The sequence below is a fragment of the Micromys minutus genome (assembly GCF_963924665.1).
Source record: "Micromys minutus genome assembly, chromosome: 2".
NCBI classification, from domain to species: domain Eukaryota; kingdom Metazoa; phylum Chordata; class Mammalia; order Rodentia; family Muridae; genus Micromys; species Micromys minutus.
The window spans coordinates 19,792,954-19,919,059 of NC_137971.1; the positions used below are offsets into that span (position 1 = coordinate 19,792,954).

The 126,106-nt window shown below is 42.9% G+C and overlaps 3 protein-coding genes across 4 annotated transcripts; 1 reads left to right on the forward strand and 2 right to left on the reverse strand.

Moving 5' to 3' along the window:
* Positions 1 to 8,992: 8,992 nt before the first annotated feature.
* Positions 8,993 to 9,391, forward strand: LOC308417998 (histone H3.3A-like; the record flags this gene model as incomplete). Its single annotated transcript, XM_080913337.1, has 1 exon — positions 8,993 to 9,391. The coding sequence occupies one exon, from the start codon at positions 8,993 to 8,995 to the stop codon at positions 9,389 to 9,391; it is 399 nt and encodes a 132-aa protein (XP_080769463.1).
* A 14,909-nt stretch (positions 9,392 to 24,300) lies between these two features.
* CCNJ (cyclin J) lies at positions 24,301 to 39,783 on the reverse strand. Of its 2 annotated transcripts, none has more exons than XM_080912471.1 (6): positions 39,648 to 39,783; positions 39,024 to 39,134; positions 33,985 to 34,195; positions 27,498 to 27,797; positions 27,255 to 27,378; positions 24,301 to 26,819 (listed from the first exon to the last, which is right to left on the reverse strand). In XM_080912471.1, exons 2-6 carry the CDS (start codon positions 39,090 to 39,092, stop codon positions 26,420 to 26,422), a joined length of 1,104 nt encoding a protein of 367 aa, XP_080768597.1. In that variant the 5' UTR covers positions 39,093 to 39,134; positions 39,648 to 39,783; the 3' UTR covers positions 24,301 to 26,419. The 2 variants fall into 2 exon arrangements, with proteins under 2 accessions (XP_080768597.1, XP_080768596.1); XM_080912470.1 differs by having other exon boundaries at positions 27,255 to 27,414.
* Positions 39,784 to 45,111: 5,328 nt separating this feature from the next.
* Positions 45,112 to 111,703, reverse strand: CC2D2B (coiled-coil and C2 domain containing 2B; the record flags this gene model as incomplete). Its single annotated transcript, XM_080913326.1, has 34 exons — positions 45,112 to 45,300; positions 47,248 to 47,422; positions 49,352 to 49,410; positions 57,680 to 57,802; positions 58,143 to 58,277; positions 60,489 to 60,602; positions 62,967 to 63,056; positions 64,200 to 64,397; positions 64,552 to 64,734; positions 66,627 to 66,725; positions 70,396 to 70,492; positions 74,443 to 74,552; positions 75,267 to 75,363; positions 76,737 to 76,907; positions 77,363 to 77,454; positions 79,495 to 79,587; positions 80,932 to 81,135; positions 81,754 to 81,892; positions 83,752 to 83,899; positions 86,448 to 86,598; positions 87,430 to 87,607; positions 90,593 to 90,711; positions 90,926 to 91,028; positions 93,463 to 93,603; positions 94,144 to 94,241; positions 95,535 to 95,744; positions 98,385 to 98,513; positions 98,616 to 98,752; positions 98,904 to 99,102; positions 103,990 to 104,073; positions 105,999 to 106,064; positions 106,892 to 106,956; positions 107,968 to 108,025; positions 111,662 to 111,703. The coding sequence occupies 34 exons, from the start codon at positions 111,701 to 111,703 to the stop codon at positions 45,112 to 45,114; spliced, it is 4,296 nt and encodes a 1,431-aa protein (XP_080769452.1).
* Between the last annotated feature and the right edge of the window lie 14,403 nt (positions 111,704 to 126,106).

Genomic DNA, 126,106 nt, shown 5'->3' on the forward strand with positions numbered 1-126,106 from the left:
TTATAATTTAGAATGTATAAACAGTTTCACATGTTGAGTCATGATAGTGTTAAAGATGTGATTTTAAAAGAAGTGTTCTTGTAAAACAATAAATATTTAGAAAAAAAAGAACTTTGCTACTGCTGTGAATTGTAAGAGGAAGATAAGAGAGTTCCTTGTAAGGTTGTCGTTGTCAAAGGTTTCTGAAAATATTCTAGGTACATTCATTTCAATTACATTTTCTCTTAGCAAGAGTGGGGAGTCCTGAAGATCTTGTCACCAAGTAAAACAGAAACAAACAATTGATTTATTAACAGTTCATAGTAATTAAGTCAACTCATATTAATATTAAAATCTCAGTTAAAACTTTTCTTGCCTGGAATATGTAATATAAAAGACAGACTGTATCTGCTGTATAGATAGAAACACAAATGTAAAAGTTAGTACTTAATAGCAGGATAACTTGACTTGATAGTGTTGTAATTTAGACGGTCACCTGCAGAGATGACTTGAAAGCATTTTAAAGAAGTAATAATGTAAAAGAAATCATGACCATTTTCAGAATATCCCATTACTTAAACATAATACATGAAATTAGGAAGCACCTTGAAAAGCAAATTTTGTTTTGTTTTAAGACAGTCTTAAACTATAGTTCAGCGGGGGCTGGAATTTACTGTATCCCATACTGGCCCTGAATTCACAGCAATCCTCTTGTTTCAGCCCCCTAGTTTTCTTTTTATATGTACAAAAGCACTAAGTTGGAAAGTGCTTTAAAACAGGCCAAGTAAATCATGATCACTTATGCTTCTGACCAAATTTTATGTCCTGTCTTACTTTAATCACCAAAGCCTGTGTTTGTCTTGGTTTTTTTGAGACAAGGTTTATTTTTGTAGCCTTGGCTGTTCAGGAACTTTGTAGTTGAGGCTGACCTCAAACTCAGATCTTCCTGTCTCCAGAGAGCTGGGACTAAAGGTGTGTAGCACTTGGCTCATCTAGTTTCAGTATTTTAAAGAGAACAAAAGTGAAATAACTGCTTAATTACTGTATTTTTTCCTTGTATGTATTGAGATTGTTGTGCTTAGGAAAGTATTTGGAAATTTGATCATAGTTAACCTCGATCCTTACTGTGTGTATGATTTCTTGAATGCAAGTCTTCTGGGTCCATGGTATAGTTTCTAGACAAAGCAGTGTTGAAGTGGTTATTTTTGTTGTTATTATTTGTTTAATTGCTTTAGTTAGAACATTAATCATTGTATTGAGTTTTTCATTATTGTAGTTAGCTGCAGGCCTTGTCTAATGTCTGTTAGTTGTGGGGTAGTTGAGGCTTCCTTTAAATATTTCCTACTAAATGTAAACTTTGATCATAAGGCCTTGCCATTTATAGATTTACCATATGCCAACCTCTGTTACCATCCTGTAGTGTTTACTTAATATTTATGGCAACACCGTAAAGTGGTCTTTTAACAGATGGAGAAAGAAGGCAAAGAAGAATTTGCCCATGGTCACAAGACTAGAGCCATCTTCTTATGTACCTTCTCCTCTTTCTCTTTCATTGTGTGTGCATCTGCGCATGCACCCATGGTTGATGTGCATGAGTATAAAGGCAGAGATTGAAGTCACTTGTCTTTCTCAGTCACTCTCCACCTTATTTTTTGAGACAGGGTCCTCACTGGACTTGGAGCTACAGATTCAACTAGACTGACTGACCAGTAACCTCCAGGGATCCAATGGTTTCTAGACCTCTAGACCATTAGCAGGTAGTAAGAGGTGCCAGACCCCTATGTCCTCTAGTTGGCAGTTGGTACCTGCTTGTTTCTGAAACCTGAGAGTTACAAAGGCATGGGTAGTCTGCTATGTTTCTGGTCAGAAAAGAGACAATTTGAAAGCCCCAAATTATTCATTAAATTAGGCTTTGTGTCCTAAACTGATAGGATGGGAAACTTGGAAAGGACAAGTCCAAGCCTATAGGAAAGGGAGGACAAGAATTTCCAATGACTGAGGGACATTACAAATTAGTATCTTCCAACAAATCAGCCATTTGCCTTTTCTTTCTGCAGAGTGGAATACTCAAACCTGCTTTGTTTTCACCAGTCTTTTGGATTTACCAACCTACAACCCACAGACTGAACCCATGGCTTTTAGCATACTAGGCAAATATTGATGTGCTTTTATCTGACATCCATTTCCTCAAAACTGAAAACAGACCTAGACTCAGCTTTACCTATCCTAATTTGTCTGTTGGGAAAAAAATTTAACCAGTGGAACCTTACCTTTAATCTTCATTTTAATTTTTTGAGACAGAGTCTTGCTATGTGGCTCATGTTATTCTTGAATTTGGTATATAGCCTTGACTAGCCTCAAACTCCTGATAATTTTCCTGTCTCAGCTTCCTGAGCACTAGGTTTACAGATGTACACCACCACACCTAGCTGAACTTTTGTATCCCTTCAGATCTTGAGACATCCAGAATCTTTAAAAGGATCTTTTTCTATTGAGTCTGGGATTTTCTTCTGAGCTGTCACACTGATTCTGTAAGTTTCTCTGCTTCACTGTGCCTTCTCCACCTATGGCTGTTGACTACATCCTAACTGGGATGTCTCTGATTTCTAAGATGTCCAGGTTTAAAAGAATGGATATCTTGGATTTTGGCAGTTTTCCCATCATAATTATAGATCTTTATAGCCTTTTATTTCTGTGTTGTGTGGTTTGGATATATAGAATTCAAGGTGATAAAAGGAAAAGCTCTTGTTGGGCATAATGGTGCAGGCCTGCAACTTCAGCTCTTGAGAGGCAGAGATAGGCAGCCAGACTAGCCCTCATAACAAGACTCTGTCCCCAAAATAAAGCAAAGCAAAATGAAACAAGCTCTGTGGTGATGGGCTAGTAGGAATCATTTCTCTCATTCTCACAATCAGACATTAGCACAATGCCTGATATGCAGGAAGTACTAGGTAAACATCTGCCAACTGAAAACAGGCTGGCACATGCCTGCAATGCTAGCACTCAAGAGACAGAGGGAGGGGGATAGGGGATTTAAGGTCAACCTTAGCAACACATCAAATGGGCTCCTGTCTAAAAGATGCCCCTTCCTAAATCGCTAAATTAGTTAAGCAAATCTTTATATTACAAATGGATTTTTAAAAGATTACAGCTGGATTTAATTTTGTATAAAATACAGTATAGCAAAAGTGCAAAAGTAGAGCTCAGCAGTTAAGAGCATTGGCTGCTCTTCCAGAGGACCTGGGTTCAATTCCCAGCACTCACATGGCAGGCACAACTGTCTGTAACTCATATTCCAGGGGATCTGACTTTCTCACACATGCAGACAAAATACCAATGTAAATAAAATAAAAATATAATCTTTTAAAATGCAAAAGTAACTGGGCCTAGTAGTACCAACCTATAACCCTAGCTCTTAAGAGGCTATAACAAGAGGATTGCAAATTCAAGGGGATTTGAAAGCCAGTCCAGACAATCTAAGGATTCTCCCCACCCCCACCCCCCTCTCTCTGAAACAACACTGGGGATGTAGCACTTGCCAAGCATGCCTCAGTCCCTAGCTTTAACACTGGCACTAAAAAAGTGGAGTGGGGGAAAGGGGAGAGGCAGAAATGATCATGCTATTATTGTTGTTGCAACATTTAGAGAGCAAATGCTGGGCTTGGGATATAGCTCAGTTGGTTATGTATGAGAGACTTTTCCTGGGCAGACACACACACCACACCACACACGCACACACACACACACATACACACACACACACCACACCACACACATACCACACCACACCACACACACACACACACACCACACATACACACACCACACACACACACACTCTCTTGCACTTGTATTTATACACAGGCATCTATTCACTCCAGAAAGGTAACTCACAACAGATTACAGTATCGATTGCAACAGTATACAACTTGGTGAAGCAATGAGTTTTTGCTGGGGCTGTTGATAGGAGTGTGGGTGAGGGGTTACTTACAGGGAGTGGGGATAACTCAAAAGGAGCTGCCTCACAGAAAAGGACTGAGGAAAGCTGCTGAGCCCTGCACAGCTGCCAGCGTCCTGGAGAGAGGGAGACTCCTCCTCTCTGCAGTTGTTTTTCTCCTTTCTGCTCTCTGTTTCGGTTGTGGAGGGGTCCTGGACACTCAAGTTTCTGTCTTTCCATCTACCTTCTGAGTCTCCTGAGTTTCTACCTTCCTTCTGAAAGGACTGTTTTAAAATACTATAGTACTGTTGGTTAAAAACAAACGAACGAACGAACAAACAGTTCCTACTTTGTAAGTGTGAGGACCTGGGCTGCTTCCTGCTCCAGAATCCACATGGAAAAGCCTGGGTGTGATGCTGGATGTTTGTAATCCCAGCACTGGGGGTGGGAGGGCAGAGACAAGCAGATTCCTGGGATTTACTGGCCAGGTGTCTAGCCTGCTTTGTGAGTTCTTTTGTGACTGAGAGATCCCATCTCTAAAAACAATGTGAACAGCACCTGGGCAAAGGATGCTCAAGGTCATGCTCAGCTCTCACACATTACAGGCACACACACAGAAATCACACTGTCTCCAAATGTGTGTGTGTACATAGTGATGTGCATGAGTGTCAAGGCAGAGATTGAAGTCACTTGTCTTTCTCAGTCACTCTCCACCTTATTTTTTGAGACAGGGTCCTCACTGACTTTGGTCTCACTGATTCAGCTAGAGACTGACTGACCAGTGAACTCCAGAAGTCCAGTGGTCTCTGGACTCCTAGTGCTGGGGTTACAAGGCATGCCACTGTGTGCAGTTCCTCAGTGGGAGCCTGGAATTCAAACTCAGGCCCTTAAGCTCTTTACCAATGGAGTCATGTCCCCAAATAGCATTCTTTTCATCCTTTTGTCTTCTGTTTCTTAAAGGTGGCCTTGTAAAACTGAAATGCTGGTATAAAAAGACATAAGCAAGAAACCTAATTGATTTTATTTTCAAACTGACTAAAGACCTTTATAGTAAGAAAAGTTACAAAAATGCTGATAGCTTACTACATTCTTATATCATGAAGATGTGTAAACTTACAAACAGCATAGGAGATTTCTGAGCTCTGACTTTTAAAAACTATAATTGAAAGATATTTGGAAAGTGAACAGACAAGTGTTCAGATAAGGGAATGAAGAATATGATGCCCCAGCCTAATTAAAGTGCTCCTCATGAGGTCTGTACTTCTGTAAAATGAGAAAGGGAATTACAATAGACCTGAATGTTGACAATTCCCTGCAGATAATCTGCTGCCTGTTCTGTGTCTCTAATCTCACTCAGTCTTTTTAACCCTGACTTTGTTACTTGAAGCAAATTGGTAAAGCTGGGAAAGCTAATTATTCTGACTAATGGCCACCTAAGGGGCCCTCTAAGAAGGTATTTAGGGATTTGCTTTTATCACAAAAGCATGGTTGAAATTTTTGTTTTGTTTGTTGGTTTTTTTTTCCCTCTGTCCAGAAGAAAATAGACACCCTTGGTATTGGTGGTCCTAAGCTCCAGAGACTTAGAGAATGGGCCCTGGAACCCAGGTGCTTACTGTAAGGCCCTTTCTGGACCCAGGCTCTAGGTACCTTTCCAAGTCCAGATAAGGCCCTTCATGTTAGTTCTGTCACCAACTGTTGGGTGCTCTGAAACTCATCTACCTTAGAAAAAAAGCCAAATAAACCTTCTAGTACTTTGTCTTTCTCAGTTTTATGCTATGCCTTTTTTCATGCCCATGGTTCATGAAAACATGCCTCTAGCCACTTTTTATCACTTTGTGCTTTCTCATTCTTTGGCCAACTGCAATATTTTACCTCCACTCAACTTAACCAGTTTTAAAGTCACTAGTTACCACACTGTTTCTAAACTCACCAAGCACCTCTCAGGCCTTGTCTGTCTTGGCCCAGGCTCTAAGGATGACAGATTCAGCACTCCCTTTTCTCGAAGGGTTTTCCTTGGGCCTTATTGTCTGTTGCTAATAGTGATCTCCCTAGTCACTCTTCCTTGAGTTTCTAGAAATCTTCATGTATCTGTTGTCTTATTTTCATATCTATACATTCACAAAGCATCTGCCACATTCCAGTAAGTATACTACTTATTGCGGACTGAGAAAAAAAAAATTGCAGTGTTTAGACTCTCCAGAATAGGGCAATGCTTAACACACACCCAAACTTTACTTAGCATGTGTTTTCAAGTGTCTCACAGTTATGTGTTTGCTTTCATTCTAGACTTATAAAAACTTTGCTTCAAAACCTGTACCCCATTTTGGTAGAAACTTTTACAGGAACGTTAAAAAATTTAATGTTTCTGGTGGGGTAGTTAGGGAGATGTCTAAGCAGATAAAGTGCTTGCAGGGACAGGAGATAGGATCTCCCAAATCTATACAAAAGTTGGGAACCTGTAATTTCAGCATTCTGTAGGTAGAGGCAGGTGGTCCCCAGTGCAAACTGGCCAGCTAGAATGGTTACAAATTGCCTTGTTCAAGGTTTAAAGAGAGACCATGCCACAATTGTTTTTTAAAAAAAAGAGGAGTGTGAGAAAACATCCAACATCAACTGCATAACTACACACGCGCGCGCGCGCGCGCACACACACACACACACACACACACCTGTATATACCACACACATATACAGACTAAAGAGAAAGTGTCTCAAGGAGATTGAGCGTTTAGGCTATAGCTTAGAGATAGTGTACTTGTCTACTCTGTAAGTAGCTACAGGTTAGATACTCAGCCCTGAAGAATAAAAGATTAATAAGTTAAAAGGAAGGCTTTAAGAAAGTGGAAATGAAGACAGTTGCATAAACTGAGGGTTTGGGCAGCAGATGTATAAACTGAGGACATGAATGCCCCCAAGGCGTGTTCGAGGAGAAGGTTTTTATTGGACGTGAAGGAAAGCACAGTCCAGAGCAGGGAGAGAAAGTAGTATACTGAACATGGCCAACAGACTGGACTAGACAATGGGTGTGAGGGGAGTGAGAGAGGAAGGAGAGAGTGCAAAGGAGACCAAGAGAGAGGGGCACAGAATTCACAGGCAGGCAGGCAATAGGCCCTTTGTTCCAGTTGTTGGGGGACCCAGATGAAGACCAAGCTCATCTGCTGCATATGTGCAGGGAGGCCTAGGTCTAGCCTGTGCTCACTCTTTGGTTGGTGACCCAAAGGTCCAGATATGTTGACTCTGCTGGTCTTCCTGCGAAGTCCTTTCTTCTTCAGGTCCTTCAGTCTTTCTCCCAACTCTTCTGTAAGACTGATGTTGGATGTGAGTTTCCACATCTCTTTCCATTGGCTGCTGAGTGGAGCTTCTCAGAGGACAGCTATGGTAGGCCCCAGTCTGCAGGCATGACAGAGTATCACTAATAGTGTCAGGGATTGGTTCTTGCTCATGGGGGAGTCATTGGTTGGCCATTCCCTCAGTTTCTGCTCTACCTTTATCCTTGTATATCTTGTAGGCAGGACACATTTTGGGACGAGTGGGAGAAAATGTACCTAGTCCTATAGTGACTTGGGGTGTGTGTGTGTGTGTGTGTGTGTGTGTGGTTGGGAGGTATTAGTGACACACAGAGGGGGACATTCCCTTCTCAGAACATAAGGGGAAGCTGAAAAGAGAGGACAACTTACATGAGGGGGTGCTGGGAGGAGAGGAGGGGCTGATATTAAGTTATAAAGTGAATACATTTTTAAAAAATTAAGCAAAACAAAACAAGAAGGATATGGAACAGCCTCTAGAAATAGAAATGAATCTTCACTGATTTAGAAAACCCAGGGCTAAAGATGAGTACTTTCTGCAATTTCTTTCTCTAATTTAGCCAAGGACTAAACAAGAGGCCATGGTCATATTATTCAGGTAATTTGTTTTCATCAGAGGAAACCCTGGCTAAAAGACAACATTTCTCTTTTCACTCTTGATTTTGAAAAGCTCGAATCAAGACGAGGCATGCCCAGTCCATTAAAACTGAAGAAATGGAGTGATAGGTTAACTCTGAGATGAAGCTGAGTGATACGTCACCTCCTACTGCCTTCTGCTAGAACAGACGAGGGCTAGGGAGGGCTGAATGACTTCTTCCTTGGTGAAGTTATGTCCAGCGGCAATGACCCTGGTGTTGCTCCTCACTTGCAGTCACCGTACTTACACATCACCCGTTTGTCTGCCATACTTTGCCAACTCCTCCATGTCGAATGGAAGCTAAGATGACCTATCTCTGTGAGTCTAGAAAGATATACAAGTAAAGAAGAGGTCGTCTAGCTAAAAACCCCAGAGTAGGCTTCCTGGGGGACATTAGGAACAACAAAAGGAAAAAGGAATGTGAGATTCACGTTTCATTAGGGACCACAACCTAGGGCCAAACGGTTATGCTGTATGGTAGCAGGCAGACTGTCAGTAACCCCACGGCTCAGGCAAACGTAAACATGGACGCATATGCCATGAAGTACAATTAACACGAGAGCTGGACTGTGCCGGGGCGTCAGGAAGCCTTTCTAAAGTCATGCTCAGCCGAAATCTGAAGACACAGGGAAGTGTCAACTGGAGGAAGAGGGGCTGAAATGGACGACGCCTTCTGTGGACGAGAACCAAGAACCGTCAAATGGGAGAAGAGGACTGGAGAGAGCTGGGAGGGGATGATCCTGAAGCCAGCTTTGAACTTCGAGACGGTCTTAGCTACAGTTGCATAAAGAACTGCAGCGGGACAGAGACGACCTAAAGGGGCAGCTATCCAGGCGTTACCTAACTAGTTCTCAGGGGTGGGGGTGGGCAGTTAGAAGAACAAATTGGTAGTAACCTGTTGTTTTGATATGGATTTTAAATTAAACTGAGTATAGTCTTTTGACAGTAATTTATCAGAAAGTCAATTTTGAGTATTTCTTTTGGCAGGGGAATAAGAATATTGGTTATCAAAAGTATTCACAATTGTGTTCGCAGCCTTCACCGCGCCGCCGTCGCTCTCTAACGCCAGCGCCGCCTCTCCCTTGCTGAGCTCCAGCCGAAGGAGAAGGGGCTAGGTAAGGAGGTGCCCATACCATGGCTCGTACAAAGCAAACCTCCCGCAAATCCACCGGTGGTAAAGTACCCAGGACACAACTGGCTACAAAAGCCGCTCACAAGAGTGCGCCCTCTGCTGGAGGGGCGAAGAAACCTTATCGTTTCAGGCCTGTCGCTGTGGCACTCCGTGAAATCAGACGCTATCAGAAGTCCACTGAACTTCTGACTCACAAGCTCCGCTTTCAGCGTCTGGTGCAAGAAATTGCTCAGGACTTCAAAACAGATCTGCACTTTCAGAGAACAGCTATTGGCGCTTTGCAGGAGGCAAGCGAGGCCTATCTGGTTGGCCTTTATGAAGATACCAACCTGTGTGCTATCCATGCCAAACGTGTAACAATTATGCCAAAAGATATCCAGCTAGCATGGCGCATACGCTGAGAACATACTTAAGAGTTCACTATGAGGGGAAACATTTCATTCTCCAAAAAAAAAAAAAAAAAAAAAAAAAAAAAAAAAAAAAAAAGATTGTTTTCCTCTTCTTCCTGTTATCAGTAGTTCTGAATATTAGATATTTTTTCCATGGGGTCAAAGGTACCTAAGTATATTATTTCGAGTAGAAACAAAGGGGACAGAACCAGGTATTGGCAGTTTCTCCACGTTCATTTGTGTGTGAATTTTTAAAATAAATGCAAGATGTAAAGCATTAATGCAAGCAAAATGTTTCAGTGAACACATTTCAACAGTTCAACTTTATAACAACTATAAACAAACCTGTTAAAATTTTTCTGGACAATGCCAGCATTTGGATTTTCTTTTAATAAGTAAATTTCTTATTGACAGCAACTAAATGGTGTTTGTAGTGTTTTTATCATCCGGTAGATTCCATCCATTCACTAGAATTTTCTAACTGAGTTGTCCTACATGCAAGTACATGTTTTTAATGTTGTCTGTCTTCTGTGCTGTTCCTGTAAGTTTGCTATTAAAATACATTAAACTAAAAGAAAAGAAAAGAAAAGAAAAAGAAAGAAAGAAAGTATTCACAAGTATGAAGCCTTTTAACAGCGCTCACAGTGAAGGAGGAAGGAGCCCTGAAGACAATCCCTCTCTAAGAGATTTGAATACAAACACTCCATTCTTTTAGAAAACAAAATGGAGAGTGGCATCCTATGCCTGAAGTGTGTGTGTGTGTGTGTGTGTGTGTGTGTGTGTGTGTGTGTGTGTGCATGTTCCTGTGCTGTGCGTGTGTCTGGTGCGTGTGCCCGTGCATGTGTGTGTGCTTAGGAGGTCGTAATGGAAAACACTTATTGTTGGCCACATTGGAAATGTGAAGGATACAAAAATATCTGTATTAGTTATATTGTTTTTGGCTACAAGAGACAAAAATCCAGAGTCAAAGATTAGTACAACTATGGTGGTTTGAATAAGAATGGCCCTTATAGGCTGATAGATTTGAGTGCTTAATCAATAGAGAGTGGCATTATTTAACAAGGAATAGGATGTGTGGCCTTGTTGGAGTGGAAGTAGCCTTGTTAAAGGATGTGTGTCACTGGGAATGTACTTTGAGGTTTCAAAAGCCCAAGTCAGGCCCAGTATCTCTTCCTGCTACCTATGGGTGGATCCAGATGTAGAATTCTTAGCTACTTCTCTAGCACCATGCCTGCCTGTGTGCCACCATGCTTCCCACCATGATGCCAATGACCTAAACCTCTGAAACTATAAGCCAGTCCCAATTAAATTCTTTTTTTCCTAAGAGTTGGTGTGGTTGTGGTGAATTCTCACAGCAATAGAATACCAAGACAGCAGTTGACTTATGGAATAAAAACTACAGATGGAAAGGTATGTGTATGCAGGGTCAGGGCATGTTGCTCCAATTCACAGCGATATCATTAAAGAAAGGCTATTACCACTGTCTCTGTCACTGGCCCCATGACTCCCTCCCTGTTCCTCCAGCATGTGCCACATGCACGCTCTGAAGGGGATTGAGCCCAGTGCTTCAGGAGCATGATGCAAACACTCCACCATTGGGCTACATTGCCAATCTTCTGTTGCATTTCATGTTATAGTTACTGGATAAAAAGGTGACATAACTTTAAAACCAAGCTGCAGGAATTCCATGAAGAGCCGACAGCAAGGTTCTCTGTCCATTGTTGGACAGCTTACTCCTGGAATCCAACCATGAGTCTTATTGGCCCCAAATTAGCCATGTGTCCATTTCTGAAACCAGAACACATTCTCTCACTTTCCCATGTTCAAGATGGCAGAAGAAGTGAGTGTGTCTTGCTGATCCCTGCTGGGGGATGGCTATGGTAAGCCTATTCTGGTGGGGAAGGCCTTTTGTTGTCCTGACCATCCTTTCTGGTTGGGAATACTGAAATCTGATGTATTTATCTGCATAGCCATTGAGTTAACACATCAGAGGCATTTGCACTCATCCTCAGGGACAGAGAGAGAGAGCAGTGGGCATGGCTAGGAAATATTGTAAAAGAAGGATCTGACTCTAGAAGCCTTTAGAATGGGGCTTCTCAATCTGTGGGTCACAACCCCAAGAGGAGTCAAGTGACTCTTTCACAGGGGTCATATATAAGATATCCTGCCCATCAGGCATTTGCATTGTGATTTAAAACAGTAGTAAAATTACAGTTAAAAAGTAGCAACAACAACAACAACAAAAAAATGTATGGTTGGAATTGCCACAAGGTGAGGAAGTCCATTAAACTCTATTAGGAAGGCTGAGAACCACTACCTTAGACACTGCTTTGCTCAGCTCTGAGACTTAAGGGACCCTCTTCAGGGGAACCTGCAGTTGTTTTCTATCTGCATCTTGCTTTACAGTGGGCTAAGTTACGTAGCCATTCTCCAGATGTAGATAACGTTGAGAGCCCCAATCCACTTGTTAACAAGAGTAAGTGTGCCGATTGTGTGTGCTGCCTTAGAGACCTCCCTGGGCAGGGGTGAAGAAGAGCTGTGCACGTGAGCTCTTATTACCATGTCTGCAGCCATTCCACCAAGGCTCCCAGCCGTCATGAGAAGCCTTGCCACAGACTGTGCAGTTCTTGTTTAGAACCTTGGCTTTTGTTTGCAGTGACACAGTGCCAACCTTGTGTCAAGATTGTCTCCTTTGGCAAGAGCCTCATATAAGTTCCTGGGGTCTTGAGATCCATTTCTGGATGACGAAATAAGAAGACATCTATCTAGCTCTTCCTGCCTGGAACGTGGACATGCTATCTTGGCAGACATCTGACTTTGTTCTAATAGAATGCAATACATTATTCAAGAAGTCTCCAGAGAGCATTGACTCTTGTGCCACATCACTTTAAATCCTGGGCCATAGTCTTCACATTCCTGCATAAAGACTGGGGTACTGATACATTTCATCACAAAAGAGCTTTTTTTTCAAGATCAAATGTATTTGTATGCTTTTGTTTTGGTTTGAGACAGGGTCTTGAGATGGGATCCTTTTGCTTCAGCATTCCAAGTACTAGGATCTAGGACATGTGGTACGACACTTGGCTAACACTTCCTCATACATGGAGTCTTCAAAAAATGTCTGTGGAATAAAGGAAAAAATAATGGTTGAAAAGATCAACAAGTTCTATAATCCTGGTGATGCAGAGGGGAAGACAGGAGGATCCCTCGGACTTGGTGACCAGCCAGCCTGGCCAAATTGATGAGTGGTAGGTTCAGTGAGAGATCCTGTTTCAAAAACTGATTAAAGAAGACAGTTGGTGGATCTCTGGTATCCACACATGTACAGAGATGTGCATGTACATTTGCACACGTAAGAGCACATGTGCATGTGCGCACATACACAGTCACACACTCAGACAAGATGTGGATGAATTAATGAAGGCTTTAACAAACCCAAATACCATTTATTATGAATTTCTAACATGCTGTGATTTGTTTTTTTTTTTTTTTTTTGATTGTTGTTGTTGTTGCAAAGTACAAACAAAATACTATGCAGAAATAAAAGCAAACTTGACTGACAAGATTATTTAATGGGTAAAGTTCTTGCCATTCAAGGCTGGTGATGCCAGGTCCACACACGATAATAGAAAGTACATTAATTACAACTTAAAAATCAAAATAAACAAGATGGTAAATCTCAAAACTAGGATGAAAATAAATTAAATCAACCCCAAAGGGAACGTAGTGTATGGATTCATTTCTTTGAAGCTCTAGGTGTCCTGAGATAGCAGGAATAAGGTTTCTGAACAGCAAAGTATTGTGTGTAAAAATCCAGGATGAGAAATAAAGAAAACAAAAGCAATAGCTGATACAAGGTCTTACATATGCTGATAGCTTATGCCAAGCAAGTTTATTAAGATGTATAACATCATATATACTATTTTCAGGGGGTATAGGGAACAGCCAAGGTCAGCAGAGAGTTAGTTCAGACAATGTTGGCTAAGAGAACATGAGATACCTCAGACATAGCTGCCAAAGGACTGATAATCACAGCTCAGGAGGGTCTGGTCCCCAGAAACCACGACCTTGAGTCTTTTGAGGAACTAGCTCCAGTCCTGCCAAGTCCAATCCTGGACAAGAACACAGAATTAAAGTTCCCTTTGTCCTCTGGGAAAGTCTTGGGTTGGTCTGGCTCTCTGCCTCGAGAAAAATAAGTTAATCATACATCATCAGATCCTTACCTGGTGGCATTGTTACCAAGGGATGCCTCGACTTGTTATAGGGAAGACAGAGTGGGAAGGAACACAGAGGAGCTTATAGGGCAATGGGAACATTCTGAGTTTTAATTGTGGTGGTTTATATTTGTCAAGACTTAGTGAAGGTACGCATCCTGTTCAAACCAAGTGTGGTAGTTTACACTTGTAATACCAGCATTTGGGATTGAAGCAGGAAGATTACAAGTTTGAGCTCAGTTTGGGTTACATAGTAAGACCCTGTCTTTAAAACAAATAGAATGACTGGGTGTCCTGGCTGGTTTTATGTGTCAACTTGACATGTTAGAGTCATCAGAGAGGAAGGAACCTTAGCTAAGGAAATGCCTCCCTGAGATCCAGCCATAAGGCATTTTCTCAATTAGTGATCAATTGGGGTGAGGACCCAACCTATGGTGGGTGGTGCCATCTCTGGGCTGGTGGTCTTGGGTTCTGTAAAAGTGTTGGCTGAACAAGCCAGGTAAAGCAAGCCAATATGCAGCACCTATCTATGGCTTCTGTACCAGCTCCTGCCGTGTTTGAGTTCCTGTCTTGAATTCCTTTGATGTTGCTTTTCCATCGTGGTTTTTCGTTGAAGCGATTGAAATCCTAACTAAGATAGTAGGCATGTAGCTCAGTGGTAGAACACTTGGTCAGCATGTGTAAAGCCCTGGATGAGAGAGAGAGAGAGACAGAGACACAGAGACAAAGAGAGACAGAGACAAAGAGAGACAGAGACACAGAGACAAAGAGAGACAGAGACAGGGAGACAGAGATATGTATAGCTAGTGGTAGGGAGGAACACTGAGGCTGAGCATGATTGGTAATTTACAGAGACATAAGAGATCCATGTAAAACCAAACAGAGATTAAAGTGTTACTTTCCAGACACAGCTGGAGCTGGAGAGATTGGCTCAATGGTTATAAGTGCTTGCTGCCCTTGCAGATAACTAGAATTCCAGTCCCAGCACCTATACTGTGCCGCTCACAACCACTGGTAACTCCAGTTCTAGGAGATCTGATATTCCTTATGGCCTGTAAACACACCTATATATATGGGTGTGTCTTCGTGTTCTACTTCTGTGAACAGATACCATGACCATGACAGCTCTTATAAAGGAAAACAATTCATTGGGGTTGGCCTAGAGTTTCAGAGGCTTAGTCCATTATCATTGTGATAGGAAGCATGGAAACATACCAGCAGAGATGATGCTGGAGAAGAGGCTGAGAGTTTTACCTCCAGATCCACAGGCAGTAGGAAGAGACTCTGGACTTGTCATGAGCTTTTGAAACCCCAAAGCCCAACTCCAGTGACACACCTCCTTCAACAAGGCCACACCTGCTAAACCCTCTCAAGTAATGGCAGTCCCTGATGACCAACATTCAGATCTGTGAGCCTATGGGGACCATTCTTATTTAAATCACCACAAGGTACACACATAAGGAGGCATGGTAAATGACCATTTTCATTAAAAGTTCTAAAGCTTTTAGAAATTAATATGTTAATGCAAAGATTCCTGGGTTTCTTCAAACTGGGAAAAAAATATCTGCATAACTACCTGTTGAAATTTTGATCTAGGACATTTTGGGGGCTGTAGATTGGTTCACTTCTTGACATGAGAAGCTCTTTCTTAAAAAAAAAAAAAAGATATACTTTCCCTCAGGAACATTTGCTGCTTTCTAGTGGACACAGGTTTGATTCTCAGCACCCACATGGAAGCTCAAACATTCATATTGTTTCAGAGGACCCAATTGTCCTTTTCTGGCATCCAAGGGCACCAGGCATAGATGCAGTGTATAGACTTAGAGACAGGCAAAACATTCATACACATAAAATAATTTTTAAAAATATTCAAATTAGATTGAATGCTATGTGTTCATAGTCGCCTACTTCTGATATCAACTATCTAAAACACCCAGCACATACTGCGGTACGTGGCACCTCTATAATTCTGTAACTGGGTATTTGTTTCTGCTCTATTGGGAAACTTCTGGAGAAAACTGTGGGTTCCAGGCTTTCACCCTTACACTATGATGTTTATGTAATAGAATGGCCTGTGACATGAGAGGAATGAAATATCAACTGTACATTTTTGGAATCAAGGAGTCTGTAATGGCTGGAATATCACAGAGAAAGGAGCCTCAGTTGAGAAAATACATTCATGAACTCCAGCTGTAAGGCATTTTCTCAACTAGTAATCAAGTTGGGAGAGCCCAGCCCATTGTGGGTGGTGCCATCCCTGGGCTGGTAGATCGGGTTCTATAAGAAAGCAGGTTGAGCAAGCCAGGAAAAACAAGCCAACCAATAACATCCCTCCATGGCCTCTGCATCAGCTCCTGCTCCCTGACCTGCTTGAGTTCCAGTCCTGACTTCCTTTGGTGATAAACAGCAATGTGGAAGTGTAAGCTGAATGAAACTTTTCCTCCCCAACTTGCTTCTTGGTCATGATGTTTTGTGCAGGAATAGAAACCTGACTAAGACAAATTGGTACCAGAAGTGGGGTGTTTCTGTAACAATATGACCATGTTTTGGGGAGGACTGTGGAAGGACTTTGGAACTTTGAGATAGAAGAGCCATTGGAATATTAAGAGCTCTGTGAGATGTTCTGTAGGAGCTTGGAAGATAATGTTGAGAACAGTGCAGAAGATGGAGGCCTGGCTTGTGAAATTTCAGAGGGAAGATTAAAAACTCTTTGATCAGGGCTGTTGCTGTTTTGATTGTGAAGATTCTATGATTTTGGTTAACTGGGGCTGAAGAATCAGCTGTGATTAAGAAAATACCAGTCTACCAATAGCAAAACCTTTGCATTACTGGGACTATTAATGCTGCTCAGCTGGAGCTAAAAAAAAAAAAATTGATGCTAATTTAAGAAGAGACCAGCATCATTGAGGTGAAATCTGGGAAGCGTTTTCTGAGAGCACAAAGAGGCTGTGTTCCAGAGATAGCCAAGGTTGTACCTTGTGCCATGGCTGGACTTGGTAATGTGTAAGAGTCACCTAGGTGGTAATGTTTTTGAAGGCATGAAAGGGTCATGGGGAGCAGCTGAGGCTTGGCACTGTGAGAGGCTATAAAAGGCCATTTTGAAGGTGCAGCCTCAGTTGCAATTAATGCCCCAGGACTGAAAGGTCCATGCAAAAGAATTGAGGTTATGAGAGGCTACTGGTAAAGCCTTGTTGTAGTATTACACAGCAGTAATTTGGAGATTCCAGTAGCATGAGATGACCACCAAGAACAGCAGCATCAGTGGAGAACAGGCAGCTGGAGCCTAGAAGACAAGGTGTGTGCTACAAAGGGCAGAGCTGGAGAAGTGACCCAAGCCCTTGGAGGAGCCCAGAAGTTTGTAAGTGGATCCCAGACATTGGATGATTAGAGATTGATTCTGCTTTTGATTGTGACTGTGCTCTGTCACACACAATCACACACACAGACACATTTTTTTCCTCTTGAAGGAAGAAGTGAAGCCCACAGTTAAGAGACTTTGAATTGAAAAAAGACTTTGATTTTTAAAAGAGACTGGATATTTTAAAGGTATTGCAATTTTAATATATAAGATTTTGTAAAGACTGCGAACTCTTAAGGTTATTTAGATCTTGGGGATGAATGATAAAGTAAGGGTTGAGGCTCAATAGTGATGTGTTTGTGTGTTAAGTTGACAAGGGGTCAATTGTACTGGCTGGTTTTGTGTCAACTTGACACAAGCTGGAGTTATCACAGAGAAAGGAGCCTCAGTTGAGGAAATGCCTCCATGATATCCAATTGTAAGGAAGGCATTTTCTCAACTAGTGATCAAGGGAGGAGGGCCCAGCCCATTGTGGTGGTGCTATCCCTGGGCTGGTAGACCTGGGTTCTATAAGAAAGCAGGCTGAGCAAGCCAGGGGAAGCAAGCCAGTAACTAACATCCCTCCATGGCCTCTGCATCAGCTCCTGCTTCCTGACCTGCTTGAGTTCCAGTCCTGACTTCCTTTGGTGATAAACAGTGATATAAAAGTGTAAGCCGAATAAACTCTTTTCTCCCCAACTTGCTTCTTGGTCATGGCATTTTGTTTAGGAATAGAAACCCTGACTAAGACAGAGGCGATTAAAAAAAAATTTTTTTAAAGTTGGGCAGTGACTAGTGGTGGCACCTACCTTTAACCCTACACATGGGAGGCAGAGGCAAGCGGATCTCTGAGTTCAAGGCCAGCCTGGTCTACTGAGTAAATTCCAGAGCAGCTAGGAATACACATGAAAAGCTATGTCTCAATAAACAACAATTAAAAAATCCCAAACAAACAAACAAAATAAATGAGTTGGATCAACTGGGTAACCAACCACCTCAAAAGGGTAAGTTGCAGTCACATCTCAAAAAATTAAATTCTGACCTGAGAAAAACCATAGAAGAATTCTTTTGTAATTTAAGAAAAAAGAAAAAAAAAAGTAACCTTGTTAGGCTGTGGTGGTGCAGAAAGCAGAGGTAGACAAATCTTTTAGTTTGAGACCAGCCTGGTTTTTACAGAGTAAGTTTCAGGACAGACAGAAAACCCCTCTCCCCCAAACCACAAATTAAGTTTTCTAAATGTGTATAAGAATTCTAAATGTGAACTTTTTACGTCGCTATACAGATGTAAAACAAGATGGGGTAGATTACTTATTCCACCATTACTGGTAAAAGTAAAATATTACAAGTGACTGACATTCTTTAGTAGGGGTGTATCTTGCTATTCGAGTGTCATTTGAAAATCATTTCTCTCTTACATAGACATATATCTGACCACCAAGATATAATCAAAGGATGAAGATGTTCTTACATGAGCGGTTACATGATCACATGTATCTTAGATGACCTGTATATATTAAATATATAATTTATATTCTACTTCTCTTATCTCACAACATACTAGTACCACTTTGCATACACTGTACTATACAATTGAAGCATATTTAGAAAGGTTGTCAGAATAAATTCTATGAATGGGATGTATCTTATGCATTTTTGCACTTCTCCAAAACTTACACCTTCTGATGTCTAGTTGGGTTTTCCTGACCGTGTTTTCCGTGTTAATTCTTTGAACAGAACTGTAGCTTTTCCTTGTAGCTCAATGTTGTCAAAAAAATGTTCTTTTTTTTTTTTTAAAAAAAAAGAAGTTCTGATTAGTTTAACTTTACCAAAGGAAACATGAAGATACGTGATCAATGGCCAGTTTGCTGTGTGGTAGAGGGAACTGTAATAGGCGGCATTCATTGAATAACAACAAACACGAGTGTCCTCGCAGTTTTCAACCATAATTTCTTTCTCTTTTGAATAAAACCGCCGACAGTTGGAAGTGGGCAAAAAGCAAGTTACTGTATTCTGACCTTAGGTACCAGCTAGGCCAATAAAAACAGTAATTTCAGCTAAGGACTTGGGGAGAAAGGAACATCATCCTTTGGAAAGCATCAAAATAAGAGGCACATATTGTCCCTCTACCGAGGCTGTAAAGCTACCACCTTCATCAGTCAACCTGGGGAAAATGGGGCTGTCCAGCCAAGAGCATGCGTACACATGACTGCAGTGCCAAGGCTGAGAGATTAAACACTGGTCTATCACAGGTTCAGACATGGATTTCACGAAGGAACAACATCGAAACCCAAGAAAGCAGCCGTTGCGGCATCCAGTTCATCTTGACGATTTCAATCAGTCATAAAATAAATGTTCTGGTTTTTTAAAAAGAAGAAGACTTGGGAGCTCGGGTGTTTTGCTGGTGACCTGGTGACAAGCTGTCTCCGGGTATCACTCAGTGTTTCATTTCCTCTGCCATCTTTGTTTCATTCCCACTTTGTACCTTATTCCTTCTTAGAACTGCACATGCTGTCAGTTAATGACAAGATGATATGCTAAGATCTTTATATCCTCGTGTTTGGATAACTGACTCCTGCCACCGATGTTTATCCTTTATTTCTCCTAATTTCCCCTATGGTTTTTGTTCAATGTTGCTAGATCATTTCTTCCCAGCTGTTCCTAACTGTTCACCCTTATTGCAGTTACAACGTTTGACACCAGATATGCGTCTGTTAGTGTTTTTCTCTGTTTGTGAGACAGGATCTCACTACATCCATCAGGCTGGCTTTGCACTGTTCCCAATCCTCCTGCTTCAGCTTTCAAATGCTTGGATCACAAGATTGAACTGCCATGCCTGGCTTGTTATTAAAATCCTGATTTTTTTTCCCCCTTTGAGTTTTTAATGGTAATTCTTAACTTTTAGATTTGGTCTTTTAGAATAACTTTATAGTATCTTCCATACAAACACTGAGTTTTGATTCCACTTTCTACGTGCTAAATTCTCTTGATGTTGTGTTATGACATATAATTGATGTGCGTGTGTTAGCTTATGCTGAAGCCAGAGGAGGATGTTTGTCTAATCTTTTATTCTCTTCTGCCTTTTCCCCCTTGAGACCGGGTGTCTTACTGGACCTGACGCTCACCTGTCCAGGCAGGTGGGCTACCCAGGGAGCAGCAGGGAATCTCCCTGTGCCCATTCTCTAGTTCTTGGGTTATAGGTTTGTCTAGCTACTGAGAGGCCTGGAGAGTCGAACTCAGGAACTCATGCTTGCACTGCAAGTGCACGTACTCACTATCTCCCCTGAAACCATCATTCCCTTATTTGTTGTTTACCTGAATTATATTGATATGTTACTTTAGACTTAAAGTTTTATTATCATTTGTTAGGACTCCCAGCTCTTGAACTGTGTTTTTTTTTTTTGGGGGGGGGGAAACATTTCTTACAGGAAATGGAATATTTTTTGTTACTGTTACTTCTCACATTATTTACACTTTTAAACACCTTTTATTGGTTCTTTGTGAATATCACATCATGTACTCCAATCATCTTCCCCTCTCCTCGTACCTGACCCCCACCCCTGCAACCTCCCCTACAACGAAGGGGGAAAAATCTCATTGTGGAAGCTGTAGTGTGTCAATGTGTCCCACAGCATTTTCTTTTGTAAACACATCTTTGCTGGCTTGTTTTTATTTTATTTTATGTTATTTTATTTTGACTCGTTGGTTTGGTGTGTGGCCTCTGGCTTCTGCTACTCTATCTGTACTGGATCCTCACTGTTGCTCCTCTCAGACATCCTGTTGTTGCCCTGTGTTGTGGAGATCCTGTAGTGTTGGATCTGTAGACCTGGCCCCTCCTTGCTACCCAGCAAGCAGTTCATCAGTTCCTCAAGACAGCAGATGTTCGGGTGAGCCAATTCAAAGCTGTGGATCTGGGCCTAAGAGGTATCAGAGATGGTCAGCTCACCAGTTCTCACGTTCTCAATACCCTTGGAGCCAGCTCACCTGCAATCCCTGAAAGCAGGGCCAGACAGATCTACCCTGCTGCCCAGGTGAGGTGCAGAGACTGCTCTCCATGCTGCGGCTGCTGAGGGACATGGCCATTTCCCGTACTCTTATAACCCCTAGCCAGCTCTCCCACCTGCCCCAGATGGTGAGGGATAAGGGAAGAGGGTGTCTCCCCTTGTCTACACCACCGCCCAGCAAATGAGGCAGGATCAGCTCTCTCACACTCATGCCCTCGGGGGCAGCTCACCCACCACCCCCACATCCTGGGTCAGCTTCACTGTGCTGCCCAGCTGAGGTGCAGGTGCTGCACCTGGTGAATGGCAGGGCCAGCTCTTCCCCACCTGCCACAGGTAGTGAGGGCAAAGAGGGGAGGGAATATCACCAGTGCCATGTCATGGCAGACACGAGGCAAGGATGCCAGCTCTTGAACTTTAAAAACAGATTATGTATTTAGTGGGTAGTTTGATTTTTTTCCCCTGTATTTCTTTTGATAACGTGTGGTTTTGTTCTTATAGTTCTGTGGAATACCATGATTGTATAAAAGCCTGGCTTCTATTTATTCAGTCAGCATCTTAGAATCCTAAGTCACGTTTGTAACTAATGCCGAATGAGTTTATCCATGCTAGTCTCTCTTGGTGTTCACATCTGTATACAAGCACCGTGTGCCGCTACTTCCTGATGTCATTCCTGCAGAACTCGAGTTTGCAGTCTCCTCTCACCGCCCATCCTCAGGGCATCCCTTCTTCATAAAGTCACTTGTATTACATCACAGGCCCCGAGGAGCTTTCAAAGCTCCACAGCCCTTAGCCTCCCCTCACCCTTAATGACCAGAATACTCTTCTTCTACATTGGCACAGCCTGTTCTGCAGCCACGAGCCATTTAAGGGTAAATTTTAAGATGTCCATAAGAAAATGTATTCAAATACCTGACCCAGGAATAATACTCAGAGCTGTGAAAATCACCACTGAGATTGTTCTAACCCAGAGTTGATATGCTAGGTAGGGAAACTGTGGTAGAGATACTGAGACCATGCAGTCAGAATTCCGTTGTAACTGAGGAGCAAAAAGCGAGGAAGAGGAAGGAGTCTCAATCTCCCCTTCAAGGGCTCGCTTCTATCTTCCTTCCATAGGCCCCATCTCACAAGGGTTTCAGCACTTGTGTTGAGTTAGCAACCCTGCTCAGGAGAGTACACAGTGATTGAGGGAGACAGCTGACGTCAGCCTCTGGCCTACAAAAGCCTGCACACACACGTGTTCCTTAACACATACGGATTTACAAGAAGGAAGGCAGGCAGGACGGAAGGAAGGAAAGAGGAACTTAACAATGCAAGTCTAATCTCAGCTCTGGGGAGGAGTGGGGTAGGGGCAGAACTCCTGGCACTTAGCCAATTAGCTATAGGTTCAGTTAGAGATCACCCCCCCATCCCCGCCACTGGTATAGATCAATTAAAAAGACACCCGGCATGCTCCTCTGGCCTCTATATATCGATGTACATGAACATACAGACGTAAAATGCTAAAATACAGACTTCCAATAATGTCCCACTATTGGTTCATTGTGACAAATGTAACACACAATGTAACATGAGTAGGAGAGGATTCTGGGTATGGGAAATATGGGAATCCTGTAAACCTCAATCTGTTCTACAGAGAGGCTATTAAGAAGAAAAAGGAACACATCCTACTTGTGAAAGAGCAGCAAGTCAACTGAATGCACCGAATGGCTCTGCGTACCCGGAAACAAGATCTCTGCTTTGACAGAACCTTAGGGACAGATACTGTCTTCTCTAAGCTGCACACCATGGCCGAGGCCCAGGACTCCAGTTTAAGAAGTCCCTTAAGTCAGGGAGGCAGTAACTCTGACAGCATCTTGGGAACAGATGTGAAGAGTGCAGTGGGCAGGGGAAGTAGCAGCAGGTAGCCCTTCCAGACGGAGTGACTTCAAGTCATAAGCAGTCAACTGACTACTTCTATTGCTTTAAAAAAAAGAAACCAGGATTTTAGAACGAATTTTGATCCCTAAGCCACATGATTACTAAGCAGAGTCCCAGACTTTGCATCTAATTGTTCCTACTGTGCCAAGTTATGGAGGTCAATGTAAGCCGCTTGTGGGTGGGTGAGCAGTGGTTTCACCGTCTGCTTCAGAAGCAGCTGCTTAGCAACTCCCTTCCTGGGTTAGGGTCACAGGGCAAAGCTTGGCCCCTTTAGAATGTTTAGAACACTTGCTGCGCCTTTTCCTGCTTCCTAAATTCAGCCCCAAGGGACACCACATAGGAACAGGTGCTAATGCTGCACCAAACCTGCTCAGGCTTCAGCTAGATTAAGTAACAAACGGTATTTATACTTAGGTCAATAAAAAAGGCTTACTCACTGCTAAGACTCTCACACTCCCATCCTTATCCAAGAAGCTATTCCCAGGAGACAATAACACACAAAGGGAAAATTATTTTCTTCAACAGAGTCTCACTCAGTACACAAACACCACCAAGGACAGGCTCCATGCCCAGCAGTAGATGGTCAACTCAGTGAACGCAATGGTACTTTGGGGTTTTTGTTTTGTCTGTATCCTCATGCTTTGGCTATTTTCCCCCGTACTGGTCTTTTACTTATATATTTTGGTTTCTGATTTTGTGCTTTAATTTTGTGTGTGTGCCCAGTCTCTTTTTGTATTCGTGTGTGCTATTACTTTTTTCTATTTTTTTCTATCCTGTTTTTTGCTTTTGTTTTTATTTTTCAGGTTTATTTTCTAAAGATTGAGATAAAGAGGCTTAAAGTTAGATAGATGGGAAGGATCCTGGAAATAAGGAAGAACTTAACAAGAGTATGTTATTTGAAAAAAACTGTTCAATTTTTTAAAAAAGAATTTACAGTTCCCAACATACATGGCATTTTAAGGTAACAGCACTGTCTGCTAAACTCAAATGGGCTTCAATGCTCAGGATGTAATACACAAAGGGACAAATGTTGCCTGTTCCTGCACAATGCTCTGTGTCTGGACACCTCTTATTAAATACACTGTGACTGAAGTGTGACACACACGACAACATGGCCCATATTTAAAACAAAAGCAGCAAGATCATTTTAGTGAAAACTACATTTATTTTAAAACTGAGTGCACAGCACTCATCTAACCCTGCTGTGTAGACTTAGCACCATACTCAGTTTGTAGTTAGTCATAGCACAGACATTTTGGTTTGCATTTTGTACTTGAATAGTGTTTATTTAATGGACTCTGGTTAAGTCCTTTACACACATCATTAATCTTTTCACAGTACACATTTAATGATGGTCTAGTAATCTCAAAACAAAAAAGCTTTTAAGACTAATTAATAAATTAAACAAAATGAAACCCACACTCCCCCCCCCCCCAGCTAACTGTTGTTGAGTTCCATTTATATTGAATCCTGCTGTTTTTAAAAATAGTCATGATTCTCCAGCCCCCGTCCGAGTATGCAGCGATAGTCATCAACTGTCTGACTCTACCCCCAAAGGATTAATCCAGTGTTCCTCAGCTTTTTAAATATAAGCTGGAAAGTGTTAATAAGCTTTTAAAAAAGGCAAATATTCTTTGACAACAAGAATGACACATAACCAATCAATAAAAGCACTGACAAGACATTAATTACCACAGGCACTGGCTGTTGTTTCAAGTTAGGATCCTATCCCACTCCTTACATTCATAGCATCACTGAGGTAGTTACAATACTGAAAACTGGACTCCATGTTGCTGGGCTCTATCTGTGAACGTGAAAGATACATTATCTTTTGAACCTACTTCCTCCTAATAATTCAAGTTTTCTTAAGAATTATAAAATCCAATAAGCAGCCTTTTTAAAGAGGAAAAGCAGTATGTTCCTATAACGGTTCTCGTGCTTGAAAACCGTCATGAGTGTTCTTACCTGAGTGGTTTTTGTCACCAGTCTAGCAAGCCCACACCATGCCTTGTGTACACTAAATATAATAAAAGTTCGCTTCCTTTTAAGGAAAGAACGTTTCTCTAAGAATTCCTGTTGGCAGAAGCTACCCACTGGCACTTCTCCACTGGAGCTGCCTCTATCGGTCCCACGCTGTGGAGCCCTTCCCTTCCCAGCAAAGGCCATTGACTCCTGCTGCATACCCACATCTTTACAGTGAGCTCTTGTCAATACACACTGTGGTCTCATAGCTGCCACAGTTTCCCCTGTTCAAGTGCTATCTTATAAAAACAAACACATCCTACTCATTTTAAACCAGAAAGTTTCCCTGCACCAGCTCTTTCCTCTTCCATGGGTAGGAACACTATGCTTACAGTTTACCAGTTACTCTTTTACTCTGATGTTTGTCCTCCCTACCTCCCGACAGAACTTTAGGGCCAGGCTGCCCTTCCTATGACAATATTGCTGTTTTCACTCACTACCAATACAATGAATTGTCCCCGGGTGGTCACACAGCCAACCACAGAAAGCCCCTACTAAAGTCAGTCCCCTGCCTGCTTACTGAGCCACCCTCCCTACAACAAAGTGCTGTATCAGCCCGACCTGAGCACTGCCCTAGCCGGCCTCAACTCCACAGCAATCCTACCAGTTCTGCTCTAGCACCAATGCTTCATAAGGTGCCTTCTCCTGAAAACCGTCTTAGAGCAACCACCAATCTGAGTATGGGCCACGGACTGCACTGGGTGGCGCACAACTTGTCAATGCACGAACCCAGGACCCACGTCACTCGTCCTGAGCTATGATCTATTCTCATCCAGGCAGGGGTATGGCAGCCTATGTTACACAGGTAGTTCATGTCCTAACACTCCCAAGGCATGTTGGTTACAGCTAAGTGTTTCCAAGTACTACAGGTTCCCTGAGTTAAATATGCTTAACCCTGAAGAATTGGGGCTGATTGCTTAGGGGAAAAGGTAGCAGAGCAAAACGAAAATTATGACCATGATTTCACGGTATGTATCTGCTTTGCCCCTAATTGTAATATATAAATCCAGCACCTATATTTATGATATGAAGTTATATAAAATCATCTGGATTTTTTTTTTTAAACTGCAGATTAGTATACTTAGCAACTGGTGAGTTTGAATTTAGAAACCTACAAGTAGGTCAAAAAAAACTCTGAGCTGCAAGATTAAAACAATTCTTCAAAAATTAATACTGCAACTTTCCTTCATAAAAGATGGTTTGGCAAGTCCACAGATAAACACTAAGTCTTTGACATATATGCCAGCATAAGGCCAGAGCCCATCACAGGTCAAATCTTAGAATGGCAAGTTTTCTGCGGTATTGAGCATTTTGAAATATTTGGACCATCAGCCAAGAACTGGGACATTTCTGTCACATAGGATTTGACACATGTCAGTACCTGCCGAGTCCTCCTAGGCACTCACGGTACTGAAAGGGATGCTCAGTCTTCTGGTGCCAGGGCCTGTTACATTGTGGTGCTATTTGCACCCCTTCCTTCTGAAGGGGAGCACAAAAAGCTTGCTCCAGAGCTATCTGTCTCAGAACAGTCTGGATCATACATACGTCATCACCTCTCAAAGCATGGAGTAATACATGGGAAATGTTCGTTTATCTGGTAACTCCGGTTATAAGAAACACTGAGGCAGGGTTTAACTTCTACTGGTATTGCCAGGGACATCCCAACACCAGTCTGCATGTGGCCAAGGCCCTGAGCACTGGTTTGGAAGCCCGCAGGACAAGTCTGTAGCGTGTAGGACGAGGTGTGTGTGGTAGACACAATCTGCTGACGGCCTGGCTGTTCTGACCCAGGATGGCGATACTGCAGGGAGGGCTGATGAAGATACTGAGGCTGCTGGAAGTGAACTGGCCGTGAGGGCTGTGCTGTCTGGAACACAGTCAGCTGTGCTGACTGAGGAGCCGACTGTCCCCTCTGTTTGTTTGCTTCTTTCACGTCGTTATCATGAGCACTGAGACGAAAGAAAGGGAAGAGTAACACCAATGGCAAGGATACGGCAAAGCCCCACCTCCCACCTCTGCCACTGTTTACTCCATGAACCACCACTGCTGCCACCTAAGTCACTGTCATTTCAACAAGTCACCCCTTCCTTGTATCCTTCTCAAGTGTTCATCTTGGTATGTCACATCCTGGCAACCCTCAAATCCAGTGGTATGCAGTAAGATCAGCCCGGATTGATCTCGGTGCTGTGGGCTGCCCACATACAAGAGCTCCTTGTCCTGCCAAGTACTGAGGGTCACAGCGGTAACAGGGTCACAGGCAGAGAACGCGCCTTTGCTGCAGAGCAAGCAACTGACAGAGGTGCCCTACGGGAAGTTTTAGGATACAGTATACACAAAGGAAAATGCTACCTAGAAATGATAAATGCAAGAGCAAAAGGGCTTACAGCAACAGCCGTTCAATACACTGCACTAAGAAGTCCCAGGAGTAAGCAGTGAGACGGTGCAGCCTCGTGGGCCATGTTGGGGACAGACGAAGGATAATCCTCGAAGAAGCCACACATGCAGCAGCTACTAAAGAAGGTGCATAATTTAGAAAGGCATAATCTGTGGAGACATCAAAAATGAACTTGAGCAACAGAACACACGGGTCACCATGCAGTCACATGAGGGCGTTCTCAGAAACTCACCTTGCAGAGATACTTCCAGGAAGTAATCTGCATATTTGGCCATGTAGAGTTTAGTCTTTTCCAAGCAAACCATTGGCCAGCCGTCGTGAAGGTCTGTCTCATGTACTGCTTCAGAGAGGTAATACTCAATGAAATGGGCAGCTGTGGGAAGGCAGAGGTTCCACTGAAAGGTCTCTAACAGCAACAGTTCCATATGCAGCAAGCTCTGCTTTGTGAGCACTAGGTTCATATTAGTCATACAGCCCAGGCTGTTGAGCTGCTCCAGCTTAGGCACACTGTCTTCTTTGTCTTCAAATTTACCTTGTGAAAAGGAGTGGGAAATGTTAGCAAAGTGGTATTTGGAGGTCTTGCCAGCTAATGGGATGTGCTAGCAGGATACAGATTTAAGAACAGTCTCCTGTCTCATACAGATGTACTTGCACTGGAGTGCCCTTCTGTTCCATGTCATCCTCTTCCTAGTATTTCCCCACCCTTGACCTTTAACCATTCCCTAAAAAAGAAGTGCATATACTTGAACGGGGTCTTATAGCATAAAGAAAATAGTCATATATGCTAACAAGGCCAGGTGATTTTTTTTTTCAGAAAAGTATCATTTTTTTGTGGGTAGGGGATAGTTGGAGAATATTATTTAAGAGTGTCAAGAATTTAATATGAGCACTTTATGGCTCTGCCACTGAGCTAGTAGTTCTTAACCTCTTCTAAAGCCAGTCTGCACCATGTACATTCAGTCCTGGAGAGTTTTCAGCATAATCTCAAGAGCAGAGAAAAAGAAACTGTGGAGGAAAACTGAATAAATGTCTCTACTACAGGCACTGTTATTTCACAAACAAAAGCACAAAGAATAAACCCACTGCTACGTCTCTTTTCTGTAAGTTTATTTTTCAAAAAAAGAGAGGGACTAGGTATGGTGCATACAATACGCGTGCCTGTAATCACTTGGGAAACTGACACAAATAGGAAGTACGAGGCTGCATATAGACTATATAGTGAAACTTGTCTCCAAAGGCTCACTGAGGTGGCTAAGTGGGTAGAGGTGCTCGCTGGGCAAGTCTGGAAGCCCCAGAACCCCCAAGAGTGGAAGCAGAGATCAAACTTCACAAGACTGTCCTCTGATCTCCACACATATCCCCTGGGTAGTGCTTCCCTTCCATCTGAAGTTTTAAAGCCAAGAGGAGGTGGGGGCGGGGGAAGATTCTTATTCTCTTTTAAATCCCTAACTCAGAGCAGAACAGTAGTGAAGGTCACACTGTATGAGTTCATTATCTGAAGCATTAACTTCTTAAAAATAGGCATCTGATGCTCCAACTAGTCACGCTGAGGAGTAAGCTTTCCTTTCTACCTAAGAAAACTATTTCTATGGATTATCCAAATAAGCATTCCTAGGCATTCAGCGTGCACGTGGGTACTTCTATAAGCTATGCCTGTCTCTGGGACAGAAGAGACTGGGACTAAAGCATTCAGTACTGTGTTCTATTTTATACTGAATTTTAAAAGTTATAATTATAGCTTTCTCTCAAGGGATTTTACACTAATTTTTGTTCAAAACTATGGTTAGAAAGTTATTTTTCAGAAGCACACATTATTACATATAAAAATTGTTTTAATATGTTGATAATGATTTCAGTATCATCTGCTTTCCTTGGAAACCTTGTCATTTTAATCTACCCATTTATAAACACTTTCAAGAAAAAGTAAGAAAGTCTGCCCAAGCAAGGAAACTAACATTTCCTGGTGAAGGGTCTCTTCCTTCTTGAAGGGGGGGGGATGTGTAACACTGATTAAAGCTGCTACACAGATGGCAGAGGCCAGGATCACTCCGCTGGCAGTGGGTAGCCAGAGGGACTTTGCTCACATCCTGGAGATGGAGAAAGTCCTGTTGCTTACCTAGGAGTTTGCTTAGGAAACAGAACAGGGCTAGAAAGATTTGTCCCTGAGGCCAGGAGGCTCTAAGCTATTTTGAGAAAAACATAAACCCAAACCAGCAGGAGACAGCTACTCTTGCTCTAGACACTGTGAACTTCTTTAAATCTAAACTGCAACTGGGACCTGAACGAGCTTTATACAAACACGTTAAGCCACTGTTGTACAACTGAACTACACTGCTGACCCTTTTCAATTTTAATTTCAAAACACTGTTCACATGGCCCAGGCTGGGCTTCTGAGTATCTGGAATCCCAGATACACTTCACCTTGTTGCCGCCGCCACCTCCAGCTCAAAACCACTCTCAATATTACTACTGATGATCAAAGCTTAATTCAGACTTTAAGATGCTAGACAGTCTTTCCCAGTTCAAGTCATATAAAAATGGCATGTTGAAGCACCACAGCAGTGGTTTTCATATTACAGCATGTGAAGGATTACACATTACATCACTGAGCAGGAAAGGAAGTCACTGTTCCCAGAGTAATCTGTAAAGCTCTGCAGAAGGAGAGTGCAGGTGTTTGTCTCCCATGAGTCATTAGGGCTCTCAAGCTCTTGGCCATTTGGTAGCAGCAGTACTGGCTGCACACTTCAAAGAAATGTTATTAAAATTAATGAGTTTATTTATGTCATACTTTAAGTTGCTTTGAAAAAATTAATATACCATAATTCACCATAATTCAAGGATCAAGGGGGTTTCAAATTCTCCCTTTGAAACTTTCATCATCAAAAAATATAAACTACTTATGGTCAATTTCAAGCTCAAGAAACCAAGACATTACATAAGGTCAGCCAGTTCACCCAAGGACAAGTTAGTTGAGTAAAATCACAACTGAAGGCCAGAAGGGACGACTTCAGTATTCTCAAAGCTGCATTCCCAAACCAAAGCACTATACTAAATATGTTTATGTTTGTTTGTTTGTTTATGTTTATAAATATTTAGCTATAAATGTCAAGAAGTCTATATCCTGGTTTTCAAACTTAAAAATGAATTGCATGAGCTGGAGAGAGAGCTTATCCATTAGGAGCCATGGCTCTTCTTCAAGGTGACCCCTATGCAGCTCAAAACTGTAACTGTGGCTTTAGGAAATTAGACTCCCTCATCCAGTCATACATAAAGGCAAACACTAATGCATGTAAATAAAAATAAACCTTTAAAAATAAAACAAAATAAATGTTATGCCAGGCACAGTGCTCAGGCCTTTAATCCTAGTACTTGTGAGGCAAAAGCAGTGGATCTCTGTGAGTTTAAGGCCAGTTTGGTCTACCTAGGAGGTTTCATGTCAGCCAGCTATGTACCCTGTGTAAAAGAAACAAATACATAAGTGACATGTGGCATAAGAGCCACATTTGGGATTCTAATTCAGTCTTAAGTTCTTGGAAACATTTTCATTATGGATAGTGGTACACTCAACTACACAGGCAAGAACTTCATGTGTGAAAACAAATGAGCTACATGCATCTGCACCTATCCTTGTGCTAACTGCTCGGTGTCACTTAAACCTACTTGTTCATACACAGATCACAAAGATCAGGAGTTTTCTCACTTGAAAGGAAATACCAGAAGCCATATGACTATATTGATAAAGGACCCAAACAGGAAATGAGGATACAGGAAATTCATATCTGCTTCCCAGAAAATAAAGAATTAGACGCCAGAAACAAAATACCATGTTGTGTTTCCTTTGCAGGAAACGCAGAGATCAGCCATGGAAGCCACATGTTTGTAAAGGCAGCAAATAGTAGCTTCGTGGCAGACGATGCTCTCTAGAGCCCTGCCAGTATTTTATCCCTTCAGTACCAAACAGGAAAGTCATCTACACTGCACACAGAGTCCTCACAAGTGACTAAGGCCATCAGCTTGAAAGAGAAATGGAGAAAGAACAGGAAAAGGCAACTCATGGGGGACAAGAAAGCAAAATTCATTAAAAAATAAGATGTAAATCAAACTAACTGTAAGCTTTAATTTTTCACTTAATAAAAAAATAAAGTGAAAGACTTAAGCCAGTATTGGTGAGCCAAGAGAAACAAAACACTTGCTATAAATTATCAGCACTAACAGCCCATGACTAAAAGTCTTCATTCACCTTGAGTCCACAATCATGAGTATCTGTCAGAAGTCTCATTTCAAGGTTGCTTCCAAGCGGACGGCCTGTAATCTCAGTGCTGCTCAAACTAGCCAAAGTGAGCCACAGAAAACAGCTGAAATGTAAGAAGTTATTTTCCTTAAAAACACAGATCTGCTTTAGGAAAAGGCAGACTCTTTAGGAGTGGGACAGAGACACTGGTCAGTACACTTTCTATACTGCAGATTCCCTACGTGGCTCTACTTGCTCCTAAGAACAACTTTATAAGCTGAGTCTCTTTATTTCCACTCTATAGAGAGTTAACCCGAGAGTCAAAATTATTGAAACTTGTCATTGTATTGGTGATTCAAACCTACAAAACCTATCACTACAATCTGACACCCAAACACTACAAACTGCTTTCAATTCAGGTAACATCCAGGCTCTACCTCCCCACTTCCAGTACTGCAGATCCCAGGCAGGCAGGCAAGCATTAGTCCTAAGAACATACAAACTCTGATCTATCTTTGGGCACATTATACACAGCATCCAATCTATCATATAACTGCCTCTTGATCTAGTAGTTAGAAACTATTGTTTATCCTCCTATGCAGGGAGCAGACAGCGGGCAGTCAGAATCCGAAGTCAGTGTTTCTAATGGAGAGCTGCCACTGGTATCCAAATGGAAGAAAACAGGTGCTAGAATATAGGAAATGCCGGGAGTGGTGGCACATGCCGGTAATCCCAGCAGAGGCGGTGGATCGATGAAGTTGAGGTCACCCTGGTTTACAAAGTAAGTTCCAGGATAGCCAGTACTATAAAGAGAAACCCTATGGGGGTGGGAGGGAGCAAGAGTTGAGAAAAAAAAGAAAAAGAAAAAAACCCCAAGAAATACTAAAATAATCCCATTAGTTTATAAGAAGTATCAGACACTAAAAGCAGACTATTGGTTTATAAGCATACTAAGCTTTTTTGACCCAGTATTAGAGATTGAAAGGGGCTGTATTGTTGCTAGCTAAATTCTAATCTCAGTTCCTGATACAGTGGAGACAATTGCTCCAGCTCTCACCTACACTTAGTCCGCAGGGCTGATGGCTACCCTGGACACGTCCCACTTGACAGTGGACAAGTGGGATGTAAGAGCAATTCTCTCAGGATAACAAAAGGTGACAGCAGAACAAAGGGGGTGTGTGGCTCTTCCAGAAGCAGCTGACTGTTGTGGCTGAATGAGAATGTCCCCTAGGCTCCTGTGTTTAAATGCTTGGGCCCCAGTGAGGTTTCAGAAGTCCCCACCATTCCAGATGGTTCTCTCTTGGCCCTGTGGTCGATTTCTCAGCACGTAAACTCTCAGCTACTGTTCCTGTACCAGGCTTGCCTGCAGCCATGCTCCCTGCCACAAAGGCAGGTAGTGGGAAGACAGTGACGCGTGTCATCCATATCCAAGCCACCGCAAATACAAACTACACCTAGTTACTAGAAAGAAGCTTTAACTGTTACAACTGCCACATTAATTACACCAAATAGTATTCCAGAGAATAAAAGATCACCCCACACACTGCAGCACACTTCAACCTATGCTAAGACACTGCAAGAATCAAATCCCCTTCCTCTGTTGTGGAAATAGCAAAGTATAAGAACTTAGCATCCTACAGTCAGGCTCTTGCCTTGTCGCCTGGATGTAGGTTCTACCATATCTGGCTTCGTCACAGTGGGCCTTAGTGATCCCATATAAGTGACTGTACCTAGTTTGGTAAGTTACTAGTAACCAAACTAATCACAATGTAAGTTATTTTACGAAACTACATTAATGTCGTTCATTATTTCATAGGTCATCAAGCTTAGCTTCCTGTTTGATTCAGAATACTCGAAAACCACAAAAAGCCAAGGAGGGGCTTAGCAATGGTTAAGTTGACAGTAGCAGCCACAGCAAGCAAAACAAAACAAAACAAAACCTTTCCTTAATGATCTAAAAAGCTTAAGATAGCACTCACTGCTTTTATGTCTGAGTGCCAGAGTGTGTCTCTGTTATGCACATTATACACTTAACCTGCATTCCATGGAATAGAACAAAACAAACATGTTACTTGTGAGTTTTCATACATCTGATCTATCAAGTGTGGGTCCTTTTGATCTCACATAGACAAACTCTAAAGGGCTTCAATTCAAAGCCAGTAATGAAACATCAGGAATACTGTATATGAGATAGCCTTTGAGTATGACACTTTAATGAAATCATGCTTAGTTGACAATTACCAATATTGTCTGTGGCGCCTAGAATTTGTATTTGTATCAATCTTGATGAGGTAGAGTTTGGGCATTTGTTGTTTTAAAAAGATGCCTGAACTATTTTTTAATATCTTGCTAACAACCATAATATTTATTTCCTAAAAAAGCAATGGCTGGAAATGACTGGGATTTGATAATAATTCAATGAGTCATCCACAGTTTTACCGTAGAAGCAATGTGGATCTTGAGTTGTGTAAATCAGATCCATACTCACTTGCTAGAAGCAGACAGGAAAGCGCAACTAAATGCAGCTGCTGAATGGAGATGTCATAGCGGTCCATGAACAGGTCCAGCAAGTAGACAGCGAGGTGTCGGGCAGAAGGGCACAGTGTGAAGCGATTGCTCACAATGGCAATCAAATCAGCAAAATACCGCCTGAGATTCAGCTGAGGAGACTGGCCCTTGTAAGAAGGCAGCTTCAGCTCCTAAATCAAGAGGAAGAATATTTAATCTATAGACATCCTTATAATATCAAGACAACATTGTTTTCCAACATATTGTGTAGTAAGAGCTTAAAGACACACTTTTCTTGAAAGGAATGCAGAGATAAAGTTGAGTGGAAGGTGTATGGCTTTAAGAAAAACCAACAAACACACTCCAAGTACAATCTTCCTTTAAGGAGTCAAAACTTTGGTTGAAAGGGAGCAGACATGAGTAGGTTCCTAGAACTATGCAGACAATGGACTTGCAGGGTTGTGATGTACCCGTAAGCACCTTTTAATCTCACTTCCCTTCCATCAGCTAAAATCCTTATTTTGCCACCATCCTTTATATACCTAATATTTTTCTAATCAAGACAATATTAAACAATTTGCTTTAAAATTTTGTATTACTAGGAGAATCTGTGGCTAGGAACATAATTTAGCAGTAGAGCAAATTCCTATCATGTACGAAACATCACTCATACACGCACGTGCACACACACAGACACAGGAGGGAGGTTGTCCAAATGTGTACCAAGACGGAAAGCTCTGAAATTAATTCTGTAAGATCAGTGTGACGTTGAGACTAAACCTCACAGGGAATCACAACAGAAGAAAGCACCATGAATACCAAACACACAGAGAGATAAAACAAAAATGAGACTTTGTAAAGAAAATGTATCTTGAAGAAAACCATCGGAGTGAAAAGGGCAGCCCACAGGACTAGAGGAAAAGTGTAAACTCATATGTCTGATAAGACATTAGTAGCCAAACTACTTTTAAAGCTTCCTTTCTCTTTTTTCTAGAATTCGAGGAATTGAACCTATGGCCTTGCACAGGCTAGAGACCATGTTACTTAGATACATCCCAAATTACATAAAGAATTCCTACGTAATGTCAAATAGACATTTTCCCTGAGAAAACAATCAAACCAGCTCAGGAGATGGCTAAGAGGCCATGAGATCTTTCTAGGAAAACATGAGGGCCCAAATCAGACCCCCAAACCAGTACAAAGAGCTGGGTACAGCTGCCCATGTCTCTGACTCTCCAGCAGCCTCCCTGGGTTTGCTGGTCAGCCAACCCAGCCAAAAGGAGGTCAGTGAGAGATCCTTTCCCAAGGCAATGCAGTGGAGCGAGGAGGACACTCAGTATTAGTTATGTATACAAACCACACACATAAAGTCAATGTAACACGGAGACATACAGAGAAGACAACAACAAAGGACAAAAAGCACATAAATAGATGCCCAACATCTTTAATCATTAAGAAAATGCAAAATGAAAACCACAAGCTACCAGTTCATACCCATGTAGAGTGCTATTATCAAAAACCCTACTCCCCAAAAGCCTAAACAAAGGGAAAATGACAAGCATTGTCTAGGCTACGGCAGAACTACAATCCTTGCCCATTACTAATGGTAATATAAAAGGAAGTAACTGCAATAGACAACAGGCTGGTAGTTTTCAAAAACTTAAATATCCCAAATATTTGAAAGTAGGGAGATAGGTAAGGCATTTGTACATCCCGTCCATACACCATTACCCACAATGAGCAAGAAATGGAACTAACAACCCATGTGTGTACGAGCAGATGTATGGGTGCACACACTATTCGGCTTTCAAAAGGAAACTGTGACATATGCTTTGAGGGTACACCTTGGAGATCACATGCTATGTCACGCAAAGGGCGATTATTATATTAATATGATCCCATTTACATGAAATATTTGGTCAAAGTCATAGAGGCTCAAAGTGGATTAGTGGTTACTGGGGTCGGTACATGAGAAGTGGGAAGTTAGTACTGAGTTTTAGAGCTGAAAACTCGTTAACTTACATCTCCAGAGATAAACAGTGAAAACTGTCTCAAAAGAATTAGAGTACATAGATCATAAAATACGCTGTTGAGAACACCAAAGAAGACCTAGCTTGGCCACGGGGAGAGGGAGTACTAGAAAAAGAGGCCTAAATACTACCTTAAAAGACAAACTTGGGGTCATACCTGCAACATATTGGTGGGCTTCATTTTTAACTATGTTAATTTTACCAACATTAGTAAAAACAGCCTGGAACCCAGGACCATCAATGAGATCTTACTCTTACTCTGTGTTATGCTGAGTCATGGTATCTGTGGGTTGGCGCACATACCACGGCACACACACACGGAGGTGAGAGGCCAGCTTTGTAGAGCTGGTTTACTCCTTCCGTCTTTGAGTGAACTCAGGGTAAAACTTGGATCACACGTACCTTTACCTGCTGAGCCACATCCCACACTCAACAGAAGAGTTAAAATAGCACAAACAATACAGTTCATTTGTCTTTTCTAGTGGGACAGCACACGTTTCCTCTGCTAGCTTTATCATTGCCTTAGAATGGAAATCCCTTGCTCCTGAGGATCAGATCAGGAATCCAGAGCACAGGGAAGCCAACTGTACCGCCTTAAGTCTCCTCTCTAGCTGGTTTGGAGAGAAAGGCCTATAGGTAACTAGTGGAACACCAAGGTGCAGAGGTGGGAGAGGGAGCACCTTCATGGAGGCAATGGGAGAGGGAGGGGAAAGGGGATTGTGGGAAAGAGATAACATCTGAAATGTAAATGCAGAGAATTTCCAATAAAAAAAATTTGGGGGGGGGGGGAGAAACTACCAAGTGTAACTACAACCAACTCCTTGGACCAATTTTTTTTTGTTTCTCACAAAACTGTGATTGTTTCCATTTGTCTTTATAGCTCCTCAAATACTTTCCAAAGAGTTACAAGACTAGAAAGATGGGGCAGAATGATAAGAGAAGACAGGCACTTAAAGGGACAGATGACTGGTAAGTCTTTGGAGTAGGAAACTGTATTTACAAAAACAGCCCAGTTGGCGTTCATTATATTTTGCTTCTTCCCAGTCTTTTTTTTTTTTTTTTTTTTTGTCACATCAACTATTTCTGTAAAAGGTGGTGGGTCTAAAGCTGGACCATCTTTCACAGCAGATGAATGGCAACTGCCCAGGGGAACAGCTCCATTCAGATGACTTCAACTTATAAAGCAGATTGCTGGAGTCTAAGCGGCCACGCCAGTTACTGTTCTCACTTGCATATACTAAGTACTGAGCAAGCTGCACACACAAAAGATCAAACCACTGATTAGCTGACTTTAGCGTTTTTAATGAGAAAATTCTATTTAACTTCCTTGACTCCAGTGCTCTACAAACAGTGAGTGATCTCTCCAGTTGTAAAGTTCAAGTCCTTACTGATGAATGTGAGTCCTTCATAAAATGGTTCCACTGCCTGGAATCAGGACCATCATCTAAACTGAGCTTAAAGACACAAAAAGACAACCCCAAGTAGCTTGCAACAGTGGCCTGAGCCAGGCTTCAGAAGGAATCCTCCCACATCCACCTGACCACAGGGCTGCCTTGTTCCCTGGCTCCTTCAGAGACCATGTAAACGCATGCCACAAACCCTAACTTTAAAAAAGAAAATTCTACTTCTAAGATCACCTGCAAAACTAATCTAGACAATTACTTATGATTAAAATTACCTACATATAAAATATAGGGATCACTGTGAAAAAAAAATCTTTAAACTGTTAAATTCTCTCATATACACAAAGTATCATTTATACCAAGTAACTAGTTTTGGTACATAATAGAGAGATTAAAAGACTGACACTCAGGAAATCCAAATATCTCTCCCAAAACTCAAAAGTGAATTAGGACAACTTTTCCCTCTAAGATTCCAAAGAACCATTCCAAAGCTGGAACAGTTATGTAGAGCAATCTCATAGGGGTCTAGGGTGTATTCAGAGCCAGAGACTAAACGTCAGGGTAAGTAAAGAACTGTTGAACAAGTTCTTGTGGGGGTGGAGCAATCTCAACAACTTCAACCAAGATCCAAAGTTCCGATCTGCTTAATTTGGTCAGATACACAAGATACAAGTCTATTATCATTTTAAAATCCTTAAACCTCAAGCTGCATGCTCTTACTAAAGAAAGAGTCAGCTGTTTTGATTCTTTCCCAGTTTTCGACACTTAATTCGGCCCTTTCCATCCAAGGTGAAATGGAGTAGAATTGATCTCTCAGGATCTTTCCTCTGGCTGTCAGAGATGCAGGGCTATCTCATAAATCTCACTAAGTCATGAAAATCATTACTTAGACAACAATACACAGACTTTGGTCCAAAAAGAGTGTATTCTTTTTTCAGTGTTTATTAAGTATACTGTGTCTACACTTGACATTACCAAGGAGTAGCTCCTTCCTTCCGCCTTAAGGCCTTTTGAATCGCCTCAGTCTGAAGGACCAAGTAACAGTACGTTCGCACACAGCTCTTACACTGTTCTAAGTTCCTGTACAGTACATACTTAAACAGATTTCACAATCATCGTCGTTGTTTCTCCTTTTACCGACGAGGAAACTGAGAAACAGAAGATTAAGTAGTCCGAAGTCTCAAAGCAAGTTTGAGGGAAGGCTGGAGAACCGAGTTACGTACCGGGGCTTACAACAGCTCCATGCAAAAGCAAGGAAGGAAGCAAGGACGGCTGCTCTCTAGGTACAAATTTACACACACACACACACACACACACACACACACACACACACACACACACAGACACCCATGGTCCACCTGGCAACATCAGAACATCATCGACCTTCCTTCTCCCAACTACCGCGCCCCAGTCCTCTCCACATTTGCAGGTTCTTCTTATGCAGCGCAGGGAAGAAAGAAGTTAATTAACTTTGACAAATAAGCAAACTCGCCTTCTCTGGCCTGGAAGGAAGGGAGTAAAGAACCAGACCGGCCTTTCCAAGGAAGCACAAGAGCCGGGATGGTAAGGTCGGGTCTCGGGGTTACCTTGTACCGAAGGGCCTGGTGAATATCCGCAGCCAGCTGTCCTCGCCACCACTGCCCCTCCAGCTCCATGGAAGCCGGAGGCGCGCCCGGCCAGACGCCGCAACTTCAAGTCTGGAAGACACGCCCCAGACGCGGTCACCGCCAGCAACTCCCCCCCCCCAAGTGCCCCCACGACCCTCCGCGCCCCCTCCTCCAGGGATGTGATCCCAGGTCACCCCGCGCCGCTGCTCATCTTCACCTGACCCGACCCCAAGACATCCTCCAGCGCCAGCAAGGCCCGATCTACCCTGTCGGGGAGGCTCGGGCTTAGTCTGCAATCGCCCGCTGCAGGAGCTGCGGAAAGGTGCGGGACGGCCCGCTTCGGGCTCTCTGAGTCCTGGGTTCGAACTCAGCCGCCGGTACATAGGCAGGGGAACCCTGACACTGTCAGGAAGCCTCCGGAGTGGAGGGAGGGTGACCAGCGCGTGATGCCAAGTCCGCGCCGACATCCCGGCACGCTCCACCACCCCGGGGGGATCTGCAGTGCGCCCTCCGAGGCGCGGCGAACAAAAGGCCGGCCGGCCGCGCTCCACGCCTCGCCTCGCTGCCCTCCCGCAGGCCTGCCCAGCCCACGCGGGTTCTTACCCCGAACCGCGGCCCTCACAGCCCCAGCCCGGCCGGCGTGCGCGGGGCGCCGGTAGCGCTCATGCCGCGGACGGTCGGCCGCGGAGCCCCCGCCTCAGCTAGGGCCCAGCTCCAGGGCCCAGCATCAGGGCGCTCGCGCCGCCCATTGTTAAAGGACCGGCAGGCGGCTCGCCGTACAAAGCCAGCGCCGGGGCACGGGCCGCCCCGCGCTGCCAATCAGCTCTCGCGATACAGCGGGGTCGCGCCGCGCCGTCCAATCGGCGGCCGGGCCGACCCAGGTGCGAGTCCGTCTCCCCGGCCCCCGCCCGGTGCCAGGCGGTCTCGCTCTGCAGCCGGGGCAGTCCGGGCGCCCACGGCCGCTCACCTGCAGGGAATCTTCGATGGGTCCCGGGTGCGGGCGAGCAAAGTTGCGATGCCTCCTCAGCCCTGCTATTAAAACTTGGCAGCGCGGATCCGGCCAGCTGTCTCACTTCCGAGGGGCTGCTCTCCGGAATGCTCCCCCCCCCCAACCCCAAGCCTTCCAAATGGGCTTTAGCTCTTACCAGTCCCTAAAGCACTTCCCGTTGTCAAGTTCTACTCCAGTCTCCCCTCTAAGCCCAGTTAGTTCTCTTAGCTCTTCTAACTCAGTTCTTGTTGCTTTCGCTTCAGCGATTCAGGAGAGTTGTGACTGGAATTAACATCTTTAGCAGCCTGGCTTGTCAAATCCATAATGGATTTAATTGACCATCTGTGGTGGTCAATGAAGAAACCCTAAACGGTGGGAACAGCATCAATTGAGGTGATGCTGGAGCTGGAATGTGAGAAACAGAAACCCCATCGACTGTATTTGAAAGTGTTTGGAGGACCGCCACAGAACTAGTAGATGGGTCCCTCGATTTTCCAGAGACTATAGAGCGACGTCTTTCAATATTTAAACATAAATCATGAGACCTCACCCCTTACTTTGAATGTTTTGTTTTGAAAGAGGAAGAGCGACAAAGGGCCACTACAGTAACCAGAGTGCACAATGCTGGAGCATGACTTATCACACTGGCATTTGCATACATTCCGGAAGGGCTGCTGCAGACACCCTGTGACAAGGATACACAATGCCTGGGGAGAGCAGGGATCCTGGAATGCATGGAAGCATGCACTTGAAAGTTGGCAGAACCCAGCCTAGCCCGGTGCAGTTCGGGAAGAGCCTACTGGCAAAGGAGAAGGACGTTATCTGGCTAAAATTTTCATGTCATTTATGGTATTTAAATGGTCCCCACGTCCCCAGTTTCCAATTCGTGACTACTAAGCAACTTTATGGCAATAATTTGGCTTCCAAATGATTTGGAGTCCAGGCCTTTCTTTAGAACCTGTTCAGAAAAGTGGGTCATAGGCTGTAATCGTCTATGTGATCCTGTAATAAGCAGGTTGTTCTACCGTCTCTACTTTGAAGATGCTGTCTACCGCGAGATACTGGCTCAGAAAGGACGAGTTATTCTAGACTTAGATGGTTCATTATAAGATGCCGGGATTCATTCTTGTTCATGCCTGTGTATGACCACTCTGGTGGTCTTAGAGTGTACATTCCTAAATGGAATTTCAGTCTTCTTCTTTTTTATTTTTTCCCATTCCTTTAGAGTGAGCTGGGCAGAAAGCAGTTTCCTCAACTTCGTGTTCCCATAGTTTACATTCTACTGGGAAGAGAAAGTCATGGTAAGTGAAAGACAAATCCATACCACACGGAAACAAGTGTGGAGAGGGAAGGGAAGTGAAAGACTGGATAGGTGGACTTTGTTTTATGATAGGGAAGCCATGCAAAGGCCTGAGGGGAAGTAAGAGACAGGGATCTAGCCGGGGATGGGGGTGCCAGGAGGAAGGAAAATGGAGGACAGTTTACATCTTCAGTAGAGATACCCCAAACTTAAAAAGTGACTAGCACCTGAGTTTTTGATCTTAGCCATTCTGACTGGTGTGAGGTGAAATCTCAGGATTATTTTGATTTCCATTCCCCTGATGACTAGGGATGCTGAACATTTCTTTAGGTGCTTCTCAACCATTCAATATTCCTCAGTTGAGAATTCTTTGTTTAGCTCTGTACCCCATTTTTACATAGGATTATTTGATTCTCTAGAGTCTAACTTCTTGAGTTCTTTGTATATATTGGATACCAGCCCTCTATCACATGTAAAGATCTTTTCCCAATCTGTTGGTTGCCATTTTGTCCTTTTGACAGTGTCCTTTGTCTAACAGGAACTTTGCAATTTCATGAGGTCCCATTTGTCGATTCTTGATCTTAGAACATAAGCCATTGGTGTTCTGTTCATGAAATTTTCCCCTGTGTCTATGTGTTCTAAGCTTTTCCCCACTTTCTGTTCTATTAGTTTCAGTGTACCTGGTTTTATGTGGAGGTCAGATGCTGGCGAGGATGTGGAGAAAGAGGAACTCCCCTCCACTGCTGGTAGGACTATAAACTGGTACAACCACTCTGGAAATCAGTCTGGTGGTTCCTCAGAAAACTGGACATAGTTCTACCTGAGGAACCAGCTATACCACTCTTGGCCATATAACCAAAAGAAACTCCAACATCTAACAAAGACACATGCACAACCATGTTCATAGCAGCCTTATTTATAATAGCCAGAAGCTGTAAAGAATCCAGATGTCCTTCAACAGAGGATTGGACACAGAAGTTGTGGTATATATACACAATGGAGTACTACTCAGCTATTAAAAATGACTTCATGAAATTCCTAGGCAAATGGATGGAACTTGAAACTATCATCCTGAGTGAGGTAACCCAGTCACAAAAGAACATTCATAGTATGTACTCAGTTATAAGCCCAAAAAGGCTTGAAATACTCAAGAAACCATCCACAGAACCTAAGAAGCTCAAAGAGAAGGAAGGCCAGAAAGTGGATGCCTCAGTCTTTCTTAGAAGGAAAAACAAAACGTTCATGGGAGGAAATAAAGGGACAAATAGAGGAGCAGGGATTGGAGAAAAGATCATCCAGAGACTGCCTCACCTGGGGATACACCCCATATGCGCCCAATAAACTCAAGCAGTATTGCTGAGGCCAAGTAGTGCTTACTGGCAAGAACCTGGTATGGATGTCTCCTCAGAGGCTCTGCCAGAGCCATACTGATACAGAGGAGGATGCTTGCAGCTAGCCATCAGACCGAACATAAGGACCCCAATGAAGGAGCTAGAGAAAGGACTGAAGGAGCTGAAAGAGTTTGCAACCCCAATGGAAGAACAAAATTATCAACTATCCAAACCCACCACAGCTCCCAGGGACTAAAACACCAACTAATAAGTTTGCATGGAAAGACCTATGGCCCCAGGTGCATATGCAGCACAGAATAGCATTGCCTGGCATCAATGGGAGGAGAGGCCTTTGGTCCAGCGAAGGCTTGTTTTCCCAGTGCAGGGGAACACCAAGGTGCTGAGGTGGAAAGGGTGGTTGGGAGAGGAAGCACCTTCATGAAGGCAATGTGAGGGAGATGGGGGGGGGTGGATTTTGGGACAAGGATACCATCTGAAATGTAAATGCAGAGAATTTCCAATAAAAAATTTGGGGGGAGAAAAAAAGTGACTAGTAAAAGTCTCAAACTGAACAGGGCAAGGAACCCAAACAACAGAGAACCTTGAGTTGGGTTTCAGGAGATGAGGGTGGGACCAGATTCTCTTGGGGGCTTTTTGAATTTCAGGAACTTCAGGCAGTCTGAGGCTACAATGCTCTGGCAGCCAAGAGACTAACATCAAAACAGGCAGGGGAGATGATTATTCACGAAGCTCTATACTCGATACATGTGTTTATCCAGTGCTGTGTGCTGAGAACTAGGGGAAGGATCAGCACAGTGTTTGCCCAACCTACCTGAGTCTCTGGCTTCAAGCAACGACATCACAAAACCAAAACATTGTAAACCGAATACACAAAATCTATTTAAATATTTTTTTTAAAAAAGAAAGCAATTACTTTTTGTAGAAAAAAAATTTTTAAAATAAATGCAAGCAAAAGGCAAAACATCCAACCATTTATAAAACTATGCATAATAACTTCCATTCTCTGCTTTCTCCAGAGGTGGCCTTTCCCAGAGGCACCACCACCACTGTGTTTTGTGTTGTATCTTCCCAGAAGGTCTTTACAGCAGCACACATGTGTGGACCCCTTGTTTCATTTTGTAACTGTGCACCTCGTTTTTGCCATACATCCCAGTCTAGTGAGCATTCCGCAGTTTAATATTTAGGGCTCTTTTTAGCCTCTGTCAAATTCTCTTGGATATGAAACACTCACTAGGAGCCAGAATCCCAAGGCCCTGTTCTTGATTTGTTTCCTTGGTGCAGCTGTCCACCTGGGCACTATTTACGTCATGGCAAACACATTCACACCAAATGTCTTTGCCTACCACGGGAATGACACCATCACTTCCCGTTTAGATTTGGATAAGCCCATTAACTACTGTTATTGCCATGACAGCTTTCATCCTTTCTAAAATATTTGACACTTGGCACTTGGTTGAGAGAAGGTCGATCACACCTGTAATGAACTGGACATTTTTACTTCTGCTTAAAATTGACATAGCTTGTTACTATGAATCTATGTGACTGGGCCATGAGGCCCCTCACTGATCAAGCATCCTGGATATCTGTGGGAAGCAGTGCTGGTTTGGAGACTATGTAAGGTGGTAAACTGAGCAAAGCAGGTTACCCTTCTGAATGTGGGTAGTCCTAATCCAGGCAGCTGGAGGTCCGAGCAAAGTTGAAACTGCCCTCCCTCAATCAAGTAAGAAGAATTGGGGATTTCCTCTTGCTTAATTTCTTTAAGCTGGGACAGAGTTCTTTTCTGGCTTTTAAACTCAAGCTGGAAAGGGCTTTTCTTCCGTCTTGAGCCTGCTGGCTTTCAGACTAGAATTATGAACTCAGGGTTGCCTCTGAAAAATTTCCACCTGGGACTGTACCAGAAGAAACTTCGAATGTACCTACGTTTCAGTACCGATGACATCCTGCAAGGGTGACCTCTCATTCATCAGGGGATCGAAGTTTCATGGGAGCCTGTTTAAAATAATGCCGCTCTCCCCTCAGAGGTTCTGACTCAGGAGGTCTTGGCTGCATCTAAGAATCTTCATCCTTAATAAACTCTCCAGATGGCTCAGATGGAGGTGTCCTGACCTCTACAATTTAAGCAGCATGAAGCAGACCAGACTGGATTCTTTTCCAGAATGAGATCTATTGTGGACTGTGTTACACAAAACAGCCAGACTACCTGAAGAGTCTCCCACAAGAGGTGCATTAGTAAGGAGATAATTTAGACTCGTCAGCAAAAGCTGGGGAAGGGGTGCTAATGTGGTCTCCATAGTACTTAACTCTATATAAGAATCCAGATTATGCCCAGCATTGATAAACTGGAAAATAAGCAGCAAAGTCTTAAGGTGTCAGGAAAGCTTGGGTCTGAGAAACCATAGCAGCCTTTGCCTTTTCCCCTCTTCTGTTTCACTGATGTCGGGCTAAGGAAGCCAGATAGACCCACACAGATAAAATGTTGTTTGGGTATGGGTGAATGTACACGGCTAAAGCAAACTCGGTCTGGGGAAATTCAGAAGAGTAAATTCCAGTCTGGTACACAGCATCGATGACTGCCTGGACATCTGTGAAGGGCATCTGGATGGGAAATCCTGTGACCTGGATCAAGGTTAGAGCAACACAAAGGTGCATTAGAGTCTTAGAAGTAGTCTGGAATTACCGTGTGCAGAGAGGTCACTGCCCCTTAGTGGTGGGGCAGTTATAACAGTAATTGCCTTTGTGAATGACTGTGATATTCTAGATAGAGTGTTTGTTTGAGGCAAGTTCTGTCAGCACCCCCACTTCGTAGACCAGCATTTGCAGCAGCGTGAATTCTGACCCTTAAGATAGCAAACTAGCAACAAGGCAATACGTAGGAGGGATTTAAGTGGGAATTTGAGGGGTTTGTTCAACAATACTCATGTTTATATGGATAGCATTGAAGGAACAAGGAACATGGGTCTAAGTAACGTTACACAATAGGACACAGATGACAACCATGAACCCTTCGGTCAGTCTTCCGTTGCTTCCCTCAGGAGGAGTTTTCTCACCCTTAGATCTGCTCATTTGCTTTCCCTGTATGCTGTTATTTCTCTAGCTCACCTAACAAGCGCTCATCATTGGGGATTTCTGATCTGCCACTGTAGCACAGACCTCTGTGAATGCACTTGATTATGTATTTACTGTTCACTGCCTGAGACCTGGCCCAGAATGGAAACAATGTTTAGCATTTACTAAATAGTAGACGTTGGGTGCAGTGCTAAGTATAAACTCATTTGATCTTCACTACAACCTCAAAAGAGACAATTATTTTTACCCCTTATCCAATGGGGCGACAGGTAGAGATGGTGGGTTGGGTGACTTGACCTCAGTTAAAATCAGTAAATGGTCAAAATAAGATCTGACTACAGGATTCAATCTTGACCTGATCTTGACCTGTCAATAGGCCAAAACCTATTAGTCTGGTAGTTTTACATAGAAACCCCAAGCTTTAAACTTTGGCTTACATTTAACTTTATTTTACTTATCTCTCTAATCCCAAATTCTATTAAAAACAACAGCAACATAAAAACAACTTCCTCCTTATTCCTGAATGGACCGTACCTCCCTGGAAGCTGAAATACTCAACTGCTAACAGAGCTCATTCTTTCTCTTAGGGAGTCCTCCTGGGAGACATCTAGATTCCTGGAGGGGTGAGGGGAGAGTCTAAGAACCCAATGGACCAGTTACTAGAGGGCAGCTGAGGTGAGTGAAGAGATGCTGGTGCTGGACAGTAAGAAAAGGGAAGGAGGACGAACAAATGTCTACCCATTTGTTTATGGACCTGCTGACTTTGATATGGCTTTTCACTATCCAGGGAGATGTTGATGCACAGATGATGGTTAAAGGTGAGGTTGGTGCATATGAAATCGGAAGTAATGGGCACATGGAAGACACTCAAGTTTCCTGGACTCCTCTTGCCCAGAAGCAGTGACCCAGAATCAAATATATTATTTGAGATTTTTCAGTTTCCCAGTTGCAGGGTGGATATCTCTTTTCAGAAATCACCATTTATGTGTCCTAAAGCACACAGTTGGTTCTAAGGAAGCACCATTCATGAGATGGTCATTACATCACAACTTTTGGTCTATAGGTAAGTAGAGTCCAGGCTGAAGAGCTCCGTCTCAACCTAATCATTGTCTACTATTAGTTAGATATTTTTACACAGAAGCTTCACGCTTTACACCTTGGTTTATATCTAGCTATATCTTACTTATTTATCTCTAACTCCAAATTCTATTACAAACAAAGCTAACAACTTCCTTCCTATTTCCAAATGAATGGTACTTGCAGACTCCTCCCTGACAGTCAAAGTACCCAACCCCTAACAGAAGGCTTCCTTCTTTGTCTTAGAGAGTTCTGGGAGACATGTAGCCTCCTGGAACAGGAGATTCTTACTCTGGATTTCCTAATCATATGTCTTTGGTGACCAAGAAAACAGGCATTTCAGAGATTACAGTGCCCTTACTTGCTAGTTAACAACAGGTCAAAACCAAATGTCATTTGCACACTAAGTCATATACAAACCCAGTAAAACTGTAGCAGCCTTTCCAAGTCACTGTCTTCGAATGAAGCGAAACTTCCCGTGTAAAACTCCAGTTTGGGAAGGATTTGCCGGAGAACAGAAGTGCACTGTCGATTCCAGCGTGTTGGGTGTTTAGGCCGCCACTCCATCATCTTACATTTCAGTGCCCTTTCTATCCTGTGGCGAGAGCACAGAGATAACCGCGTTGGTGACAAGCTGCAACTCTGCTCACATAGTGTCACAAGAACTCTTGTCACTTCACAAATGGGAAGAAAAGCTTTGGGGATTTAGGAGGAAACCAGGCATTTACAGTGAGGAGTGCCAACTATGACTCATACTAATCAATCAGGTAGAGGCAGGCTCTTGTCTCAGGAAGGCCAGAATCTTCCATGCATAGCCAGGAATTAGGTCTACTAAGAGTATCTCTTCCAGACACTCACGTGTAAGCGCTTGCTGTGTGACAGCAGCTGTCACATGATCACGGACTGAGACCTTTGCCTGTCAAGGCTCAGTTGACAAAGGGCATAGAGTTTCCGGGAACTTGCCTTCACAGAAACACACATGTCTAGTCTGAGGCATTAGCAGGTGTGGCACCATTAGTTCAGTCACTTCAGGATGTGGACTTGGAAGTGGTCACTCCCACCCACAGCCACCCACCCCCCACTAGAATGCAGGTCCACGGGGGGCAGAGGTGTGGACCACCCCTGTGCTAGTGCCTGATGCTACCAAGGTGGGAAAAGAAGGGTGTAAGTTGGATCATGGGATCCTATGAGTGAGATGACCTCATGGGGTTGTGTCTACAGGCTGTCACAGGGAAGCTGCCGAGAATCTCTTCTTGGCTGAGTCTACAATGCAACTCCCACATTTATCCTATACTGGCTGAAGTGTGCAGTGGGGGTCAATGGGTCCTGGCATCAGAGCGCTTCACTGTCTGACAATGGTGCAAGTGGAGTCTAGGCCCTTAGAGCCTATATATAGTTTAGGAAGCAGCTTTAATGCAAACCAGTCAGGAAACCTTGGAAATGAGGACTGGAGAGATGGCTCGACAGTTAAGAGCACTGGCTGCTCTTCCAGAGGACCCAGGTCTTATTCATAGCTGCCACTGGTAGCTCACAACCACCTGTAACTCCACTTTAAGGGTATCCAAAGTCCTCTTCTGGCCTCTGTGGGCACCAGCCATGCATGTGGTACCCAAACTTACATGCAGGTGGATACCCATACACATAATATTAATAATAGGGGTTTTTAGTATGAAAGGGGGACAGTAATGGCTGCAGATGGAGTGGGCCTGAATGCTAGCAAGAAAAGGAAGAGACAGGGTTGTTTTGGCCACAGTGTTTTGATTAGCTGACAGTGGGTTATAGGTCAGACTGCAGTGTGAATATGAGCCTTTGTAGGAAGTCAGATCCAGACACATGTGGTGGAGGAGTGAAGCCTTTTACAGGCCTGTTTGAAGTTTGACTGAAGCTTTCTATAAGGCAATAAGTGTATACAATAAGCAGGGAACATCCAGACTGACGGTGTTGCTGGATGCTTCTACTCTTCAACTGCTATGTTTTCCTACCACCATGGTCATGGCCATCAACCTTCATATCCCTCATATCCACCATTAACCTTCATATCCCTCATATCCACCATTAACCTTCATATCCCTCATATCCACCATTAACCTTCATATCCCTCATATCCACCATTAACCTTCATATCCCTCATATCCACCATTAACCTTCATATCCCTCATATCCACCATTAACCTTCATATTCCTCATATCCACCATGGTCATGGCCATTAGCCTTTCATATCCTTCTAGAAAGTGTTGGCTCTTGCATGCCATAGGCTTATCAACTACCTACACTGAGGATATTTCAACCATGGCCAATGATGTCCAGAGTTAACTTAGGCTATCATTTCATGGGCTGCCTTAGTTAGTAGAGGGACCATTTATCACTGCTGACCCCAGGACTTGGTACGTCAGTAGGTCTAGCCATTGTCATCTTTTCTTTTCTTGCTCTGTTGTCTAGTCTAATGAGTAATTTGGGAGGCTGGGCTGGATGATTAGAAGGTGGCTGGACATGAGATGGATGAGGGGAGGAGGGAGATAGTACCTGTTCTTTAGATCTTCTACCATGCTTTTATTGGTGTCTGAGTAAACTATTTCTTCAGGCTGAAATAAAAACATCTGAAAGTTAGGAGCAATTCTAGAGACCACCTTTAAATCCCAGTCCGGCATACTTACTGATAACACTAAATTATCTCACACAATCATTTCTTAGACATATGGTGACTTTGGCAAAGTTACATCACATAACTTTGCTCTGAACCTCAGTTGCTTTGATTGTTAGAATGGGGACATTCTATATGCCTGCTGCTTTGGGTTCTTAGAACAATTTTAAAATGAAGCAATACATGTGAAGCCTAGCATTTAGGAGATGCTCTGCAGACATCAGATAATGTTGTTGCTCTTCTGGCATGGTTCATAATCATTCTTCTCTGGGGCTATGTTTCTTATAGCTGGCAGGAACCAGTTCCTTGTGCCCATGTGTACCTGCGGATGTGTATGTAAACACACACATTTCATGCTCCCATCTCCAAACCTCCACTCCACACTCTCTATCTGACAGTAGGGAGCATTGTTCTTCATGTTTGTTCATTTCCTGTCCCAGGATGGGTTTATATCTCAAGTTCCTGCCTAACCCTACTCTAGCTCCTTGTGAGATTCACAAGGCCAGTTTTAAGGAGCTGATTTTCAACAGCTTTGGGTTTCTGAACTGAGGAATAGAGGCAGCTGAAGGGATGGGGTCAGGTGGTCCCCAGAGTAGAAAGAAAGTTGTGAAAAAGGAAACAACACCAGAGCCTATGGGGTCTCTAGGTCCCCAAACTGTGGCCCTACAACCAACCCTAAGCATGTAAACTTGTTAAAAATGCAAATTCTCAAATCTGCTTTCATAGCCACTGAATCAAAAACTAGGGTGAGGCCCAGTGACCCTTGCTTTAACCAGCCCTTCCCCCAATGATTCTGGTGTACCCTGCAGTTAGGCAGCTGCTATAGTAAGGATCAGACTCAGGCCCATTGAACATGGCAGAGCAGAGCAAGAAACAGAAGTCTGAACTTCAAACACCTTGAGGGAGCTGCAGCTACACTGGACAGAGCCGGGAGACTGAGTCCCTGATCCAGCAACCACTACCTACCCACAGGGCAACTCCTGTGGATTAGTGAATCCCTCAGGTCTGAGAATGAGGCCTCAATATGTTGCCTTGGTAAATTCTGTGATGGGGTTTTGTGAGCTTTCCAATTTCACCGAAGGGACCTTTCTTTGCAAGAATTTGTGTTGTTCAAAACTTCAGGAAGGTTTCCTGCTAGTCCTGGATCTGGGAGTGCTTGTATTGCACAATGAAGCACTTGTTTTTGATCATGTAAAGTAGTGGTCAGATAGTAGCTTATTCTGGGATGCATGTGGTAAGTCAGGAGACTGACTAGAGAGAGACACAGCTCAGTGGTAGTGCTTGCCTTGCATGCACAAAGCTCTGGGTCCAGTTTCAAGCACCACAAAAAGTCAACAGAGATACCAGTCCAGCGATCGTATTTGATTGTGGCCTTCCATGGTGATGTTGGTTCCCGACTTTTCTGAAGATTAAGGCTCAGGTTCCTACCAGGACTTTGCTCATCCCTCAGTCCATCTCTGCTCAAGCAGCAACCAAGCTGCTCTGGAACCCCCTAGAGAGACTCCCTGCCACCGCAGATCTTGCTGCTAGTTGTCCTCTAGAGGCCACCCTTTTCCCTGAATTTCAAGAGGCAAGTTCTGAGTTACCTCACTCAGGGTGATAGTTTCTAGTTCCATCCATTTGCCTTCAAAATTCATGATGTCCTCATTTTTAATAGTATTCCACTGTATAAATGAACTACATTTTCTGTAGGACATGTAGTATGCATTCACTGATAAGTGGATATTAGCTAAAATGTACAGAATACCCATGATATAACCCACAGACCACAAGAAGACAGGTCCAAGTTAGGATGCTTTAAACCCACTTAGAAGGTGGAGTAAAATAATCATGGGAGACAGAGGTAAGGAGGGATCTGGCTGGGAAAGGGGAGAGGGGAAAGGGTGGGAAGGAACAGGTATTGGGGAAGACGGAAAAGGAGCCCAGAGGGCTGGAAGAATGAATGAAAATATGCAGCTGCAGGAACTGGGGATGGGGGGACCTCTAAAAGTCCCAGAGACCTGGGATGTAAGAGGTTCCCAGGAGTTAATGGGGATGACCTTAGCAGAAATTCCCAATAGTGGGGAGATATAATCGAAAGAGAACCTCCAGTAGATAGACAGGGCCCCAGTGAAGAAATGGGGCAACCCACACATCTCTACAAACTTTGACCCAGCATTGTTCCTGTCTAAAGGAAATTCAGGAACAAAAATGGAACAGAGACTGAAGGAAAAGTCATCTACTGACCAGCCTAACTTGGGATCCATCCCACGGGCAGGTACCAAAGTCTGACACTATCACCAATGCCGTGCTGTGCTTGCAAACAGGAGCATGGCTGCCCTCTCAGAGCCTCTGCCAGCAGCTGACTGAGACAGATGCAGATACTTATAGCCAAGCATTGGACTGAGATGGGGACCTCTATGGAAGAGTTAGGGGAAGGGCTGAAGGAGCTGAAGGGGATGGCAGCCCCATAAGAACAACAGTGTCAACTAATTTGGACCCTCTGGGAGCTCCCAGAGACTGAGCTACCAACCAAAGAGCACACATGGGCTGGTCTGTGGTTCCTGGCACTTATGTAGCAGAGGACTGACTTGATTGGCCTCAGTGGGAGAGGATGTTGCCTAATCCTGTTGAGACTTAATGCCACAGGGAAGGGTGATGCTTGGGGGGATGGGGTGAGGGAGCACCCTCTCAGAGACAAAGGGGAGGCAGTAAAGAACTCTTGGAGGGGGGACTGGGAAGGGGGACAATATTTGGAATATAAATAAATTTAAAAAAATTTTTTAAAGAAGCAAGTTCTGGCCACTCAGCTTGTCACCCACTTTCCTGAAACCTCCCCTTCCCCCCCCAGTCCCCTTCCTTCTGCTGTGAGCTCCCAAAATCCACATTCAGGACTTCTGCAGCAGCTCTCAACACTCCCAATGGCTACTGCTTGGGGTTTTGTTGTTGCATTTTCCTTCTTGGAAATGGTAGGTCAGAGAATAGGGGTGTGTCTTTTACCTTGTGGCAGCTACACCTAACACAACACCAACAGGACTGGACAAAACAACAACAAACAAACAAAACAAACCTCTGACTAGACCATTCTCTCTCTAGGAGGCATTAGTGCCAAGTCCATGGCTGGAGGAGGGATTGTGGTTTGCACAAAAAAGATAAGCACATTTCCTCTTTGTAAAAATGGCATTTCGAACAGGAAATGTAAGAATACATACACATGCTGGATCTGAATGGGGACTGTTATGAAGAATGCATGGGGAACTGTTGGGCAGGAGTTACTGCTGTTATTTCTTAAAAGGGCTGGGGAGACTTTGAAGGTGGGAAATATTCTCTCTTCCTTGGTATTCTTGATGCTGGCCCTTGTGACTGTGCATTTGTTGTTGTTGTTGTTGTTGTTGTTGTGGGTTGCCTTAAATACACACACAATCATAGAGCATGCCAGAATGAATACCTACCCAACATACAGCCTATACAATATATACAATATGTATATTGTCAAAAACATTCTTTTGTATTTGCTTAGGTTTTTACTCATTTGTTTCTATTTTATTTATCATCTATTTATTTGAAGTATTGAGGACTGAACTGGAGGGGGGGACATCTTGCCAAAAGTAATCTGCAGATTCAGTGCACTCCCCCTCAAAATTCCAACTCAATTCTTCATAGAGTTAGAAAGAGCAATTTGCAAATTCATTTGGAATAACAAAAAATCCAGGATAGCAAAAACTATTCTCAACAATAAAAGAATATCTGAGGGAATCACCATCCCTGACCTCAAACAGTCTTACAGAGCAATAATGGGAAAAACTGCCTGGTATTGGTACAGAGGCAGGCAGATAGATCAACAGAATAGAATTGAAGATGCAGAAATGAACCCACACACCTATAGTCAATTGATCTTTGATAAAGGAGTTAAAACCATCCAGTGGAAAAAAGACAGTATTTTCAACAAATGGTGCTGGTTCAACTGGAGGTCAGCATGTATAAGAATGCAAATCAATCCATTCATATCACCCTGTACAAAGCTCAACACCAAGATGATCAAGGACCTCCACATAAAACCAGATACATTGAATCAAATAGAAGAGAATGTGGAAAAGAGCCTTGAATACTTGGGCACAGAGAGAAAACTTCCTGAACAGAACACCAATGCCTTATAATCTAAGATCAAAAATCAACAAATGGGACCTCATAAAATTGCAAAGCTTCTGTAAGGCGAAGGACATTGTCAATAGAACAAAACAGCAACCAACAGGTTAGGAAAGAATCTTTATCAATTCTATGTTCAACAGAAAGCTAATATTAAATATATACAACGAATTCAACAAGTTAGACTCCAGAGAATCAATAACCCTATTAAAAATGGAGTACAGAGCTAAACAGAATTCTCAACTGGGGAGTATAGAATGGCTGAGAAGCACCTAAAGAAATGTTCAACATCTTTAGTCATCAGGGAAATGCAAATCAAAACAACCCTGAAATTTCACCTCACACCGGTCAGAATGGTTAAGATCAAAAACTCAGGTGACAGCAGATGCTGGTGAGGAGGTGGAGAACGAGGAACACTCCCTCATTGTTGGTGAGATTGCAAGCTGGTAGACAATCACTGTGGAAATCAGCCTGCCAGTTGCTCAGAAAATTGGGCATAGTGCAACCCGAGGACCCAGCTATACCACTCTTGGGTATATACCCAAAAGATGCTCCAACATATAACAAGGACACATGCTTCACTATGTTCATAGCAGCCTTATGTATAATAGTCAGAAGCTGGAAAGAACCCAGATGCCCTTCAACAGAAGAATGGATACAAAAAAAAAAATTGGTACATTTATGCAATGGAGGTATTAAAAACAATGACTTCATAAAATTCTTAGGCAAATGGATGGAACTAGAAAGTGTCATCCTGATTGAGGTAATCCAGTCTCAAAAGAACACACATGATATGTACTCACTGATAAATGGATATTAGCCCCAAAGCTTGAAAATACTCAAAATACAATTCACAGACCATATAAAGCTCAAGAAGAAGGAAGACCAAAGTGTGGATGTTTCAGTCCTTCTTAGAAGGAGGAACAAAATACTCACATGGGAGGGACTTGGGAGGATGAAAGGAGGGGTAGGGGGAAAGGGGAGGCAGGATCAGGTATGGGGGGAGACTGGGATGATATACAGAGGGTCAGGAATTTGAACTCAGGTGTGTAGCAATGGGGGATGGGGAACTGGGGGTAGCCATCAGCAAGTCTCAGATGCTAGGAAAGCAAGAGGCTCCCAGGACCCAACAGGGATGAGATTAGCTGAAATACTCAACAAATGGGAGGGAGAACCTGTAGAGACCATATCCAGAGGTTAGGCAAGGCCCCCGGTTGGGGGATGGGTCCACCCACTCATCTCCAAATTTTTAACTCAGAATTGTTCCCGTCTGATGGAAATACTGGAACAAAGTGTAGAGCAGAGACTGAAGAAAAGGCCATCCAGAGATTGCCCCACCTGGGGATCCATCCCATATACAGACACCAAACCCAGTCACTACTGCGAATGCTAAAAAGTGCTTGCTAACAAGAGCCTGATATAGCTGTCTCCTGAGAGGCTCTGTCAGAGCATGACAAATACAGAGGAGGATGCTTGTAGCCAACTATTGGACTAAGCATGGAGACCCCAATGGAGGAGTTAGAGAAGGACTGAAGGAGCTGAAGGGGATTGCAACCCCATAGGAAGAACAACAATATCAACCAACCAGGCCTCCCAGAGCTCTCAGGGACTAAACCCCAACCAAAGAACATACATGGAGGGACCCATAGTTACAGCCACAAATGTAACAGAGGATGGCATTGTCTGGCATCAATAGGAGGAGAGGCCCTTGATCGTGGAAGGCTCGATGCCCCAGTGTAGGGGAATGCTAGGGCAGTGAAGTGGGAGTGGGTGGAGCACCCTCATAGACACAGGGGAAGGGGGCATGGGATAGGGGGGTTTCCAGAGGGGAAACTGGGAAAGGTGATAACATTTGAAATGTAAATAAATAAAATATAAATATTGGTCTACCAAAAATGTACAAACAAGAGGGTTTTTTTTAACACAGAAAGAAACAACACCGCTTTGTATTTCACTTATATTTGTTTTAAACTAAACTTGTCATCTCTACTTTTAACATCACATTAAAAAATGATAGCCAGATGCTTTACCACTGAACTACATCCCTGGCCCTCACTCTAGATTAAAAAAAAAAAAAAAGAATAAAGATAAGACAGCTCTCTAGGTATATATGTAGTCCACATGCTGCCTTGCTCCCTGCCATGATGATAATGGACGGAACCTCTGAGATTTTAAGCCAGCCTTCAGTTAAATGCTTTCCTTTATAAGAGTCGCCTTGGTCATGGTGTCTCTTCACAGCAGTAGAACACTGACTAAGACAGAAACTAGAACCAGGATAGTAGGGTACTGCTCTCACAGACCTGACCATAAGGTTTTAGAGAGGATTGTGGAAGGACTTTAGAACTTGTGGGCTAGGAAAACCATTGAGTGTTAAGAGCTCCTTGGCTGTTCCATCGGAGCTTAGAAGATAAGAGTATTGATCATACTGCAGATGAGAAAGGTCTGGCTTGTGCCTTCCAGATGTAAGTAAAGGCTTGTGTGAACAATCTGTGGTGTCTGTTCAGCTGGGCAAAGAATCATCTGATTGAGAAGATGCCAGCATCCTTGAGCTGAAGTCTGGGACGTGCTTCCCCCGGCAGCAGATGTATAGGACACTCCTTATTCTGCTATGTAGACTTCTCTCTGCTACTGTTCTTGCTCCCACCTCCAGTCTAAAGGTAACGTCTAACCTGTATTTGGTATTTAGCATTCCTATAAATGCCTTCACAAATCTATTGTATATAAAAGTGTGTATACGTGAATATACACATACAGATACACATGCCGTTTTCAAACTTCACCAAGTGCTTTTCTACTTTGTGCATTATTTCACATCCTCTTTATTTTTCTTCCTATAACATTTTTTAATATCCATTCCTGTTGCTCTAGGCCAGTGCTTTTCAACCTTGGCTGGAAATTGGAACTGGGGAGCTTGAAAGACTTCTGATAATGCAGATTCACCCATGTGTCCCACAGTAATAATGTATAATAATGTATAGATTGAGAACTACTGCAAACTTATTCAAACATCTTCCACTGCTGGGGATGAACTCATTATATGAGTATTTCACAACTCATCGGCTCCTTTCCTAAGTGGGAAGTGTTTTCAAATCTTTGCTGTTTCAAATGATTCTCTGCTCACCACTGTGTCTTTCTAACCTGTGCATATTCTCTAGGGCACACCACTAGGGGGTCCAATTGTTAGACCACAAGTTGAGCAAGTTCAACTTCATCATATTATCAGACAATTTATACCTCCATAATTTCTCTGCTTTTTGTTAAACAGTTCTATGATTATACATCTTTTATTCTTAAGTTCTATTTCTCCAGTTTTAAGTAAGAGTGAACATTTGAATTTCTGCTTCTATGCACTGTCTTTTGTCTATTGTTCTTTTTTTCCCCCTCTTTCCTCCTCAGCACGCTCTTCCCTTTTCTCTTGGCTCACAGCTCCTAGTTTGTGGACTCTGTGTTGTCTTCTCTCTGCCACCCTGTGGCCCTCAATCCAGAAAGTGGGACTGATTGAAGCACGGATCTGCTCAGCCGTGACATTTAGGTACTGGGTCGAGCTGGTCTCCCGACTCCTGGACACCAGGCCTTTTTTTTCCTCCCAGCTTATTTCAAAAGTAAATGAAGCAAACTCCATCATAGTCTGGCTTCAGAAGGGATGCCTGGTCTAGCTCCTTCACTTGCTAATGTGGTTTTAGACCTTGATGCCATCTTTGCTTTAGTCCTACCAATTGGTACTTTTCTGTCCTGTTTTCATTCTGCAGGATAATCACTAAGGTTTAAAGTCTAGAGAAGCACTTTTATTTATCAGTTTTTATACTTGATCATCACCAGACATGAAAACTTATATGCCATCTTGAATGTTATGTGTTGTATTTTTAATGGGAAAGGTTATAAGCCCTAAATAACATTTGAGATGACTTTTTTTTCTGGTTTTTTTTTTTTTTTTTTTTTTTTTCTGCACACACAGGAAAGACATCAAAGTAGCACAAACATAGTCTGGATGGCAGAGAGGACTCATTTTGGGTGAACATTGCTGAGCAATTCAACAATTAGAGGCAACAGGAACACCATGCAGATATACCTGAAGGAGTATTTACCTGTATGCTCTGGGCTTTGGTCCCCTGAAAGTTTTTTGGAAGCAGCTGTTTCCAGAAGCTTTCTTTTGAATAGTCAAAATGGACAGCCATCGGGGTATTGTTTTGTTGAATGTTAAACCAGACCTATGAAAACATTAACAAAAAGACACTGTAAGCCCACAGGAACAAAAGACCTGTAGGCGGGGAGGATGATACAAACTTTTACAGGCTTGTAGTCAATGTAAGTGGCTAGAGCCAAGAGGGGTTGGAGGGAGGAACAGATTCCAGGGCTCAGGAAGGGCAGCATTAGCTTGGTAATGCCATCATTAGAAGCTCTACAGACTGGTTTTTAGGGTAAAAGATGGGTTAATCCCTTGCCCCACAGACTAGTGGGTATCATGGCATCAAAGATCTTGGGAGACTCTAACATGTGCTCAGGATGACATGAAGAAATAACTCAAGGTTTTTTTACTCACATACTTACATTTTTATCATTGAACAAACAATCCACACTTTGCAAGGGACAAAATGGGTCAAACTGCTTGTGGCATTGCCCCGTTGATGGATTCCAAAGCAAACACTCACCAGTTTCTTGAGTTAATACATAAGCCACGTGGCCCTGCATAAGGAAAATGGTTCATCATGCAATGCATTTGTTGACTACCTTCTATATGTAGAAATTATAATTTTTCTGAGTTGTAAAGTTTTCTTTGGGTTTGAAAATGCTTTTTTTAAGGGGGAAAAAACAACAACACAAAGCAAAACAAAACTCAAACAACAACAAAATCAAAGTCAAGAAAGTTTCAGACATCCTCAGACCCAGGTAGTATGTTGATTTAAATCCTGTGACCCAGTACCACCGTTAGAGGTTTTATAGGGGGCACTGGTGGCAATAAAATGTCACTCTAACAAAATCAATATGCTGTGACGACTTTCTAACACAGTCCTATAGCATTTGTGACAGGGTCGCTTTTGTCTAATTCACACAAACGTGCGGTGGGGACTCACTTTGGTGACTAAACATCAGGCCAAGTAAGATAAACTGGCCCACGGCTCAGAGGGAATCACTAAATTAAAACTGAGAGAAAGACTTGGAAGTAGAAGGTGAAGTGTACAGGAAAGCAGTCTAATGAATGAGGACCCGGGACTGGGGAGCATCTTAGTGGGCACAGACACTAGCCACAGAAGGCTAGTTAGCAAGGGAAACGCCACAGAGTTGTCCTCTGACCTCCACATGTGTGCCTTGGCATGTGTCCTCGCCATTCATACACATACCCACTAATAATGATACTAGATATTCATTTAGAAAAGATGGTAAGGGACCAGTGAGGCTGCTCAGCTGGTAAAACCCATGTGTGTGCTATGGCACAGGGCTCCTGACATAATAAATACAATGCTAACAAGTGCTTTTTGTAATGGTTATTAATTTGCTTCATATGTATATTCTCAGAGTATTGAGACCTTCTTAAGGGAAAAATAAATAATTCAAGTAGTGATAACACTATTTAACATTGACTGGTTATGCTAAGGTTCATATTGATTCTCTCCTTTTAATTCACTCTCAGTTCTGAAGACAGGAATGTTTATCATGCACCCTCTTTAATGAGGAATTGGAGTTTAAGGGGCTGATGTGACAGTGAGAAGCAGCCTTCACTTCTAGGCATAGGTAATAAAAGGTTGTAAAAGGATGGAGAGGCGAATTGAGCTGAGCCACTGAGTGAGGCTGCTGCCTTTAAACCCAGGCCTGTCTCCACACTGCTCTGCCCAGCTCCGTGTCCCTGCGTCTCTACATCCTGGTCCAGAGCGCTTGCTCTCCATTACTGTGCCTCTCGCTTCACCCCAACCTCCAACTGAGGTGGAACCCACCTGCTCCCTTCTGCATCAAATAACAGTTATTTACTGAGGTCTTATTAGTGCCACCTACTGGGTACTTACAGCCGGAGTGGTGGATCGAAGGGGACATCAACAAATTTGACAAATAATAAGCAAAGAAAGAAAGAAACAAAGAAGGAAAGAAAGAAAGGAAGGAAGGAAGGAAGGAAGGAAGGAAGGAAGAAACAAAGAAAGAAAGAAAGAAAGGAAGGAAGGAAGGAAGGAAGGAAGGAAGGAAGGAAGGAACAAAGAAAGAAATAAAGAAAGGAAGGAAGAAAGAAAGAAAGAAAGAAGGAAGGAAGGAAGGAAGAAACAAAGAAAGAAATAAAGAAAGGAAGGAAGGAAGAAAGAAAGAAAGAAAGAAAGAAGGAAGGAAGGAAGGAAGAAACAAAGAAAGAAATAAAGAAAGGAAGGAAGGAAGGAAGAAAGAAAGAAAGAAGGAAGGAAGGAAGGGAGGAAGGAAGGAAGGAAGAAAGAAAGAAAGCAGGACCAGAAATGCTGAAACACAACCAGGCACCCGTGTCGGGCCTGAAGCAGGGAGGGGTACATTCAAAAGTATAATGTGAATGTTAAAGCCTGGAGAAACATGAAGGACACCGTTAGAGGGCTTGTTCAAGCCTTTCAGTGCAGTTTCTCAAACCGGATGGTGGTGGTGGATGAGACCAGCCACAGTGCCAAGCTCGGGATGCTGTAAGCTGCCTGACTGCATTCACTGCACGTTCGCCACAGACGGCTGCTGTGGCACGAGGTAATTCGAGGTTCCCGGAGGCCGTGTCAAGCAGCCCCGTTTTACAACTAGAAGAGTAGAGTCTGTCCTTTGTACCGCAGAAACTTTGGTGTGCCAGCACTGCCCTCAAGCCGCAAATGCTTGCCCAGGAAGCTCGCTGGTTAGCGGGAAGTCTACCAGACAGGCAGCTTAGGTCTGGCTGAATTTTGTTCACACTTCCTCGGCACTTACTTCTAGTACTGAGGTTCCCAGGATCACCAAGGCCTTCTTCCCGAAGTACAGAAAGAAGTTACAGAGAAGTATGGCGTGTTCTTCTTTATTTCCAATGGCCAAACTGATGCAGCACTGGGCAGAAAGGGAACAAGAATAACACAATGTGTTCTAAACGGAGGAGGGGAGGAAGAGGAGGAGAGAGAAAGTTGAGTCTTTGCTCTCCCCGAAGTACAGACACCCACTTTATCAGGCTGTGATGGAGAAGCAAAGCAGAAAGCTTTGGCTTTGGTAAGGTGTAAGAAGAGCATATTAACTTGGGACAGCAGGCCACTCTGATAATGGGACAGTTGATATGAATATTATATAGAATAGCCAGACAACTTACATCCAAAACATTCTGTTCAAGACAAATGTACCACCCTGAGCTTCCAAGGGAGTGTATTGGATAAGGAATCACACAGGATCTAGGGGAAAGGGATATTTTGGGCCTTGGAGCTGCAGTCTGTCCTGTACCAATACAGTATTTGACTCAAAGAAAGGATGGGATGTAAGTTAATGCAGTTGAGGCCTATGATCTCGTCAATGTAAGTATGTTTTGTTTAGTCCTTAGACATTTTTTTTTGTTTTGTTGTTGTTTTTGTTGTTTTGAGGTTGGCTTAGTCTCTCTCTGTAGCCCTGTCTGTTCTGGAATTCACTATGTAGACCAAGCTGGCTTCAAAATCAGAGATATTTACTTGCCTGCCTGTCTCCTGAGTGCTGGGATTAAAGGTATGCACCACTACTTCCAGCCTTAGCCCTAGAATTTTTTAAAAAGAAAACTTTTATGGTAAAACTTTAGATTTCTGGCTTCTGTTGAAAAAGTTCAGACCATCTATTAGCAACATTTGGCCTACATGTTCAAATGGTTTTGTTAGGTTCTCGGGCTGTCCAAATACCCAGAAATGAGCTTACACTGGACTGTAAGATTTTTTGCACTTAGATAAAAGCCAGAATTTCTCAGGAACTTATGAGACTGGTTCCCATCTACCAAAAGGAATCATTTCCCTTACTTTTAGCAGAAGGGACACATGGCCACCTGTGGTGCCTACCAGGATATCAAAGTCCATGCTGGCATCCTAGGCCTCCTCAGCCCCTCCTCTACCCTCCCTCCAGCTCATGGGCTTCCCTCCCCTCAGCCATTCACCCTTCCTATATCCTGGCTATTCCCACTCTTCTCTTTGTTACACACTTTCTCTTTCTAGCTCTTGCTGTCCACTTACTCTCTCTCTCTCTCTCTCTCTCTCTCTCTCTCTCTCTCTCTCTCTTTCTCTCTCTCTCTCTCTCTCTCTCTCTCTCTCTCCATCTCCCTCTCCATCTCTCCCTCTCTCATTCCCATCAATTCTCTCTGTTTCACTATTTTCTCTCTCTAACAGCTGCTATTCTCCCTCTCTTGCAGATAGCCCTGGCAGTGCCCAGTCTGCTAGCCATGTTCTGTCTGCTTCCTTTTCTCTCTGCCCCAGGCGCCTTCAGGTGGCTCTGTCTGGCCTTTCTTTTATATCTACAACAAAACCCCTAACCATATCCTGGAGCAGTGGCTCATGCCAGCAGTCTCTTGACTGTGCCCACTGGAATACGGTAGCAATTTGCTGCTGAGTAGCAGAGATTACATGCAAATGAGACACATGCGCTCCTCTTCATGACAGCCCTAGACAGAAAGCCAGGGAGATGGGGTGGGATGAGGAGGCCGGTGAGCTCTGGGTACCAACTGTTTACCAACAGCATGGAAACATCTTAAGAGAGCTTAACAAGTGATATGGCCATACCAGTGTGCCCTGGCCACATCTGACAGTGGATGACAGGGTTCGGAGAGAACAGAATACCGTGCTGCTAACATTCCCACAGGACAGAAATATTCATGAGGCATTACTTTGAGTTTTGAATAGAAAATCACCTTAATGACTTATTTCCATAAATGATTATGGAGAAGGCAAGCATACACAAATTATCAAATACTTTGTGTCATGAGGTATCTACCAGAGGAGGCTGCAAGGACATGGGTTTAAGCTGATGGAAAGCCTTTATAAGCTGGCCGGCTACTACTTTGGATGTTCAGCATCCTAGTGTAGCCCTGGACCTTTTTCAGGAAGAGCTTTTAAGCACAAAACCATGCTCTGGGTTCAACTTCAACGAAGAAGAATAGTTAGCCAGAATAGGAACTACAGAAGCCAAAAAAAGCAAGGTTAGTACATTTAGAGACTTTCTCAGGAACTATGGGCTTTAATGGATTAGGCCTTTGTTTTAGTTTTTGGCTGATGGTGCTATGTGCTAAGTTTTACAGCCTGAATGGTACTTCTATCATGGAGTCAGCTGTGCTAAGGTGTCAGGGCCTATTAAAGTCTAGGGCCCTGCTATGCTCTCATGTTTCACAAGGCAGAATGTCACATAAGAAGTGCCACCTTAAGAGGAAAGACAAGTGAGACATATTACACATTTTAACTATAAAATGTCATTTGTTACCTCTGATGTCATCCATATGTCAGAACCATCATTTTCATCCAATGTCTCTGCCGCAAAAGGAATCAGAGATACAAATCGGGCGATGAGGTCCTGGAATGATATTAACTGACATTTACTGAGCATGCTCACTGTCCAGCACAGTGCTCTACAAGCAGTGTCTCTCCCAGAATGCACTACAGGTCTCTCAGGAGGCAGAAGGAACAAGCTTAGAGGAATAAAATAACATGCTCAAAGTCGCAGAGGTTATACACCATGTGAGTCTCTGGGGATTGGGCCCAAACAGCCTGGCACAGAGAATACAAAGTTTTATCATAGTAAATTATTAAAAGTTAAAATACTATACCACTGGATCAGCATTAAATATGTACTTTATAACTGGTCACCTTTTTTTAAAGGTGAGAAACAGTGAAGACTTGACTTGCTTTTAGTTCAATATCTTTCTGAACTTATTTTCTTATGAACTTGCAGAAGCTGCTGCAGCCGGAGACAGGGATGTGACTCGCTTCCTCCAACAACACAAGTTGCACAGAGGATGTCCCCTCCCCACCAGAATGAGGCAGACTAAGACTCAAATGGTAAGAAAGGCTCAAAGGCAAGAAAGGAAAAAAGAAAACACACAGGAAATTCTTCAACATTCGAAGTGATGTGTTACAGATGCCCGCTATGCACAGCCACGACACTTTACACTAATGACTTCATGCAGTTAAGTCACGTGCCCCACTATTCTCAACCAGTGCTGAGTACACCCTTAGCTCCAGGACAGGGGGCCATAAGACAGGCAGGAAGAAATCATGATGGGAAAGCAGAATGCAGTGAGAAGCAACCCACCTGCATTTGGGTTTTGAATTTTTTTTACATCAAAGGGTCCTATTAAGAGAGCTTTGTGACTCACAAACAACATAAATTGTCTGAGGGCATCTAATCACCTAGATTGATCCCCAAATAAAAGGTGCAGTTGAGCTCAGTGGTAGGGGTGCATGTCTTTAGCCCCAGAACTCAGGAGGTAGAGGCAGGAAGATCTCTGTGAGTTTGAAGTCAGCCTGGTCTACATACATAGCAGGTTCCAAGACAGCCAGAGCTACATAGAGAAACACGCATGCACACACACACACACACACACACACACACACACACACACACCACACACACAAGATACACTTGATTCTTCATAGGCTCTCTATAATCTTGATGAAACTGCTAAAAACAATAACTGAAAGGAAAATTGTCACTCACAAGTGTTGTGTTTGAGTCATGAAGAAATATATCCAGAAGTTGCTGAGGTGGATTCAATGCCTTGATGTATCTTGTGACTAAGATTTGCATCCCTTCACCATTAAAAACAGTCGCCACAACTCTTCGGCTGGGAAACATGGCCTTACAGTTCCTGGTAAAAGTCTGTGCTCGCTGTAAAATGTCTATTTGATCTGAAAACTAGAATCAGATTTAAGACAGCTCAACACTATGCCTTCCCCCTTTACAAAAATAAGGGAAAAGCCAATGTTCTGATAAATTTGAAATTTAAACTAGTCTTAAAATTTACGCTTTTTTGGTGATCCATTTTAGAATAATTTAGCGTGAGACCTACCTCATCTACTTTTGGGTTGTACGTGACATATGATATCTGAGGTTCAATTGTAGCAAAAATGTTTAGGAAAGTACATTCTTTTGGGTTCTGTCCACTGCAGTCATCCCTAGGAGGGACGTAAGTGTTACTCCAGGTGTACCCGAGCAAAATGGATGGGATGTTCACTTGAAATGTCCCACTAATCTGAAAGAACAAAGGATGAGAATCAGCTAAACCTATCTCCCAGACCAGTCTTCTGCCCAGGAAAGCCTTGGAGAATGACCAGGCTCTCTGGGGTAACCAAGGGGCACTGTTGACACCGTGGATCCCTGACCAATACGTATTACTCAAAGAGCAAAAGTTAAGAAAAGGGTGAAGCAAGGAAGCCGGTTACCACACCACAGTGATAAGAGCTCTCTGAAATTCTAATTTAAGGGGCTGGAGAAATAGCTCAGTAAGAGTGGGTGCTGCTCTTCCTGAGGACCCCAGGGTGTCCTCATGTTGGGTGGCTCACAACAGCCGGTGATTCTAGCTCCAGGGGATTTGATGCTCTCATCTGGACTCAAGTGCACATACTCACACGTATATAGAACCCAAAATAAAATAAACCGTAAACTGAGAAAATCCAATTTAGGCTCAATGAAGATGCTGAAAGATCACGTTGCCTTCTGCATCTGAGTCTGGAGTGGGAGGTAAATGTAAGGGTGGAACCCACAGCCCTGAGTGAGGTTGTGGAAACAGGGATCATGAATGTCAGTGAGAAAGTTAGAGGTGTGGGGTGGGGAGTGGGGGTGGTAGATCATAGTGACACCAGCAGCTAATGGTCAGGAGCCCTGACCGTGTGCAAGACCCTTGCACTGTGTACACAGCATGCCAAATGCTGGGACAGTGTGTTCCATTCCCCCAGGCAGCTACTGCCTTTATCTTTATTTCAAGCATTAGAGTTGAGGTTCAGAGAGCTGATACAATTTGTGAGAGGTCATAGAACTCATGAGTAGTGGAGCAGGATTATAATCCAGCCTTTGCCATCTTTGAAAGCCACACTGTAACTCTCTGTCTTAAAGCCTGGTCTGAGGCAGAGAGATGTCTGTAGAGATTAGCAAGTATAGCAAACCCTGTACCCCTGACCAATTGGATCCCTTGATCAGTAATACATTTTATCATGGCCTCATGTCATCCCCTGACCCCTAACTTACACAGCCTTGGTTGGTTTTTCTAATGTCCTTGACCTAACCAGGTCCTAATGAACGATTTCCTTCTTTCTTTCTTTCTTTCTTTCTTTCTTTCTTTCTTTCTTTCTTTCTTTCTTTCTTTCTTTCTTTCTTTCCTCAAACGCCCTTGTAAAACTTATTAAAATCCTTACTTCAAAGAGTCAAACAAGTAAGGGAAATACAAGTCACTGGAACATTCTTCTCTTACCTTCCACCAAACTCTCCAAGCCTCCATTACCCCAGCAGCCCAGGCACAGCAAGGTCCTGCTGGGCCGTACCCTCCGAGAACCCATCCTGAACCACCGCAGAAATACTGCAGCATCTCCCATTGAACCAAAATTCACTCTGACTCTTCAAACCCTCAGGGTCTGACAGAGCTTCCGGGCTTTCAGGTACCCTGCTTTCAATGAGATCTTTCAGTAACTGAGCTTAAAGCGGAGTCTGGAGTTTCATACTTGCTGGTCGCAGGGTTGTTGCTGCTGTCGAAGAATGCAACACTTGGCCCGCCCCCATATTCCTACAGGGACCGGTCTCATCATCAACCTGACCTAACTGGTAAGCAGGGCTGGAAAGGTGAAATTCTTGGTACCTGGATTTGGCCTTACAAAGGTCTTCGTGAAAATATAAATTTTTCTCTAAGACTTAGGACTAGCTACTTTATTCTGTCTTTGTAAACACTTTATAAATGCAAGGCATAAGTTTATGGGTATCTCCTAGAGATGGTCACATCCTGCAAGCCCTCTCTGACCCCACAGAACTTGGTAATCAATCGTTAATAACCTTCTAACCTGGCAATAACAGAATCTGACTTTAAAACACCAGAAAGTGCTTTTATTAATGACAGAGACGAATCTTGGGATAATTACCGAAGAACTTTTCTGTTACCTCAGGCTGCTGGAGAAGGGCTGAGAAAGGGAAGCTGACGGAGCCCAGCCAGTTCTTTTGTACGTATGAGTGAGCGCTGCAGCTCTTGAGACAATGATCCTATTAAAGCAAAGTTAAGTTAAACTCACAGAGATGTTTCCTATGAGACAAATACCTTTACACACTCATAGGTAACTATGACAAATCAGTCTCTTTTTTTTGTTCTCTCTTTCCCCACTCCCCCATGTCTCTCTTTCTGTGCATGCATTCGTGTGTGTGTGTGCGGTGTGTATGTGTGTGTGTGTGTGTGCGTGTGTGTGTGTGTGTGTGTGTGTGTGTCTGTCTGTGGTACATTTGTGCATGAGTGTGTCTGTGGTGCATTTGTGCATGTGTGTGTGTGTGTGTGTGTGTATGTATCTGGGTGCCTTTGCACACCTGTTTCAATGAGCCTTCTCTTTCACTTTGTCTTACTTCTCTGAGGCAAGATCTGTCCCTGAGCCCATCAATGTAACTGAGACTGACGAACTGTGAGCCTTTACCTCAACAGCGTTAGGAGTCCTACCCTGAATTACCACACCTAGATACACATTTTATGTTTAAAATGGCCAGTTTGATGACCACTTGTGTCAGTTAGTGTGGGTCAGGAGGAGGCAGGTTCTCAGAGTGTGTTTAATGTTTTCAAGTACTAACACTTCGGCATACAATCATTACAAATCCTAATAACCCTTTCCTTTTGTCTTAGGATGTGACTTCTTTGTAACCTAGCTTGCCCAATGGGCCCTTCTCTTTTTTCATTAGGGTCTGTCAAAGGGCAGCCATAGAATGGGACCAGTGACTTCATGGACCTGGGGACCAGGAAGCAAACAATATGATTGCTCATGCAACTAAACAATGAGCTAAGAGTTAAACTGGAAGTCCACGCCGAAACCTCCCAGACATCTAAAAAAGTGTAAAAGCATAATACTCAACATTCACAAACTAAGGAAGAATATACAATAAAAACATACACAGAAAACAATACAAGTTAAAAATAGAAGGTACGCAGAAAATATGCAGACCAAGGTGGTTTGAAGATGAGGTCATAATTTTAGAATGTTTCTTTTATTCAGGATTGAGTCAAAACAAACAAACAAGTCTAACCAACCAAACAAATACTGAACACATTTGCCCAAATAAATTTAGAAATCCTGCTCACAAGTACATTAGGAGAATATAATAAAACTCCAAGCAGAAATAAAACAGAAAACACAGAATGAAGTATAAAAATTCGAATAGTTGGCACTTTTTCAAAAAAAAAAAAAAATGAGAAATCTGCTAGAAGTTTCATGAAACTCCAAATTTTAGGCACAAGAGCCAGAGGAGGAGAAAAAGCAGGAGCATTAATGAGTTATCAGGATACGGGCTTTACAGAGCCCAGGCCTGGATAATCACTCCAGCATAACAGCAAGTGCTGCCCATCCTGCTGACAAGGACGACCGAGGCAGAAGAAAGTCTCTCTGGTTATGGACTGTCCTTCATCCTCCTGCCTCAGCTTTTCCTGCTTTGTGTGATCCCACCCCTCTCATCTGCAGCCAGTGTAAGTCCAGTGTGAGTGGCTTCCACTCTCTCAAGCCTCGTTTTCACAGGTCTTTTTATTTGCAACTACTGTCAGGCTTTGCTGCGGGCAGCTGCAGGGCCCTGCCCAAGGAACAGTTAAATAAGCTCCCCCTTTATTTCAGAGCTCCTCCATCTCAAAGAATACGTGTGTGCTGGTGCATACTTGGAATCCCTTCCTTTGGGAGACGAAGGCAGAAGAATCGTGAGTTCTAGGTCTGTCTGAAAAACAGGTTAAGATCTTGTCTTTAAAAAAGATACAAGGGGCTGGAGCAATTGCTCAGGAGTCAAAAGCACGTGCTGTCCTTCCAGGGATCCGTGTTCAGTTCCCAGCACCCACACCAGGCTGCTTACAATCATCAGTAACTCACTAACTCCAGTGATTAACTCTGACCATCTTCAGGGGAGCTGACATCTCTCTGGCTTCTGCACACACACACACACACACACACACACACACACACACACACACACACACAATGTCTCAGGGTTGACATACTTCAGTTAACAAGAACAATACTCAGTGTAAATCTTGGATATAACCCATCAAGAAGTTGCCATTTAATGCCTTACCCTCTGTCTTTATTAAGAATTCATTTACAGTTTTAATGTGGATGTTTGCACACTTGGAAAGATGGCTTGAAGACATTGCTGGTAAGAATTTTTTCTTAGTACTGTTTACAGTGGTCTAATCATGAGTTATGCACTGCAAGATCTCATCTAAGTTCTCTGACCTACAAACTCCACCCCCCAGGCAGAACTGTCTGTTCCTCTAACAGACATTTCTACTCCCCCTTCCTGTTGTCCTTTTTACAAGTTGGTCAGGCACACCATGCCAATCCTTAGACAAGATTTGTCCCTTCCTCTTTTCCCTGGTATTCTTAAGTATGGTGTCTGATTATTATTATTTTTTTTTTTTGATGCATGTATGGAGTCTTCTCAGATGGGTTGGGCTTTGCCATGGCTCTTCCAGTATGCATTTGGTCTGTGGGTCACAGGTTGGACACACAGAAGAAGGCTCAACTGAAGGGCTGAGATACTAAGTAATACTTCTTTTAATGTAGATTTACATAACCCAGAACATCTGTTGACTTTTATAATGCCCCTTCTGTTCTATTCATTGCGGAGCACAGCACATGTAAACTGATAAACAGTTTGATTTGCAGGAGAGTAAGATGTCTGTCTAAACAGAACTTAGGAGACAGCTCCAGGTGGCTGAGGTCTATCACAATGTTTCAAGAGAAGGAAAACAAAACAAAACAAAATAAAACAAACAAACAACAACAAAAAACCAAGACACTTCGGATGACAAAGACAAGCATGAATCCTGCCTGCCATCCTCTCTCGGTGAATCCTTTCCCTCTGCATGGCTGAGCTTCTCCAGGTTGAGCTCTGAGAGGATAACCCCTGAGTAATCTTGATTCTTTCCTGGTTCCCATCTCCTTTTGGCAGTGAGCAAGATGGACCTCACCCTACTAACTGCTCCAGTGACATTTAAAGCCGTTTATGTGAAAGCATTTAATGTATCTGCCCGGAGACAGTAGCTATGTTGGACACACACCTTTACATTTTTTACATCATGCTAAATGGAAAGAAACAATTACTACAGAGCTTGCTAGGCACCGGGTTGGGACCTTTCATTGACATACAGCAAAAGCAGATATTAATTTTAGAAATTATAGAAAATAACCAAATTCTGCTCTTAAAATAACTCAGTGACTTATATAGAGCAGTGTGGTTTCTTTGGTCAGCTAATGAAAAATGTGTAAGGTTTGCTGCCTACCTTCCTCTTCTTTCTACCAAGAAGTTCATATTTAAACGTAATGTCCAGTCATAAATACCCGCCTCTCCCAAGTCCTTGGCCTGCTTTCTACTCCTTCTCCTTCTAGGTTGTTATGATTTGTTGTATTTAGAGTGGTTCGTCATCTGTCTGACTTAATTGCACATTGACTCAAACTCTTTTAAGAAAATATTACATACACATTCAAGGCAAATTGCACTGGGTGTGATGGTGTAAACTGGTTGTGAAACTGCTACAAGTTCAAGACCAGCCAGGGCCACACAGTGACTCCAAGGCCAGCCTGGGCTGCAGTGGCGAGACCCTGTCTCAGAAACAGACAACTTCACAAATGTGTTCCACGATTTCATTCAGTTTGACCTCATAATTATTTCAACATTACTAATTTTCCCGTGTTACCTCGTGCTTTTCAATCACCACTTCATCGAAAATGTTGATATGTATGTTATCTTTTATTTTGGATAAACTAGAGAAGCTATAGTCATGTCCTGGTGAGCTGAAAACAAGAAAAGCATACGTGAGTGTTTAATTTTTTTCAAAATTCACTTATTTTCTAAGTACATTATTGATAAGGTACAATAAATTATGATCTTTTTCTTTGTAAAGTTTAAGCTTAGAAAAAACATATGCCTTAAAGCCTTCCTTCTACTGATTATCAGAACGAATGCCTATGTTATAATTTACCTTATTCACTCTTCAGAGGAAAATAAGAGCAGACTACAACATGGGCTTCGCTGGAGATCATGAGCCAGGCAGAGAAAGACCACGCCTGGCACTGTCAGTCCTAAAGAGAAGACTCATCAAAAGAACCTGGACTGCAGACAGCCCTTCTTTGGATTCCCAGTCCCCAGACCAGCTGGCGATCACTGCATTGCTCCAGAGTGTGTGCTTCAGACTTTAGTTCTGGACAACAGCTAATGCAAAGCAAGGACATTGCTGTGAGGTTTAACTTGTAGAACAGTAGTATGCCTCACTGAACAAAATTTGGGGATTAGTTTCAGGAGGTCCAGGTCAACTGAGGGATCCCAGCCAGGGTGATGGTGACGTACCCAGCAGTAGCCTTGCTGCTACTGGTCTCCCTCTGCTCCTTATCCTACCATTAAGAGCCCTTTGTACCCCTGAGTGTCCCAAGATGATGACTTTGAGGATGGCTTTGAGGATGACAGCTCTCCCACCCCAGAATGTTGGCCCTTTAATAAAAGTTATTTCTTCCCCCCAAACTCTTGGGTTCCAACTATTGGCTTCTGAGTGGCAAGCAGCCCAGCCCTATGCCTGGTAATATCTTTACCATACAACTGCTACTGACATTATTAAAACTTTTTTTTAATGATGCAAATACTACTTCAAAGAATCTCTAATAATGCCTATAGTTTCCCGATAAGTTTCTGGCAGTGACCACTGAAAAACACCATTTTTTTTTTGTTTGTTTGTTTGTTTTTGTTTTTGTGACAATTTTAAATTTGATGGAGAAATAGCTCAGCGGTTAAGAGCACTGGCTGCTCTTCCAGAGGTCCTGAGTTCAAATCCCAGCAACTGCATAGTGGCTCACAACCATCTGTAAAGAGATCTGATGCCCTCTTCTGGTGTGTCTGAGGACAGCTACAGTGTACTCACATATAATAAATAAATACATCTTTAAAAAAAAAAAAAAAACCTTAAATTGAATGCCCCCTATGTTTCTGAGAAATTATATAAGCTAATTCTTCTACATTACTCCTTTGGGGTTGCATTTCATGCTAGGAGTACCTAGGCCAAGTCAGGAAGGCAAAGCATATTTACAGCACTCTATTAACATGAGAATAGATAAGAATCACTTCGAGACACCTTTCGGTTTGTCCATTTGGTATATATCTTAAATTTCCAAGTCCTCTGCGTTAGCTTACGTTAAATAGTCTATTCAAACTTTCCTCAAATTTTGCCACAATTCTCCCTCCAAAGTAGAGTTTGCTATTTATTCTTTATTTACTATCACTATGTGTCACATTTGCATGTAGGTTTTTTTTCCAGTGCTGGGAATTGAACCCAGAGCCTCATGCATACTAGGCAAACACTCTACTAGTCTACAGTCCTGCATATAGCTCTTGTTCATTAGAATATCGCAGGGAACAGGGAGATGGAATGGAGTCATTATTACAGACAGCAAAAAGTGCCAGTTGGATTCTTAGCTGACTTTCTGGTTCTCACTGCATCTTTGGCTTTTCTCACTGTTATAATCAATCATTAATATTCAGAATCTTCCCTCCAATTCACTTACAAATTTATTTCTCTTACTGGTTATTTTATGTTGTTTGTCTGAGCATTCGAGAACATGACATTATAATCCAAGCATTCAGACTGCAGAGGCACATGAAACAGGAGTTCAAGGCCAGCTTTATCTATGTAGCAAAATCTAGGCTAGCCTGGGCTACATGGCAAGGCCTTGTCTTAACAAATGATCCCAAGAATCAACTCCAAACTCTAATGTATACTTTAATAATCCAAACACATAATCAACTATCTTAATTTACAAATTTTCCAGGAAATCTATATTCTTTCATTTTTCTCCACACTGGTGCTTCTTCCTTCCCCTCCCGCCCCCTTTCTCTTTCTCCTTCTCTCTTATACATCCTGGTCAGTGTCTGGTAGCTTTCACTTTGAGAGAGGCATCTTGAATGAGAAAGCCCATATAACCTGAAAGATGTTACCAAAGAGACCGTATGGTTATATTAGTTCTTCTGAGTGTCCTTGGCATTTGTTGGAAGAAGCTATACGTTTATATAGAACAAGACAAAACATATAATATAAAATCATATAAATAATTACATGCAATCATGGAAATATATGGACTATGAAATGATAAATATTCATAGAAATTTATGTAACATATAGAAATAAAATTTCAATTTTCCACTCGTCAAAATAAAGTTACATTATTTAAAAAATATTTAGGCATTTAGCAGCTATGAACACTTGGTCATGAAGTAAACTGTAACCATATGCCTGGCACTAAAGTACAGTGTATCAGAGAAAGCAGACATGGAGTTTAACCCACTTTTATTGGCTCATGTGTAGGATGATTCTAAGCACACTTAGTTATGGGATTTTTGAGACCATGCTAATATTTTTTTTGTATTTGAAGCAGCAGAAGCATGAAAACATGTTTATTCTGAAGTTAAAATCTGATTTACTAACTTTCATTAAAATGTCTTTTATGCACAGGAATACTGTAGGAAATGTGGTTTTACTCATTCTTGACAAAATGGAAGTATTCTAAAACATTGATATAAATGGCTACAAAGCTTAAAGTAAGGAAAGCAAAGGAAATCCACTGATGATTAAGCACATATATGTTGCATAATCTCGCTAGACATGGAACTACTGGGCCCTGCCCTAAACCTATGAACTTAGAAATCAAGTGCCTAAGAAGCTGTCTAGGTAACTACACTACACAAAATGTTTAAGAACCGCTGACTTAAAACAAACAGTGTGCTTCAGAGGGCAGTGTAAGAAAGTATAGAACAATGCTGTTTGCAAAGGGAATAAAATTAAGACAAGAAAGGGTTAAATAATCATGGTGGTTTTGCTCAGTAGTATGTAGACATATGTAAATGGATGAAAGTGTCTCACAGTCGATTTAACACCGCAATTACAGAATACCTGAGATAAGGAAACTTGTAGAGAACAGACTTCTCTCTCACAGTTCTGGAAGCCTGGAATACAGAACCTACATAGTGTGACTGGTGACAATCTTCTTGTTTCTTTGCATAGCTCAAAAAGAAAATCCTCTCCTAAAAGCCCATTCTGCCCTTTCTATAACAGTATCAAGTCATTGATCAGGGCTGGTGAATATTAGGAAAACAAAATACCCTGTGTCCTACAGTGATATCCTTGGAACCAAAACATTTTCTATCCTAGAGGGAGGATGTTTAAGACTCATGAAATAAATAACTCACAAGTCTCAGGAAGTCCCTGAAAATTACTAGATTCACAAGTCCCACTTCTGAGGCTTTATAAGTAATAGGCCTTGCTGAGGAAACCATACTTTGACCTATCAAGCTGCCTACAGGTTGTGCAGAGCACTCCAGGACTGCAGTTTTTCTGATTTGGCATCCACACTAGGTGGGTTTTCTGGTGATGATGCTGCCTTTGAGTCATCCATGGTCTGTAAGCAACCCTAACCTCAGTACATTCTTTGGATTTCTAAGTTGTATTTTGGCAGAATTGGTTTTTTTTTTTTTTTTTTTTTTTTTTTTTGGTTTGCTTTTAGACCATTTGTTTTTGCCTCCCTTACAAAAAGCCTCACACACCACCCTCTCCCAAGAAAAGGGTGGATGGTACCTACTTCCACATGCACACACACACACACACACACACACACACACACACACACACAAGCATACATGAACACTCTCCCTCACCACAGAGTTATTCTGACTACAAACTGCAGGAAAATAGACTCCAACTTACATAAAATCTACCTTGATTTCTTCATTCCAGCACGGATGAGATCCATTTGCAATGTTGGTTTGATATACAGTATGTTGAAAGGAAACTTCTATAAAAGGGTGCACAGTATCCTGAAAGGCAGAGTAAACAATGACTAGATATTTTTTTTAAAAAAGGTCTTACACTGTAGAGAAAAGCAAAAAGTTGAGAGATTACTTGGCAGCTGCGTTCCTTGTTTTTTATAGCTCTTTCTTTCAATAGCCATTACTTAGACATTGACTTAATAAATATCTACTAGTCCTATTTTAAGGCACTCTTCAAAGATCCAGGGGCAGACAGAAGTTTTCCTTAAAGGTTTTAAAGTTTGTCAGGAAAAAACAAATAGACAAGCAAGTAAGAAACAGAGCAATGCAGCAAGAGAAGAGGCTTGCAGCTCTGGGTTTCAGGAAAGGGGATGGGTGTGTGTCTGGGGTAGACCAGATGAGCACCATAGAGGAAATCCTGACTGAGCAAGGGCTTTGACTGCTTATCTGGCCAAGAGACTGTTCCCAACACAGAAAACAAGTACTGGAAGCCAAGACAACATGGCTGAGCAATGGACAGACAAAAGGACAGCTGGTGGACAAGAGCAACATTATTAAAGATTCTGTGTGTGAGCTTATGCCTTGCTTTGTAGGGCTTGAAGGCAGAGAACGAGATAATATGAATTATATTCATAATGAATACCTTTCCTTTCTTAGAGGAAATAACTATAACCTGAAGGACACAGACACAAAGAAACCAGTTGGAGGCAGATGCAACTGAGAACAATCAGCCAGTATTAGATTTTATAAGATGCTAAGTACCTCATTTATGACTTCATTGGAGGCTACAAGTTGGGTCGAATTTTGATGTCTGAGGTGAGACGTGGATGACCTCAGGTAAGAAGGCATACTCATAGTTCTCAGGAAAAACAACATGGAAACACAGTTTTAATATAAGTGTTGGTAGGCATAAGGGTTACCCTGGGTCTTACAGAGATTTTGGGTTTTTTGTTTTGTTTTTTGTTTTCTGTTTTTGTTCTGTTTGTTTTTGTCTTTTGTCATATCACGTTGGTAACCATCACTGATGTTGTGGAGTGGCCCCTAACTGAAGAGCAAGCTGGATGTAGTCTGTGGTAACATATACACTGGTTTTCAGCATCAAGATAAAAATAAAGCGAAGGGATATTTCAGAAAAGTAGCCTTTCTCAGCTTTTTGTTTGTTTGTTTGGTTTTGGTATTTTGGTGTTACATTCTAGAAAATGGTAGTGGTTTTATGTTCTTTCTTCACTAACAGCCATTAAGATGTGCATTGGTTGTGAAAGTAATTAGTTGTATCGAGGAATAAGGTTGTAGTTTGTAAAACAGAGTCAAAATCATTAAGGGGTTTTCAATATAAATTAACAGTCAGCAAGCAAAATGTTTGTTTTTCACAGATCGAATCCATGAGCGGCACCAAGCGAATGGGAGAGGGAGATGCCTGACATTCCTGGGTCATTTGGGTAGTAATATTCATATTTATCAATCATCCATGACACTAAATATCCTGGATATATTTAATGAAATGGATACTTAATATTCACAAGGCTTCAATTTGACTGGCCAGTGGTAAGTATGTCTAGCTTGGTTCCAAGTTGAGGGGGATAAAACAGTCAGTGCACACAGGAGAGAGAGATGAAATCCTGCTTGGCTAGAGCTATCTACATATCCTAAGCAGAGCCAGCTTTCTACTGAAGACCAGAAACAGATGTGTGTTCCACCTACTTTCCCCGTCTTTCTGCTTTCGACACTGAGGGCTCACTGCTGAGACAGCGAATAGTGTGGCAGGCAGCAGAAACTTCAAAAACTCTCAGCAGGGAAAAGGAACAAGAGGAAAGTACTTGGTGATACAGAAGATACTCGTGTGGCAAATTTCTCAAAGCCTATACTAAGATTACTTTGGAAATCTCATATGTTTGTGATGGCTTGGTTTGGTTTGGGCAGTTTGTTCTGGGCCAGGGCTTTGAGTATGTTATGCACACAACTTACTTCTGAGGTACTAAAGAGACTCTCAATATGTGACATTAAAAACAGGTCTGACTATCCAAATGAATGTTTAAAGCTTTGTTCATTTTATGCATATGATTTAAATAGATCTCTCTCTCTCTCTCTCTCTCTCTCTCTCTCTCTCTCTGTGTGTGTGTGTGTGTGTGTGTGTGTGTGTGTGTGTGTGTGAAGTACTCCACGACTGCGTGACATCTCCAGGCATTAAGCATTAAGTTCTGCAACTGCAGACATTGGAGGCCCACCGCTTACCTATAAGATACTGCTTTTCTTGTAGGAATGTTATAGGCCCTCAGGATCCTGACGAGAATCTTGATATCTCCATCAGAGATGCTCTGGGCTGTGACTTTTCTTCTTTCTTTCCTCTGAGGTTTTAACTTCCTTCGTGGTTCAATGAACTTAAAGATTGCATCTGTCAATTGGCTAAGGGGTAAAAAGTGATCACCCCATATACACAAAATAGCGTCATTTTAAACACGAGGTGTTTAAAGTAATGGCTAATGAGGCCATCATTTTGAACCATATTATGTCCCTTGCAGAAGGGGACAGAGCTCTTTTCATCCCAAAGTAGAAACCCATCCATGGATCATCCAAGAGCAGTCTCATGGGAAAACCTCAGGACAACAAAAGAAATGGGAAGAGATGTCCTTTTCTGTTTCTGCTTTGCCCTAAAGGAGAGAGAGCCCAACCTTCTCTCTGCAGTATTGTACAACTACAACAATGTCAGACAGGTGATCTTAAGTGGCCCGATGCACTTTGACACCAAGCCTCACTCTGCATTCTGAGACTGCAGTTTTGACGTGTGACATAAATATTTGTAAGATACAGAGAACCCAGAGGGTTTGGCCTTAATTTCACACTCAATCATTGTAAAGTACCTTGTAGATACAATTTCTTCATAGTCAGCCACAATATCTGACAAGTTAAATTTGCTGACTTTGACGATTCTTTTCCTGATCAACCTTCTCACCTAAAGGAAAAGAAAAATTCGGAAGTAAAAAGAAATGGAGTGTTCCTGCTTTAAGACAACGGATTACAATGCTTCTGGTCCACTGTGTATTTTACATCTTGATATTTCAAGCAGTGAGTAGGACAGGAGGTAGGTATGTGGAAATATGGCTATTTATCTTGTTATTAAGATCATTCTCAATGCACAGTTATACCAAGGCAAATCCTTCCTACACCGTTCCCTTTCTCATTCATTCAATCTTACCCTTGCTCAGTTTTCCCATCGGACTCAGTCTGCACTGCTGGAACAGGTCTTCACTAAGAAAAAAGACAGTCCTGAGGTCTCATTTCTATAACAACCACGAGTGACCAACATGAATCCTGACCTACAGACTGGAAGAAATCTGCTCTTGTGGGCTTCCCTCAAGCATGTCCTAGGTTAACGTTAAATCCCAATTCCACCAGAATTGGCAAGAGAGCCAGCCAGAGCTTAAAGCTTCACAGGCTGGAATGATCGTAAGTGACCCAGGTGGGCCTTGAACTTGAAATCCGCACAGTCTCCCAAGTGAGATCACTCCTGATGTTCCTCCTCCTCTAGTCTTTATGACAGGTTTAGGCTTCCAGACATGACCAGGCAGCAGGCTGGCAACTCTGAGCTTTCTGGTCTACCACACACCATTCTGGAGCCAGTGCAGCCGAAAGCTTGGTTACCTGCCTGAACTGGCTAGGAAACGGAGGTGGTGGCAGAACAGAAAACATGCCCTCCCTCACTGTTCCCCTGAAAGTGAGCCAGGCCTTCCTTCCTGTGGGAATTTTGGTCTTGTGTCCCCTTTGTCATCATACAGGACTGGGCTTCTTGCTATTCCTCCTATAGAATAGCCTGGAATGTTCTTTTCCAGAAAATTCTATGGCTGTCTCTCTTATCCAGTTCAAGTCTGAATGAGTAAGTAGTGAGTTTTCATTCAACTGTTGTCTTCCCGGGGACTTCCTTTCTCACCTACCGTATTCACAGTCACAGTTGCATGCGCATTCGCACACACACACACACACACACACACACACACACACACGAGAGAGAGAGAGAGAGAGAGAGCACTCGTGTCCTCGTTTCTACTCTCCCTAACATGTTTCATTCTCTCATATATGACTGATTTTTTATTATACGGCTTCTTCTAGAAGATAAACTTCAGGAGGTCAAGACTCATACCAGATACTCAACAACTGTCACCAAATTAGAGGACCACAATGAAGAAATGCACTAGTCCCTTAGATGCTATCATTCAGCAAAGCGTGTGACCCTTGGGCCAGCTTGGACTGCATACCTTAGAGGAATAGCCCCAGCCTCAGCTGCCACTGATACCAGTCCTACTGCAAAATTCTACAGGACACAGCCCATTTCCCATGGAGTGCATATAAACCTCAAGCACACGCAAAACACCGACAGAAGATGCCAATGAAGGGAAGGGTTAAGAACCTATGGACCTAAAGAATGTAGGGTAAAAAATTTTTCTACTAGCTGTAATTCTAGTATTTTGATGTAAACCTACCTAACTTGAAGGTTTAAACTAATCCCAGAGCACAGCCTTTATACAAATCCACATCCAACTGCACAGCCACCCGGCTTTTCTTAAGTCTCCTTCCCAGGATGCATTTCAGGCATCCTCAGCAGTTACTATCTCAGCCCTTGGTGGAGTCAGCTCACCACCCTCTTGGACTTCCCAGAAGGAGTAAAATGATGTGAGCTCTTTCTTCAAGAGCAGGCACATTTCTCTCTTTTCCAGTATAGCAAGCTCATGATTAAAGCATATTCTGGGCCTGTTTTTAAAGACAGGGTGAGGTACAAGAGTAACACCTTAACTTAAGCAGGAGTTAAGGATCTGCTCTCACATAGCGCTCACTGGTGATAAGGTAAAACAAAGAGAGTTGTCTGTCCAACTCTGTGAAAAGTGCGTACCATCTATGGTGTGTACGTGTCTATGTGTGTGTGTCCAGCATATATTGAACCAGCAGATGGATTCTCACAAAGGTAAATCAAATACATTGACAACGCCACGTTTATTACCTTTCTCAGAAAATTGACAGAATTAATCCTTTGCGCTGTAATAGAGTTCACATCTGAAATGGACATATCCTTCTGTGTCTGACTCTCATACTCCTAAATAGAGAACTGGGTTAGCTTGTGATACAGGGACCGGTGTGATGTGCTCCAACAGAAATCCTGTTATTTGTTTCCATACAAGCACAGAAATGGTGACAAACACTTCTTGGGGGAATCAGCCAGTTTTGATTATCTCACTGAAACCTGGCCCAAACCAGTTACTGAGTATATTCCATTTTCTTCTGGTATAAAGCCCACTGATAAATAAACTTGTATTTATTTACTTAGTATATGCACCTGTGTGTGGATGACAATTTGTAGGTGTGGGTTTCCTCCTGATACTGTGTGGGTCTCAGGGATAAAACTCAGACTGCCAGATTTGACAACAGGTGCCTTACCCTCTAAACCATTTGAAAGACTCACACTGATCTTTTAAATTGTAGTGATGGCCGAGAAAGATTGCCAATTTGAAAAGGAGAAGATAAAGAAAAGTCATTACTTTGCATTTTTTCTTTCCTTTCTTAGCCACCTTTACGGAGCTTCCATGACACTCCTGACTGGGCTGTGGGCATACTCCCACCTACGGCTTAAGGCTTAAGTATGATGAGGTGAGTCCCAGGTAGTTTTGGTGTAGCTTCTAAAGGGCTGAGTGGAAGTCAGAATCTGGCATTTTTAATCCAAGATGGCTGCCATCTACCTACAGCAGCTATTCCACTGCACAGGGCTGTTCCTTAGAGATGGGAGAACAGCTGTTCTTTTAACTACCTCTTAGAAAGTCTTAGTGCTGGGTTATAACAGTTGGGCACTGTCCCAGCTGTCAGCTCTTACAAACCCCTCCTCATGAGACTGGTGGTGTGCTGCGGAAGTGTTTAAAATCATGTCCTGTTGAAGTGGGAAGAGAAGCTCGTATTCGGAACAATTACTAGTCTATGATACAAACTCTCCCCTGGCTATAGGTTGATGGCAGTCACCAGGAACTCCCTGCAAGTGTGGCTGGGAAGGGGCTTGTATTACAGGCTGCAGCATATAACCTAATGAGGCCAGCACTTCTCTTGTCTCTTCTTTTGGACTCTAAAGATCTGAAGTTGAGATATGTTTTACAATTAATATCTACATTCACCATGGTAGCGTTTCTTCCCCGACTTCTCCCCATAACTGCTGAAAATTTGGTGATATATTTTATGGTAACAAAAATGAACCAGTAGCATCAATTTCGAATAAACCTAAAGGATGTGGGCTGTAGATTGGATAATACTATGTTGTAAAGTCAAGCTAAGGGCATGATAGGTTTTAGGTGCTCTGTACATAATACCAAAATTAATAGATAAATGAAAATAGGCTTAATGAAGCATGGCATGAACCCTATCACACAGAGAGCTGTGTTTGACTAGAGCTGGGTACCTGGAAGACTACGTCTGGAATCTCGTTGTCATAGAGGGGCATCTGCTGCAGGAGGAAGACGTCTATCTGGCCTGCGTTTCTCAGCGGCAACAGCTGGAAGCGTTTGCTCCTTTTCATTTCTTCCTCAGACACAAAGTTAAATTCATCTTGCAGCTGATCAAGACGGAAATATTTGGGGATTTCCTGTCCTTTGTGTCTCAGATACTGTAAAACGCAAACATGTAAAGTCTTTACTTAGGGAATTATTTTTGACTCAAGAATTGTTTCACCCCATCGACAGTGTGAGTAGGAAGGGAGCAACTAGACCCATGGAGGAATGTGACCTGCAGAAATACATACACTGCCTGACGTGGCTTTCTACCCTGTCTGATCACAGCTCGCAGAGAAAGTGTTGGTGTTGTTTATAAACAAAAGGCAGAAAGGGGCATCATCAGGATATGAGTACCAGACCTGGAAGGTGGGTGACAGCCACTACCTGTGTCCTAGGACGAGATGTGATGCTGAGGAAGGGCGGCAGAAGAAAGGCATGCTGGGAACACAGAGCAGTTCAGTGGAAAAAAGGCATGCTGGGAACACAGAGCAGTTCAGTGGAAGAAAGGCATGCTGGGAACACAGAGCAGTTCAGTGGAAAAAAGGCATGCTTGGGAACACAGCAGTTTAAGGGGCTGTAGGGATGGGCACAAATGACCAGATAATGGTGGCTGAGTGCAAAACATTTTGAAATGCATACAAACAAGTATTTGGAAAAATACACAGCAAATAGTGGAGGATACTATAAGGAAATAAAATATATTTATAGTGTTGATAGTTTCTAAAACTTACCATAATAAGTTCTGTTATATCTGAATACTCTGGATTATTTGGATCAATCCTGACATCATCTGCCCAGTCACAAAGCTTTTGTGAATTCACGATCCATGGGAGTCCAGGAACACCTCTTGCATCAACATTCCTTAGCACACTAATGTGGAAAAAAATATTTTGTGACTCTACATACAATATGCGGGTTACACATTACACAGGTTAAAGCCTACCCACGGTAGGAACCCAGAGGTAAATCTAGTCACATCCTGGATTTAATGATAAAAGAGAATCTCTTTATGATATACGGATCAGTGCGTCTCAGGTTCCAATTTTACCATAGCTTTCTAATAAAGTGTCTAGTCTCCTTTAAAAGACAATATAGTTTGTTAAGGATAAAACTATAAATATTCGTCTATGCCATCTCAGATTTGCAGAGTAGCTGAAATGCAGTAGATACTTAAATGAATAGTGCTTTTTGGGTAGATTTTATAAATGCTAAACATAATAATGGGTTCAATATTTTATATAATGCACAATACTAAAATTTAATCTAAATATCTGCTCTGCAAAACCAAGAAATCACACAAGGTAAAAGGTGAACCTAAGGGGCTGGCAGGATGGCTCAGTGGGTTAAGATATCTGCTGCCAAGCCAGATGACCTGAGTTCTGTCCCTGGAACCCAAAGAGTAGGAGAGAACTCTCTAAGGTGTCCTCTGACTTCCATGGATGCTCTCACACATGTAAATAAATGTGAAAATAAAATACACAAAACAAATAAATGTGAAAAATATTTTGAAAGCATTGATTTTAGGTTAATGACTAGAATGTAACAGAAAGCAATTAAATAGGCCGAATGTGCCAGGGGAGTACCTTTGTTCATGAACAACTATCTTCAAACACCAGGGCTATAAAAATGAGCTTGGTTCATGATATATCCCAGTGACTCAGCTCTATCAGCTATAGACTAAGAGGAGAAAGAAGGAAATCCTAAAGTATGTGCTTCGAGTTGTCAAATAACTAGATGTCTTCATAGATGAGTTATTGTGTCCTGCATAATTAGAAGAATTTGAAATGGGTTTACAGGCCTTTATTCTTCTCTCAAGCATCAGAGAACAGCTCCCATATGTCAGTTGAGCTTACAGAATTACAGTTTGGACAGATTCTGTAGCGGTTTGGCCCAAGCGTGACGTCCACTCTATAGATTCTCCCTTCATCGGGGTCCGCTCTACTTCTCCAGTGACTGTTATCAAGGTGTGGTGGACCCACTCCACAACATGGTGGCCGTGAAGGAATTCACAAACACTACAGATAGAGCCGGGCCTTTTCCTTTATTTCCTGTTTCTGTTCTTGAAGCTGAATTATTTTTCTCTATTTGTTACAAAAGACCTCTAAAACCTAACACCCCTGGCATCTTGCAACAAATTTCCCTTCCTCTTGGGACAGTGTTAGCCCACATGCCCCAGAACACAGGGCTCAAGGCAAAACTTGTACGTTCACAAGTAAACTGGAGAGAGAAACTTACATAACTTACTTTCTGAAGAAGACCATTGGATTTTACCACAGTCCCATGACATCTGCTTCCTAAAATACCACATACCTCAGAACCGAGTCAGTCTCAGTCTCTTGGCTCAAGGCCATTTGGAGACTTGAAGACTGCACTGTGCAGATGGAGTACTCAAAGAACATTCTAGGATTTTTCTCCAACCAAGCTGGTAGTTCGTAAGTGATTTCTTTGGTGATTCAGAATGACTGGGAAATTTTAAATCCTCGGAAATGAGCTCTTTGGGAGTCTGGGCCTTTGCCTGCTAGTTGGTGATGATGGGAATATCTCTCTAGTTGTCTATGTGACTGTAAAACCTAAGCAGTGAAGAAGCATATCATCCTACACATAGAACTCTGAGGAGTCAAACAAAGATTCATCACCGTACTGCTATCTGCATGCTCCTTTCCATGCCTACATCACAGGGCACCCTGCTGAGCTATAGAAGCCTGCCTCAAATGTGAAGAATTTATTACCTACAGGATGCAGATCTCAGCGACTGGGACATGGGTGTCAGAGGCTTTCCGTTTTCATCTAAGGCCCATGAGAGGGAGTAGCTAAGTTTCCCTGAGGTTAAAAGGCAAAGTTCTTCATTCTCACTTTCCTCGAGATTAAAAGGCACATCTGTTTTTAAAAAAAGACGGTTAGAACGTATCACTGGTTTAGAAACGCAGGGGCCGAGGGGCTGGGGAGATGACTCGGTGTGTAAACTGCCGCTGGTACAAGCATGAAGATGAAGTTTGGACCTTCAGACCCATGAGACAGTTCTCTGCAGTCCCAGCGCAGTGGACCCTGAAGCTAACTCTCCAGCTCCCCTTGCCAAACTGATGCGCATCAGGTTCAGGGAGAGACTCCGTTTTAAAAGGGATAGGGTGCAGAGCAATGGTGAACCCAGTGGCGGCCTCTGGTCTCCTTCATGGTGCCCCTCTAAGAATCCAAAAGGAGGACTGCCTCAGACTGCAAATGAGAGAAAAATTCTGAGCCAAGCACAGAGGTGAGCAGCTCTACATTTCTTATTCCTGGGATTTTGTAGCCATTCTCTTTGAGACTGGCTTCCTGGAAGGAAGAATGATTGGCAAGTGGGGGTGGGGGGTGGGAGGGTGGGGAAACAGGGTGGGAGGGTGGAGAGATAGGGTGGGAGAGTGGGGAGACAGGGTGGGAGGGGTGGCTCAGTGGTTAAAAGCATTTGCCACACTCAACCATGAGAATCAGAGTTAGGATCCTAGAACTCACACTGGGCATCTTACAAATGCCTGTAACCCCAGCTCCAAGGGACTCAACTCCTCTTTCTGACCTCCAGGAATGAGCACGTGCACTTTTGTACACACACACACACACACACACACACACACACACCTCCCACACATACACACAAACATACAGACCCCTTACACACACACACACACACACACACACATACACACACATCTTGCACACATATATACATACACAAAAACTTCTATTTAAAAAAATGGAGCCAGAATTCCTCTTCCTTACATTACACTCCTGTATCTTCTAGCCCCTCCCCACTACCTGCCCCGACTCACACACACACACACAACATACACTCTCAAAGAGTTTACCACCACTATGGGAAACTGTTGCTATGTTCCCATATGTTCTGTGTACTTAGTCTTAGCTTCAGGTTTCTATGGGAGAAAAGAATTCTCAGGTCCCTCTGGACCAGAGCAGACTGTGTTCTCCAGCCTGTACTCCCCAGTTCTTTTGTTTTCACTCTCTTCTGCCTCCTCCTTGTTCACTTGTTCACACCCCCCTTTGTGACTAGTAGGCATAAACAGAGGCAAAACTCCTGAGAAGATGCAAGAAAGGAATCCTGGGGAAAAGAAGAGGCCTTGTACTCAGAGATGTGATCACTAATCTACTTGCATAAGAAGAGTGAAACCAACCAAGTGACACAGGGTTAGAAGACTCCTTCCCTTCTTTTCTTTTCTGAGTCCCTCGTTTTCTTTTCTCTTTTCCTTCTGTACTGTCTGCAGAAGAGCAGACACTTATCCTACAGCATCCTTACAGTCGTCACAAGAAAGGAAGTCAGAAGCAAATCCCTGGACTGGGAAGACAGCTCAGAAGAGGACCTTCAGATCTCCAGCACCCTAGTAAAAGGCTGGGCATAGAGGTACAACTCCGTAATCCCAGCCCTGGGGAGGCAGAGGCAGGCAGATCCTGGAGCTTGCCGACCAGCCTGCTAGGTTCAGTTAGAGACCATCTCAAAAATGAGGTAAAGAAGGACTACAAAAGACACTTAACATTCACCTTTAGCTTACACACATAAGCACACACACCACACAAGTATACTCTCTCTCTCTCTCTCTCTCTCTCTCTCATATATTCCACAATTCATAATGTTTCTCCTTCATAGTACTAGAAAAACATAGGTGTTCATGGCAATGTTTAAGTTTCTCAAAGACCTGATTCAAGACAGTGTTAAACAAGCTTTGATACCTGGAGTCATTTTCTTGGTAACCAAATGCTGTAAATGTAATTTTCCCCCCTGAGGAGCCCAGGCTGGCCTGGAACTCAGTATCTTCATGGGCCTTCTAAGAGCTGAGATTACAGGCAGATGTTACCATATCCATATTGTGCAAATTTCATTCAGACTGAAACATACTAGTTTGCAGGAGAACTTAAAACAGAACAGTAAACAACTCAAAATAGCTTCAGGAAGTCCCTGAAACTGATCAGATTCACTAAGCCCCTCTCTGCTAGAAAAAATAAAATAAAATCTAGGAGTCTCTCTGAGAGGAAGGTAAACTATCTGGGAGAAGCAGAAACCAGACCCGCTACCTGGAAGAGGTTTAGAGTAACAGAGGCACCTAGCAAAGATACCATCCAACATGTTGAGCTGTCCACAAGCTGTGTGGTATGTTCTAGTTTCCCTGATTTGTGAGCTGTCACCCATGCTAGGCAGACTTTGGTGATACATCTGCCTTGGAGTCATTTCTGCTCCTCTAAGAAACCCCAGTAAAACTCACTGTTCACAAAACTGGGCTGTGGTGGTACCCATACTTTGGTCTATCATGGCTCCTTATGTAGGGTGAACAGATGTGTGTTGCATCTCCCCAGGAAAATTTTTGTTCGGAACACCCGGCTAGGATACCTAGCATTTGGTACACATCAAAAAGAGGCACAGAGAGGAAAATTGAAACAAACTCACTGCTTCCTACGCCTCCGTCCATAGGCATGACCAGTTTGTCGGAACTAAATTCTGTATATTCCAGGACAGTCTTGCCTTTCAGTTCTGTCTTGTTAGGTAAAGGCAGATACAATTTAACCAGTAAACTTGACCTTTTACTTATTTCATAAACCTGAATATAAAACAAATGGTTGACAACTCACCAAAATGTAAGACAGAAACAATGGAAAAAAACAGAACTCCCAATAACTCATTTGAATCATTTTTGAAAAATACTGTAATGAAAAGAGCACTCTCCTATTACATTTCAGTCACACAGTTAAGCCAGGAACAGGAATCTGGTAGGTCACACTGTAACTGCACGTAAAAGCAGGGCAAGAACAGGGAGTTGAGACAGGCCAGAAAAACCTCAGTTTAATATTTTACATTGACTCACTTCCTCCAAAAAAGATTCTACCCCCAGGGCCTTCCTAGATAGAGCTACTAATGGCAGACGAAGTGTTCAAACATGGGAGCCTAAAAGATTGGCGGGGGGGCAGGGTGGGGGGTGTCTGTTGTATGTTCACCTACCTGGTTCCTTAATGGGATCCAAGAATAACATCAAGAAGAGAAAAGGGGGATGAGGAAGAAGAGACTGGCTAGAGACAGAAGCCACCCAATTGGGTCTGGGGAATGAGTAGTCATGGCAACCACAGTAGCTCTCTGGCTTACTGCAGCGCCAACCGTTTGCTCAGTGATCAGCAGCGCTGCGTGTCCAAACTGGCAGGAATGTTAATGGGACAGGATTATGTGGAACATCCACACACAGTTTTATACTTATGGCATGAAAGGCCGTAACTGAGGTGGGTTTTGCATTTCTTAACCGTAAATAGATTGCTAACTATAGGAAGCCGACATTCCTTAATGTAAAGGAAAGAGCCTACCCACGTATAACAGATGGCAACAAGAGAAAATGACACACGTGCAGCATGAAACAGGACAAACATAAATGACAACAGGATACCTCCAAGCAGATCGTTTCGGGCCAGTATATCAGCTGAATGTTAAAAATTTGTTGAAACATGATTTTAAAATCAAACTGTAGGGGAGACACCGAGGTGCAGGAAACCTGTTTATCATTGTAAAATATTTTGATAAAGTATTTAAGCTTCTGCATTTTGGCTCTCCTCTTTTGCTCATATCTAAAAAGAATCAAACAAATCATTAAATGCCCTACAAAAGCAGAGACAATGTAAGATGTTGTTTCCCCCTTAATTATCTTAGGATGTTTTTAAGAGATAAAATAATGACCATTTCAGAAGATAAATTCTACCTTTCAGTCAAATAGCACCATAAATATATTTGTCATAATAAAAACATCCTCTTTACAGTCAATTGTTTTTGAAGAAAGACACACATTCAAAAACAGGAAGAAACTGAAATCAAGGTTCTGCTGTTAATTCTGCCAAGTCATATATCATAAATAAAGTCTCGCACCTACCAGGAGACGTATAAGAGTAGGAAGGAGGAAGCTTTGGCATAGAAGTGGAGAGCTTATACCATCATCAACAACTCTCTCTCTCTCTCTCTCTCTCTCTCTCTCTCTCTCTCTCTCTCTCACACACACACACACACACACACACACACACACACACACACACACACATACACACACACACACACAAGCACACCTTTGTTCTTCTCTGTTAAATAAGTTGTAAATCCCTTAGGCTTCAGGTTGTGTTTGTCCCTTTCCTGCAGGACCACAGAGAAGCCTACAATAGGTGAGACACTATGTCACCTTCCTAAGGCTGCTATGGAAACACTTGCTGGTCATAAAATCACCCAGAGGGTGACAGGCAGTTCCAGTCTTCTCTATACCTAATTTATTCCCCAAACCCAGGTTTTTATGTTTTCAGCAAAGCACCTGACCCAGTGAGGATTACGGCTTGATCTTAGAGCTGTTACTGGGGTAAGCCTAGGCCTAAAACTTTTCTCTAACTTCTGCCCTCCTCAGCTTATGGGCCAAGTTTTTCTTCCCATTGCTTGCCGGCCCATTTTCTTGTAACCCTCTCAGAATGTGAGGGAACAAACATATTTCTTCAACCTTCTCTTTGTCGCTTCTATTCTTCCCAGTTACTCCAGAGAAAGCTGTTCTGTGTCCTCTGAAAGCAATTTTAACAACAAACTCACAAAAGGATTGTGTGTTAGGAAAATAAAATAAAATATTGTATAACTCAGAAACCATTTTTGTGTAACTCAAAAGCCATCTTGTGGCCACTGCATTAATGTATCAAGGCTGGTCCCTGGGCTAGGCTCTTATCTGAGGTGGCCTCCCAGGAGCTTGCTTCCCAGGCTTTCCTCTTCCCCCAGCTGCCCAATGGCAAGCTTACGTGTCATACTTCAAATCACAGAAAATGGCAAAACACCATCCAACACAACTGACTCTCTAAAGAACCCTTAAGTTTCCACATCATTTAATCCTTCCCTTATTTCTATGCTTTCCATTTCTGGCCTTGGCATGAACATTTTTCTCCTTTCTGAAGGACTGATTTTGATCTGTGAAGCAGGCAGCCACACCATCTGATGGCAACTGCTTTGGAAGGCTGTATTTCTTGTATTTTTCCCTTAATCCCACCATGACTTTTCTAGGTTTTCTGACATGCAGATCCTTTTTCCCTCTGCCAGATTTCAGGCTCTCCATGTGTCTAGAAATAAGCTCAAGATGGCCTATAGGAGGATTTCTGATGGTTATAAGCCAGCATTCCACGGGAACTTTTGAAATGGGTTTACCCATCCCGGGAAGGAACCCTCCCACTATCCTTCTTTAATCTAATCTAATCATCCTCCTTTACATCTGTATAATTCCATTACCCCGACTCTAAGGGCATGGTGGTGCATGCCTTTAATCCCAGCACATGGAAGCCAGAGGCAGGCAGATCTCTGTGAGTTCAAGGCCAGCCTGGGCTATACAAAGAAACCCTACCTCTGGGGGGAAAAAACCCAACAACAACAGAAACAAACAAACAAAAACCAACCACATCTGCATGATTAGCCCCTCCATCTTTTCTCTACTCTCTGGAGCTCCATCTCCTGTCATAGACAGCCCTGGCCATGTCAGCCTGCTCTTTCTCTGAAGTCTTCCAGATGCCTCTGGACATTTTCTCTCTCTCATTCACAGTAAGAGCCTTCCCCCTAAGTGAAGCAGTCATGTTGGCAGTGTTTTTATTGTGGCCCCTCCAACATGCTCTCCAATTTCTTTTCATGGTTCATTTCCTTGCCTTATTTTTGATGGGCATTTTGTACATGTTTTACTCAATAAATGATCTTGGGTCCTCATTTAAGGGACAAATAAAAAAGGCAGCTTTGCTGCTGTACCGCTCTACTCAGAAAAGGGTGGTGCTAACTGTGTCCTTCTCTCGGCTACTCTTTGTGTTCGCCCTTCCCTGTAAGCATCCATCTAACTGTTTATAAATGTAAATATTCACTGGGTACCATCCATGTTCCAACTCTGTGCTAAGTGATACATTCACAATACTCCAAGATGGAATCATCCTGCCTCCTCTGGGATGAAGGCATAGGAAACTAGATGCAGTTCAGTGCACTATACTGCAATATCCTATTTGTGGGAGACGGAATCCATAAGCCTAGTGGATGAGAAAAATGAATATTATATATGTGTATGCAGAATGTCCTAGGCAAGGAAGAAGATCCCAGAAGAAATGAAATTTGTACTGTCAAAGAAAGAAACTGTCCAAGGGGCCTTCCTGACATGGAACAGTTTTCATAAACACTAGATGTTCTATAATGATCATGGTGACGATGTAATCTGCTTTAATGGTGGCTTTGTAGCCCCCGTCCCTACCCGAATAAGAACACTACCATGACAAGGTATAGAACTTACTACTGTATCAGACAGTACAGGTTTTATGGCAAGTTAAAATGGTTAGTGTCCCCCCTTGGGAATGCATTTGATACGTGGCCGGGAGCAACTTTTATCTTCCATTAGAATAAACTCTCCCCCTTCCAAGATGAGGATACTATTGCACTCCACTTAGCTACGGGGACAGTGAAATGTGACAATGTATAAATGCAAGTGTGGCAGGGTCCTCGAGAAACCTGTTGTGGTTGTTAGGAGCCATGCAGTTGGGAACGGCGATAGAGAGGCATTTCTCTACGGTGCTTACAATGAACACTTGGATACGTTTGTCAATTCTGCTGTGAAAGAAAGCTGTGGCACCAGAGTGGTTGGCTTTGTTCTTTCATCTTCTGATCCTTCAGGGTCTGGGGCTGGATGGGGGAGAGTCTAGAAACCAAAGACAGAAGGACATATAGTCTGTACTTGTCTGGTGTCTGTCAAGAACCCCAAGAAGCATGTCAAGCAATGAGACAGTCCAACTCTTTAGACCAGAGTCTAACAAGTCTCATCACACATGTGTGTGTGCGTGTGCACACATACACACATACACACATACACACACACACACACACACACACGTACACACGTGCACACTACACACCTTCTGTGTGTCTTCCTTCTGAAATGGTGTTTCTTCACTTTCGCCCCCTGGTTCTTCTGACACTCCCACTTGGTTCTGCTCATCCCACGTGTTCCTTTTTATCCTAATCAACAACAAATAAAATTGTTCAGAGCAGAAGAGATGCAGGTAACTTGGGAGTTGTTGGAGTTCTACATTTTGAAAGAGAATGAAGAAAGTCGCCAGGGGTGGGGTGATTCATGAACTGGAGGGTAAAAGCCACACATCTGCCCATCTCCTTTTTGTCTCTCATGGCTTAAGCTGTGCAAACAACCTGGTGTAGAGGTAGGTGGCCAGTGACAGCAAGCATGTGCACCGGCTCATCACCGGGGCTGGCGCACCCACAGCAAGTGCTGGATGGACTGTTTGGGTTACTGTTGGCCAGATTCATAAGGGCTGGGGCAATACATTTTCACAGCTGTATCCCCAGTGCTTGGTGAAAGTAGCTGATCAAAACTACTTGTGAAATAAGTCAAAAGAGTACAAAGACAGCATCATGGAACCTTACATTAGCAAACACTTTAAAGGGGTTGTGACCCACAGGTTGAAAATTGCTGATCTGTCTGAACCCGAGTTCTCTGTGTTTACTAGTGTTGTGGTTTGGATTCATTTTTACAAATGTTTATTCATTGGGGGGGGGCTCACACACATGAACATCACAGTATACATGTGGAGATCACACACTGGCGTAGTTCTCTTTCTACCACATGGGCTCTGGGAACTGAACTCAGATTGTCTCACTTGGCAGGATGTGACACTACCCACTGAGCCACCGCAGCAGCCCAGCTCTCTCTAAGCTCAACGAAGTGATGCTAACACTTGACAAGGTGGGTTTCCAGCCTGAATAAGATGACCAGCTTTAGATTCAATTTCTTGCTGGCTCATCTCAGCCACTTTATAAAACATGCTTTAGCTGGGACTGCCGTTTTCCTCAACCTCAGAGATTCAATCCGCGTGTTAGAAGTGTTGGGCATGGTTAGATATTCTTACCTGCTGGGCACGCAGTGCACCATGGTTGAATATGAAGGGCTCACTGGTGTTCCTCTGCCTTGTGTTTGGTTTCTTCTTTTTGAGCCACTTACAGCCACTTCTCAAGTGTCCGTCCTTGAACCTCTCCTGGTCTCACCCCTGTCCTGGTCGCATTAATTAGTAATTCTGTGCTACCAGCTTCCACATTTCATTTCTAAGTATTTGCTCAACTACCTTATTTAGGGCTATTAAGGAGCACAGATTCTGTGCCCCAGTGAAACACTGGAAGGAGCCAGGGAATGGCCGAGCTTTTTTGTTGTAAGTCCAGTCTTCCCTCGAGTCTCGCTCAGTTAGAATCTACCGGGATCATGTTGGTTGCTGGTACAAGAACAGCAAACTTCGACAGGAAGAGGAATTCTCAGGGAGCATTAAACATGTTTCTTTTCTGGTTGATCTGAATGATGCTTTAATGCTTAAACTCAAGTGCTCCAATTTAGGATCACTGGGGCTCTGCTAGGACCAACCTAGTCACTGACACATTGAGGTCTAGTTCAGGGCTTTCTAAGCAAAAGCGCCATGGAGAGGCAAGTCCCAGCCCGAGTCTGTTAGAAGATCTATAATGGCTCTGAGAGCCTCTGGTAGGACTGGACATGAGACCTAGTGGGGATAAGACTTGGTGAACATGTACTGTGTTACTCAAGGCCACAGTTCCTAAGCAGCCTTATGGTGTTCTTGTTCCTCTAATTTATGGTGTGTGGGCATGTCCAGTTGCTTTAAAAGATTAGAAGCAAGTTTAAGCTCCTATTGATTCAGGGGTTTAAGGCGAAATTCCATGCTGGGCTTGGTTTTAGAATCTGTTAAGACCTTTGTTAAAAGCTGCTGTACTCATAGAAGAACAACCGTAAACGTCCCTTCCCTAGTGGCTCAAAACTACACTCACCCTTACCAGTTTTGGGAAAGATAGATGCAGGACAAAGGGTTGTCAGGAGGGATCTGGTTATTTCTCTGGAGTTCATAAACAGCTTACATAATTCCCAATTAGAATTCCCATTTAGTAGATACACTTTTATAACCTAATCTAATTACTTATGTTTCCCCACATTAAATATGTGGAGTATGATGGAGGGGCTCATATTTCAACTTTGTGAGAATGTGAACCACCTTTGTGCCCCATCAGCAATGAGTGGAGATTTTTTCTGCACAGCGTCCTTGGTAGCGTTTGTTAATGACTTTCATTTTAGCCACTTGAACTCACATGCTAATAGTGTTGCATTGCAGCTTTAACTTGCATTTCTCTCTGGCATGTTGCTAAGCACATTTTCATGTGTTCATCTTCCATCCACTGACCTTCTGGTCCATGTCTTGGCCACTTTTAAATTAAGCTGCTTTCTAGCTGAGCTGTAAGATTTGTTTATATATTCAAGATACGGGCCTTTATTGAGTATGTGAAGTAGTTATGTTTCTGGCCATCCTTTCCTAGTTAGTGTGAATTCTCAGTATTCACAGGACTTCCTCAGAGACCAATAAACACAGATAGAGAGGCCACTTACCTATGAAACTGCAGCTTTACTGGGGTGCTTGTGAACCCTTGCTTTTGCCGGAGGGATTTTATCTGTTTCCAAGTCTGTAAGACACTGTGCAGCAGGGAGTGGTCCTTTTCACGTTCAGCGTCATACAGCTGCTTCGTGTCACTGGGGAAGTAATTGCAGGCCAACGGTGGGCTGCTAGATTAGAACTGTAAGAACTGGGGGGCACATGGAGCACCGTAGAATGTGTTGGACTGAACCAATCCCCTCTCCCCACTTTACCCACATCCGAAACCTCCATCTTAGGATGCTTGTCTTCCATCAACTGAGAGCCCAGTAGGAATGGACTTTGCAAAGGTTTTTTTTTTTTTTTTAATCACAATTCAAAAGCATTCTTAGTTTCCTTCTCGGTTATCTGCTTCTCAGATCCAGACTTTCTCCTCTGGAATTCTGGGAAGTTTCTCATCAAGTACTCTTTTATCAATGGATAGTAAACCTACCAGTGTTTTCTCACCGTAGTTCTATGAAATGTTTCTACACAAACATGAGTCTTAAGGAAAGGCTGGCAACACTTCTGTAATCTCCTAAAGTCTAGGAAGTCCCAGTTTTTCAAATCACACACGTGTGTATATCCCAAAGCATTTACAACTTCTAAAGGAGTTACTCAGTAATGTTTGATTCATGCAGGACTCACTTAAAACCTACCTTATCTGCTGATAATAATCTTGTAATGATTTTCTGGTAAACTGGCTCAATTCCAGGTTTTTGCTTGCTAGTTTGGTAGCATCCTTCAGGGCTCTCAGCTGCAATCCAGAAAAGAGGATACTTCTGTATTTCATAGACCTGTGACTGTCACCCTAACTCATCTACTGAGACTGAAGACCACATGTGTGCAACATAATCACATGAGTGTAGATTCTGTCCTATTGCCTTTGGTAATTTAATAATTAATTTTAGCAATGAAAACAAAGTAAGACTAGACCAATCTGTGAGGGGAAGAAATAGCCCTTACATGTATAATAGTACATAAGTGTAGAGACAGATCTTTGCCAGGCAGTGGTAGAACATGCATATGGGAGGCAGAGGCAGTCACATCTAGGATTTCAGGACTTGTATGTATTTTTAAAAGGTTTCACCATCTATCCCAGGCTGGTCTCAAACTCAAAGCTATTTTCCTCTTTCAGCCTCCCAGAACTGGTACCCTAGGTGTGCACCACCACAGCAGGCTACACTTGTATTTAACAAGCAGACACTTGTTAAGGTACAATTCAGATACAACTTTTTGAGATGCTGACATTGCATAGTTAGTGAAATGACGTACTCTTTCATTTTAAGCATACTTGGGTGAGTGAGACCTACTAATTTTTTTTACTAGAACATTCTAGAAAATTTTCTAGAACATTACCAAAATGCTTGGGTACCAAGAACCCCAAGAAGGCTTAGATGAGAGGAGAAGATACATCTCTGTTGCTTCTTCAGAATTTATGCCTCCCCTCCTGATATCTGCAGATGACTGGTTAGATTTGTCACCCTCAGAAGAAGCTGCTTCCGTGTCACAGGAGGCTCATGGCTGCTATTCCTTTTAGTCAGAAAAGCTAAACTGCAGCACTTACAAGTGGTGCCTCTTAACGTCACTGTCATTTTGAATGTTCTTGACTCATAGAGTCAAGAACAGCGCTGACTAATGTAGTGGTCTTCAACCTTCCTGTTGCTGTGACCTTTCAGTACAGCTCCTCCTGTTGTGGTGACCCCTCCCCCAGCCATAAAATTATTTTCATTGCTACTTCATAACTGTCATTTTACTGTAAGAATTATAATGTAAATATGTGTTTTCCAATGCTCTTACGTAAACCCTATGAAAGAGTCATTCTACCCACAAAGGGGCCATGACCCACAGATTGAGAACAGCTAGACTAAAGGATGGCCTCAGCAGGCTTGAGATGTCCCAACAAATCAGACCTTCCATTTTGCTCTCAAGTCACTGTTCTAACGGGTTAAACATTGAAGCACTGAAGGACAGTGCTCTTTGATACTTGCTCTATAGCAAGAGCATCCTCTCCCTCTGTTAAGTGTTGGATCCTTGAGAGCCCCCTCACCTTCTCATAGAGCAACTGGGATAAGCTCTGCTTCTGTCTGTCCTGGAAAGACTCACAGAGATGGAGCAGCCTGGCACACAGGACTTGTTCTTGATTGAAGAGAGGGTGATGGCTGAACTGTAAGCCCACGATGTTAAGGTCTAATTGGTACATGTCCCTTTGGCCATCCATTCTGTTTCTAAAGCAGCACCCCATGTCAGACTTCACTGCCTTTTAAAGAAAAGTATGCACTGAGGTAATTTGATGCTGTTGCCTTTGAAACCAGAAGTAGCTTTTCCATATAAAATAGCATGCCAGGTTCATTCAATCCCAGAGCTACAGAATTGTAAAAGCAGCAGGTGGGTCATCTTTGAAATGTATTTAGGCTCTTGACTTAATAAAATAGGTTGTTATTACATTTTTATTTTTTATTGGAACAGCTTATTATATTTAACACAGCACCTCAGTCATCTTGCTATAAATAGTTGTCATCTACATCATTACTGTTTATATGAATACCAGATTTTCAATTTACAAGACCCAAAATAATGTTTTATAAGGAACACCATGGCAAATTGTATTACAACTTCTGCATTAAGGGCTTTTGTCTTGTGAGTCAAAGTTAAATGGAATTTTCTGTCTATTAAAGCATTATTTATAAAGTGAACATACTAGTGATCGTCTGAAAACTCCCTTCAAAAGAACCCAGGTTCTAAGTGGTCTAAGGACACCATCCCTCTCTGTACAAAACACTATCTCTACTTGGATATTAGACTGAACCTCAATTATAATTCTTTCAGTCTAGAGGTCTTAGATTATTTGCAAAATTGTTCATCTATGCCTTAATCTGTTGTTTTCAGTTTAAACATGTATGTCTGACTATGTGTGGCTGATTTTTAGTAATGCAGTTTGAGAGAGACTGTGAGTTCCTTAGCATGTACATGACTAATCTAACAGGACCGAATCCACCTCAGAAGGATGGTACTGAGCCTTCCCTCTGAATCTGTCTGGTATAACAAATCTACTGCTGGGGATTTGAAAGGGGCTTTTCCTTCTGAAACTCACAGTGAAGTTTGATTGTTATTGGGGGTTATTTAAAAGTTGGACCAAGTGAGACTTTAGAAGGTTATTAGTCTGCTTTTCTCATGAATATATTAACTTCTGAATAGTAGCTGCCTGCAATTAACGGTGCCTTGTCCTGCTTCTATTGCTGTAATGAAGACCACGACCTAGAGAGGAAAGGGTTTATGGGGCCCATGTGCCCCCACAGGCAATCTGATAAAGGCATTGTCTCAGTTTGGGGTCCCTTATCCCAGATAACTCCAGCGTGTGTCAAATTGACAAAAACCTAGGCAGGACAAATGGATTAACTGCTTATCTCAAGCATGTGTCATCAGCTGTAAAAACTTGTTTGTCTCTGTTGTGTATGCTTCCTGCCTCTTGCCATGACACGCTGTCCTGTCTTGGGATAATGCCAGCGTGGTCATTATCACATGTGCTCCCTACAGAAGAATTGGGAGCCTCAGTAAACTTTGAAGCTTACATTGTCAGTGATGCTACGATACTTAAACAAAAATTTGACCAAGAAGCCGAGAGCCAGCCCTGGCAGAGTCGGATACTGCTGAGGGTCTAATGAGGACCAAAGGCTCTGGCCTTATAACTCTTCTTTACTGTTCTGGGGGCCAGAAGCTGCTGGCCTCTGGAAATCTGACTCTGTCTTGCTATTCTGTGGCTAAAAGCCACTGGTTTCTGGCAATTAACTCCTGCTTAGAGCAGCAGGGGATGAAGAGAAAAAGTTAGTTACTAGACTCTTGTTGGCTCAAGGGCCCCTCACTGGCCAGGTGACAGTCTCAATGTTTGTTAACCTTTGTGAACCAGAGACAAAAGAAAACGCAGACATACATACACATACTGGATGGAGCTCAAGAAAGCTGCGCTGTCATTTTATTATGGTTCCTGGTTTTTGTATTTTCCGTAAAACTTATCTCATACAACTATTAGGCAGAGACATTACAGCAGGAAAATTGATTACACTGTTTTTTAAATACTTCTATATTCCAATAAATTCATAGTAAATTTAAGGCAAATAATTTTTGTCATAGATTTGTCTAAAGACAAATCATCTGGCTGTGTCTCTTTAGTTTTGACATTTTGTATAGATTAACCAGTCAATATTTTATTTTCTGTCCTTGCATCTAGAATAAATTGTCTGTTCCTAGTTTACTACCTTTAGTTACCAGACTCACATCTAACTTAGAAGGAATGTTTTCTTTGGTCATAAATTTGTCCCATGCCTGCTTTCTATTTCTAGTGAAATTATCCCATGACACATGAAGGTTTACAGAGCTCTATTTGCAGCTTTTATTCTATAGAGGGCTTAAAATTACTTGTGTAAATTTAGGAATTCTATAAAATCATTATCAGGAGTTATGGATTCATCCATCTGTCTACACAGTATTACTACATGAGAGTACATCTTCCTATTGATTCTGCAGAAAATCTGCCCAATGGAGTAACTTTTTATGACTCCACTTATGTGAAATGGACAAACTAACAGGGAAAGAGTGATCCACAGAGCTAAGAGTGAAAAATGGTGGTTTCCTTGAATACTGTTCATTTGGTGCTTTTTTATACACAAAGTGAGAATCATACAAATTCTGTATTATGGTTTTCACATCACATTTTATCTGAGCATTTCCCATCATTAAGTAGACCTCAATAATCTTAAAGACTCCTGAACATTTTTATCTAAGGTTAACTATTCTATGACAGTATCCTTAGAAAGTGAAATAAAGCCATAAAAGCATGTTATAGTTGATGATGCAAGAGCCGTTATCCAAAGATTATTACGAGCAGATCGCTGTTGCTTACCTTTCTGTGTATAGTCTTCAGTGCTGGATTCAAACATTCCTTGCTCTTGCATAGCCTGAAATTCCAAGACTGCCTAATTGGCGAAGGTAATGACATTATTTCTCCACTTTCTTCAAACCAACATTTTCCCTATCAGAGGCAGGCACAAAACACAGTAGCCGAGTCCGTCACTAAAAAATAAACGCCATATGCTGTCTGCTACTGGCTTAACTCGTAGGCTGGTATACTTGCCTCCTGCAGGCTGAGAAGGCGATTTTCCATTTTGTTGCGGATCTTTTCATACGTCTCCGGCTTTTTCTGAACGTAGAATCCTTCGTCTTCTAAGATGCGAGGCAGCATGCCCTTCGGCAGTTTCCGCTGGCTGGCCACTTAATGACAAAGCTTAGATAATCACTTTCAAGACCACAGTGGGGGGACAATTACACAGATCAACACCCTTTACTGCTCCGACAGGCCCAGAGGTGGGTGCCCTACCACACGGTGCACCCGTGACGTGGGTACTTCAGAGGACTGTGTTACCTGGAGAACTACTCGGCACAAAAACATTTGCCTCCTGCTTCTGTGTCTGTTCCTGGTCATCTTCATACTCTGCAGGTTTCACTTCAAATAAATCAGCTAAAATTACTTCTTCCATAAAATCCTCATCTTGGCCTTCAGCAGCATTTTGGAAACTGTCGCCAGATTCGGAGTGCTTGAAGAAACTCTCACTTACTGTTTTCTGTTGAATATCAAAAATAAAAGTCGGTGTGCATGCTTTCCCCCCATGACCGGTAGGTAGGTGGGCATATGAATGGCTCATTCTGGGTCCTCACTGTGGCCTTCCAATTCATTTAGCCCAGATCAATGCTAGCTGAAGGGGTTGGAGAGATGGCTCAGTGGTTAAGAGCACTGACTGCTCTTGCAAAGGTCCTGAGTTCAGTTCCCACCATCCACATGGTGGCTCACAACCATCTGTAATGGGATCTGATGCCCTCTTCTGGTCTGTCTGAAGACAGCTACAGTGTACTCATATTAAAAAAAATAAAACAAAATAAAATAAAATAAATAATCTTTAAAAAATGCTAGCTGAAACTATTAATAAATAAGGTTTCACCAGATAAAGAGGAACTCATTTAAGTTTAGTGTTACGTGATATTTCGCATAGCTCACTGTTCAATTCTCCAGTGAATGTTGCTGAAACAGGATGATTGATAACTTGGGCTCCTCCTGCCCCAGCAAAAAGGCTCAGGCACAGGCCTGAAATGGGAAGACCCACGTGGTCTTCAAACCTTCCAAAGCAGCACTATCTAAAAAGTAGAGAAACTTTCTACAAAGTATTTCTATTTTCTACAAAGTTTTTAAGAGAAAATAATGAGGGAAGAAAGAAGTCTACGGCCAAGGGGTTACAGTGAAATTCTGACATATAGGCTTATTTATAAAAGTAGTTTTTAAAATCTGAGTATCAGTATGAAAAAATATATATTATTGTTGATAAATTCCTCTCTCACAGGAGTATGGATCTCCTCACAAACACTGGATAAATTCAATTGTTTCAGATGACTACATAATTTAAAATCTTTGTGTATTGAACAAAGTGTCATCCAAACATATCATGCATTTAAAAAGACTCTCAATTCTAAAAATATATACTTAGGGTAAGTCATAAAATAGATTGAAGACTCATTTTTATTTGTGTTTGGTTTTTAAGAGTGGCTCCTCATGTTGCTCTAGCCAGAGCGAGATTCACTTTGTAGCCTACACTGACCTAGAAGAAAAGATTTCCCAGACTCCCCTGCTTCAGTCTCCTATAGGCTGCTGTGAGTTGCACACCCAACACAAACGGTGTGTGCAAGCAGCAGGTGCTGGCACAGCTGGATCACGGAATTCTTGGGACTACAAACCCTCACCTGCTCTTTGACCAATCCTGACAACACTTTTTGCAAGTATTTTAGAGTTGGGGGTTCAAGAATTATTTATACATGATGACATTTTTCTTTTTCTTATTTATTTGTTTGTTTGTTTGTTTATTTATACACCAGGTTTCTCTGGGCAGTCCTGGCTGTCCTGGAATTCACTGTGTAGGTCAGTCTGGCCTGGGGTACTTGCCTCTGCCTCCTGAGCACTGTGATTAAAGCCCGAACACCCAACTCATAATGACATTTTTTAAAAACACAGCCTTTGTTGTGTTCTTCTCCACCTTCTTCCTCTTTCCCCTCCTCTCCCAGTCCTTCCTGTGTGAACTGAAACACAGTTGGGCATCGCTTGGGTTCCTGTCAAGTCCTGCCGTCGTTCCCGCTTTCCTATCTCTTTTATGGAATCACAGGAATATTTTACAAGCAGCCATCTTCGTGGTGTCTTTTTGGGATTCAAACAAGGTATAATGGTAAAATTTGGGGCAGTCTCCACAGAGGGGAGCCCCTTAAATACTCTGATCACCAACTAGAGGCATGAAAGGTCCTTTGCCCCAGCTGGTGCTCCCGTGCAGTGTTCCTCTACACCACTGGTGTAGGCCAGGGTTCTCAATCCTGATGGCTAAGGACAGCGGGCTCCCCAGTCTGGTGTTTTGACTACAGGCATGTTTGTGGACTGTACCAGCGGTCTTTGTTTTCAGTTTGGGCTAAGGTGCAATCTTGACTCAGTATAAGCACCGTCTGCCCACCTCTTTCTCGTCTCATCCAATCCAGCTCTGCTCCCAAATGGTCACCTTCCTGGTTTTCAGTAAGCAGCGCACAGCAGAACATTCCTTGTGCTGGCAGCTGCTGGGGGGTGGAGTCCAAGCTGAGAAGATGTAGATGGACATAAATGAGCATCATATAACAAGAGGAGATGCTGTCCTATCTCGAAGGAGCATCCTTCCCTGTCTACGCGGCCATCACCAGAACCTTCTGAAAGCATCCTCAGACTTCACCTTAGGTTCACGGATGAAGCTGGACCTTCTTCTCGGCAGGAAGGAGCCACACTTGAATTCAGCCCCTTGTAAAAGAGATTTGTTGGTGTGACAGGGACAGTAGCTTTCCATGGCCTTCTGGCAGAAAGATAGCATTCCCAGCTTGTTCCAAGTTGCGTTCATAGAACTCCAGCATGTCCCTCTCGGCCTGGGGCCTCAGCCTTTGCTTGACTTCTCTCATACTTGCTCTTTAAGAAGAAAAAGTGTCTGTGCAGAGAACCTGGCTCCTGCATTCCACTGTGTGGGAAGGACAGAGACAGAGTTTCCTCCTTCTCCAGAAAGTCCTACCCCTTAACCTATATCTCAAAATCCTGGACAGTAAGCTGGCTTTCTCTGTATTTAAGATCTTGGGAAGAATTGAAAAAAAAATATTTTTGATATTTGGATATTGAGTACCTGATGCACTCCAAGAAGAAAATAAATCTCTATTGGGCAGTACTAAAAATTATGAAGAAAAATAAAGCAGGGTAAAGGCACAAGAAACTCTGGGCTCAGAGAATTGGGGCTATTATTTTAGATGGCACTTTTAGACATAACATTTTTAATCATGTGTCATTCAAATAGAGTCCCTAAGGTGGCGAGGGATACAGTGTAGAAGTAAGAGAGGAGTTCTCAGGGCAGGTAAGTAATTGTAATGCCCTAAGGCAAGATGGGGCCATAAGTGAGGAGCAGGAGGGAGCCCTGTGGCTGGGTTGGGTGGCAGAGGAGGAAAACAGAATAAATGAGAGCTGGGTTGTGGGGACCCCAGGGGATGCTAAAAAGACCTTTGCTCTCCTCATAAGTGAGCCGGAAAACTCTCAGACAGGGTTAAGTGGGAGAATGGTCTATCTCTTGTGACAGGATTACTCTGAGTGCACAGTGAATTTGGGGGTGGGGATAAGGATGGGTGGGGTAGGAGTGTGGAAAAGGCTTGGCATCGATCCAGGTGAGATTCTCTGATGGCTTACAGCAGGGTGGCACCCGGGAAGGCACAGAAACTCCAGTTTTAAACGTGAAGTGTGAAAGCTGAACCTGCAGACCTGTGAGGAACTAGGTCTGAGGCGTGAGATTGACACAGAAACCAACATGGTATCACCAGAGTCCGGCTGGAGAAGCACCAGGAAAAAGGAAACGGCACTGGCTGGTTCTCTCTGTCAATGAGCGTTCTGTTATCTGCGCTGTGGGTGCATGCGCAGAGAGAGCATTGTGAAAAATGGTAGGACAGAGAGTTTCACACGGTGTTTATATTTCCATTCTTATGTCTGTATTAAGGTTCTGAGTGGTGTTTGTTTTATTTGTTCAAGTTTTTTAAAGGTAAAGTTTTATAGATGTTCTGAGGGCTTTGTTGGTTTTATTTTCCAAGACAGGGTCTCACTAGGCAGCTCAGGCTGGCCTCATTGCTCAACAATGAACAGCTGTCGGCAGACAATTTTTATCCTGGGGGTGGGGAAAAAAACCCAACACCAACAAAATCAGTAAAAGAGTCACAGAGAAATAGAATGGGGAGAACTGGAGAGGGCAGGGTGGACCCAGACCTCGGGAATTGGGTGATACACAGAGAGATGGGAGAATTGGGAGCAGCCGTGTCAGGGCAACAGGGCCCCGAGAAAACACAAAGGTGCAGGCGCTTGGAGAAAGTCATGGAACAGGGCAGACAGTAAGAAAGAGATGGATGAATGGGCAAGGGGGGTGGGGAAGAGGGATGAGGAAGGAACTGGGGGGCTGGGGCGGAAATGGGGCTGGCACGAAACAGCAACCAGCTGAGGCGAGTGTGCGCTAGTTTGAGAAGAAACAGGAAGATGAAAGAGAACAGAGGGGTCTGCAGCTGATGGGCAGGAACAAAAGCTGGAGAGACCTGAGGGGTAATGGGGACCACAACGTGAGAAGACACCTGTTTAGATAAGGACAAGACACAACAGAGCACAGGCTGAGGAACTGATACCCACACTTCCGTGCTGCGTGGATGTTCAACTCTCCCGCCTTAGTTTCCTTATCTACAGAATACCAACAATATTGTCTCCCAGCTTTGGGTATGTGTGTGCATGTGGGGGTGTGCATGGGTGCGCATGAGAGTCAAGGCCAAGGACAGCCTTGGGTGTTGTCTGCTCCATCTTCTGAGAGACAGTCTGAGACAGTCTCTAATTGGCCTGGAATTTGCCACGTAGGCTAGGCTGGATCTCCAGAATCCTGCCTCTCCGGAGTACCAGTACGACACATGCATGTCACCATACCTGGTTTCTTTTTTTACCTGGGTTCTGAAATCAAACTCGGGTCTCTCACATGTGCATGGCGAGCGCTTTCGCCACCTGTGAGCATCGGCTAACGGGATTCATTTTGATCATCTAGTACATCACTGAACGTCCAGGAAGCGCTCTGTCAGTGCTGGGTATTATAATGGGCAGCTCAACTCCAAGAGAGAAGAAAGGCTTAATAATGAAATTTTCATCTAACTTCCAAACCAGACATGAGGGTGCACGCCACCATCTGGACATCAGGAGGCTGAGTGGGGGAGTCTAGAGTTCCAGGCCAAAGCTGAGTTACAGGAAAAGACCCTCATCACACACACGCATGCGCGCGCGCGCACGCACACACACACACACACACACATGAATCCCTTTCCTGTCCAACTCTCATCCTATGCCTTTACAAATAGCTGGTTTGGGAGAGAGCAAAGCTGTCAAGTGGAGGCACAAACCCAACCTGCCGCGAAGACCGGCTCACTGCTGGATCTTCTTCTCCACTCAGGATGAAAAATGAAAGCCCTTCGTCCAGCAAGACTTCAGTCTGTGGGTGAAACAGCAGCAGGCCAGTGGTTAACGCTATGGATACATCCTGTCTGCATGCAAGGGAAGGGACACTTTTCCATATGTGGCAGATGGCAGCTTATTAGCAAGTAGGAAACGGCACAGTAGTTACTTTATCAGCTCGTTTACACTGAGCTCTGATTCGTTGCCTTTCACCTTTTATCTTTTATTTATTTATTTATTTATTTATTTATTTACTTAATTGTTTTGGTAGCTTTCGTGAGAACCAAAATAGAACAAAGCCAAAAGCTCCTTCTCTGCTCTCTCACCCTAACCTGAGCACTTAGAGGATTATTTCTCATTTAATAAAAACGCTGCCTCCGATCACTGTCCTCCATGTCCAAGGGTTCTTGTGGACATGTGCTCACACCCCCCACACGCACACCTCGCCATCCTAGTCCCACAATATTTGGTGGCAAATTCTTTGTTACAGACTCATTCATAAATAAGGCCTCTTTTAGTCTTGTATACTGCAAATTCAAATTCTTTAAAAAAAAAAACACCACTTCTTCCTCATGCATCTACAGCTGCCTTAAGAGAAAGCTAGAGGGGACTCACTTCCGGGAAAAAGCAAAAGTCGCTCTAGGAATCAAACAATTTCAAAGCACACAAAATGTGAAGATTTACCTTGTAATTTGTTTCTGTCTAGACTCTAGCTGCCTTCTGCACATACAAACTGCCCACTCCCTCCGCTTATCCCCTGCTTCCTGCATACACACACGGATATTTAGGATGGGAATTCTTAGTATCTGTAGTTAATTTTCATTTTCATATTCATGTATGAGTGTGTGCCTATGTGAGTTTGTGTGCACCACATGTGTGAAGAATCCCTGTGTTGTAATAGCTGCAAAGCTCACTAGCCCACATACTTACGGCAAAGCGACCAGTTCCCGGCAGTGTCCTCGAATTCTAATCATCGAGCCCACCGCTAACTGGACTGACTAGAAATGATATGCACAATTTGCACGTCTGTTTTGTTAAGCACACACACACACACACAACTCCACAACCTGCCATTCATTTCTTTCTTTCCAGTTTGTCTAGCAAGGGAGAAGAGTGGAGCTTTGTGCCGAGGACTCACAGGCGAGATGAGATGTGTTGAGGGACCCAACAGCCTGAGAAAATGAACTGGTAAACTGGAGAGGCATAGAACCGCTGTCTTAAGGCAGACATTTTGGGGCTTAATTACTTAATTAATTTCCTTATGAATTTGTTACAGCAACTCAGCCTGTCCTCTAACACGCCCCAAATCTGGGTCATTTCAAGCATGCAACTGCACATAAACAGTACGTTTGTGAGCTTCTCAAATGCCGTTAGAATAACTAACTGGCAGGTTCTCGTGTGATTGCCGAGCTCCCGGTTCCCCAGCAAGCAAACGGAAACCCGATTCAGTGTGGTGAGGACTATGCCAGGAACACAAACAGGAGTTTCCAATCACAAACTGCCAGCTAACTCCTGTTGTGGGCGGGACTTTACAGTTACTGCCCCACTTTGCTGAGTCAGATATTTTCTCTGGCTTGCTTCTTCAGGTATGCCATGATTGATTTCCTGTCATGCTTCTCTGGTGGACCCCTAACCACCAGCCATCTGGAGACGCCCAGTTCATGGGTTACTATCTGTTCACAAAAACTGTAGACATTTATGGTACTTACGTTTATCTTATTATAATTTACTAGGATAAGCGATGCCATGGGGAGATAGGGATTGAATTGGGCATGAGGCTTCTTTTTATGGGAGGATGCAGATGACCTAAAACTGCATTGTGGTGTCAACCACACAGTCCTGCAGTTTAACCAAAAGCCATTGAATTAATTATAAGCTAAAAAGGGGGTGAACTTTTGTTGTGTAAGTCCTACCTACCTCCATAAAGATGTTTTTAAAACTATTTTAAAGAAATTTACTCACCTTAGACCATCGGTAAGTCTTTGTATCAGTGAGCAGCTCGGCTGAGGACTTTTCACCTTGACTGATCTGGAACACAAAAGTTTACAGAAAATCAGCATACGTGAACACGTATGTCTTCTCTCCATAATGGATGAAAATAAAAATTTCTTCAATGATTTTAATGGTGTGTTTACACACACACACACACACACACACACACACACACACACACACATTTATCTTTACCTGAAATGTCATATATATTACTGTAACCAGATTGACTTTTCTCAGGTTAGGTTTAATATCATGAAGGGCATGTGTGACCTGGTGGCTACTCTTATGTCAGCTTGACCCAAGCTAGAGCCATTGGAGAAGAGGAAGCCTAGGTTGAGAAACTGCTTCCATAAGATCTGGCTGTAGACAAACCTGTAGGGAATTTTCTTAATTGGTGATGATGGGAGAAGACCCAGCCCATTGTGGGTGGTGATACCCTCTGGGCTGGTGGTCCTGGATGCTATAAAGAAAGCAGGCTGAGCAAGCCACGGAGGCAAGCTAGTGAGCAGAACTCCTCCAGGCGCCTGCCTTGCTTGAGTTCCTGTCCTGACTTCTTTCACTGATGAACAGTGATAGAAAGGGTAAGCCCAATGCATCCCTTGCTTCCCAACTGGCTTTTTTGTCATGGCATTTCATTACAGCAGTTGAAACTTTTAATGTGATAGGGTATTAAAACATAAAAGAAAAAGGAAATAGAAGAAAAGAAAAAAAAAACAAAACAGGTGAGAAGGTGAAGCTTTTTGAAATTGTAGCGTATTAAGACAACCTCGGTTCTTTCTTAACATTAAAAAGGTGTTATGATCCCTGTTCCACTTAAAGCAGTCATTCTGAGAACAGAAGAAAGCAATTAAAAGCATTACCTTAGCATTTTTTAGTTTTTCTCTTACTTTGCCTCTCAGTGTCTCTGTTATGTTTCGATTTTCTTCTGCATTTAAAGCAAGGCGTCAGCATTACATGGGGTTCACATTACTTCACCATAATTAACCAAGTGACAGTGAAAACATTCATTGTGTATCTCAGCAGCAAGTATGCCTAGCCATCGTGAGGAGCAGAGAGACTTAAGGCCACAGTCCCGGGAGCACTTACAAGCCTGCACCTCTTCCCCCTTCTCATCAGGATTACAGTAAACAGTGTTCCCTTAGCAACCCCTTCTCTGTCCTTTGTCACCTTCCCTTGCTGCTCCATTGGGTATCATCCAAGCAAAGCATGGAACAGCTCAGACAAACCACCTCTGATGCTGTTTTCTTGTTAGAAAGAAACTCCTTGGGAGCTTTCGTATTCTGTGTAGAATTCCCTGGGACATGAACTAGTATCAAAGCCATGCCGTGTTGTTGTTAAAATGGAAGCGTGGGAGTGAAAAGGCAGAAAACAAAAGCTTGGAAATATTCCAAGCTATGTGTGTACTCATAGGATGGACTGAGAAAGACGGGAGTTGTACAGTTCTCAATACAGTTTTTAGAAAAGGAAGATGAATTGGCTGCGTTCTCTTGAGTTGGCCTTTTTTCCTCCTGCTCCTGTTGAGAACTCATAAGTTGCTCTGGTTGGAATAAGGAGTAAGGCTAGAGCTAAGCCACAAGAGGTCTTATGAAGCAGGTTCTACATCTACACATACCTAAGGTCTAACCCAGTCTCAGCACACATACCTAAGGTCTAACCCAGTCTCAGTACACATACCTAAGGTCTAACCCAGTCTCAGGCACCTGTGACTCCTCCATGTATACAATTAATGGAGAAAGTAGAACATCGTGAGAGTTCAATTTCTTGGAGAAAATGAACATCGTGAGTTCCCTTTCTATGTATTCCCTTGGGCCCATTTGATACCATGTAGGAAGCCTAGTTCATGTTTACGCTCTAGAATGCTGGGGTGGAAGTAATCATTGCATTCTTAAAAACGAAAGCCCAAGGGCATCAGAGTTGTGGCACACTACAGGAGAACCTTTTGACAGACGCCTGTCCATTATTTCTTCTGTGCTGCTGTTTGCTGCTTCTGACATCTGTGGAGGAAAGCAGGGAAGGTTAGGCTGCATCTGGCGGTTACAGAACAGCTTGTCTTAGTCAGTCGGTCTGAACATTATCTTCTACAACATCCACTCACTCTCTTTTGCTCAAACTTGAACTATGTTCTAACTTACATGAATTCTTTAAAAATGATTGATTTTAAAATTAAATCATTGCCACCTGAAATCTCAAAAAAAGCAAACAAACAAAAGAAAACCTTTAAGTGACAAAGTCTGACTGAGACTTAGTTCTTTGTACTTGTGTGCCAAGTGTCTCCTGAATCTTCTAGAAAAGCCTGGTGAAATTAAACATGTGTAGAAGTACTTTAAAAATCCAACGCCCCATGGGTGTCATTGCTTGGGGGATTTCTCTGTAGTACTTGACAATGCAGACACCTTCCTTCCTGAAAACTATCCATGGCCTTTGATTCTTAACTGTCCCCTCCCCTGTCTCTTCAGTGGCCACCCTGCTCCCCATCACAAAAAGGCAAGTGTACTCAAGGCTTTGGTGAGTGTGTGTAGGCATGGCCTCCAAAATATGTGTGTCTGCCTCTGACTTCCCTCTCAAACATGAAAAATACATTCTAGCTCCCTCCTGGTAGGAGGGGCTGAGTGCCGTTGTTGTTTTTCAGTCCGTGAAGGTGAACATTTGCAGATTCTCAGAGCTCTCAGCCTTGTAGAGTAACGGTTCTCACGCTCTAGTGGTTTGGACTCTGAGTTTGTTCTAAACTTTAAATTTGAGATATATACTAGCAAAGACTCTTGAAAAAAAAATGTTCCTGCTGACCAAAATAGCCTGAAGCTGGAATGGAAAAGGTGAAAGGGTAAAGATTAGCTTCATGATTGTGTTAAAAACGTGGATTCAGGGGCTGGTGAGATAGCTCAGTGGGGGAAGTGCTTGTCACTAATGCTGACTACCTGAGTTCTATCCCTGGGACCCACGCGGTAGAACAAAAGACCCAATTCCTACAAGTTGTCCTCCAACCTCCATAGGTATGCTATGACATGCGTCTGTATGTACGAATACACACACATACAAACATATACATACATGCATGCATTAAATTACTAAAGAATGGACTTTTGTTGAAAATCAAAGCAGACTATCAATGTGATCCTGATTTTTAAAAATTAATATAACAAGAATCTAGTCAACAGGCTTTATGGGAGAATTTCAAAGTCGGCCAGTGACTCTTTTGTCACAGTTAAAACTCCTGAATAAGGTCACCATGAGCTGATATGCCCCCTTCTCGTCATTCACAGCCCCCACAAGACAACGTAAGGCAGCATGGTGACTTCTGAGACCACAGAAGATTACTGACCTTGGCAAGAAGAGACTGCTGAAGAGACCTAGCTTTAATGTACAACGATTTTATCAAACATTGCTAAGTGGGGAGGGCATTCTGACTCGTTTAAATTAAGGGGGCTGGCAGCCCTCCACCCACCCACAGAGCTAGTGTTAGCGGACAGCCAAGGGGAGGACAGAGAGATGTACATCCCAACTCAGAGCAAGTGCTGTGAGGACACGGCATTCTTCACTTTGCCGCTTGTTGGTATCTTCTGTCTGGGTTTTTAGGTCCTGCTTTTGATTTTCAGTCGTCCGCTTGTCCTGAGCTCATTAAAGCCTTGGCAAAGACAGAAGGATCAAAATAATTCCTTGTATTGTCCCATCATGGAGGAGACTTGCCTTTGACAGCAGCCGAAGCCATGACATCACCAACCATGAAAGATGGAACTGTACTCTCTCAAAGAAACAGTGTGTCCTTGGAGAATGCAGGGAGGACATGGAAACATCCCTAGAGTCCACTTAAAACAACAGCAGTTTACCCAACCCTTAGGATGTGGCTAAGGGAGATTTCCAGATGTAAAGGCCCATAGGTTTACATAGAAGTCTTTAAATCAGAGAAGTCCCAAATAAATAACGTGTTGATTTACTTCAAGGTCTTAGGAAAACAAGAACCAGCCAGTTGTAAAGATTGTTAGCAGAGATAGATCGGGCATCAGAAATTAATAAGATGAAGACTAAAAGAACAATACACAGAATCAATCACACAAGGAGTTGATTCCTTGAAAAAATAAACAAGGTTGCTAAGCCCTTTCAATGGTTAATCTTGGTTGTCAGCTTGAAATAAGAAGCAGGCATGTCCGTTGGGTGGGTCATTGAGGTGGTTCCCAGAAAGATTAACTGAGGGGAAAGTCCCTTCTCAAATGTCAGTAGCATCTTCCAGCATTAGCTTGGGTCTGATATAAGGTGAGCCAAAGTCACAGCTTTTGCTTCTCTTCTTGAGGTGAGTGCATCTGCCCTGCTGCTCTCATGGCTGCTACTACCCTTGGCTGACCTCAGAGCAGAGTTTCCTCAGTCTCCCAATGTGGACTCAGGGTCCAGCTATAAACCCATATAGCTGGAGCTGCCCAGTTTTTGAAAGAGGTGTCAAAACGTACATTACAAAAAAAAAAAAGACAACATCTTAATTAAATGATGCTGGGAAAACTATATGTTTATATACAGAATGATCCTCGTCTCTTCCTTTGCTCAAAGATCAACTCCAAGTAGATCAAAGACCTTAGTGTAACTTTTAAACTGTGAGACAAACTGTTGGGCTTTTCTAGAAAACATGGACAAACATTTCAAGATAGAGGCACAGGCAAAGACTTTCTGAAAAGGACCCCAACAGAAGAGAAAATGATCGCCAGAATAGAGTGATGGGATTATGTGACATCAGAAGGCTGCACAGGAAACAACTGGCAGAGGAAAGACAGCCTAGAGGTAAAGGACTGTAAAGTTGCACACCAGTCCCCTGATCATCCAGCTGGCAGAGGCTTGGTCCTCTCAACAGCTTTCAAAACAAGAATCGTGGCTTTCGGACCAGTATCTGGAAAAGCGCTTGAAACTTCCAGCCACCAGGGAAATGTAAGTTAAAAGTGGCAGAGATTCTATCCAGAATGGTCATCGTGAGAGAGCGAACAGCAACAAAATCAGGCTTTGGGGATGTGGAGAATGAAGAACTCTCATGCACTGGTGGGGAGGGAAAACTCGGGCAGACACTAGGGGAAGTGGTAAGCAGACTCTTCGAGAAAACCTGAAGATGCAACCACAGTACGTTCCAGCTATTCTGTTTCCGGTATAGACCCAACTCAAGTCAACCTATCGAAGACATTTGCAGCCAGGCACGGTGGTGCACACCTATAATCCCATACTCAGGAGGCAAAGGCAGGTGGATCTCTGTGAATTCAAGGCCAGCCTGGTCTACAGACTGAGTTCCAGAACAGACAGTGTGATAAAGAAAAACCCTGTCTCGAAAAAGACAAAACCAAAGCCAAAGACATTTTGCACACTATGTTAACTGCTGCGCTGTTCCTGTGAAGAAATGGCCTTCAGCAGATGGACTCATAGGATGAATTCCCGTTGCCTGGGAGGAAGCCGGGGATGCTTCCAGTGACCTCCGTAAGCCTGTTACTCATCAGTGCTACCAAATCCGTGTTGTTTACGTCCAAACTGCTTAAAAATCGGAATGCACAGCACAGAGCATAAAGGTAACGGAATGAACGGTTTTCAAGAAACCATGCGTCTCGGTAAAATGCTATAAAAACCTGTATTTGTAAAGGCCCTCAAATTTTTCATTAATACTTTACCTTTCTAAAAATCTCTTCTCTTCTTTTTGAAATTTTCTTCATGATGACTCTTTTATTTTCACCTTCTAAATGAAGAAGAATGAGAAACCATGTTATTAAAACAAGATGGTTATGACAGGATTAAAAAGCACAGTAGGGGCTGGAGAGATGGCTCAGCAGTCAAGAACACGGCTGCTCTTCCAGAGGACCCAGGTTTGACTTCCCAGCGCCCACATGGCAGCTCACAACCTTCTTTAACTCCAGTCCCCAAGCATCTAGTGCCTCCTTCTGGCCCCTCTGTGCAGTGCATGCACATGGTCCACAAGACATGCCTGTAGGCAAAACATACATACACATTTAAAAAACAAAAAGAATAAAATTCAAAAGAGCTACAAAAAGCAAGATGAAAAATATTGTCATTTTGCTCTGAGATGTCTCACTATGCTGATATAAAGATACAAAAGAAATAATTAGTACCATTAATGTTTATTACTTATGTTTTCTCAGCTTTTAATCTTTAATAGAAATTTTGGTATTTGTCTCATGTAGCAATTTCCTCTGAGATAAAAACTTTCATCTAGGATAGAAGCTCCTTAGAGCACGGGATATTTTAAAGGAAAGTGAAAGCGTGGAAGCTCATTCCGACTCTGGAAGTAAGCAATTGGAAAGATTCAGAAAGTTCCTGAAACTGACCAGAAGCACTAGGCCCCTCCTTTCCAAGCTTATATAAGTGTAGGGACTGCAGACCGGCACTTTCCAACTTGTCTAGCAAGTTGTACTGTATACTGCAGAGATGCCCCCCATTCTGGTGTAGGTTTTGGTGATACAGCTGTGTCTGGGTCTTTAAGTAACCCCAACTAAGTCATTGTTTCACCAAGCTCCATGTTGTGGCATCCTTACTTTGCTCTGTCATCAGTTACCTATCTGGATGAATTCATCTCAGCAGGAATAGTGTCACACAACGGTATCACTCTTGGATATGTGCCCAGAGGAATCTAAGCTGGTGTTTTAACAGAGATACTTGCTTATCCATGTTTACTGTAGCACTAGTCACAATATCCAACATATGAAGCCTACATACCCATCAACAAATGAAAGTGACATCTGTCTGTCTATCTATCTAACTATCTATCTTCAATCAATCTATCTATCTATCTATCTTCAATCTATCTATCCAACTATTCCATACAATTTTATGAAGTCATAAATAAAAGCAAAAATGTAATTCTCCAGGGGAAAAGTTACTGGAACTGAAGGTCATGGTACTAGGGAAGAGCATACTATGAAGCAAGCACAAGTATGTTTTCTCTCACAAGCAAAATCAATATGACATGAAAATGCAAAGGCAACCTGAGGGGAAAGAAAGATTTTAAATGAAAATAGACTTAAGGTGAGGGGAAAAGAAGGACAAATGACACATTTCACACACGGAATGCACGCACATGCACACACACAGAGGGATGCCATGAAAGCAGAAAGGGCAGGACATGGTGATGCAGGTCTTTGACAATATTGCTCAGAGACAGGAGTGTGGATCTCTGTGCATGTAAGGCCAGCCCAGTCTACATAGCAAGTTCCAGCCAGCCTGGGCTACAGATGGAGGCTGTGCTTCAAAAATCTAATGTTTTACAAGGTAGAGGAGAGGAGAAAGGGGACTCCCTGGGAGGGCGGACATGTGGAAGGTAATCCATAGTGGGGTAGGATGAGCAAATGTGTGTTTGAAAAAGAAACTCATTACTTTGCATAATAACTAAAGCAGCTGCTGCATGGACAAAGGAAATGTTGCTTAATTTCATAAGGCATGCAAGAGTTACAATTCTTTGGAAGGGGAGGATAAATTGTCATTATTTACTAATGATAGCTGTCTATGCATTGAAAAAAATACCTGAGAAATACAATAGAACAATTTTTGACAAAAATTAGAAAGCATTCCAACAGCAGAGTACACAGGATACATGTAAAAGTTGTGTATATGATAGAGATTTTTTTGTTTGGCTCTTTTTACTTTTTGTTTTGTTTTGAGACAGGATCTCACTCCACAGCCCTGGCTGGCCTGGAAGAACTCACAGTATAGACCAGGCTGGCCTCAGACTCACAGAGATCCACCTGCCTCTGCCTCCAGAGCACTGGGGCTAAATATGTTATAAATACACCCTAATATGATTGAAAACATAGTATATCATCTTTTAAATTTTCAATATACATAGGAATTTAGTTATATGGCAACACTAAGAGTAAGAAATATGACTAAATATAGTCTATTTCATAGAGGCAGAACTCTCTTAATAGTCTAATAAGGACTACCAGAGAGGCTGGAGAGATGGCTTAAAAGTTAAAAGCCCCGCTGCTTTCACAGAGGACCAGGTTCGATTCTCAGCACCCACATGGCAGCTCAAAATCCTCTGTAACTCCAGCTCCAGGGGATCTGCTGTCCTCCACAGGTGCTACACGCACGAGGTACACATATCCAAAGAAGGCAAAACACCTATATATGTAAAAAAAATTAATTTTTATTAAAAAATTATAAGTGGCAGCTGTTGTTTAAATGGGAATGCAACACTGGGGAACTGTGTTAGGAATGAATGTGCGAATGCGGTGTGGAGGCAGCCGGATATGAGAAACTCGGGGAAGAGGGTGGGACGAGATGTACAAATACTGAACAGATTTGGAATACAAGAATCAAGTCCAAGTCAGCTGTCCCAGTGACTGGCTTAAGGACACTTAAGATGCTCACTGTTGATGCGCCAAGATAAAGCACAGTAGGAACAGGATGACAAAAAAAGTCAGTTTCTAATTTTCCAATACTTCCTGATCTTCAGCACCTTCTAAAATCAACCCGAAGCCCAACATGATGGTCACACCCACAATTCTAACACCAAGGAGGCTGAAGCAAGAAGATCCTGAACGGGTCTTCATGGCCTATATGAGAAGACCCTGTCTCAAAAACACCAAAAAACACACAATAAAATGAACTTCAAACAAATACTTGGTTTCTGGAGCCTCTGCAAATTTTGTTCATAGACCACAGAAAACATCCTCTACGTAATAAAACTTTAATGATTTATTAAATAAGACAGGGCAGACAAAATGTTGAGCTCTCTTTTTTTCAGATCTAAAGCTGTTCTTGGCCGATTTATAGTCCAGAAAGGATATAAGATAAATAAGCAAACGGCTACCAACAAGACCCGGGATAAAACTGCAGAGCTGGATGGAAACTGTATTCGCTATATTGAAATCCCCCTTGACATTCTCTGTTGAGAAGCAGGCTTGTGGGTGAAGGCCAACCCTCTCTTTCGGAATATTGTCATTAACTTTTGCAATGAAAGCTTCTTCTAAAGGGTAAGGAAACTGGGGATTAGAATTTTCTGTACCAGATGCCTTACAAGTCTAATGTCAAAACACAAAAACTAAAGGCAGAGTTCTTGGCCCACAGCAAGCAGATGGCAATTTTTTTTTTTTTTTTTTTTTTTTTAGCGAGAGGCTGTACTCTGCCTGCCATTTCTCTGTATGCTGGGAAGGGAGCGATGGCTCGTGGCTAACGGTGATTCCAGAAGTATGTTTCTCCCTGGGCTCGTTTGCTTGTTTGTTTCTCAGTTTAGCCTTGGCCATCCTGGAACTCACTCCGTACACCAGGCTGTCCTGGAACCCACAGAGATGCCCCTGCCTCTGCCTCCAGAGTTCTGGGAACTAAAGGTATGCCCCACCACTGCTCCGCTTCTCTGTGGATTCTTCCTGGACCTCTTTTAAAAAGTACTAACTTCCCCTCTTTCCTGCTTAGAACAGACTTCAGTCCAGTGTGGCTGTCAGTTTTAGCTTTAACTGAGAGGATCTACTGCCGTACAGCTTGACACCTCTAGTTACTAGTTTCTTTTTTTAATTTAATTTTTTTAAAGTATTCACTTTACATCCCGATCACTGCCTCCCTCCCCCAATCTTTCTCCTGTTCTCCCTTCTCCTCTGAGTGGGTGGGCCCCCCGGGTATCCCTCTACTTTTGGTACTCTCTGGGAGGCTAGGAGCCTCCCCTCCCACTGAAACCAGACAAGGCAACCCAGCTAAAAGGACATATTCCACATACAGGCAATGAGAATCTGCAACTGACCAGGTGAGGAGTTGGGGGGGTGGATCTCCAGGACAGACAGACAGACCTGGGATAAGGGAGGTGCCCAAGAATCAATGAGAGTTAGGGTAGCTGTGACTCACAACTTTGGGGGCGTAGATCACTTTGTCGAGATCACTTCCTATAGCCAGGCAGGAACCCCAGTGGAGCTATAGAAACACCAACTTTCAACCCAAAACCTATCCTATCTATAAGAAATGCAGGCAAAGGGGAATGGAACAAAGACTGAGGGAATAACCAACCAAGAGCCAGCCCAACCCATCCCAGGGGCAAGCGCTAGTCTCTGACGCTATTAGTGACACTCTGTTAGGCTTACAGATTGTTGTGTTTCTTACATCATGTTCTTCAGAATTTCTTTTGAGTTAAAACACTGCCAAAAAGGATTCCAAAAAAAATTAAAACAGTGGGCACATTCTGTCCAAATAAAAATCCACTAAACACCCTTTAGGAGTGGGTTACAGAAAAAGCAGAATCCGACAAAAACATCATGACCCTCGGATATTCTACGATCAGACATATTAAAAAAAATATTCTCATCTTTTACTTAACTGTAATTTTCCCCCTAAATCAAGAAGTGGGAATCTTGGCCCAGGCTCAGCCTTGGGAATGCATGTCTAAAATCCTAGCACAGGAGAGGCTGAGACAGGAGAATTCAAGGTGTACACGGCCTGAAAAGAAACCTTCAGAAATGTGAATTGCTGTCTTTGGGAAACATCCAAACCAAGTTCCCTGTGCTCTCAAGACCAAGTGGTAAATCCTGGGTAACAAAGATTTCACTTCTGTCTCTTTTCCCACCTCAAACCCCTTCTGCAGGGTTTGAGGAAAGTGTGGGGAATATGGAAGCAGGTGACACAAACTGTCATGTGGACTGAAGGCTTGTTTCTAACGCACCCAGGGCAATGTAATTGTGCTACCTGGAAACTGATCTGGAGAATTATCAGAGTGGACTGATTTACAGAGCAAACATGGACACCAGGTCCAGTAAGCTGGCGGGAGTCATGTGCTGTTTATATCCCCGTTTGAAAAGCCGTTTCTGGCTCAGGACTTGTCACAATTGGAGAAACCCAGAGGCTCTTCTCAGTGCAAAGACCCACAAACCACACTTGCCACGTAGGGGCAAGCACTTTATTTTCCCAGCCATCCCTTTGCTTTGAGTTTTGTAATTTTTCTTAGCGGACTACACGCTGTGTTTCAAGCCTAATTCACATTTCTGCAGTCTTCCTGGACTTTCTCCTAGCTCTTGTACATGCCTTCTGTTGGTACTAACCTTGACGCTCCTATTTCCATTGATTCTGAGTTCAACTCCAGCCTCCTGCGCCCCCACCCCAGCCTCCTCCACTCAGGAGAAAGTTTTCTGACCCGAACTTAATCCAAATCCCCCACGGACCTCGAAGCTGTGAAATGTACACGTTTTCAGCCCTATTCCTAACGGGGATGGCGGACCGGTGGTGTGGTTCTACGCTCTCCTGCTGCCACCTCACAAGGTTGCCTTGTTATCCCAGCCCCAGGATTCCTCAGAGGAGGGCTCCATCCTCAGTGTACTCTGGTACTGTCATAGCGGGGACTTGAGGGACAGGACATTCACCTGACTGATACTGACCAGGAAGTGAAAACAGATCCTGAGCAGCAACCAACGCCTGCAGCCCAGGAGCATGCGCGATGCTAGCGTTCTGCCCCCTGCCCCTCTGCTCTCCAGCCACCAGGTTTTGATCCAGTCTCTGTACCAAACGCCTCGTGCGCCTGAGCTGCCTCCTCAAGCCCCCACCTCCCACCCCAGAGTGGTCAGCCTCTTGTGCCCCTCCCCACGGGGTGGGGTGTGGGTGGCGGCTTGAGAACCACACCTTGCCGCCAAGAGGGGGCAGGAAAACTGTAAGCAAGGTTGGGAGCTTTTCATCTCCATATCTGGCCCCATGCCACAGCTGTCAATGCACACGACTTATTTTTTATTATTGGAGCCTGCAATTTATGTCACAAATTTAATATCTTTTAAGTCTTGGGCTGGGTGCTGGCGAGAGAGCGGTTAAGAGCACCTACGGCTCTTACTAAGGCCCAAGTCACAGCACCCAGTTAGGTGGCCCACAACCACCTCTAACTCTGGCTCCAAGGTATCTGATGCTCTATTCTGCCCTGGGTAGCATGTCACATATACACATATCCTCCCACCCCTATAAAAACATAATTAAAAATGAATCTAAGAGAAAGAGTAAAAAGACGTTTTGGGTTGGGGAGATGGCTCAGCACATAGAATACTTAGTATGGTGTCAGTGAAGTTAGGATTCCCCAGAACTCATGTAAAGCCAGGCAAGTGTGGAAGAATCCCCGGGGCAAGCTCTGGGTTCCAGAAGAGAGCCCTGTCTCAGTAAATAAAGTGTGGTGTGATGGAAGAGAACAACCAGGGTCAAACTGTAGCCTCCAAGAGTGCAACTACACCAAGAATGTACCACTCACAGGCAGTAAATGAATAAACAAATCAAACAGCAGGATGTCCCTACCCCCACGCCCCCAACACACACACACACACACACACACACACACACACACACACACACACACACACACACACACACACCTCTTTCCTCCCTGTTAGAATAATGACCCAAAGAAAGCTTACAAAGTTGGGAGTTTGCTAGTGGGGTTCAGCACAGTGGCGTCTGTTTCTTCGTTCTAATATGATATTTTTACAAACTGCTTCCTGTGTCCACCCCACTGAATGGTTGGCCTGGGATTCTGAAGACACTTAGGAGGCCTTTAAAACCTAACAGTCCTTACACTTGCAAAAGGACGAACGGAAATAAAGCAGCTGCAAAGGTGACTGTCCAGGTTAGGTAGGGACCCTGGGGCACAAGGAAACGAACTCAGAAGTTACATTTGCCTCGTTCTGGAAAACACACTCACACACACACACACACACACACACACACACACACACACACAACCTACTTACTCTTAACTGTGTCTAAGCCCCAGAATTATTTGGACAAATTCTCATTCCAGATAAAATCCTGGTTGTCCAGGGCTCATCTGGTAGAGCAATTTAAGAGCGATGGAAGTAGATTCTTGTCCTTTTGGTTGTGAGCCTGGACTTTAGCCAAGCAAGCCTTCTCTACAGCCCAACGGTAGGGTCATAAAGCAGAGTCAGATGTTTTCCTTACATACTGATGTCACAGATTAAATGGAAAATGTCTGCATATCACAGAATATGATGAACCTTAAGAACACTTAACTTCCAGGATTATCAACCAGTGCTATCTATGCATGTTTTAAAAATTATACATGGTGTGTGTGTGTGTGTGTGTGTGTGTGTGTGTGTGTGTTAAATATATGGGGCCAAATACCCAAGTCAAGGTAATGTAGGATTTGATATCTCCTATCATAGAGTTTATAGAACAGATGTTGAGGAATCCTAAATATTTTCAAGGAAGGTTAAAGAGCATTTTCTCTCAGAGGGGAGGGTAGGAGAAAGTATTGACATTCAGTAGATATTTCCAACTAGTCATATCGCCATGGTGTGCATGTGGAGGTCAGAGAACAACTTCTGGCAATTGGTTCTCTCTTTCCACTATGTGGGTCCCAGGGATGGAGCTAAGGTCGTAATTATTAATGGCAACCACCCTTAGCTGCTGAGCTGTCTGTGAGTTCAACCACCAAGCAGTTTCTGACTGCCAGGACTGCCAGTGTCTCTTGGGCCTCTGATCTGATCTTGGCTCAGAAGACCACCTCTAAGTCTTGTTCTACCTTCCCTGACTGCCTGTCTTTCCTCTAGTAAATGTCTACCCCTTACCCCTTAAAACACTTTACATTTCTAGTGTCGTTTTGGGCTTTTACTCCAGTACTTTTCTTTTTGATTCTTAAAAGATTTTAAATTTATTTTTGTTTGGTGCCTGGTGCTTGCAGAGGTCAGGATAGGGCACTGGATACCCTGGAACTGGAGTTATGGACAGGAGTGAGCTTCCATATGGTGCTGGAAACCAGGTCCTCTGGAAGAGCCACCAAGTATTCTTAACCTCTGAACATCAACTCTGACCCCCTCCAGGTATGACCTTCTCTTTCACTCTGTCTTACTCCTTTGAGGCAAGGTCTCTCCCTGAGCCCACTGTAGAAAACCAATCAACATTTGGGTTGTTATGGAAACGCTTTAGAAGTGGCACTTGAGTTAGTCCACTATGGTAAAGCTGTCTGTCAGGTGGTAGGCGGTGCTTATCCTAAAGGCAGGAAGGGATGGATCCTTTATGGGTTAAAGAGCTCAGCATCTCTGAAAGGAACAATGTGGTCTCCAGATAACACTTTTGAGATGTAGAAACTTGAGTCTCACTCTAGATATACTGAATTCTCCCCCACCCCCTTTGAGACAGGGTCTTATTGTGTAGGCTTAGTTTGCCCTGGGACTATGTAGGTCAAGCTGTGCTCAAATTCACAGAGCATGACCTGCTGCTACCTGGTGGTTGCTGGGATCAAAGGGGTGTACTACCATGTCTGGCCTTATAATTAAGGGATTTTTATTTCAATGTGCTCTCAGGCGGTTTGCATATAATTAATGTTGGTAAGTATGGCCTTTCAGGTTCATTCGAAGTTTTGCAACTCCACTTAAACACCCACAGTCAAGTGCTGAATGGTGAACTACGCAGATAGTAAATGTAGATTCCAAGTAGGAAATTTTCCACGTGTCTAGAATAATTAAAGAAGTTTTCACTGCTCAGTCAGCTGAACAGTGGTGACATATAGTCCTATCAAAAGGAAATGGAAAATTTATAGCTGGCCTGGCAGTTGAAGGCAGGTTGGCTGGAATTACTTCTTTGGATTCCACTAAAATACATCTGAGCCCTGCTTTTCAAAAACACAAAACCAAAACAGGTCACATATTGTGTCCCAAGGAGCATATTCTGAACAGAATGGCTTGAATTTTTTTTCTCTTGTATATCCTCTGTATTTATATTTCAAATGTGACTCCCTTTCACCCCATCTCTCATCCCCTCTTTCCCCTCTCCTTGCTTCCATGAAAATGCTCCCATTCCCAACCACCTGCTCCCACCTTAGCACCTTCGCATTTCCCTATTTTGGGAAAGCACACCTTCACTGGACCAAAGGCCTTTCCTCCCATTGATTGCAACCAATGCCATCCTTTGCTACATATGCTACTGGAGCCATGGGTCTCTCCGTGTGAACTCATTGGTTGGTGTTTTAGTCCCTGGGAGCTCTGGGAGGTTTGGTTGGTTGATAATGTTTTTCTTCCCATGAAGTTGCAAACCCTTTCAGCTCCTTCAGTCCTTTCTACAGCTCGTCCACTGGGGTCCCTGTGCTCAGTCAGATGGATAGCTGCAAGCATCCTCAACTGTATCTGTATGGCTCTAGCAGTAAGCACTTCTTAGCATCAGCAATAGTGACTGGATTTGGTGGCTGCATGTGGGGTGGATACCCAGGTGGGGCAGTCTCTGGATAATCTTTTACTCAGTTTTTTCTCCTCTATTTGTCCCTGAATTTCTTCCCATAGTATTTTATTCTGTCTTCTAAGAAGGACTGAAGCATCCACATCTTGGTCTTCCTCCTTTTTGAGCTTCATAAAGTCTGTGAATTGTTTCTTGGGTATTCCGAGCTTTGGGGCTAGAATTCACTTATCAGAGAGTGCATACCATGTGTGTTCTTTTGTGTTTGGGTTACCATATTCAGGATGATATTTTCTAGTTCCACCCATTTGCCTAAGAATTTCATGAAGTCATTGTTTCTAATAGCTAAGTTGTACTCCATTTTGTAAATGTACCACACTTTCTGTATCCATTCCTCTGTTGAAGGACATCTGGGTTCTTTCCAGATTCTGGATATTATAAATAAGGCTGCTATGAACATAGTGGAGATGTGTCTCTGTTATATGTTGGATCATCTTTTATATACTTCCAGGAGTGGAATAGCTGGGTCCTCAGGAAGTAATTAAGTTTAATTTTCTGAGAACCGCCAGACTAAATTTCAGAGTGGTTATACCAGCTTACAACCCCACCAACAGTGGAGGAGTGTTCCTCTTTCTCCACATCCTCACCAGTATCTACTGTCACCTGAGTTTTTGATCTTTGCCATTCTGACTGGTGTGAGGTGGAATCTCAGGATTGTTTTGATTTCATTTCCCTGATGACTAAGGATGTTGAACATTTCTTTTGGTTCTTTAAGAACTTCTTAAAGTTCTCTGTATATATTGTATATTAGCCCTCTATCAGATATAGGATTGGTAAGATCTTTTCTTAATCTGTTGGTTGCTATTTTGTCCTATTGACAGTGTCTTCTGCCTCACAGAACCTTTGCAATTTTATGAGGTCCCATTTGTCAATTCTTGATCTTAGAGAACAAGTCATTGGTTTTCTGTTTAGGAAAATTTTCCCTGTGCCTGTGTCTTGAGTTCTTCCCCACTTTTTCTTCTATTAATTTCAGTGTGCCTGGTTTTATGTGGAAATCTTTGATCCACTTAGACTTGAGCTTTGTACAAGAAGATAAGAATAGATCTATTTGCATTCTTCTGCATGCTGACTGCCAGTTGAACCAGCACTATTTGTTGAAGATGCTGCCCTTTATCCAATGAATGTTTTTAGCTCCTTTGTCAAAGATCGTGACCACAGGTGTGTGGATTCATTTCTGGGTCTTCAATTCTGTTCCACTGATCTACCTGCCTGTCTCTGTACCAATACCATGCATTTTTTTTTATCATGATTGATCTGTAAGACTGTTTGAAGTCAGGGATGGTGATTCCCCCAGAAGTTCTTTTATTTTTGAGAATAGTTTTCACTATCCTGGGTTTTTTGTTATTCCAAATGAATTTGAAAATTGCTCTTTCTAACTCTATGAAGAATTGAGTTGGAATTTTGATGGAGATTACATTGAATCTATAGATTGCTTTTGGCAAGATGGCTAATTTTACTATGTTGATCCTTCTAATCCATGAGCATGGGAGATCTTTCCACCTTCTGAGGTCTTCAATTTCCTTCTTCAGAGACTTGAAGTTCTTGTCATACAGATCTTTCACTTGCTTGGTTAGGGTTACATTAAGGTATTTTATATTCTTTGTGACCATTATGGAAAGTGTCGATTCTCTAATTTCTTTGTCAGCATGTTTATTCTTTGGGTAGAGGAAAGCTACGGATTTGTTTCGGTTAATTTTATATTCAGCCACCTTGCTGAAGTTGTTTATCAGGTTTAGGAGTTCTCTAGTGGGATTTTTGGGGTCACTTAACTATACTATCATGTCATCTGCAAATACTGATATTTTGGCTTCTTCCTTTCTGATTTGTATCCTTTTGACTTCAGAGAGCTGTGGTAGCTCTGAAAGTGGGCCTGGAGATTAGAAGACAAGTTTTCCAATAGGAAGAACATCTGGCTAAGCCTTGGAGGTAAGGTAGGGCAAAAGTAGCTGAAACAGAACCAGTCTCCCTGGTCAAGACACAAGTAACACCAGGGAGTGAAAAGGGGCTGTGAGCCCGGAAAGGGTTAAGAGCTAGGGACCACCTGAGCCTCCAATGTTGCTTGGCATTCCTGACCTTACTTGTAGGCATCAGGAAGCCATCTGTGAAGTCAATCAGGGATAATGTGATTAAACTTGCAGGTTTTTAAAAAATATTTTTTAAAAACAGATTTATTTATTTTATGTATATAAGTACACTGTAGCTGTCTCCAACATACCAGAACAGGGCATCAAATCCCATTACAGATGGTTGTGAGCCACCATGTGGTTGCTGGGAACTGAATTCAGGACCTCTGGAAGAGCAGTCAGTGCTTTTAACCTCTGAGCCATCTCTCCAGCCCTAAGCTTGTGGTTTTTATTTTTAAATTTAAACTTCTTTATTTTTGAGATAATTCATACATGTGTACTGTATTCATATAATTTCTACAATCTCTCTACATAGCTCTGGCTGTCCTAGAACTCACTATGTAGATCACACTGGCCTCAATCCCATAGAGATCTACCTGCTTCTGCTTCCCCAGTGCTGGGATCAAAGGTGTACATCACCAGGCACAACCATTTCTACCTAAAAAGGTTTGTGGCTGGAGAGGTGGCCTGGTGGTTATTAGCACTGACTGTTCTTCTAGAGGACCCTGGTTAGACTGGTAGCCCCAACATAGTGTCTAGGACCCACCTCCAACACCACATTGGTTTCAGAGGATCTCATGCCCTTTTCTGACCTTGGGCATTGCATGCATGTGGTACACAGATATCATCTACAGACAAAATACTGATACACATAAAACTTTTTAAGAAAGTTTTAAAGATGATCTTTGATTTTCATTGACATTCAAATTTACATTTCGAAAAATGCAAACATGAAGAAGTATCTTTGAACCCGGGTGGAATCTTATGAAGCTCACATCACATGTATTGGCCCATTTGTCACTCAAAGGCAGCAAAGCTGTAGGGTCATAGTAAGATGCTCAGCTGGGACCTAAACAGCTTTTCTAGGAAAAACATTCATGCCTGTGTGTAATGAGAGAACAGTTGGAGTGTTGCAGACTACCTAGCCTACTTGTGTAATGTTCCCCAAGGAAAAGGGCAATGAGAGCTTACACCTCTTACCTACCTTGTAAACTTCAGAACATGCCAGTTCTTCAAACCTGCCAACATGCCAACATGCCAACATGTAACCAGTGTTGGATGCCTAAAGTGTGGCTAGTCTTCTCCAGCAGATTTTGGGAGCTTAGGATTTTGAAAACATGTACGAACAATCTTTACATTGATCAGTTATTGAAATGAGAATAGTCTGAATTTAGTCTCTTTTTAAGCTCTGCTAGTTTCCCACTCTGGAGTGTAGCCCATTTCCCATAGGGCTCTTGGCTAACAAAACACTGAAGTGAGATGTACCTGTGAGACTTCTGTTTATAACACATTACATTTCTTGTTTATTTAGATGAAATGGAACTTTTCTCTCTCATACACATCCATGTGCATACACAAAGCCTCGTTCTATAGTTTCATTTTATATGCAAATGAAACCATTTCTGCTGATTGGTTGCCCTTGTAGATTGGTAAGGGGGAAAAAAAACACCAACTTTTGAAGGAACAAGGTAAGCAGAACCAGATTCTGAGTGAAAGTCTAGAGAGGAATGATAATTAACTATAAACACTGGGCAACCTAACACTGAAATATTGTTAGTGACTCATTTTATTTGACCTGCTCTACCCAGAGGACCTGAAGATGACCCTTGGATTAACCTTCTGTCAAATGAAATTGAGATTAGGTGGTACCTAATTGTCTCCATTAAGTTGGATGTTTTGTTTGTTTGGTTGGTTAAAAACTTGGGCAACCAGATAAAAATGTAATTAAAAATATTTTTGTTTTCCAAAGAAAACATGTAATTTTGAAACCCAACACATTGGCAGCAGTGGTGGTGGGAAGGTGTTTAAAAAAAGGAAAAAAAAAAAAAGGCCAGGTGTGGTGCTGCATGCACTCAATCCTAGCACAGGGAGGCAGGGGCAGGTGGAGCTCTGTGAATTTGAAGCCATTCTAGTCTATAGACTGAATTGCAGGACAGCCAGGGCATCACAGTGAAACCCTGCCTTGAAAACAAAACAAAAAAGAAATGTGAAACAAAAGAAAAAGAAAAAAAAAAAAAAGACTCGAGGCACATGTGAGTTTGAACGCAGCTCTACCACAGGCACTGGGGACAGCAAGAACCACCTTCTTCAGATGTGAGAACAGGCGGAGAAGACACAATGTGCCCATGACCACAAAGAATAAGTCAGTGGCAGCTGCAACAATTTAGCCAACATGTTCAACTGTGAATATCAGAAGAGACATATAGAAAGAAAAAAAACAGCTCCACTACCCAAGAGATTTAGGACACTTGGCTTTTAGTTTGCAGGAGACTTTCCTTTCTAAGTAGTCAGTCACCAGGTCAGAGATGGCCAGACAGCTTGAGTTAGGGCAAGGATACAATGCTGCTCAGTTCTGGCAAACGGTTATTTCTTGCATCAAATACCCACAGGAAAGATAAAGGTCTCTTCACACTTTCATAATAAAAGTTCATAGCCACTTGTGCATTACCCACAAAACCTTCCATGAAATCAGGAAATAAGGCTTGTGCTTCCATAACACATGAGGAAGGAGCAGCAACACCTGATGTATACACACTACGACAGGGCAAAAACCTGCCTCCTCTCACTAAACATAGCCTTGGGACAATAAGATGTGATGTGGCTTTCAAACCCAGGCTATCTCTGTGTTGCAGAATCTATTTGGTCATCAATAGAAAGGTTTGTGGTTTGAGAAAACCAGTGTCATATTATAGTGGAACAGAGGCTGGAGTGATTAACTTACCCTCTAAACTCAGAGGTTAAGAGCAGAGGGCCCCAGGTTGATTCCCAGCACTCCTGCTGGAC

Bases quoted from the DNA above. Each gene is read 5' to 3' on its own strand.
- CCNJ (XM_080912470.1), bottom strand. From the start codon at position 39,092: ATGGAGCTGGAGGGGCAGTGGTGGCGAGGACAGCTGGCTGCGGATATT. The intron at 34,196-39,023 runs GTAACCCCGAGA...CTCTTGATTTAG, and splicing joins ACCAGGCCCTTCGGTACAAG to GAGCTGAAGCTGCCTTCTTA. The intron at 27,415-27,497 runs GTGAGTTTCTGA...ATGTCTCCACAG, and splicing joins CCTGGAAGTATCTCTGCAAG to ATTATGCCTTTCTAAATTAT.